Genomic DNA, 144,179 nt, shown 5'->3' with positions numbered 1-144,179 from the left:
TAAACCATGACAGACATCAAGCACTGATAGCAACATAAGGTGTCAGTCTGGCTCCTCTCTATTTCTGGTCTGTTTTGGTTTTTTTTTTTTCAATTTGTAAATGGCAGGCTGCTCTGGTGGGAAAAGATCAGTTCTTAGCCTAAAAGTTTCTGGGGTAGAAGCATTTAAATTGACAACCAAGTAACGTAGGGTCCCTTTGTAACATCTTTAAACACTTCTAAAAAGAACCAGGCCTTGCCAGGATACATTTGCTAGGATACGGATGAAATCTGGAGCTTATCTTGGGAATTCTTAAATAACACCATATATTTTGTGTTGAGAGTGATGGTGCAGCTCCCTTTATGCTGGCAAAAAGACATACTGGACAATGTACAGGATGCTAAGATTCCTGTGATGCATATACTTAGTAAAAGTTTTCTCAATTTCATCACTCTCACAAGCAGAATTCATAAATTCATCGATCACAGTAATACTTATTTTATTAGAGGAAAATAAATGGTTAGTGCTAAAGCTTTCAGGTAAGTCTTCCAGAAATTTAATAAAGAGATATTTATAGAGCTCTTCATGATGCAATGGTTGCCAACAGCTGTAACACCACAAAATATTCTCAGGCATAACAGACAGCAAGCGGTTGGCATTCTCCAAAGGAGTTTTGACAAAATAACTTCTCCCACAGTTGCACAGTTTCCCACATGTGCTTCAAGAACATGCCCATGATCAAAAGCCATAGGGGAGGCTGTTAAAATATTTAGTCAGTACCCTTTTGCCATAGACCACCTTCTGTGTCTTCCAGAGGGGGCTGGTTTCTATTGCCCACTTCTGCTTGTTCCTGACAATAGAATGCTGCTCTATCATGATCTTTTTAGAATCATAGAATATCCTGAGTTGGAAGGGTCCCGCGAGGATCGAGTCCAACTCCTGACTCCTGACAGGGCAACCATATATCTGAGAGCATTGTCCAAACACTTCTTGAACACTGACAGGATTGGGGCCATGACCAGTTCCCTGGGGAGCTTGTTCCAGTGCTTGACTCCCTCTCAGTGAAGAACTTTTTCCTAATATCCAGTCTGAACTTCCCCTGATGCAGCTTTAAGCCATTCCCTCATGTCCTATCACCAGACACCAGAGAGAAGATATCACCACCGCCCTTTCTGCTCCCCCTCATGAGGAAGTTGTAGACAGCAATGAGGTCACCTCTCAGTCTCCTCTTCTCTAAGCTGAACAAACCTAGTATCCTCAGCTGCTCCTCATAAGTCATGCCCTTTAGTTCTTTCACCATCTTTGGTGCCCTCCTTTGGACACATTTTAATATTTTTGTATCCATTTTAATATTTTTGTATCCTCCTTATATTGTAAAGCCCAAAACTGCACACAATACTTGAAGTGAGGCCTCACCAATGCTGAGTATAGTGAGACAATCACTTTTTTCGACCAGTTAGCTATACTGTGCTTATTGTATCCCAGGATACGGTTGGCCCTTTTGTCTGCCAAGGCACACTTTTGATTCATATTGAGAGTACAATCCTTTTTAGAGTTGTCACTGTGTGGATTTACACCATAATCCAACCTGAGATCCCTCAGGACCTCAAAATTGATCTTTTCTCCGTTTCTTGCATTGAGTGATGCCTTTAACCTTTAAACAACACTTTTCTCCAGACTGCAAGTAACCATAGGATTTTGAGGCCTGATGACACAAACTCCATAATGTGTTCATCTATCAGCGACTCACTCCTTGCCTAAATAGTCACTGAGCAGGGGTTTCCAATCCCCCGTACTGTGATCATATCACAGTCTGTGTCATGATAAAGACATCAGTCCTGCAGGGCATCTAAGAGATCCTAAAACTCTAAGCATGTGTATGTAGTGGTAAAACAAGATATAAAAATGTTAGTGTTGCATGTTGGCGACATGCCCTTTAGAGTGTTTCCACGAGACAGTGGCCACATCCTCATCGATAAAATCACAAAAGGACACATCATAAGATGGAAAAAAAGAGATTAACATACAGTTTGTCTGCTTCTCTTACTAAGGTGGTGTTGGGTAGGTTGGATCTCTGTCCCAATTTTCTCCACAGAGAATTTAAAAACAGATTGGCAATTTGGAATTTGTCAGAGTTTAATATGTTTAGGCCACAAAATGATGTCTTCTTTCTGCCTGTAATCAACATATTTAGCCTTTTTGTCATCATCTGTGCACCAGGTTGGGTAGCATGAAGCTTCCTGCTTCTGGTGGAGGTAGAGTCCTATATAATCTGAGAAAAGACTGCTACCCCTCTGTTCAAAATGTCAAACCTCATAGGTTTCACAGAGCCTGTAGCCCTTCTCCAGAGCCTTGTTCAGTTCTGGGGAATACCATGTACCCCCAAGGACTCTTTCTTCATCACTGTGGGTGCAGAGGGCCTGGCAGATTTCAGCACAAGGGAAACAATAGCTTGCCACTTACCCTCATGGGAAGCACAGGAAAAAAGACCCCACAAGGTGGGTACACCTTTACTTTGACCGTCCTAAATGAGGCTGTCAGGGTGCCCAAGAGGGTATCATTTTGCTTTGTTGCTAGTGAAATCTTTTGTATCTTTTCATCAAGGGCTGCTCTGTAATACAGAAAATCACATTTGTCCTGCTACCAAAAAGTGCATCTCTGGGGACCAGTTGGCATGGGCAGTTTGGTCCTGGCTAAGAACTCTGCAAGCTTCCCATCTGATTTTGTCATAGCAAGCCACTCATGCTCTGATATAGATCCAATATTAAATGCCGGTCTCTTTAGGTGGTCCATCTTTTGTTGTGTTGTATAATATAAATAATCAAAGGTGGCCCCGCCAGAGGTTTGCAGACATTTTCATGGTAGTATTCCATATAGCCATGGAAAAAGCATCCATTAAATTCAAAAGGTGTTGGGACCACATCAATGACTGCATAGCCATCCAAGAAGTAGAATCCTACTTGATATTCACCACCTTCTAATGCATAACGGATTTGAATATTTTTCCTTTCAGCCACTGACACCCTACTCCCTAATGCTCCTTGACCGACATCATTGGTGTAGACAGACTGCTGACACCCTGCCTCCTGACACCCTGCCCCTTGACCAACATTGGCAGTATAGGCAGGATGCCACCCACATTCCATGTAAGGTATGATTCTCTCAAATCACGCTACCATTGGTGGAGCCAAGGGGCGGTGCAACTCTTACCTGCATTCAAAAGGCGTTTGCACAATTGGCTGTTGCTGCCAGATAACCCGGACACTAAGTGTCCCTGGCAGTCTGCCGGAGCCATGGCATCGCTTATGATCCTGTGTTGGCTATCAGTGATCGGGTGAGTCACCATATGGGTGTGTTGTTGTTCATCTTTCCTACTGTCTCAGTAAAGTTTTGTTTTATAACATGTTGTGGGACTCCATTACTGTTTGGACCACGGCCACATACATAAGCCATTGAATAGAGGGGGGTGGTGATAGCCTGGAGGGAATAGTGCTACCATGTTAGGTTTAAGGAACATAAACCAGTATGTGGACATGCAAGTGGAGGCCAGCATAGTATGCTGAAAGGGATCTATACAGTGCTAAGCCTTCACCTTTCCATTGCCCTCTTTCTCATAGAACATGCAACAAGTTATCAGCACAATCTCATTCCTGTATGATCAGTAGGCCTCCCTCAGAATTTTTGCATCTTGTTGGCAATAGTAACTCAGTTCTTTTTACAAGTTAAAAATCTTCTCCTGATTAGCTGTATGCCATGCTAAGAACTGCTTTTTCTCCTCAAGCATCATGTTTTCCACCACATAATCTCCCAGTGGTGGAAGAGGGCCCATATAACTTTGACTTTCAGTAGTGTTTAAAAAATGGGGGAAATAATTTTTTGAGTCCTCGATACTCAAAGCTTGGGGAGACCTTGGCCCTGTAGACCTTGGCTAGATGCCAGATGCCCACCAAAGCCACTCTATCACTCCCCCTCCTCAGGTGGACAGGGGAGAGAAAATATAATGAGAAGCTTGTGGGTCAAGATAAGGACAGGGAGTGATCAGTCAGCAATTACCATCATAGGCAAAACAGACTCAACTTGGGGGAATTATTTTAATTTATTTCCAATCAAAATCAGAGTACGCTAATGAGTAATAAGAACAGATCTTAAAACACCTCCCTTCTTCCCGGGTTCAACTTCATTCCCGATTTTCTACCTCCTTCCCCCCGAGTGGCACAGGGGGACGGGGAACGGGGGTTGCGGTCAGTTCATCACACGTTGTTTCTGCTGCTGCTTCCTCCTCAGGGGGAAGACTCCTCACACTCTTCCCTGGCTTCAGCATGTGGTCCCTCCCATGGGAAACAGTCCTCCATGACCTTCTCCAATGTGAGTCCTTCCCACGGGCTGCAGTTCTTCACGAACTGCTCCAGCCTGGGTCCCTTCCATCAGGTACAGTCCTTCAGGAACAGACTGCTCCAGTGTGGGTCCCCCACGGGGTCACAAGTCCTGCCAGCAAACCTGCTCCTGTGTGGGCTCCTCTCTCCACAAGTCCACAGGTCCTGCCAGGAGCCTGCTCCAGTGAGGGGTCTCCCACAGGGTCACAGCTTCCTTCAGGGCACATCCACTTGCTCTGGCGTGAGGTCCTCCAAGGGCTGCAGGTGGATATCTGCTCCACCATGGAGCTCCATGGGCTGCAGGGGGACAACCTGCCAACCTGCCTCACCATGGTCTTCACCAGGGGCTACAGAGGAATCTCTGCTCTGGTGCCTGGAGCACCTCCTCTTCCCCCTCCTTCTTCACTGACCTTGGTGTCTGAAGAGTTGTTTCTCTTACATATTTCTCACTCCTGTTTCCGAGCTGCTGTTGCACAGCAGTTTTTTCCCCTTCTTAAATATACTATCATCACAGAGGCGCTATCATGGTTGCTGATTGTCTCAGCTTTGGTCAGCGGCAGGTCCATCTTGGAGCCGACTCTCATTGGCTCTATTGGACATGGGGGAAGCTTCTGGCACCTTCTCACAGAAGTCACCCCTACAGCCCCCCTGCTACCAAAACTTTGCCATGCAAACCTAATGCATGCATTTTCTAATGTAGAAATGCAAGGGTTGTAGGAAAAGATAAAATTTCTTAATTGACTGACAGATACTGTTGGAAAGGATAAAAAGGTTTTGGCCTCAGAGTCCTTTCCTCAAATACAACAAAAAGCAGAAATAGCCATTGTTGCACAATTTTCTGCAATCAAATCAAGCTGAAGGCAGGAATGATGAAAGAAAGTATTAAAACGTATAGTGGTGGAAACCTTCTGAAAGATACCTTAATAAAGACAAGCTTAATGGGCAACAATATTATAGACAGTGGCCAAGTCAGAGTTACCTTCCAACATTTCACATTTTTGCATGGATCCTGTAAAACAAAACAAAATAACGTCCATTCTCCATAGGAAAAAAAACATATCCTGATATGGACAAGCAGTTAGCAGACAGAAAGTTGAAGGAATAGTTACAAAATAAGAGGATAGCAAGAAGAACAAAGGCCACACTTCTGTTAGTTCAGAATCTGCTTCTGAAAATCTACAGATATCTAGTGGTGTCAGAGATAAAAGAAGTGAAGAGGGTGTAGTCAGAAGACATCCTTGAATTTTGTAAAGTGATAGTGGCTTTGGAGGACAATTTCAGTACAGAGGACATATTTCAAATTCAGACCAGAAGGTACTGAAGAAGCAGTCAGGAATGAGGCAACCAGGATATTGAGACTAGGCAATTGGTCAAGGAGCTTGAAGACAAAACAAGGGAGGATGATAGTGTGACAGAGAGAGAAATTAACTCTATTCAGCTATTAGGATATTTGGGACAGTAGCAAGTTTGAATGTCAAGAGTAGAGAGCCCACCAAAAGAAGGATCATTATGAGATAGAGAAGACTTTAAGAGGAAACAGGGGAAGAAGAAACAAGACATTAGTGGGTGGGCCAAATGTACAAGTCAAGGAACCTGAATTAGAGAGAACTTTGGAAATCTCAAAGTACAGCAGAAGTTGGAATCAGAAAGAAAAAGGGCTATAAAAAACAGGGAGACAACAGGCAGAGAGCTCCTTTAAGATGCTGTCAATCTGTTTTTCAGAGAGTCAATAAAATCCCAACCAAAATAAGACAGACACAGAGGTGTAGAAGAAGGTAAAAGAGGAGAGATGAGATTTTAAAGTAAAAGGTCAGATGTGGCAAAGAGCTTTTACAGACCAGAAATCTCTGACCAGACAAGAGAGGAAAAATAGAATGGCCTAGTCAGCGAGGAGACAGAGCTGAAAGGAGAAAAAGTCATATTCACAGCAGAGAGAGAAAGCAATGTCAGAAGGAAAGACATCTTCCTGATGTTCTTAGCACAGCAAGAACAAGGGCCAGCTGAAAGCTGAGAAAAAAAAATCACATTTCTTGACATTATGGTAGCACTGGTCCTGTTCTTCTTCTCCACCACTTTGATATTCCCCGGGGCCTTGTGAGGGCTTGGATTAATCCATATTTCTTTCCAACATTGGCAGCAATGACAAAAGCATATTGAATATTGTCCCCTGCAAGCTGTACAGGGGATGGCTGAAAAGGAGCCAATTGAAGCTCACATGGGGAGCAAAAGATTTTATATTGTGAGGATATATATCTATGTCTCTTCTGAACTACCCAGGGACAGCAAATATCACTGCCCACTAATCTGAAACAATTGGCGTCACCAGTCATGAGTGAAAGCACACAAAGAAGCAAGTGTGCAATAATAGGGGCATGCGCCAGGGCTGCTGCAGTAGATAGGGATATTCGAAAAGACTCCTGCTGAGGCATGGCATAAGGTTCTCCCCCCCAGCCTTTAAAAATATCTGCTTCTGAAGGTGTGGATGAGGAACAAACCTTAGCCATTTCCTATAGACCCTCACTTAAATTGTAACATAAGAAAACCACAGAAAGTAGCTACACATACGAAAAGTCCTCTGAATCTTGCAACTGTTAATTCTGTACTTGGAGAACTGTTGTTTTGATATCAGAACTGGAACCAGTCTGAAAAATAACAGGGCTTGAATATCACTTCTTCATCCTGTTGTATCAGAATACAATAAAGAGGCTGTGCATTGAGAAGATAACATAAAGTGACATATTTTTAATAACTGCTGTAATGGGTTTTACTGCTGGAGAGATGAGCCCTTAGGCATTGATATCCACATTCTTGAGTTGATATTAAATAATTTCAAATTTTTTAGATGTTATTCTCTTAGGATACCTGTTCACATTTTACAAAGCAAACTAGAGATATATTTAAACAGATGAGCAAAAGATTAAAATTAAAAAACAGCCTACTTTTTCTCCAAGTAACTTTTTCAAATGGCACAGAGAACTTTACACAAGCTGAAGGAACCTCTACATTTAATTCCTAAAGGCAATGATATTTCCTCAGCTCATCCAGCAGTCTGGTCAGGTACTGCTGAGTCAACCTAGTTCTGGGACTTTCCTTGCTTGTTAAAGCTGCACACAGGCCTTGAGATGTCATTATTTCACTGATGTGACATTTAAAAAAAAACCCTTCTTGCTGGTTTACTGCAGCTTAGAAGTCAAGTTTTAAAAATCCTTATCATCATGTTTGCTCTCTTTAAATACAAACCTGAAATGTCCATTCATTTGAAGAAGTAGCTTCTCTTTAATACTGTGATATTATTTCTCTCTGGTTCAGGTACTCTCACAGTTATATAAGGACGGACTCTAAGACACAGAATTTCATAAAACATTGACATTTAATTCGATTTCCTGCAGAGCTATCATGGAGTGTCAAGCCTGTTATATTAAGGCATATGCCAGCATAGACTTTAAAAACTGTATAAGTTTCAGAAGATCTGCTTTGCATATATTATACAGAAAGATGTTGGGTGTTATACTGTTTCTGCTAGCATATCTAGCATTCTGCTTCTGGAAGTGATGAATATACAAAGGTCCAGAAAGAATATCTTCAAAGGATCCTTTTGGCCTACCAAAATCATCACCGTGAAAGACTATGATTACTCTATAAATACATGAGGGTGACGGGAAGAAGGAGTAAAGAAAGCCATGTAAGTGAAAGGAAATGCTTTGCACATAAGATCATGAACACAAACCAGCTGTAAATAAACTTAAACTAGAAATTTGAAGATAATAACAGAAATACTCTTCTGATCTTATAGGAATCATGAAGGAAACAAAAAAAGTCCAACTTGGAAAATGCATTTATGGAATTATATCAACTTAACCATGCTTCAATACCAGGGTAATGGCCTTGATGATTCAGTTGGTGTCCTCCATTCCAATCCTTTTATGTTTCTACAAGGATAATTGTGCAGTGCTGAAAATGTGAAAATATAATTACTAATGTCAAATGTTGCCCTAATCCCTGTGAAACAATTGCCATAATCAGTGAGAATCATCCTTTTATGATGATGATCATATACCAAAAATATGTTCAAATCAGCACAACTAAACTATTTCCTTAATGCAATGGATTGCATGTGAAACAAAAGCAGTGTATCTCCAAGCACCACCAGTAAAAACACTTTGGAAATACATTGGGAAGGAATACTTTGAGACACCTAATCTACTTTGGTGTCTTTTTGTAGATCCAAGTATACTTGAATTGGTCATAGAATCACAGAATCATTAAGGTTGGAAAAGACCTTTAAGATCATCAAGTCCAATCGTCAACCCAACACCACCATGCCCACTAAACCATGTCCCGAAGTGCCACATCCACACGTTTTTTGAATGCTTCCAGAGATGGCGACTCTACCACCTCCCTGGGCAGCCTGTTCCAATGCCTGACCACCCTCTCAGTGAAGAAATTTTTCCTAATATCCAATCTAAACCTCCCCTGGCGCAACTTGACGCCATTTCCTCTTGTCCTATCACTGGTTACTTGGGAGAAGAGACCAACACCCACCTCACTACAACCTCCTTTCAGGTAGTTCTAGAGAGTGATAAGGTCTCCCCTCAGTCTCCTCTTCTCGAGACTAAACAACCCCAGTTCCCTCAGCCGCTCCTCATAAGACTTGTGCTCGAGACCCCTCACCAACTTTGTTGCCCTTCTCTGGACATGCTCCAGCACCTCAGCATCCTTCTTGCAGTGAGGGGCCCAAAAGTGAACACAGGATTCAAGGTGCGGCCTCACCAGTGCCTAGTACAGGGGCACGATCACTTCCCTACTCCTGCTGGCCACACTATTTCTGATACAGGTCAGGATGCTGTTGCCCTTCTTGGCCACCTGGGCACACTGCTGGCTCATATTCAGCCAGCTGTCAACCAGCACCCCCAGGTCCTTTTCCACCGGGCAGCTCTCCAGCCACTCTTCCCCAAGCCTGTAGTGTTGCATAGGGTTGTTGTGACCCAAGTGCAGGACCCGGCACTTGGCCTTATTAAACCTCATACAGTTGACCTCGGATCATCGATCCAGCCTGTCCAGGTCCCTCTGCAGAGCCTTCCTACCCTCCAGCAGATCAACACTCCCACCCAACTTGGTGTCATCTGCAGACTTACTCGGGAAGCACTCAATCCCCTCATCCAGATCATTGATAAAGATATTGAACAAGACTGGCCCCAAAAATAACTTGAAGTTACCCCTCTTATCTGCAGTCCAGCCTGGTTCTGCACTGCTTACATGGCTTTTCAGTGGTACAAATTGGGACAGAGGGCAGCAAAGATCTAAGTAGCATCTGGTTATGCTTAACTTGCCTGCAGCGACCATGAGAGACCCTAGAAAGTGAACAAAAGAAAACCAGGGAATTGTAAGCACAGCTGGAAAGTTTGGAGATCCAGTTGCACTTGGATAAACTGGAATCCCAGGCACAGGGGGATATGCTGGAAACCCAAGTAACCACAGTGAGAAAGCTGCAGAGTGTCTGCACTGGATGATGGGGACATAGGAGTTGAGTGGCTAGTTGCCCCAGTGATTATTGGGATGGTGGCAGCTTGAATTCCTTTACTGAGGAATGGACTGAATGATCTGAGCATGAAAATGGTAGAGCAATCCCTGTGTGGCTTTTGGTTATTAACAAAGCAAAAGGAAACCCCCTAGGGCACCACAGCACATGGTATCAGTGTGAGACTATGCTCAGATCCACCTGCAGAATGTGTCAGGCTAATAATGGCGGAAGCCCGGGGGGACATTAGGACAGTGGTTACTGTGAGTGTGGGACCAAGGAGGGGACAGTGTACAACTGAGCCTGCAAGAGGTGATGTGTCTGTGAGCAGTTTCCCAAAAATCCAGTGATGATGCAACACTTAAAAGGGGCCCTGGCAAATGGAAATATGATTTATTCTCTTTGGGAATGGTTGCAGGAGGCAATAAAGCTACAGTACTCCTCCCCAACTGATTGGAATTATAGAATGGTGACATGGAGGTTTATAGATGATGGGGAGCAGTATCTGAGAGAACTGGCTATTCAACAGGGTGTTTAGAGCCCTGCCTTCACTAGCCCTGACTCAGAGGTATTCACCTCGGTAATGCAATCCAGCCTGCTAGCTGGAGGGCCTTTTAATCTTAAAGGGAGCTGCCCAGGGGAAAACAGTCTGGGATGTAATTCTTGTGCTGGGGCAGTTAAGAGAACAGCAAACCGAAAGGGAAGAGAGGACATTGCCCTTTGTGGTAAACTGCAAAAGAAAAATGTTACCTGAAAAGAGATGTTCATAGCTTTACTCCAGTCCCAAGTCCCAAAAGACAAGGAAGCCTACCCCCTATTTCTGGGAAAATATAAGCAATTGAAAAAGAAAAAAGAGATCACAAAAGGAAATTAGGATGGTGGATAGACTGATTACATCCTCTGCTCCCCCTGCTTCAGCGAAGAAAGGGAGAGTACACCAGGATCAAGTAATTACCCCAATCTCATCTCTGTGGCTACTGTGGTTTAACCCCAGCCAGAAACTAAACACCACACAGCCGCTCGCTTACTCCCCCATGGTGGGATGGGGGAGAGAATTGGAAAAAAACTTGTGGATTGAGATAAAGACAGTTAAACTAAGTAAAGCAAAAGCCACACACGCAAGCAGAGCGAAACAAGGAATTAATTCACTACTTCCCATAGGCAGGCAGGTGTTCGGCCATCTCCGGGAAAGCAGGGCTCCATCATGCATAATGGTTACTTAGGAAGACAAATGCCATAACTCTGAACATCCCCCCCCTTCCTTCTTCTTCCCCCAGCTTTATATACTGAGCATGACGTTGTATGGTAGGGAATATCCCTTTGGCCAGTTTGGGTCAGCTGTCCTGGCTGTGTCCTCTTCCAGCTTCCCATGCACCCCCTGCCTTCTCACTGGCAGGCCAGCCTGAGAAGCTGAATGGTCTGTGACTGCTTAGCGACAACTGAAAGCATCAGTATGTTATCAACATTATTTTCATCCCAAATCCAAAACATAGCCTCACACTAGCTTCTATGAAGAAAACTAACTCTATCCCAGCTGAAACCAGGACAGTGGCTCACTGGAAGACATACAAAACCCATACAAACTGACTAGATTTGTATCTCCTCCCCAAGGTGCGATGGGTGGTTGTAGCCCCATGAGGAGATAGCAGACCTTAAATTCCTCTGTCAATACATTGGAGCTATCATAACCGGCAGTGGGTGATGGCTCTAATGGACACAGGGGCTGAGGTAACTTTAATTCACATGGACCCATCCTGACATGTGAAAAATAGATTGAGGAAAATTAATGTCTTTGGGGGAGAACAACCACCTGCTTGGGAAATCTCTTTGATATTGCAGTTGAATTCCTACCCACCCTTCATGACAAAGGTATGGATACCTAAAGTATCCAAACATATTATTGGGTATGATTTGTTGGCAGATAAAACCTTTGTGATGATGGGGGGCAAATACCTTTGGGCTTCGTACTGTCATTGTGGGAAAAGTTGTTATGGATAAGCATGTTGGTTTGGATCCTCCCCACAAACAGGTTGCATCCAGACAATTAAACAGCTTTTGGAGACTGGAATTATTCTGCAAGCTCATTCCCCCTTCAATAGACCCATTTACACCACACACACAAAAAAACCCCACACCTGAGGGCTCCTGGAGAATGACAGTTGATTATCAATTGATAAATAAGGCTGTCCCCCTACTCACAGCCGTAGTGCCTGATTTTGTAACTCTCCTCGAGCAAATCAAATCTGAGGCTGAGCTGTGGCATGTTGTGTTAGATCTAGCTAATGCTTTCTTCAGCATTCCAATTGCAAAGTAATCATAGGAGTATTGTATTGCATTGTATTGCACATTGTATTGCATGTGTGTTGGAACGCAAAGTGCTTTTACTGTCCAACATAAAATATAGTTTAAAGGAATGCATTTGTAATGTAGAACAATTATTCACAGGCTCAAGTCATTACAAAGTAAGCAATTGTCAAGGGAATCGTGGAAAACTGAACATAGCACCCAAAGTGAATAAGTAATGACAAACTACTTATACAGTAATTATTGTCTGATTGGTCCTGAAACACTTCACAGGTGAAAAGTGCAAAATACACCAAACTTCTACCAAACAAGAGGGAAAAGCAGGTATTTAAACTGCTCCTTTTATTTATCCCTGGGATCTTATCCCTTGGTTTATACTGTTTCAAAGATTTGTCATGTTTGTCCACACACCAGTCTGGAGTTTGAATAAAACAGGCTTTTACAACTGTTTGCAGCCAAGAAAGTCTTTCCTCCAAATGGACCAGAAAAATCACAGGCCCGGGTATATGGCTTCAAACAGCATGACTGCAGCCTGCAAAAGTCACTCCCATTTGCTTTAGCTGCTGCCGTCCCGTTTCTTCCTCCCAGGAACAAAACCACAATACGTAGTGATGTAGCAGTTGCTCCCCCTTCTTTCTTTCCTTTTCCCTCCCTTTACGATCATTTTCCCATCCCAAAGGGGAAGGGAGGGCCCCCCGAGGAGCCCCAGGGCACAGGGCGGACAGCTGAGCTTTGTCCCGAAAGGAGCAGGACAGTGTTGCCGCGGATCGAGCCTGCCCACACATGTTCCCTGCTTACTTCTTCTGCTGTGTGGCCCGTTCCAGGGAAAATAAAGGGAAGCATTTGCCAACTCCTAGAATACTTTCTTGCCACTCACACAGGAGATATTCAGCTCCATATATTTTTCTAAACCTTGCAAAAGGATGAGAACTACTTATCATACATTCTCTGTCTAGTGCAGTGTGTTGTAGCCAATTATAAGCAATGTGAGCAATCAATCACAGTTGCTATGGAAGAGGGAGTGTTCCTATTAGGCATCTTGGCGCCTTGGAAAGCTAATTGTGTGGGGACTCATCTGCAAGGACTTTAGTGGAAGTGTTGTCCCAAATATGGGTTCTTGCACCCAATGTGCAGAGAGCCGATAAACACACAGAGTCAAGATACTTGCTTTTATTCCAAATCTGCACGGAGTTGGGTGATAGGTGGTAGGTCCACAAAGCTAGCACACCTCAGTTAACACACGGAAAATATTTATACATTTCAAGCAACAGTTATCAGTATTTTTGCAAGTTGGCTCAGTCACCCTTGTTCCTATTGGTTCTCGCAAGCCTCGTCTCCACTTAAAGTCACAGCATACTCCTTTTTACTGCACATGCTCAGTGAGGAAGGGGATTCTGTGAGTAGGGGGCTTTCCCCACCTAAGGGCAGGTTTCTATTATGCCAATATTATGTTAATTAGATGTTAATTAGGATAGTTCACTCAAAGTTCAGTAGTTGTATTCCCTTTGTGGTTATCTTGTTCCTTCCCTCAAGGTTGCTCCTTGTTAACTACTCACAGAGACTAAACAATACCCTCAGCTTCATTCCTCACATACCTCCAACAAATCCCCCCTTTGAGACTTAGATAAATAATCAGTATTTCAAATAAGTCTCACTTAGATGTTTTCATTCTAAAGTCTTCATCCTTGGGAGGCTTCAGAATTTTCCAAAATTGCTCTTTGATTCCTTCCCATTGCCATATGCCTTGTTGGAATTTTTCTATCTTTTATAGGGAGACTTTCAGGTCTGAGGAGTTTATTTTCCTTTGTCATGAGCATGCATACCCTGGGTGATTGCATTAGAGCTATTTGTTTCATTATGAGCCAAACCTTAAAGTACAATATGATTATAACCAATAAACATAAATATGTTAGTGACAACAAGATGACAACAGGATGTAGCATGAGATTAAGAATGCCTGTTGCTGTGGGTGACCATCCGAGGAGGGGTTCCCACCATCTATGTTCTACATCTTTCTTCATTCGGTCCAAAACACGATGTATCTCTTCTGTGTCATGGTGAATGGTGGAGTCCTTTGTCCATCGTCTCGGGCACGTTCCAGCAACCAGCGTAGATCATTATGTTGTAAAAGATTTTTTACCAATGTGAGATTCATCCCGATGAATCAGAAGTATTTGAGTGATTACTTATACCAGCAGCAATATTATCTAGAACTAAAACATTACAAAGAGTTCTTATACATACACATACCTTCCCAATATATATAAGTACAGTTCTAGGGACCTCTTCCGGATGTATCTCGAAGTGACAAATATTTTGCTCAGTATCAAGGCAAATGTCCTGAGCTTTAATGGTGGTACTTTCGCAAATAAAACCCTGTTGTTCCTGTACCACACATGCATCAATTTCAACAGTCTGCCATTTGTTATTACCTCTTTGGGCCTATACTCTATGCTCTAATAGATAGAGTACAGTCCCATTGTGATTTAGTCCTAACACAATGATCATGTAGATAGCTTTTACTGCTGTATTCCTTATAGTTAAAACAAAAGCCGTGGCTTTATTACTGATAGGATCATAAGTGAAATTAACTAGATATCACCATGACTGGAATTTTCTTTCAAATTCGGTTGCGTTTTCCGAGATTATTTTCTGAACTTCAGTGGGTAAGGTGCTGTTGTGGTTTAGCCCCAGCCAGCAACTAAGCACCACGCAGCCACTCGCTCACTCTCCCTCCCACAGTGGGATGGGGGAGAGAATTAGGAAAAACCTCGTGGGTTGAGATAAACACGGTTTAATAGGACAGAAAGAAAGAAGGGAACAATAATGATAATACCAACAAAGGAATGTACAAGAACAAGTGATGCCCAATACAGAAATTGCTCACCACCCCGTGATCGACAGCCCGTCCCCGAGCAGCGATTTCCGCCCCCCGGCCAACTCCAGTTTATGTACTGGGCATGACGTCGGATGGTAGGGAATATCTCTTTGGCCAGTCTGGGTCAGCTGTCCCGGCTGTGTCCCCTCCCAGCTCCCCGTGCACCCCCAGCCTGCTTGCTGGCAGGCCAGCACAAGAAGCTGGACTGTCCTTGACTGCTCAGCAACAACCCAAAACATCAGCACATTATCAACAGTTCCTCATCCCAAATCCAAAACACAGTCTCACACTAGCTTCTGTGAAGAAAACCAGCTCTATCCTGGCTGAAACCAGGACAGTATCCACCCTTTATTCCATACCATTTACGTCATGCCCAGGTCTGACACTTTTCAATACATTCCAATTATTCAGTATTACTCTTCCTGTCTTTTAATATATACACACAGATATCACTTTCTTAGTCCATGGGCCATCACTTTAAAATGTCTGTGTAGTTCATTCAGTCCATGACTCTGGGCTTCATCCATCATAGCAGTCTCTCAGGGCAGGGGAGACGGTATGTGGTATTGGATTGTCATCTGGCACGGTCCATGTCCATGATCTGCAGGTCGAAGATGTCGGTCTCGAGGCATTTGTTGGGCGCAAGCTGCTGAAGCCAGTTCTGGTTTCATCACTGCTGCACGTTGCTTGGTTTCAGTGAAGCTCATTCTTCATCAGTCTGGGTGATTCTTACTATAATACCGTTGATATGGTAGATAGCAGCCATAGTAGTAATGTCATACTGAACAATTAACATAATACAATTCAAATCATTGACTGTTTTCACCCAAAATCAAGTCTCCTTAAGGTACACATCGGACTTCCCCATCCTTCTGCATTACCCACCAAGTGCACCCAGGTCCCTGGGCAAAGGCAATCCCATGAACGGGTTTGCCTTTTCCTAAGGCAGGAGTAACCCAGACTGTCTTCCCCAGCATGTTTCTCACATGCACCACAGGGACTTTATCCCCTTCTACAGTACGTAGAAGTTTTGATTGGGCAGGGCCGGCTCTATTAGTAGATCCCCTAGTGTTGACTAACCAGGTGGCTTTGGCTAAATGTTTATCCCAATGTTTGAATGTCCCATCACCCATTGCTCTCAGTGTAGTCTTTAACAGTCCGTTGTATCGTTCAATTTTTCCAGAAGCTGGTGCATGATAGGGGATATGATACACCCACTCAATGCTGTGCTCTTTGGCCCAGGTGTCTATGAGGTTGTTTCGGAAATGAGTCCCATTGTCTGACTCAATTCTTTCGGGGGTGCCATGTCGCCATAAGACTTGCTTTTCAAGGCCCAGGATACTGTTCCGGGCGGTGGCATGGGGCACAGGGTATGTTTCCAGCCATCCGGTGGTTGCTTCCACCATGGTAAGCACATAGCGCTTGCCTTGGCGAGTTTGTGGAAGTGTGATATAGTCAATCTGCCAGGCCTCCCCATATTTATATTTCAACCATCGTCCTTCATACCAGAGGGGCTTTAACCGCTTGGCTTGTTTGATCGCAGCACACGTTTCACATTCATGGATAACCTGTGCAATAGCATCCATGGTCAAGTCCACCCCTCGATCCCGAGCCCATCTATATGTTGCATCTCTTCCCTGATGGCCTGAGGTGTCATGGGCCCACCGAGCTATAAATAATTCATCCTTATGTTGCCAGTCCAGATCCACCTGAGCCACTTCAATCTTAGCAGCCTGATCCACCTGCTGGCTGTTTTGACGCTCTTCAGTGGCCCGACTCTTGGGTACGTGAGCATCTACGTGACGTACATTTATGACCAGGTTCTCTACCTGGGCAGCAATATCTTGCCACAATTCAGCAGCCCAGATGGGCTTGCCTCTGCGTTGCCAGTTGCTCTGCTTCCATTGCTGCAGCCACCCCCATAGAGCATTTGCCACCATCCATGAGTCAGTATAAAGATAGAGTATTGGCCATTTTTCTCGTTCAGCAATATCTAAAGCCAGCTGGATGGCTTTCACCTCCGCAAACTGACTTGATTCACCTTGTCCTTCAGCCAGTTCTGCAACTCGTCGTATAGGGCTCCATACAGCAGCTTTCCACCTTCGATGTTTGCCTACAATACGACAGGACCCATCAGTAAAAAGGGCATATTGCCTTTCGTTCTCTGGCAGTTCATTATATGGTGGAGCCTCTTCAGCACGCGCCACCTCCTCTTCCGGTGATATTCCAAAATCTTTGCCTTCTGGCCAGTCCATGATCACTTCCAAGATTCCCGGGCGATTAAGGTTTCCTATTCGAGCCCGCTGTGTAATAAGCGCGACCCACTTACTCCACGTAGCATCAGTCGCATGATGTGTAGAGGGGACCCTCCCTTTGAACATCCAGCCCAGCACCGGCAGTCGGGGTGCCAGGAGGAGCTGCGCTTCAGTACCAACCACTTCTGAGGCAGCTCGAACTCCTTCATATGCTGCCAATATCTCCCTTTCAGTTGGAGTATAGCGGGACTCAGATCCCCTATATCCTCGACTCCAAAACCCTAGAGGTCGACCTCGAGTCTCTCCTGGTGCCTTCTGCCAGAGACTCCAGGCAGGGCCATTCTCCCCGGCTGCCATGTAGAGCACATTTTCAACATCTTGTCCTGCCCGGACTGGCCCGAGGGCTACGGCATGAACTATCTCCTGTTCGATTTGTTCGAAGGCTTGTCGTTGCTCAGGGCCCCATTTAAAATCGTTCTTCTTCCGGGTCACTTGATAAAGAGGGCTTACAATCAGACTGTAATTTGGAATATGCATTCTCCAGAAACCCACAACACCCAGAAATGCTTGTGTTTCTTTTTTGCTAGTTGGTGGAGACATAGCTGTTATTTTGTTGATCACATCCGTTGGGATCTGTCGACGTCCATCTTGCCATTTTATTCCTAAAAACTGGATCTCTTTTGCAGGTCCCTTGACTTTACTTTGTTTTATAGCAAAACCAGCTTTCAGAAGGACTTGAATTATTTTCTTCCCTTTCTCGAAAACTTCTTCTGCTGTGTTGCCCCATACGATGATGTCATCAATGTATTGCAGATGCTCTGGAGCTTCACCCTGTTCCAGTGCAGCTTGTATCAGCCCATGGCAAATGGTAGGGCTGTGTTTCCACCCCTGGGGAAGTCGATTCCAGGTGTATTGGACACCCCTCCAAGTGAAAGCAAACTGTGGCCTGCACTCTGCCGCCAAAGGGATTGAGAAAAACGCGTTAGCAATATCAATGGTGGCGTACCACTTGGCTGCCTTTGACTCCAGTTCATATTGAAGTTCTAGCATGTCCGGCACGGCAGCGCTCAGTGGCGGCGTGACTTCATTCAGGCCATGATAGTCTACTGTCAGTCTCCACTCTCCATTAGACTTTCGCACTGGCCATATGGGGCTGTTAAAGGGTGAGCAAGTCTTGCTGATCACTCCTTGGCTCTCCAGACGACAAATCAGCTCATGGATGGGGATCAGGGAGTCTCTGTTGGTGCGATATTGCCGCCGGTGCACTGTTGTGGTAGCGATCGGCACCTGTTGTTCTTTGACCCTGAGCAACCCCACTACAGAAGGGTCCTCTGAGAGACCAGGCAAGGGGGACAGCTGTTTAATTTCTTCCGTCTCCAAGGCAGCTATACCAAAAGCCCACCGGTACCCTTTTGGGTCCTTGAAATACCCTCTGCTGAGGTAGTCTATGCCGAAGATGCACAGAGCCTCCGGGCCAGTCACAATGGGGTGCTTCTGCCACTCATTCCCAGTTAGGCTCACTTCAGCCTCCAGCACAGTCAGCTGTTGGGATCCCCCTGTCACTCCGGAAATACAGATGGGCTCTGCCCCTATATGGCTTGATGGCATCAGGGTACATTGTGCACCGGTGTCCACTAAAGCCTTATATTCCTGTGGGTCTGATGTGCCAGGCCATCTAATCCACACAGTCCAATAAACTCGGTTGTCCCTCTCCTCCGCCTGGCTGGAGGCAGGGCCCCTCTAATCCTGCTCATAGTACTCGTTACCCACTTCTTGTAAATAGGAATCAGAAGTCCCTTCAAGAGGATCAGAGGTGAGATCAGCTCTTCTATTCTTTCTGGGAAGCTGCCCACTGGAAAGTGGAGCGACGATTTTCCTTGAGGAACCCGAACCCCCTTTTGTAATTGTTTTCCCTTGCAGCTCGCGTACTCGTGCCTCTAGGGTCGAGGTAGGTTTTCCATCCCACCTCCTCATGTCCTCTCCGTAGTCACGCAATTGAAACCACAGGGTGGCTCGTGGTGTGTATCCTCTGTATCTTCTCTCTTGAACAGTAGAGCGCTTACTCCTAATGGCTGAGACACTGGTCCGTATGCGTGGAGGGTAGGGCATATCCTCTTTGAATTGCCGGAACTCTCGGGACAGTTTCTCTACAGCAGAGACACAGGCCCGTAGGGAGGAAGAGAGACTTTCTTCGTATTGCCGGAGTTGGCCAGCCAATTCATCCACCGTTGGTCTCTCTCCGTCCTTCCAGGCCATTACTGCTAATGAGTTGGCATATGATGATGGTGCTCTCCGTACAAACTTCCGCCATATAGGTTGCGTGCAATTGACTTCATCTGGATCTTTGGATGATTGTCCATTGTCCAAGTCACCATAAATCACTTCCAGCACAGCTAGCTCCCTCAGGTACTGGATACCTTTCTCCATGGTGGTCCATTTGCCTGGGTGACATAGAACATCTTCCTTGAAGGGGTACCTTTCCTTCACACCCGACAGGAGTCGTCTCCAGAGGCTGAGGACTCGTGCACCTTTTCCAATTGCTTTGTCAATGCCCCCTTCCCTAGAAAGGGATCCCAGCTGCTTGGCTTCCCTACCCTCTAATTCCAGGCTACTGGCCCCATTATCCCAGCATCGGAGCAGCCAGGTGATAATGTGCTCACCTGGACGACGGCTGAAATCCTTTCGCATATCTCGCAATTCACTCAGGGATAGAGATCGGGTAGTTACCGTCTCTTTTATAAGTTCTTCCTCTTCCTCCTCTTCAAGTGATGACTCGCTCTCTTCCCTCTTCCGTACTTGTGATGGCCCTGCTTCAGAGCACTCTGCCTCCTCACTCTCTTCCTCTGCCTCCTTCTTAGCAGAATCTTCCTCCTCCCTTACTAAACGAGCTGACTTCCGCTTCCAAGATTTCTTCTTTTGTACAGGGGCAACTGATACCGGGATGGGCTGGTTCTCTGGTTCAGCTGCAACAGTCTGAGTAGCTACAGTGCCCGCCGTGGGGGTTGGAGTAGTGACAGTGCCTGCCACAGGGGTTGGAGTAGTCACAGTGCCTGCCACATTGCCATCAGACCCAGAGAGCCTCTCTCCCCTTTGCATAGTGTTAAATAGAGCTCGGTAGGCATGGGCCAGGCCCCAGCACATGGCAATGATTTGTGTCTCCTTGGAGCTGCCAGGCTGACAGCATACTTCTTCCAAATATTCTGCTAGTTTATCAGGATTCTGCACTTGTTCGGGAGTGAAGCTCCAAAACACCAGAGGTGCCCACCGCCCCAGGCATTTGCCCATGCTGTTCCACACACCCTGCCATTCATAACTATCCAGCCTTGGGGCAGATCTCCGGGTGATATTCTTAAATTGCTTGCCAACCTTAGACAAAACCGAAACAATGTTCCCCAGAAGTAGCAACAGAGGTATTTTAACTACCCAAGGGTGTTCAAAATACTGAAAAATTATTGTGATGAAGGAGGAGACGTTATGATAGAGGGTATCAAAGGTACCATTCTGCATTTCCTCCATAAAAAACCTTTCAGAGGCAGAAGTATAATTGCTAATCGTCTCCACAAGACTGTAGCCAAAATACAGTAACGGCTTTAGTACAGAGCTCAGATGATACCACATTAAGCTCAAGGTCAGTGCTCTAAAAACAAAATTCACAGGCGAGACATTACTAATCATTGCAGAGTACAGCAGCCCGCAGAAACCAACACCGATCCTTAACATGTACAGCAAAGACGAGAGCATGATGCAAATCAAATAAACTGATATTGTGACCTGCAACTGTTATTATCTCAAGCCTCGTGCCCCACGTTGGGCGCCAAAAAGGACTGTCGTGGTTTAGCCCCAGCCGGCAACTAAGCACCACGCAGCTGCTCGCTCACTCTCCCTCCCACAGTGGGACGGGGGAGAGAATTAGGAAAAACCTCGTGGGTTGAGATAAACACGGTTTAATAGGACAGAAAGAAAGAAGGGAACAATAATGATAATACCAACAAAGGAATGTACACGAACAAGTGATGCCCAATACAGAAATTGCTCACCACCCCGTGATCGACAGCCCGTCCCCGATCAGCGATTTCCACCCCCCGGCCAACTCCAGTTTATGTACTGGGCATGACGTCGGATGGTAGGGAATATCTCTTTGGCCAGTCTGGGTCAGCTGTCCTGGCTGTTTCCCCTCCCAGCTCCCCATGCACCCCCAGCCTGCTTGCTGGCAGGCCAGCACAAGAAGCTGGACTGTCCTTGACTGCTCAGCAACAACCCAAAACATCAGCACATTATCAACAGTTCCTCATCCCAAATCCAAAACACAGTCTCACACTAGCTTCTGTGAAGAAAACCAGCTCTATCCTGGCTGAAACCAGGACAGGTGCCAGCTTCACCTTCTCTCACAGTTGCTGCTATTGTAGATTGTACCCACAGTTCAGCTTGGATACAACCAAGAGCTAGAGAAATATTACTTTGGGCTACACCAAGTGCATCTAGGATTAATTGATCAATTTTCTCCTACTGAAGTAGTATATCAGATAAGAGCGATTGATGAGTTCCTAAAGCTGATAGGGAGGACTGTAATGGATGTTCTAGTTTGTTTAGATCATGTGTGGCTGTACTAAGTTTGTTTGCAAGTATTTCAGCATTTATGCTGCTTAAGACTGATAATCCTGTCCCTAAGGTACCAGTTACATCTCTCCTTGCTCCTTTTGAAGGGGTAAAGGACTGCTCACGTAACCATGCTAACCACACTGCATAAGATGTACTTACAAACGGTGAACAGGTTGGTTTAACTGCAGAGATATTAATCTGCATTGACAGTTCTACTTGTCTGAGGGACCATGATGGGTTAAACATCACTTGCTGTCATCCTACATGTCTGATTACATATGATCCAATTTCAGAGATCAATGAGCATATAATTTGGGTGGTTGTGTAAGTAATCAGGTAGGAAATAGACCGATAGGCAGTCGGGATAACTGTTAGAGTAGCATAAGGTTTAGGGATAGGTGTTAGCATGATCTTTAAGGATAGTCCATTTCCATTAACTTTCCCCATATCTGCCCATAAGCATACTAATGTCAGAGTTGTGTCATTGAAGAAGAAGCTAATGTTACAGTAGAGGCGTGAAAAGCAGCTTTCCTTTTCCTTTGAGTTTGATTTGTCATTTTGATGACTGTAGAGGCATGTCCCTTTAGATAGTTTGTCATATTGCATTCAACAGAGATTCTATCACCTGGCTGGTGTAATAGAAATAAGGTACCTATTTCTTTTTGTCATTATATGATTACCAGTGATTGTCAATGTAAGGTTCTGTATTGGCTTTCTGTTGTGGTTTAGCCCCAACCGGCAACTAAGCACCACGCAGCCGCTCGCTCACTCCCCCACGGTGGGACGGGGGAGAGAATCAGAAGAGTAAAAGTGAGGAAACTCATGGTTTGAGATAAAGACAGTTTAACAGGTAAAGCAAAATCCACGCACGCAAGCAAAGCAAAACAAGGAATGCATTCACTACTCCCCATCGGCAGGCAGGTGTTCAGCCATCTCCAGGGAAGCAGGACTCCATCACGCGTAATGGTTTCTTGGGAAGACAGACGCCATAACTCTGAATGTCCCACCACCCCTTCCTTCTTCTTCGTCCCAGCTTTATATACTGAGCATGACATTATATGGTATGGAATATCTCTTAGGCCAGCCTGGGTCAGCTGTCCCGGCTGTGTCCTCTCCCAGCTTCCTGTGCACCCCCAGCCTTCTTGCTGGCAGGCCACCATGAGAAGCTGGACTGTCCTTGACTACTTAGCAACAACTCAAAACATCAGCACGTTATCAACATTTTCTCATCCCAAATCCAAAACAAAGCCTCACACTAGCTTCTATGAAGAAAATTAACTCTACCCTGGCTGAAACCAGGACACTTTCCCATTGTTCCTGTGTTTCCATCAACTCTGATCATGTATAGTGTAGAGTATCTGATTAGCAGTGAAAGTATGAATACCTTCATTAATATTCTTCTTATCATTGTGATTTAGTTTGAAAAGATCAGTGTTACCATAAACCATATTATAACTATAAACAGTTCGTTAGCCCACAGAGTTTTTAGAAAGTCTTAGCTTTAGCACTCCATTGGTACAGATGTCCACTGTTCCTCTGGTGGAGCTCCCTTCACTCTCATGTAGTGGATCTAGGAGCTGATCCCTTCTACTTTTCTTTTAGTGGTTCATCCTTCCAGGTCCAGATGTAAATCAAATCTCCAGGCATGAAGTTATGTACCGAAGAGTTCAAAGGAAGCAGAGCCCGCTGGTTGAGATACCTGTGTAAAGAGGATAATACCCACGAGAGAGATAACAAATAATCTTTCAAAATTCCTTCACCTTTAATGTGTACCTGATCACTCCAGCTACCTACCTCATTGACAGGTTACAGTTTTCCATATAGTATTTCAAAGGGACTTTTCCCTTTCCTCACTCATGGAGTGATCCTAATCCTCATCAGGGCAATTGGTAGGATATCTACCCATTTAAGCTAGGTTTCTTGACATACTTTGGAAATTTGTGTTTTAAGGGTCTGATTCATTCTTTCTACCTTCCCATTAGACTGTGGTCTCCAAGGGGTATGTTGATCCCATTTCAATTGGAGGAATCTCGACACTCCTTGGACTATTTCTGAAATAAAATGAAGTCCATTGTCAGAGGATTCAGAAGCGAGGAATTATTTCTTCTAATAAAATTTTAATGACTTCCCTAGCTCAATTGTTGTGGCAAGGGAAAGCTTCGGGCCACCCAGAGAATGTGTCTACTAAAACAAGTAGATATTTATGTTGCCCACACTGTGGTAATTCAGAGAAATCTATTTGCCGGTGCTCCCCGGGGGCTAATTCCCCTTTTTGCTTAACCCATCAGTGGCTTTCTTTAAATCTTAGTGTTGTTTGTGCAGCAGGTCTGACATCTTCTTACTATTAGGACCACAGCTGATTGCATTTTTGGCCCTATAGCATATCTCCTGACACTGCTTACCATAGCATCAGCTCCCACGTGAGTTTCTTCATGCAGCTTTTTAAGGACTTCCATCATTTTGGCTGTAGTAAGAACTTGCTGATTCGGGGTTGCCCACCATCCTTCTGTATCTCTTGAACATTTTGGTATTTCCACCAACTGATTCTCCCTTTCCTGCTATGCGTTGTAACAGAGTCCATCATCATTCTCACCCCACCATTGTTCTAAGTCTTTTGACAATACATTACCAAACAGAGTAGGGCTGTTTGGTTTTTTTTAAATACTTGGGGGAGCACAGTCCAACACAATGGCACCTTTCTTCCCATCATGGGATTTTCCCATTCGAAGGCAAAGATTGTTTGGCTTTGTTCATCCACTGGGACACAAAAGAAAGCATCTTTTAAGTCCAAAACAGCAAAAGAAGCGTTTGTTTCAGGTACCAAAGTTAGTAAAGTGTAAGGGTTCAGTACAGTGAGGTGTATGTCCAATCTTGTACTAGTCTATATTCTTCAGAATGAGGCTTCTTTACTGGTAAAATAGGAGTATTAAATTCAGATTGACATTTTCTAAGCAGTCTGTATTGCATAAAATTATTTACCAAGGGCTCCAGACCCTTGTATGCTTCCACTCTAATAGGATGCTGATTTACCCTTACCAGCTTTGCCCCTGGCTTTAGTTCTATTGTAATCCAAGTTACCTTTTTCACTTTACCTGGTTTCTTTGAGGCCCATGGCAAAGGAATTACCGCGTTCAATATTGTGTCCAGGTTGTTGTTTCCATCAGGGTTTTATCTGTCAATAGGCAGACTTGTGCCTTCCATGCCATTTCGGGTGGGATGTGAAGCTGTACAGATTTCTCAGAAAAAGTTACTTGTGCATTCAATTTACATAACAAGTCCTGCCCTAGCAGTGGAAGGGGGCATTCTGGCATATATAGAAACTCATGAGTTAGTTTAGTATTTCCAATTGTACATTCCATAGGTGGTAAAAATGACCTTAATGTTCTCTTTCCCATTGTCCCAACAATCTGTATAGTAGTTTTGCTTAGGGGCCCTTTACAACTAGTGACTACTGAATGAGTGGCCCCACTGTCAATTAAAAAACCTGTGGTCTCGTTTCCCAGCTTAACTGGTACCAGGGATTCGGTTGGGGAGACTTTAATCTTTTCCCCCAGTCCTCTTCATTCACTGTCTGAATCTTCTAACATAATAAGATTAGCATTTCCTGCTTGATCTTGTTCCTCTGGCCCCTTTCAGTTTGGGCATTCATTCTTCCAGTGCCCTTCCTGTCTACAGGCCACACATTGATTTGGTCCTAAAGTAGTTCAGTTTTGTAGTCCTCTTCCCTGCATTATCCCACCATATCCCCTTCTTCCTCTACCTTTTCCTCTGACATTGTTTCCATTTATTGCTGCTGCCAGCAAAGATGCTTGCAACCTCATTCTGCTCTGTTTTCCTTTTCTTTCTCTCTCATCCCAATTGTTATACACTTTATATGCTATTTCTATAATTTGTGAAATCGACATTCCCCCAGCCCCCTCAACTTTCTCCTCATATCCTGCGTCGACTGCCCAATGCACAGCATATTGAACATCCTCTGATTTGTCTCATTGTCCAGATTCAAGTCCATCCATTGTCTAGCTACTTCACATAACCTCTTGTAAAAGGCTGATGGATTTTCATTGGGGCCCTGTCTCACCTCTGTCCTGGTTTCAGCCAGGACAGAGTTAATTTTCTTCCTAGTAGCCGGCACAGTGCTGTGTTTTGGATTTGGGATGAAAAGAATGTTGATAATACACTGATGTTTTTAGTTGTTGCTAAGCCGTCAAGGACTGTCCATCTTCTCATGCTGGCCTGCATGAGAAGGCGGGGGGGTGGGGGGGTGTGCACAGGAAGCTGGGAGGGGACACATTTTTCGATTTTGCTCGTTCCCAAGCAATTAATTTTCCAACTGTTGAAAGCTCTGATTTCCAGACTTACATCTGTTAGGATTAAAAAAAAAAAGCAGCAATCCACACTTAAATGAATTCCTTGTCCTCGGTATAGTCATGAGACATTAAAACAGAGAAATTCATGTCAGTCTGATAGCAAAAACTTTATTTTAGAGTAGATATTTTTAACTTATCTACACTAGCATACTCTCAATTCACTTGAAGGAGCTGCAAATAAAAGTTCTTTTAATGTGGTAACAGCTGTAAATATAATAAAAATTATTTTTGTTTTACTCTACAGAAGGCTTTCATACACAACCAGATTAAAAGAGTTTGAAGTATAAAAAGTCATGCTACACTGCCTGAATAATTTAATAGTGATAGCTATAACCCCCAGCATATAGTTCTGCTTTGTTTCATATATTGCACATCCATCCTAAATAATTTTTGAGTTATTTGTTTTCTTTTTTTTTTCTGTTTAGTAATCCAGGATGCTGTATAGACCACAATTATTCCAGTATTTGCTTTGTTATTGTTAAAAAGGGGACTTGAATAGATGCCTTATAAAAAAAAGTTACTTTAGTGAGACCAATTGTGACATGAAAATCTGTAAGATTTTTCTCCCAGAACAGTGAATTCTATATTAAATTAAAAACTAAGTACAGATGTAAAAGACATATTTTATCCTTTATTTGCCTAAAAATAAATTTTTACATAAACTGACCTGTTCTTTTCTTTCAATAATCCCATTTAGTTATGGGAGAAGAATATTATTAAATCTTAATTTTCACAAACATTTTCAATTTGCTTTAATTTTAAATCAAATCTCACATTTTACAGTATTTTGGAACTGAGAGATCACTTTTGCAAAGCTGCCAAGAAAATGTTTATCTTGTTTCTACATAGAATAAACACCTTTTTTTTCCAATACATATTGGGTTGGTATAACACACACAGTTACCTATTGTATTGGGTCTGGCTGAGATGGAGTTAATTTTCCTCTTAGCAGCCCTCATAGTGCTTTGTATTGCCAGCTGGAAAGGTGGTGATAATACACCAGTGTTTTGGCTACTGCTGAGCAGTGATCCCACAGCATCAAGGCTGTCTCTCCAACATTCCCCCCTCCTCATCCCCAAAGGTCAGTAGGCTGGGGGTGGGCAAGATCTTGGGAGGGGACATAGCTAGGACAGCTGACCCAAACTGACTAAAGGGATATTCCATACCATATGACATCGTCAATAAAAGCTAAGAGAAAGGAGGAGGAAGGGGGGCATTCGTTATTAAGGCGTTTGTCTTCCAGAGGAACCACTACACATACTGAAGCCCTACTTCCCAGGAAGTGGCTGGACATTGCCTACTGATGTGAAGTAGAGAATAAATACTTTGTTTTCCTTTGCTTCCATGCATGGCCTTTGCTTTTTGCTTTTATTAAACTGCCTTTACCTTGACCCATGAGTTCTTTTCCATCTTGTTTTCTCCCCTCCCTGTCCTGCTGAGGAAGGGGAGTGATAGAGCAGCTTGGTTGGCCTCTGGCTGCCACCCAAGGTCGATCCACTACAGTCCTTATTGGCACCCAACGTGGGGCACAAGACAGTGGCAGTTTTGTATTAAGCGTACTATAGCTATAGTAGTTATTAAGTAGCAAGCTTCCATGCGGGTCACGGAGTTTGTTGTCTGCACTGCTTATCTCTTTATTTTGCTGAGCTTGGGAACATGTTAATACAAACAATGGCTATGCACTTTGCCCTGGCACTGATGTCCTTACTGTGCTGGGGGAGCTATCTTGTGGAGAGGATGAGGAAGTACATCTCCCTCTTCCTAACCAGGACAGATGTGGGTGATTTTATTAGGAAGGCTCCCAAGGTCCTTGTTCCTCCTTACGAGAGCTGTTTAATACTACTAATTAACACTGCTGGCATATTGTGGGGTTTGTGGAATCTGGTGTCACCCTGCTGTAAGAGAAGACAAATTTGGGGTGAGGCGATACTGAAATGTGCCCTGAGGCGGCAGGTCCCTGGGTGGTAGGGTGTGTGGAAGGATTTGGGCAGGTTTCTAGGGCAGTTATCACCTCCCATAACCTGGGATTTTACACAAGAACTGATGTGCCACCTGATAGAAGGGTGCCTTGCCTACGCCAACGAAAACCAGCAGCTTCTAGCACTGTACTGGGGCCTGGTCTGTGCCTACTGAGCAACAATTCAGTACTGTCAGAGGACTATGGTTAAGGCAAGGACCCAAACCACCTCTGAGAATATCTTGACTGAGACCAGGGTGCAAACTGCATCTCAGGACATAATATTAGAGATAGGGACACAAATTGCATCTGAGAACACCATGGTTGAGATAGATAGGGACCCAAGCAAGAACAACTGTAATAATTGTCCCAGTAGTGAAAAAGAAACAGTAGACAAGGGAGGTCAACAGGTCCATATAATTGATTAGTAAGGGAGGAGGAAGAAGAGGAAGGGTTTGATCATGAAGCTGGTCCTTCAGCAAAGAAATTGGAGGAAGCAGTGAGAGAATGCTGAGGGGAGACCTTATCGCTCTCTACAACTACCTGAAAGGGGGTTGTGGCGACGTGGGTGTTGGTCTCTTCTCCCAAGTAACTAGCAATAGGACGAGAGGAAATGGCCTCAAGTTGCGCCAGGGGAGGTTTAGATTAGATAGTAGGAAAATTTTCTTTATGGAGAGAGTGGTCAAGCATTGGAACAGGCTACCCAGGGAGGTGGTAGAGTCACTATCCCTGGAAGTATTCAAAAAATATGTAGACGTGGCACTTCAGGATATGGTTTAGTGGGCATGGTGGTGTTGGGTTGATGGCTGGACTTGATGATCTTAAAGGTCTTTTCCAACCTTAATGATTCTGTGATTCTGTGATTCTGTGAATGCAGACAGGAAGCGGAAACTACCCGGTCCCTGACCTCATCAGAACTTCGAGACATGTGGAAAGATTACAGCTGCCAGCCAGGTGAGCGGATTGCTGCCTGGCTGCTCCAATGCTGGGATAACAGAGACAACAGTCAGCAGTTGGAAGGTAAGGAAGCCCAACAGCTGGTATCCCTTGCAAGAAACTGGGGAACTGAGAGAGGAATTGGAAAAGAGGCAGCAATTTGCAGTCTCTGGAGACAGCTCCTCTCAAGTGTGAGGGCAAGATATCCATTCAAGGAAGATCTTGTGAACTCCCCAGGAAAGTGGACTACCGCAGATGAAGGCATCCAGTACCTGAGAGAATTAGCGGTGCTGGAAGTCATCTACAGTGATCTAGACCATGATGAGGTCTCCAAAGATCCGGAGGATGCCCTGTGCACACGGGCTATGTGGAGGAAGGTGATTCAAAGTGCCCCAGCATCATATGCTAACAGCTTGGCAGCAACGTATCACCCAGATATAGACACACCAACTGTGGAGAGTGTCTTCTTGGCTCCAAAACTTTGAGGAAAATCTCTGTCCCTCCTTATCCCTATGGGCCAGCACCTTGGACGTCAGGGGTGCCCCCAGAAATCAGTCCTCTCCTGCCCCAGTCAGAGGGAAAGGGAGTCCCAGGCACATGCCACATGGTGCACTCTTTTTTCCTGCGTGAACCGGGAGAGGACATGAGGAAGTGGGATGGTGAGCACACCTTTAAGATGGAAGCCCATGTACGTGAACTGAGAAGGAAGACAGCTGTCAAGAAGGGGCCAACCAAGAAGGCTGTCAGTTTAGTTGCTGTAGAGACACAAGAAGGAAATCAGAGATCTCCCAGACACAGAAGAACTGAAATCACCTCCCTTGATCTTGGTGAGGGGACTTCTGGTCTGGCACTGCAAAGGTCAGACAGTGAATACTCTGACCAGGAACAGGAATAGAGTGTCCCTGCCTTTGGCCAGGAGGAGGAAAGAGATGACCAAGTACACCGGACTGTGGTTTCGATAGCCTGGCACATCAGACCCACAGAAGTACAAGGCTTTGGTAGACACTGGTGCACAGTGTACGCTGGTGCCATCAGGGTATAGGGGCACAGAACCCATATGGATCTCTGGAATGACAGGGGGATGCCAAGAATTGTCTGTACTGGAGGCTGAGGTGAGCTTAACAGGGGACAAGTGGGAAAAGCACACTACTGTGACCGGCCCGGAGGCCCTTTGTATGCTTGGCATAGACTACCTCAGGAGAGGGTATTTCAAGGACCCAAAGGGGTACTGATGGGCTTTTGGTGTAGCTACTGTGGATACAGAGAAGATCAAACAGGTAGCAACCCTGCCTGGCCTCTCGGAAGATCCCTTCATTGTGGGATTGCTGCAACTTGAAGAACAGCAAGTACCAATTGCTACCAGGATGGTGCACTGGGGGCAATACTGCACAAATCAAGACTCCCTGGCTCCCACCCATGAGCCGATTCATCAAGTGGAGAGTCAAGGAGTGATCAGCAAGATTCACTCACGCTTTAATAGTCCCATATGGTCAGTGCAAAAATCTGACGGAGGGTGGAGGTTAGCAGCAGACTATCGTGGCCTGAACAAAGTGATGCCACCACTGAGTGCTGCTGTACCAGACATGTTAGAGCTCCAAGATGAACTGGAGTCAAAGGCAGCCAAGTGGTATGCTACAATTGACATTGCCAAGGCGTTTTTTTCAATTCCTTTGGCAGCAGAGTGCAGACCACAGTTTGCTTTCACGTGGAGGGGTGTCCAGTACACCTGGAATCAACTGCCCCAGGGGTAGAAACACAGCCCCACCATTTGTCATGGACTAATCCACACTGCACTGGAAAAGGGTCATGCCCCTGAACATCTACAATACATCGATGACATCATCGTGTGGGAACCAAGACAGAGGAAGAGTTTGAGAAGGGAAAAAGAGTAATTCAGATTCTTCTGAAAGCTGGTTTTGCCATAAAGAAAAGCAAGGTCAGGGGACCTGCACAGGAGATTCAGTCCCTGGGAATATAATGGCAGGATGGATGCCGTCATGTGCCTATGGATGTGGTCAACAAGACGGCAACTATGTCTCCACCAGCTAACAAGAAGGAAACACAAGCTTTCCTAGGCCCTGTGGGGTTCTGAAGAATGCATATTCCAGGTTATAGTCAGCTTGTGAGCCCTCTCTATCGAGTAACCCAAAAGAAGAACTATTCTGAGTGGGGCCTTGAGCAACAACAAGCCTTTGAGCAGATGAAACAGGAGATAGCTCGTGCGGTGTCTCTTGGGCCTGTCTGGGCAGGACCAGCTGTGCAAAATGTACTCTACACTGCCGCTGGGGAGCATGGTCTTACCTGGAACCTCTGTCAGAAAACATCAGGAGAAATCTGAGGTTGACCATTAGGGTTTTAGAGCCGAGGGTATCAAGGATCAGAATCCCACTACACCCTGACTGAAAAAGAGATACCAGCAATGTATGAGGGGGTTCAAGCTGCTTCAGAGGTTGTTGGTACAGAAGCACATCTCCTCTCGGCACCACGATTGCCTGTGCTACACTGGATGTTCAAAGGAAACATCCCCTCTACACATCATGCAACCAGTGCTACATGGAGTAAGTAAATGGGTAGCCTTGATTACACAACGAGGAGGACTGGGGAAACCCAATCACCCAAGAATCCTGGAAGAGATCATGGACTGTCCAGAAGGCAGAGATTTTTGAGCATCGCCTGAGGAGGTGGCTCGTGCCCAAGAGGCACCACCATATAATGAGTTATCAGAAGATGGAAGGCATTATACTTTGTTTACTGATGGATCCTGTCGTGTTGTAGGAAACCATCGGAAGTGGAAAGCTGCTGTGTGGAGTCCCACAAAACCAAGTCGTTGAGGCCACTGAAGGAGAAGATGAGTCGAGTCAGTTTGCAGAAGTGAAAGCCATCTAACCAGCCCTAGAGATTGCTGAATGAGAAAAGTGGCCAGTACTCTCTTTATACTGAATCATGGATGGTGGCTAATGCCCTATGGGGGTGGCTACAGCAGTGGAAGAAGACCAGTTGGCAGCGCAGGGGTAAATCTGTCTGGACTGCTGCATTGTGGCAGGACATTGCTGCCCAGGTAGAAAACATGGCTCTAAAGGTGCATCATGTAGATGCTGGGTGAGGAACTGGCTGGATGGCTGAGCCCAGAGAGTTGTGGTGAATGGCGTTAAATCCGGCTGGCGGCCGGTCACAAGTGGTGTTCCCCAGGGCTCGGTTCTGGGTCCGGTCTTGTTCAATATCTTTATAGATGATCTGGATGAGGGGATCGAGTTCTCCCTCAGTAAGTTTGCAGATGACACCAAGTTGGGTGGGAGTGGTGATCTGCTGGAGGGCAGGAAGGCTCTGCAGAGGGATCTGGACAGGCTGGATCGATGGGCAGAGGTCAACTGTATGAGGTTTAATAAGGCCAAGTGCCGGGTCCTGCACTTCGGCCACAACAACCCCATGCAACGCTACAGGCTTGGGGAGGAGTGGCTGGAGAGCTGCCCGGCAGAAAAGGACCTGGGGGTGCTGGTTGACAGCCGGCTGAATATGAGCCGGCAGTGTGCCCAGGTGGCCAAGAAGGCCAACAGCATCCTGACCTGTATCAGAAATAGTGTGGCCAGCAGGAGTAGGGAAGTGATTGTGCCCCTGTACTCGGCACTGGTGAGGCCGCACCTTGAATCCTGTGTTCACTTTTGGGCCCCTCACTACAAGAAGGATGTTGAGGTGCTGGAGCATGTCCAGAGAAGGGCAAGGAAGCTGGTGAGGGGTCTGGAGCACAAGTCTTATGAGGAGCGGCTGAGGGAACTGGGGTTGTTTAGTCTGGAGAAGAGGAGGCTGAGGGGAGACCTTATCGCTCTCTACAACTACCTGAAAGGGGGTTGTGGCGACGAGGGTGTTGGCCTCTTCTCCCAAGTAACTAGTGATAGGACAAGAGGAAATGGCCTCAAGTTGCGCCAGGGGAGGTTTAGATTGGATATTAGGAAAAATTTCTTCACTGAGAGGGTGGTCAGGCATTGGAACAGGCTGCCCAGGGAGGTGGTAGAGTCGCCATCTCTGGAAGTGTTCAAAAAACGTGTGGATGTGGCGCTTCAGGACATGGTTTAGGGAACATGGTGGCACTGGATTAATGGTTGGACTTGATGATCTTGAAGGTCCTTTCCAACCTAGTGATTCTGTGATTCTGTGCTTCTGTGATATGCCCAAAAACTGCTCCACTGAAGAACACTGAAACAATGAACGGGTAGACAAGGCTGACAAAATTGAAGTAGCTTAGGTGGACCTGGACTGGGAGCATAAGGGTGAGCTATTTCTATCTCAATGAGCCCACAAAACATTGGGATGTCTAGGGAGAGATGCAACATACAGATGAGCTCATGATGGAGGGGTGGACCTGACCATGGAGGCCATCACACAGGTCACTCATGAATGTGAAATATGTGCTGCAATCAAGCAAGCCACACAAGTAAAATCCCCTGGAATAGAGGGTGGTGGCTAGATTTTCGATATGGCAAGGCCTGGAAAATTTACTATATTGGACCACTGCCATGAACCCGCCAAGGCAAGCATTACATACTCACCATGGTGGAAGCAACTACTGGTTGGCTAGAAGCATACCCTGTAAACCGTGCCACTGCCCGAAACACCATCTTAGGCCTTGAAAGGCAAATTTTGTGGTGATATGGTACCCCAGAAATAATTGAATCAGACAGTGGGACTCATTTCCTAAATAACCTCATTAACTCCTGGGCCACAAAACATGGCACTGAGTGAAGTGTATCACATCCCCTATCACCCACAGGTCTCTGGGAAGACTGAGAGATATAATGGACTGTTAAAGACTATGTTGAGACCATTGGGCAATGAGGCATGGAAACACTGGGATACAAATTTAGCAGAAGCCACTTGGCTGTTTAACACCAGAGGATCTGCTAACTGTCCTGGTCCTGCCCAAACAAACCCCCTACATACTGTGGGAGGAGATAAGGTCCCCATAGTGCACACAGAATCATAGAATCATAGAACCATACAATAGTTTGGGTTGGACAGGACCTTTAAAGGTCATCTAGTCCACCCCCCCTGCAATGATGTTGTGGTTTAACCCCAGCTGGCAACTAAGCACCACGCAGCCACTCGCTCACTCCCCACGGTGGGATGGGGAAGGGAATCAGAAGGGTGAAAGAGAGAAAACTCGTGGGTTGAGATAAAGACAGTTTAATAAGTAAAGCAAAAGCCACACATGCAAGCAAAGCAAAGCAAAGCAAGGAATTCATTCACTACTTCCCATTGTCAGGCAGGTGTTCAGCCATCTCCAGGAAAGCAGGGCTCCATCACACGTAATAGTTACTTGGGAAGACAAAATGCCATAACTCCTAATGCCCCCGCTTCCTTCTTCCCCCAGCTTTATATGCTGAGCATGACGTCATACGGTATGGAATATCCCTTTGGTCAGTTGGGGCCAGCTGTCCCAGCTGTGTCTCCTCCCAACTGTTTGTGCACCCCCAGCCTACTCGCTGGTGGTGTTGTATGAGAAGCAGAAAAGGCCTTGACTCTGTGTAAGCACTGCTCAGCAATAACGAAAACATCTCTGTATTATCAACACTGTTTTTAGCACAAATCCAAAACATAGCCTCATACTAGTTTCTATGAAGAAAATTAACTCTATCCCAGACAAAATCAACACAAATTAACAGGGACATCTTTAGATCAAGTTGCTCAGAGCCCCATCTGGGGGAAGTGGCTAGGGAAGGTGGTATGGATTGCTCCTCCCATGGGAAAAGGCAGACCCATTTGTGGGATTGTCTTCGCTCAAGGACCTGGGTATACTTGGTGGGTAATGTGGAAAGATGGAGAGACCCGGTGTGTGCCTCAAGGAGATTTAACCTTGTGGGAAAAATAATCTGTGATGCAAGTTGTATGTTGTAGGAAGTAATGTAGCTGGAATGACCTGAATCGACAAAGAGCGAGTTTCACAAGAGACCAGATGAGTGCAACAGTGACCCAAACCAAGCTGGTGCTGGTTCCCAACAGTCGAACATACTGCTTCTCCTGTACTGAGCACCCATCTTGACAGATGGGGCCCAAGTCATATCCTGTTCTTGTGAACATCTGGAGGAGTGGAGGGAGCCCATGGAATGGGAGAATAATATCTATCTGTTAAAGGACAGGGAGTAGTCATTAATGAGAATGCATAAATCTGTATGTTGGGTATAAAGATGGTTTAAGTATGTAGTTTAAGTTGTAAGTGTTAGTAAGAAGGGAATTCAGTAATGAGAATTAGATACAATGGGATGGTTAGAAGATATATATATATGTGTTAAATTATGTGGGACCTGAGCATGACGCAAATGGTATGGAATAAGGGGTGGAGATTGTATTTGGTCTGGCTGAGATGGAGTTAATTTTCCCCATAGCAGCCCTCATAGTGCTGTGCGTTGTATTGGTAGCTAGACTAGGAAGGTGTTGATAACACACCAGTGTTTTGGCTACTGCTGAGCAGTGCTCCCACAGCATCAAGGCTGTCTCTCCAACATTCCCCCCTCCTCACTCCCAAAGGCCAGAAGGCTGAGGGTGGGCAAGTTCTTGGGAGGGGACATAGCTAGGACAGCTGACCCAAACTGACCAAAGGGATATTCCATACCATATGACACCTGCTCAGCAATAAAAGCTAAGAGAACAGAGCAGGGGCATTTGTTTTTATGACATTTGTCTTCCGGAGCAACCGCTACGTGTACTGAAGCCCTGCATCCCAGGAAGTGGCTGGACATTGCTTGCTGATGGGAAGCAGAGAGTAAATCTTTTGTTTTCCTTTGCTTCCACGCACGGCCTTTGCTTTTGCTTTCATTAAACTGCCTTTATCTTGACCCACAAGTTCTTTTCCATTTTATTTTCCCCCTCCCTGTCCTGCTTGAGGAGGGGAGTGATAGAGCAGCTTGGTGGGCACCTGGCATCCAGCCAAGGTCAACCCACTACACCTATATTTTTAAATTCATAGCAGAAGTGCAGAATTTTAAAATCAATCTCATAATAATAAATAGCAAATACTATATGTTTACAAACATACATGCAGAATTAGAATGCTGCTTACAAAACCTCAACTTTGTTGTATTAATCACAATGTATCAATAATCTTACTAACAGTTTTCAGAAAACTGTCATTATTACTGATTAAATTAACAAGGGAGGGGTACCCCTCAAGAGACATGTTTGCAAACAACCCAGAATACTGAGGGTGTCCGATCCTACAGTTCTTTGTTTTTGTGAAATTTTTAATACAAAGGACACTGAATTTAAACTAATATGTTTATGCAGTTATTTTTCAGTTCTTGTTTTATTCTTATGCATCAATCAGAGCACTCAGGGTTTCCAAGGCAGCTCTCATCAGCCGTGTTGTCAAGAAAGATGTAACAAGCTTGTCTGGGAAAAATCCTGCTTGTGCACCATGGAAAATTTTTACAGGTATGGCAACTCCTTTCCACAGGCAGGAGAGTTCATGGAAAGCTGCTTTGTAGAACACTGAACACTGTGAACTAAACGGAGCTGTGCTAGCATCTCCAGGCTATTGGAGAATTCTGTTTCAATAAACATGCATCTTGGGGAAGTTCATGGGAAAGGTCTGCCATGTCAGAATCTTATGCTCTTGGTAATGGCTTGAAAATATTCAGTCATGGAAAACATGGCCAGTGGAGTCGAGTGCATTAATACCTTTCATTATTTTGTAATTTTTCTCTTGAGAATGAAGGCTTCATTTCATCAATTATGCAATCAATGACTGTGTAAAATGTGTCTTTGTGGATGTCAGTAAGTCTCCACAACTGCTAGCAATTTTCCTTCCTTCAATTTGAGCAATATTTTAAGAATAATTTGTTTAAAAAAAAAAGGTTCATTGCATCTTGAATGTGCTAAAATACATAGTAATTAATGTTAGTTGCTGTAACCATTATCCTTTAAGGTTTGAGAGGAAAATTTTGCAATGAGAAAGCCTTTTATCCCAAGAAATCGGTCAAATGAAGCCTGACAACAATTCAACCCTTTTTTCAGTTCTGAACAAATCACACATATTCTTACAAAACATATATTCACAACATATATAAAATAGATTCAAGAATATTACCACAAAGGAGTACTCTCCATTCTGGGTATGTTGGTATCTTTTTTTAACCTAAAATAGAGTAGGCAGCAAGAATAGTCCCACCAAATTCACTGTTATTTTTTCTGATGGTGCAAGCTCACTGAACCCATGCTCAGTAGCAGTGGGCCAGTTTCACAGGTGGGCCAGTTTCACAGGTGGGCCTTTCAAGGCACCCTGTATCAAGTTGTCTTGGAGCGGAGATGTGACAGGAGTGATTATGCTAGTAAGAACACCCATAATCATAGAATCATAGAATAGTTTGGGTTGGAAGGGACCTTTAAAGGACATCTAGTCCAAACCCCTGCAGTGAGCAGGGACATCTTCAGCTAGATCAGGTTGCTCAGAGCCCTGTCCGACCTGACCTTGAATGTTTCCAGGGATGGGGCATCTATCACCTCTCTGGGCAATCTGTTCCAGTGTTTCGCCACCGTCACAGTGAAAAATTTCTTCCTTATAGATAGTCTGAATCTACCCTCTTTTAATTTAAAACCATTACCCCTTGTCCTACTGCAACAGGCCCTGCTAAAAAGTCTGTCCCCATCTTTCTTATAAGCCCCCTTTAAGTACTGGAAGGCAGCAACAAGGTCTCCCCAGATCCTTCTCTTCTCCAGGCTGAACAACCCCAACATGCTCAGCCTGTCCTCATAGGAGAGGTGTTCCATCCCTCCGATCTTCTTTGTGGCCCTCCTCTGGCCCCGCTCCAACAGGTCTATGTCTTTCCTGTGCTGAGGGCTCCAGAGCTGGATGCAGTACTCCAGGTGGGGTCTCACCAGAGTGGAGTAGAGGGGCAGGATCACCTCCCTCGACCTGCTGGCCACTTTTGATGCAGCCCAGGATACAGTTGGCCTTCTGGGCTGCGAGCGCACATTGCCGGCTCATGTCCACCTTTTCATCCACCAGCACTCCCAAGTCCTTCTCAGCAGGGCTGCTCTCAATCCCTTCATCCCCCAGCCTGTATTGGTATCGGGGGTTGCCCCAACCCAGGTGCAGGACCTTGCACTTGGCCTTGTTGATGTCGCATGGGTATCTTGGAGGTCTTCTCTTATTTTTCTGGATTCTTGTATGACTTCTATACAATTGTGATGTGGAAGTCCTTCGTGGGGTAGTGGAAATAAGGAAACTGGATTCAAAGTGTTGCAACATTTCAGTGTAATGTGTTCAATTGTTAAATGTTGCTTCATACTTATGAAGATGTTAAGAGGACAAGGCTTGAGTTACATGATTTGTCAAGATTGTTTCAACTCAGTGGGGTACTTGAGCTTCTAGGGGGTGTCCTGGGACTATATTTTTCACTTTTTCTATTAAAGTAGCTGTGGCAGCCATGGCACACATGCAAGGGATAGATCCTCATATGCCTGGATCTAATTGCATAGAGTAATATGCTACAGGCCTCGTTTGCTCCCCCCAATTCTTGTGTCAGTACCCCAGAGGCGGTTCCTTCTCTTTCATGTGCATATAAGGTTAAAGCTTTACCATAATTTGGAAGGCCGAGTGTGAGTGCAAGGGCTGTCAATAAGGCTCATTTAAGTTTTTCAAAGGCAGTCATCTGGTCCTCATTCCATTGCAAAGGTTCTGTTTGATCTTGATGTATACTGCTGAGGAGTGGCTTCACTAATTCTCCAAAAGCAGTGATCTATACTCTACAAAATCCTGCAGATCCTAAAAAGGCTTGCATCTGTTTTTTAGTTTGTGGCCAGGGAATATTTGGATTGCTTGTGTAACCAAGGTGGTAGAGAATTAAAATAAAATAGGGTTAGAAAATAGGTTTGTGAATTTGTAGCAAGTTGTAACTATAAGAACATTATGCACCAGCAATGCTGCTCGAGAACCCACCTAACCCTTCCCATCTTGATTTAATTATCAAGGAGTTAAGTGTAACTTTGTGATCATGGTATTATGTAACAAGTAGTCAGAAAGAAGGAACACCTTGGTCAGTTCTACGGTCCGGTGGGTAGGTAATTATTCATTCTATAGTCTTGTCTTAAAACAAAGGACTGTGGGGTGAATGATTGCATATTGGACCGATAGCCCGTGAAGATCTATTTAGTGTTGCCAAGCTTAAGTGAACTTTGTAGGAAAGGTAATTCCGGCAGGGGGAGATCGCGACCACCGACTCAGAGACCACCCACTCAAGAAACCCTCCGACTCAAAAGATTAAGGAAGTAAAATCCCAAGAAATCATAGTGAGCATGCGTGGTCATTTACATGGTAGGCGAGGAATACTTAACCAATCATTGTATGCACACTGGATGAATATGTATTAATCTTGCCTATAAATGTTTGATTTTTGAACTGATCGAGCGAACACGATTTAGGAGGAGCTATCCCCCGTGTTCCTGGCGCCGTGAATAAAGAATGCCTGCCTTTTAACACTACATTGGTGTTACGAGGTTTATTCCCGATTTCGGTGACAGTTTTGGCGACCCAGGTGGGACACTGCTTGTGAATCTCAACGGATCCGTGGGATCACAGGACCTCCAGCCGGCACCGAGGGATTCTCGGGGAGAACCTCTGATCCCCGGACCGAAGAATTCTGAGCAAGTCCCCTGGAAAGGTAATAAGGCATTCTTTGAAGGATTGAAGTAACGTGGGTTCGAGTCCCACTAGCTTGCTCGTAAGGCGCGGCGAAAGCTACGCAGAGTAGGGCTGAAAGGTACCTCTGGAAAGGGTGAGGGTACAAGACCCTCACAAGGAATGCCTGCCTATAAGACGCGGCGAAAGCCTCGCAAGGTTGGGCTAGGGGCCCAGGTAAGGAGGTTGGGGGATTTCTAGCAGGGGGCTAGAAGATCCGGAGGCAGCCTCGGGAAGAGTAGGGGTCCCTCCGACTAGTGCCTGTGATAGTGCACAATCACACCCACTAGTCTTGGGAAGATGGGAACATTTCCGAGTAAAAGATCTATCCCACAAAAAAAAACACCTTTGGGATGTATTTTGAGGCATTGGAAAGATCTGGGAGGTGATCCTCTGACTCGGAAGCAATTAATTGAATATTGCAATCATTGGTGGCCAATGTATGTCCAAGGTTGGACAGTGGGGAGAAATGGTCAGAAAATGGGACATTGCAATATAACACCATTTTGCAATTAATGTTGTTTTGTAAAAAGGAGGGTAAATGGGAAGAAATGGCTTATGTTGATTTGTTCTTTACACTACAAAATCATCCAGAATGGCAGAGACAGTGCGGAATACATCCGTATGATCCCATGGTAAAGATTGTGAAAGAGGGAAAATGTGATGAGAACTCGAAAAGGGGTTGTTCTACTTATAATACTAAAGAAAATTGTTGGAAAAATGGAACTGAGGAGGAAGATATTGAATTAATGGTTGCTCCTCACCGAAGGTGGGAAAGGGGAAGAGAGGTCCAAAATTCGGAGGATAATAGTCCTCCTACTTCTCCCAAGGAAGGGGAAGCAGTGGGATTTAGCCCAATTTCAGGGAGAAGGAGGGGGGGAAGTAAGACTAACTTCCCTCCAAGCCCCTCTCCGAGAAGCGGTGGGGAATGATTGTTCAGTGGTGGTGAAAGTTCCTTTTTCAATTACTGATTTAAGATCATGGAAAGAGACTGCAGGTACCTATCGGGAGGATCCCGAAAGGGTGGCTAGGGTAAAATGCTTGAAATTGCTTGGGCTGTATATAACAATAGAGAAAAAGAAAAAGAGGTGAGGCAAGCCCGAAGGGATGGAAAGCTACTAGCAGTTTTGGCAGGGAATAACAGGATAGGTAGAGGGAGAGGACAAGGTATGAATATCGGAGAGAGAAGGAAAATAAGCCCCGATTAGCAGAAGACCAATGTGCTGTTTGCAAGGAGCGTGGGCACTGGAAAAGAGAATGTCCTAAGGCAGGAGAATTAGATCCGGCTCTCCAGGCAATTAAATTAATGACTCTGGATGAAGAACTATGAAGGGGACTGGGGGAATCAACCCTAGCTGAACGTCTGGTTACATTGAAGCTAGGGAATGAAGAAATAGAGTTTCTGGAGCTACTGAATACATGCAAAGGGAAATTTAGTCACAAATCAGTAGATGTTGTTGGTGCGACAGGGCGGAAGGAAAATTGACCATTTTTTGAGCCATTAAAGTTTAAATTGGGAAAACAATGGGTAACTCACTAGTTTCTGTATATGCCTGAATGTCCACTGTCTTTGTTGGGACGAGATCTATTGAGTAAATTAGACGCACAAATAACTTTCAAAGATGGAGAAATCAAATTATTAATACCAGAATCAAAAGCCATAGAGGCAAGAGTGTTTATGTTACAGGATTCCTACAGGGAAGAACAGATTCCAGAAGAAGTGGAAAATGCAGTAATTCCTTTGGTCTGGGCGAGTGGAATTCTGGGACAATCTAAATTGGCAGAGCTGGTAAAGGTGATTTTAAAACCTGGAGCCAAACCGGTAAGACAAAAACAATATCCTATTAAGTGGGAGGCTCGAAAAGGATTAGAGGGGTTGATTACAAAATTTTTAGAATATGGACTATTGGTAGAGTGTGAATCAGAATATAACACTCCCATATTACCAGTAAGGAAATCCGGAGGCAAGGAATACCGATTGGTTCAGGATTTAAGAGTTATAAATCAGATAGTCCAAGATATACACCCAGTAGTGACTAATCCATATATTTTACTGACTTCTTTGAAAGAGGAACATAAATGGTTTACTGTACTAGATTTAAAGGATGCCTTCTTCTGCGTACCTCTAGATATAGGAAGCCAAAACATATTTGCTTTTGAGTGGGAAAGTCCGACCACAGGGCGAAAGACCCAATTGACATGGACTGTACTTCCACAAGGATTCAAAAATAGCCCTACGATATTTGGGAATCAATTGGCCAAGGAATTAGAGATATGGAAGAGACAGGACCAAAAGGGAAGTGTTCTGCTATCAGTTTACTAAATTTCCTAGGCCAAGGAGGATATAGAGTCTCCAGAAATAAGGCCCAAATAGGAAAAGAAACAGTAATTTATTTGGGATTTGAAATATCCCAAGGACAGAGACAATTGGGAAATGAAAGAAAAGAAGCTATCTGTCAAATTCCTGAACCAAGTAGCCTGAAAGCATTGAGAACTTTTCTGGGAATGATTGGGTGGTGCCGACTTTGAATTTTGGATTATGGATTGTATGTAAAGCCACTGTATGAGGCTTTAAAGGAATCCAAGGATCGGTATCTGACTTGGACACCTCAATGCCAGAAATCATTCAAAGAACTAAAAAAGGCATTAATGATGGCTCCTGCTCTGGGATTACGTAATGTGACCAAACCTTTTGAGTTGTTTGCACATGAAAGTCAACATCTGGCTCTTGGAGTGCTGACGCAACGGCTGGGATCCTGGAGATGACCAGTGAAGTACTTCTCTAAACAACTTGACAACGTGAGTAAAGGATGGCCAGGATGTTTACGCGCTGTGGCAGCAACAGTATTGCTGGTCCAAGAAGCTCAAAAATTGACCATGGGTCAAAAGATGGTGGTGTACGTACCACATATGGTAATAACTGTTCTAGAGCAAAAGGGGGGTCACTGGCTATCCCCCAGCAGAATGCTGAAGTATCAGGTTGTCCTATTGGAACAAGATGATGTGGAATTGAAAACCACACCGATTGTTAATCCAGCAATATTTTTGTCAACAAAGAATCCAACAGGAAATTTAGAACATGACTGTTTGTTAACCATTGAACAAGTTTATTTCAGCAGACCAGACCTGAGAGATGAACCCCTAGAAAACCCTGATCTGGAGCTATATACAGATGGAAGCAGTTTCGTACGAGAAGGAAAACGAATGGCTGGATATGCTGTCGTCACCACCTCTGAGGTATTGGAATCAAGGACACTACCTGTAAGTACCTCAGCACAGAAAGCAGAATTGGTGGCATTAAGACGGGCTCTACAAATAGCAGAAGGAAAAAGGGTAAATATTTGGACTGATTCTAAATATGCATTTGGTGTGATCCATGCTCATGGAGCCCTCTGGCAAGAAAGAGGACTGCTGTCAGCCCAAGGAACATCAATGAAGTATAAAGAAGAAATTCTCCAACTCCTGGAAGATGTGCAGAGACCGAAAGAAGCGGCGGTAATGCATTGTAAAGCTCATCAATTTGGTCAGACGGCTGTAAATATAGGTAATCGATTGGCAGACAAAGCTGCAAAAGAGGCCGCAGAACGAGGTATCCTTGTACTAGTATCAGTAAAACAAAAAACAGGTGATAGTAACCCCACAAATTATGACAGAACTCGCAAAGGGAAAACATGAACAAACACATTGGGGAGTAGATGCTATGGTTTCAAGTTTAAAAACATCTGTAGTATGTGTAGGAATGACAGGAATAGTTAAATCAATAATAGCTAGATGTCCAATCTGCCTTAAAAATAACCCCATGAACCAAAAGAGGCAACCTCTAGGAATGATAAAACAAGGAAATTCTTCAGGAGGTTATTGGCAAATTGATTTCTCTGAGTTACCCAGTCAGAATGGATACAGGTATTTATTACTACTAATTGATACATTTTCTGGATGGCCAGAAGCCTTCCCTTGCTGCACCAACAAAGCTAGAGAGGTAGTTAAAGTGTTGTTGAAGGAAATAATACCAAGATTTGGAGTGCCATTGGGAATGTCTTCTGATAGGGGACCACACTTTGTGGCAGATGTAGTTCAACAGATCAGTAAAATTTTGGGTATAAAATGGGACTTATATACCCCTTGGAGGCCACAATCGAGTGGAAAAATTGAGAGATTGAATCAAATGTTGAAAAGACAAATAAGTAAAATTTGTCAGGAAACATCTTTGAAGCGGCCACAGGCTTTACCACTAGCTCTCTTGAGAATCAGGATCCAACCAAGATCAAGAGACGATGTAAGTCCATATGAAGTCCTGTATGGTAAACCGTACCAGACTCCTTTAATCCCAGGGGATATGAAGGTAGCTGGGGAAACTGATTTGAAAGTGTATCTAATTTCTTTAGGAAAAGTCCTTGGAGCACTTCGGAGATACATCGTGCTGACTAGGTCACTTGCCTTGGATACGCCTGTACATCAGTATCAGCCAAGTGATCTTTAAACTTGGAACTCTGAACCACTGCAGGAAAAGTGGAGGGGACCATTCTAGGTACAGTTAACAACTTATACTGCAATCAAGGTTGGAGGAATGGAACTGGGGATACACTACACCCGAGTGAAGAAAGCCCCGTCATGGAAGGTCATCAATAGGGATTCAGAGACTGCAAAGTTGACTTTAAAACATGTTTAAGAAAATATCATTGGAAAATATGGAAAAATGGGTTTTGATTTGGAAACTGATGATGTTGGGAGCATTGTTTGGGATGATAATAGATCAATTGGAAGGGAGAATGAAGCAGAGCAGCTAATATACATTCCAAGGAGAACTCCAGAAGAAAATTTAATGGTAGGATTGATAAAAGAATTTGCAAATTTACAAAATGTAACCCAAATAACCGCATGTCTTCCAATTCCAAGAGCAGTAGGTGAATCAATTCCATGGGGAATCTTAACAACAAATTTGAGCGCAGTAAGCACAAGGGATGAACAATTATGCAAAGAAATAAGTAGAGGCCTCCCTGTACATGATCCCGAGGAAGCTGGACGTGTAGTTCGTAATTGTAAAAATCAAACTGAGCAAGAGGCAGAGGTTGCATGGGATTCAGTGTGGTCTATGGCTATTTTATCTCAATTTCAATATATGGCTAATACTTCATGGTGTTTTGCCTGGGACGGAACAGTCTTTACAGTTTTCCCATCAGTTAATGACAGGGGAACCACATCCAGGGAAAAGGAGGATATAGTACCCTGGTGGAATTGTAGAAAGATATATAATTGCAGTACAGTTGATAGAGCAGTCCAAGAAGTTCCTCCCTTAGCAGCTGCATTGAAATATGGGTGTTGGTGCAGAGGACTCAAGAATGATTTAAATTTGACTAGTGTATATAAAATTAGAAGGGGATCAATATTTAGTTGTAGAAGGTCTACAGTTCAGAGCCCAGGACATTTAGTTTGGGCAATGAGTGATGGAACTTGGACCACCCATTTACCGATGGACGGGAAAGTAAAACAAATTACTTTAGGAATGCCGACATTATGTCCAATCTGAAAGAAAGCTCCCTTTAGGGGAGATTCTGAAAATTTAAAGTTAATATGGACAAAAAGATCACAAATTGATGATGATGATTGGAATGAACCCTCGACAGGAGTGAAACTTGGATGAGCCTTAGAATCCTTATTGACTCCCTTGGCAACTTACAGGAATAGGGATTGGTTATATAAGTTGACAGGTCAAGTGAAAAGATTAGCCAAAATAATGAGGAAAGGATTTAAACAACTAAATTTACAGTTACAAGCCACTTTGAAGATGACCCTACAAAATAGGATGGCTCTAGATATGCTCTTACTAAAAGAACATGGAGTTTGTGGATACCTGAGGGATAGGATAGATCATTGTTGCATACATATCCCAAATGTTACTCAGGATGTTGAATATGATTTGGACTTATTGAGAAAAATAGAAAAGGATACTCAGGAAATGCAACAAGACATGCAAGAAAATTGGTTTGATAAAATTTTCAGTGGATTGGGATGGAACTTGAGTTCTTGGGTAAAGTCCTTAATTGGTACTGTGTTATTATTATTAATAATATCTTTGGGAATATTATTCATTTATCATTGTTTGAAAAAGGAATTTACAAAAAGAGCTACCATTGATAGCAGAATTACACTTGCATTGACTACAAAACACCAAAATTTAAATGGACTAAATAATAATGCTCCTACCATCATACAATAAAGTGATTGAATGTTAATAAGGAAATTAATTTGTAATGGAAGTATTGAAAAGAAATTATTTCAAAACTTCCAAAGGGGGGAAATGTAACCAAGGTGGTAGGGAATTACAATAAAATAGGGTTAGAAAATAGGTTTGTGAATTTGTAGCAAGTTGTAACTATAAGAACATTATGCACCAGCAATGCTGCTCGAGAACCCACCTAACCCTTCCCATCTTGATTTAATTATCAAGGGGTTAAGTGTAACATTGTGATCATGGTATTATGTAACAAGTAGTCAGAAAGAAGGAACACCTTGGTCAGTTCTACGGTCCGGTGGGTAGGTAATTATTCATTCTATAGTCTTGTCTTAAAACAAAGGACTGTGGGGTGAATGATTGCATATTGGACCGATAGCCCGTGAAGATCTATTTAGTGTTGCCAAGCTTAAGTGAACTTTGTAGGAAAGGTAATTCCGGCAGGGGGAGATCGCGACCACCGACTCAGAGACCACCCACTCAAGAAACCCTCCGACTCAAAAGATTAAGGAAGTAAAATCTCAAGAAATCATAGTGAGCATGCGTGGTCATTTACATGGTAGGCGAGGAATACTTAACCAATCATTGTATGCACACTGGATGAATATGTATTAATCTTGCCTATAAATGTTTGATTTTTGAACTGATCGAGCGAACACGATTTAGGAGGAGCTATCCCCCATGTTCCCGGCGCCGTGAATAAAGAATGCCTGCCTTTTAACACTACATTGGTGTTACGAGGTTTATTCCCGATTTCGGTGACACTTGGACACTATCTGGTGATATAAGTCGAGTTCCTTCTTCTAAGATATATCCCAGATATTCTACTTTTGATTTACAATATTGAAGCTTATAAGGAGAAACTTTGTGATCTTTATCAGCCAATGCAGTCGATAATGCTAGAGTATTGATTTTGCATGTGTGGAATTCGGGACTAGCTATAAGTAAATCATCAACACATTGTATTAGTACAGATTGCCCTGGAATTTTTGCATCCTGTAGATCTTTGACCAATGTCTAAGAAAAATAAAATAGTAGTCTGCAATCCTGCTAAACCCTGAAATAATCGGGTCCAAGTATAACTGATTTTGAAGATTTTAGGAGCCCTACTTCAGCACCAAATATGGGTTGGGAGTTTTTGCAGTTCTTTTGGTAGGGTGAAGCCTCTAGGGCTTTCCTGTAATGCTGCAACTAGTTTAGATAAAGTTTGGATGAGTATCTGAAGCCGCATGCCCTGGGGGGAACAGTTTAGATTTGCCTGCAATTTACAGAGTAAATCTCTCCCTAATTAATCAGTCAGGCTGTTTTCAAGTAGTATAAAAGAATGTGTGATTGATAAGGGCCTTACCTGGAGGGGCGTCTCTTCTAACAAAGGTATGTGTTGTGGGCTTCCTTCAATTCCCATAATATAATTTTGTCCCACTGTGTTAATGTTTTGTGGTCATTTGTTTAGAGCCAAATGCATAGCGCCTGTATCTACTAGGCACAAGTAATTTTCCCCTCCACATTTTAAGGGTCAGTTGGAGTTCTTGTTGTGGGTTTACAGTATTTAAAATCATGTGGGCATTACTCATGGTTGCTGCATAATAGATTCTCAGTAATTGTCAATCTTGAGTGAATTTTTTGGTGTAATTATATATATATAATATATATATTGTGTGGGGGCAGGGGAATTAAATTCAGAAGTCACAGTCAAACAGAGCATAGCTTATGGTATCGGAGAAAAATGAGGTTTTATAGGGGCAGTCTTTTTTCCAGTGTCCTAATCACTCACCATAGTTGCAGCAAAAGGCTTGGGGAATTTCAGGGGAAAAAAGTCCTCGTGGTTTACCATGTCTCCACCCTTGGCCCCTCCCTCTAGAGATAAAGGGTCCTGGACCCCTAAGGGCTGCAGCCAGTAAGGAAACTTTTCCTCCTGTTGGTTTTTTCCTCAGTTTTTCTTGTTTGTCATCCCTGCCATTAAAGACAAAAGTCAGTATACTAAGAATGTCATCTATTCCTTTCCCTTGTCATCCTGTAGCATGTCTGGAGAAATATTTGCGCATGTCAGGAGTGGTTTGGTCAACAAAAAGAGAAACAAGTAATCATCAGTTTTCAGGGTTGACACCTCCGTACATTCTAATTTGTTTAGCTAATTGATCATAGAAATCGCATGGGTGTGAAACAAGGATCTAAAACAATTATAAGGTCAATCTCACAATATATATACTTTTTGGAAGGTTATTGATTAGATTATTAGTTTAACTTTGGAAAGTTATTGATTAGGTTATTAATTTAACTTTTATATAGATTTCTTTAGCCTAATAACTGTGTGAGTATGTTTAAAGGCCTATTCTCATAGTCCTTGGGTTGTATTTGCCTCAATACTAACATTGTAACTATGTGTAAACAGTTAATCACGAGAAAAACAGGCCTCATGAAAATTAAAACAAAGAAGAGTTAAGAGCAAGGACTGAGAGATTAAAGAGAACAGAAGAGAGATCTTAACCTTGAGCGTAGGGACAGACTCGCAGGAATGCTCTAACAAGGATGATAAGAAGGAACTGCTTGGCTGAACAACAGAAGGGGTGAACATTCAAGGAGAAGAAATTATCCTCAAGAGACCTGTGACCATAAAAGGGAAAAAGGAGTAGGGGGCTAACTCCCCAAATGACCACCGACGACCACCCGAGACCCCCGCGCATGTGTAGCGTAGTTTTGCAACGCCAGCATTATGTAAATGTAGTAGATAAGCAAGGAGGCGGTGATTTCTTGGAAAATGTGTGAATATTCATGTCTTTAAGGTATATAAAGGGTGAACTTTTGTCTCGGTGCACGCATGTTAGGAGGAGATATCCCCCATGCGTCCAGCGCTGCAATAAAGATGTCTGCTTAATAACACTTTGACATTATTGAGTTTAAATTTCTTAAATTTGAATTTCTTTGAATCAGGTATTCTGTCAACCCTTGCTGACATTCCCTTACTTTACTCCCATTTGTTGGTTTTCATCCTGCTCTCTCCAGGGATTCTAAAAGTCTATCTCTACATCACCTTAAGGTGTTCCTCCCTGCTTCTGTATTATGAACCCACCCTGGGTCAGCCATGGTGTTCTCCCAGCGGCTTCTTCAGCCTATCTCTGATTATGCTCCCGGATTCATATACGTTCATCCAGGGTAAACACTGATTCAAATAATTGTTGGATGTCTGCCCAAGTTGTAATCGTTAAATGTTAAATTGTTGGATGTCTGCCCAAGTTGTAATCGTTAAATCCTTTCAATCGGGTTGAAAGGAATGTGAAATGTACCTAAAGTCAGATGTCTGGGAACCTGCCCATGTCCCACTACAACTTGGTTTAGAGGAACCTGAATCTCCAGTGCACTAGGAGACCCAGGGTCCTCAAAGTTGGGGTAAAAACAAGGGGGTTTAGTTTGTAGAATACCCCATTCACCCAACCTTAATGACCGAGCGGAGGGGGAAATTTCTTTCACCAGTCATAATTATTCCTAATTATTCCAGATATACAAATAATCCATCTGTCCCTGGGGACTGGTCCTCTAATTGTAGACACAATGATCATTGTCTACCTTCATCCAGATTGCCCATCTTGGGCCACTGTTGGTCTATATTTCCAACAGAGGTCACCTCAGGCCAGTTTTTAATTGGCATAACCGTAATGCCCTTTTTCTCAAAAGGCCATGAGTTCCATCTATTTTCAGCCTATCCTTTAGAACGTCTTCTAAGGCCAACCCCTTCACTATACTAAGTCCTCCTCCTATCATTATGCACATCTTTAAATGCCCAAAAAGATTCTTCTACTCGCTACCCCCTGTATTCAAGTTCCCAGGTGAACTCACCTTCTTGCCAGCAGCGGGGCCTTGAATCACAGGGGAGTGTAGCAATGTGGTGAACTGGGAGAGTCAGTGGTGTCCCATCTGAGGTGCCAACTGTAAAAGTCAGTTCTTTGCCAGCCAAGAAGGAAGGCAAGGACACTTAGCATAGAATTACCAAGGGAATTTATTCGCTTATTTTAGCTATGCACATAGTGATGCCCCAGCCTAATGCATGGAGGACCCTGATATAGAGGAAAGCAGGGTTTATACACAATACATTTGTGTAGACCAATCAAATTACTCATGTTAAGGGGTGGGCTAATCAGTTACTATTGCTTGTGGAATCAGTATGCAGCTTGTCCCATGTAGGATTAGTACACGCTTGTCCCGTGCAGGTGGTATAGACGTATGGTCAGTGGTGTGTTAATCTTCATTGTTCTAAACCAATGTCCCATGCAGGTGGGGAGGTTTATACTGGATTCTGGTCTATTGCTGTTCTGGCCATGTTTTTATGCCTGTTTTTTTTTTTTTTTGAAAGGGAAATCTGTTGTTTTACTGTTGATATGGGGTGTTCTCAGATGTTAAGAGCTGGCTTAGGTTGGGTCTTCAGGTCATGTCAACCCTGAGGTAAAAGCTTATAGTCCCAGGTAGTGTTCATTCTTCTAAGCAAGTCATATTGCAGTTAGCATCTTGCCTTTCACAAAAGCAAACCTTTATGTTTCTTAAATCCACACATTCTCAAAAAGCAAACGTGTTCAGACCTCTTACAGGCCAAATGGAATAAAAAATTAAAATTTTCAGGATACCTTTGTGTGAGAGACTGAACCGTAAAACATTTGTCTCAAAGATTGTCTAAGCAAAAATTCCTTTGTCTGATAAGGATGGCTACAAGGCCACAGAGATCTCCAGTTGATGAAAAACACCCTGCCAAGATAATGGCTACAAGTCATGCGATAGTGTATAGTCTTGTGAGGAGCGAGGCTGGAGCCACCGTGAAGCGTATGCGCATATGCAGGAATGCGAAGATGCGCTAAATTGCAGACCTTGAATGAGAATAAAAAGGACTGCCAAGACAAGCCCTTTGCTCGATCGCCTACCACCCAAACACCAAGAAACTTGGACCCCGGGACGTCATGGATCCATGGTGGTGACTATCCTTGCAACTCTATCCAGAATGTTTGCTTGATTTCTGTCTTTTTATTCCATTCTGTCCTATCGCTATTCTGTCTTATCGCTACTAATTTCTTACTTTTGATAATAAAAGCTGTCTTGGGTATATGGCATTTGACCTCGTTTGTGGCTTAATCTCGCTCTCGGGATCATATTGAAACCTTCCCCAACATTGGATCGGGACACTTTGTTAAAATATTGTGTGTATATTATTATTCCTTGTTTCTGAGGGCTCTTTTTGTATATGCAGGACTATTTATTAAAGTTCCATAAACTGGAAAATGCACAAAATTATCCTTTTACTTTTTGATTTTAAAATTAGTATCCAGGAAATGTACAGGACTGACAATAAGGGGCACTGAAATTCTCTATCCACAGAACAGAGGCCATGCAAGCTCTCACACACTTTTTTGCATGCCTACCATATAAAAGTAACATTCCCAAAGGCGAGGAAATACTTTTAATCTCTCTATGCCGTTCCCAAGTGCCACATTCAGTCCTTCACCTCTGTTCTTAGACTGGTGTGTTAATTACTGCCAGGTTTGGTGTTTACTAAGCTATAGACATATCTCTGGTAGAAAATAGACTGCAAGAATGTGACCAGTACATTTCACATCATTGACAACTGAATATACATCCTCTAACCCTGGCTTCTATGTCCTGTGCTGGATTAGTGTGAGTACTGTGTATTAAAATGTTATTTGTGTCCATTAGCAGTTTGCAAAGCCAAGCTTTCACTTTAACCTTTTAAGAGATATTGATGATACAAGGATTAGCCTAAACCAAAATAATAAGACTAAAGGAAGCCTCCATTGTCTCTACTTCATATAACGTCTGCAAGCCCCTAGACACCCCCATGTGATCTCTCATGATCGCAACCCAGTTTTAAAAAGAATCAATGCCATTTATTTACTAATAATGGCAAATATCCAAGTCAGCAAAGAAATATGAATTTTCATGACAAGCAACCGATTGCTAGGGTTAGCCCTGCAGCCAGCAGGCCATTAGTAAAGTACATCTACAGCCACAGAAAATTAAAGGCTTAGTTCTTCCTCCTCTTTTTTTTTAACAGTTTAGTTCTCTCATTGCAGAGCTCACTTAAAGTCTGTATTCATAATTACTTAAATTTTACAGGTGGCATATAATTTTCTAAAAATTAATCAGAGCAAATTATTCTATGTTTATCTGAGTGTCAAAAGCATCCAATGGACTACCTAGGTCTAATTCTAGGTCTAATTTTTCACCTGGAGCTGTTGTGTTAGTTTTAGGCATCACTCTGTAATACTCATTAAACAGATTCTGGGTATAGGTTAGCCACATTTATGTCTCTCAGAATCTTCTTCCTAAAAAGAAGGTAATCTGTGCCATAAAGTGCCTTCTCAAAGGCCTTTTCTGAGCCATACATCTTGAAGCCACTCACAGGAAATTGATTATTAAAATCAATACAATTATATGTTCTAGGGGCTGGGCAAGGTTTCCAAGTGTTTTCTGTTAGAATTTCCAAAACAGTTTCCTAACACATAACAAATACTCTGGAGCCACATCTTCTCACCTTATTTCCCTCTTACCTGTAATTATTTTCAGCATACTTTGTTAACAAAACAACTTAGAGTCCCATGGCAGTAGTACCAAGAAAAAAATCTTATTGTGAAGACTGTTAAAAAAAATCTCAGTGTTTGGTCAATGTGATGACTTAGGAGAAATCTCAGTAATGTGCATCAGGACAAGCTTTTTCAGTAGCTAGTGCTACCATTTGCAGGCTGTAGTGCTGTCTGTGCAGTGTTGCTTGGGGGGAATTCCCAGGAACTTGCCAACATCCACTGTGCCCAAAGTAAATGACACATATTGCAGGACCCCTGTACAAAGTGAGGTACAGGAGGTGTCCATGACAGTCAAAATATTTTGTTTTGTTTTGCACTGATGTAGAGTCAGAGACAAAATATTGTCCTGTCAATTCCTGTTCTAACAATAATAATAAACTGCTACTGTGATTTATATTTGCATTGGGTTTAACTGGCAAGTTTTTGGTAGCAGGCAGCAGGGGATGGGGGTTACAGGGGCGGCCTCTGTGAGAAGAGGCATGGGGCTGCCCTGTGCTGGACACAGCTGGTTCCAGATAGCTCGTAAACAGACCCACTGCAGGCCAAAGCTGAGCCAATAACTGAATCTGGTGGCATCTCTGTGAAAGTATATTTAAGAACAGGCAAAACGCTGCACTACAGTGTGAGGAATGAGGGGAAAAAAGAGTGAGAGAAACAACCCTGCAAATACCAAGGTTGGTGAAGAAGGAGTGGGAGGAGGTGCTCCAGGTGCCAGAGCAGATATTTCCCTGCAGCCCCTGGTGAAAACCATGGTGAAGCAGGTTGTCCCCCTGCAGCCCATGGAGGTCCATGGTGGAGCAGATATCCACCTGCAGCCCATGGAAGTCCCCACACCAGAGCAGATGGATGTGACCTGGAGGAAGCTGCAGCCTGTAGAGAGCCCACACTGGAACAGGCTCCTGTCAGGAGTTGTGGCCCCATGGAGAGGAACCCACACAGGAGCAGGTTTATCCTGAAGGACTGCAGCCCATGGGAAGGAACCACACTGGAGCAGAGGAAAAGTATGAGGAGGAAGGAGCGGCAGAGAGGAACTGTTACAAACTGACTGCAACCCCCATTCCCCAACCCCCCTGTACCACTGGGAGTGGGGGGAAGCTGGAGGTAGAGGACTTGGGAATGAAGGAGTGCAGTTGAGCCTGGGAAAAAGGGGTGGGGGTGGAGTGAAGGTGTTTTGGTTTTTGTCTTTGTTTCTCACCATCCAACTCTATCTTAATTGTCAATAAAATAAATTGATCTTCCCCAAGTTGAGTTTGTTTTGTCCATGACGATAATTGGTGATTGACCTCCCTGTCTTTATCTTGACCCACGAGCTTTTAATCATATTTTCTCCCCCTGTCCTGTTGAGGAGAGGGAGTGAGAGAGCAGTTGAGTGGGTGCCTGGCATCTGGCCAAGGTCAATACCCCACAATATCTAAAAGAATTGTTGTAACAACATGAGGGAAAATATTGCCTACTCTTTCTGCTATAAATATGCTATTTTACTGCATTTTTCACCATTTCCATGCCTTTAACTTACTAAACTGACATTACTAGTTCCTACAATAAGAAAAAGAGTTAACTCTTTTCTGTCTCCTCTTGGAGATAACCTGTTAAAATTACTGAAACCTTTCCCTTTTTCCTCCCTTCACTACCATACAGCCCCAATTAATTTTTCTGTTACATGTTGATGGGAAGGCTAATGGAAAATGGCAGTAAAAATGAGACTTGACAGAATCCAGTGACCATGCCTAAAATGAGAAGCGAGGTAGCTGTCTGTTATGTACATATCCTCAACTTAGAATGCAGGATCTCTTAAAACCAGGTGGAGAGTATTAAATTATCTTAGCTGATAGCTTGATCCTCACACAGTAAGACACATATATATCATCTGGGCATCACTACTATCAAGTGCATAAGCATCACTAATAATGCAGCAGGAAACAAAGCATCTATCAATCAAATTCTGCTGTTAAGGCCACAGTTCACCAACTTCCAGAGGAGATTTCCAGGCTGAAAAGAATTTGGCAATAAACTAACTTGGATAAAGTTCCAGGAAGATATATGAAGTGGCAGAATGTCTCTGCCTTCAGAGGAGAGGAAGGCAGATTGCAGGAAAGGAAAACAGAGCACTATATTAAAAGGTGAGCAATTTTTCTGACTATGCTTTCTTCCTCTCTAATTCTTTTTTATTTATATATACACATCTAGACATACATATAGGATAAGATCAAGGTACAAGAACAGATGCAATAATAAGCAATAGCCTGCAGAGGGGTGACCTGCTGTAACACCTGAAGATACTAGCAACTATAAGCAGGCATTTGAGAAGGGAGGAACAAGGTTTCATGGAGATAACACTATAGCAGATAGATAGGCTTTTCCCAAATTATAATGAAGCTACAATTTTTTTTTAAAGGAGTATACAATAAAAAGTTACAACTATGAAATTTTAAGGGATACCTGTTGTGATGTGGAGCAACCCAAATAACCTAGAAAAGACAAACAGTGGAAAGTAATTTTGACAGAAGAGAGGAAAAGTGACAGAAGAAAGGCCTGTGAGTCTGTAATATGTAGAACAGCCTATAAAATCAAGTTGTTGGAGGCTCAGAAATTGCCCTAAAGAAGAGAAATGATGCAGGAATTATGAAGTTCTGAAACTGCCTGACAAAGCCAGAGCCTCCTGTAGGAGGGCATGCTCATCTAAAAAGGTGACATGGTCAATAGCCCAGCTGAAGTGTCTCTATACCAATGCATACAGCATGGGTAACAAACAGGAGGCGCTGGAAGTCACTGTGCAGCTAGAAAGCTACAGTCTAAATGCTATCACTGAAATATGGTGGGACGAGTCGCACGACTGGAGCGCTGCAATTGATGGCTATAAACTGGTCAGGAGGGATGGGCAAGGAAGGAGGGGTGTGAGGGGGGTTTCCCTCTATGTGAAAAATGGATTGACTGCACAGAGCTGTCTTTGAAAAACGTGACTAATGCTGACACCAATTTCAGGTTACTTTTATTATGATAGCATTGCAATGACCCCTCCATTTCACCTGGGCCAGACTGAGTCTGTGTGCAATGTGCATCTACTGAATAGAAATATTGATATTAACAGAGAGTGTCTTATGAGCAAGAGCACCAAACACATAGAGGGGGGGAAAAAACCCCTAGGGAAGATTACAAGAACATTTATAGGCTGTGCATATGGCTGTGCTAAAAGCCCTACAAAACTCACTACAGTGCTGCTTGCGTCACTAAAAATTTGAAGCATTTTACAAAATTTGTAGTTCTTCAGTAATTTTTGTTCCCTCTAATGTGCTCATGCTCCAAACTATGAAGTCTTTCTTAACCACTGCAAAATATGAAAGGCACATCATCAAAATTATGGTAATTTTTTTCTGGTGTGAAATTGTTCTTGATTTTTCCCTTATCATTTCTGTTATTCACCAAGTGCAACAACGAAAAAGTGGTTAAAAGGGCACAGAAAAAAAAATATTTTCTACATTCCTATTATGTAATCAAAATAAAAAAAACCTTTGTAGATTAAAAATTCAGTTATCTATCTCATGCAAGGTTGGCTAAGGTATCATAGACTTTGTGTTTTTTAATATCCATCCCATGAACAAAAAAATCCATGAAGGGTCTTAAAAATACCCAGAGATATTTCCTTTAATAGTGAAATTGGTTTATGGTGGAGAGAGGATGAAGAATGCACAAAGCATGTTGTGTTGGGTACTGAAAGATATAACACAAATATGTTAACATTTTTCCTACAACTCATACCACACAGCAGAAAGCAGTACTGGATTGTCTAGGTCACATGTTCATAACTAGAGAGTTGGGTGAATAATGGATATCTCAGTTTAAGCATTAAACCAAAAGAATGTTGATATGTGGGAGGGGAAATTTCAGAACAACTCTAAGTAACAGGAAAATTTTTTTACCCAATGAAAAAGGTCAACTACAAAAATCCAAAACACTTATATAAAAAAGAATGAGAACAAGGTATTTCAATTTCAGTGTAAAAAAGAAAACCAATATTAAAAAACACAGCTTTTGCCACACTCATTTGATTCACAGATACTTTTAGTCCTTTGAAGTGTCGCATTTTGGCTTTTTATTAAAACACCACTTGCCTTCATGTTGTTCACTGCTGAAGTACACATGTTATCAGGTTGTCATGGTTTAGCCCCAGCCAGCAACTAAGCACCACGCAGCCGCTCGCTCACTCCACTCTCCCCCAGTGGGACGGGGGAGAGAATTGGGAAAAAACTCGTGGGTTGAGATAAAAACAGTTTAATAGGACAGCAAGAGGGAAAGAAACAACAATGATAACAACAATTATACCGACAAAGGAATGTACAAGAACAAGTGATGCCCAATGCAGCAATTGCTCACCACTCGGTGATTGATAGCCCATCCCTGAGCAGTGATTCCCGCCCCCCGGCTAGCTCCAGTTTATGTACTGAGCATGACGTGGTATGGTATGGAATATCTCTTTGGCCAGCCTGGGTCAGCTGTCCTGGCTGTGTCCCCTCCCAGCTTCCTGTGCACCCCCAGCCTTCTTGCTAGCAGGCCAGCACGAGAAGCTGGACTGTCCTTGACTGCTTAGCAACACCTCAAAACATCAGCACCTTATCAACATTTTCTCATCCCAAATCCAAAACATATCCTCACGCTAGCTTCTGTGAAGAAAACCAGCTCTATCCTGGCTGAAACCAGGACAGTATCCACCCCTCATTCCATACCATTTACGTCATGCCCAGGTCCGACACTTTTCAATACATTCCAATTATTCATTATTACTCTTCCTGTCTTTTAATATATACACACAGATATCACTTTCTTAGTCCATGGGCCATCACTTTAAAATGTCTGTGGAGTTCATTCGGTCCATGACTCTGGGCTTCATCCATCGTACCAGTCTCTCAGGGCAGGGGAAATGGTATGTGCTGTTCGATTGTTATCCAGCATGGTCCATGTCCATGATCTGCAGGTCGCAGATGTCGATCTCGAGGAAGTTGTTGGGTGCAAGCTGCTGAAGCCAGTTCTGGTTCCATCACCGCTGCACGTTGCTCGGTTTCAGCGAAGCTCATTCTTCATCAGTCTGGGTGATTCTTACTGTAATACCATTGATATGGTAGATAGCAACCATAGTAGTAATGTCATACTGTATTGTGTAACAATTAACATAATACAATTCAAATCATTGACTATTTTCACCCAAAATCAAGTCTCCTTGAGGTACACATCGGACTTCCCCATCCTTCCGCATTACCCACCAAGTGCACCCAGGTCCCTGGGCAAAGGCAATCCCACGAATGGGTTTGCCTTTGCCTGAGGCAGGAGTAACCCAGACTGTCTTCCCCAGCATATTTTTCACATGCACCACAGGGACTTGATCCCCTTCTACAGTACATAAAAGTTTTGATTGGGCAGGGCTGGCTCTATTAGTAGATCCCCTAGTGTTGACTAACCAGGTGGCTTTGGCTAAATGTTTATCCCAATGTTTGAATGTCCCATCACCCATTGCTCTCAGTGTAGTCTTTAACAGTCCGTTGTATCGTTCAATTTTTCCAGAAGTTGGTGCATCACAGGGGATGAGATATACCCACTCAATGCCATGCTCTTTGGCCCATGTGTCTCTGAGGTTGTTTCGGAAATGAGTCCCATTGTCCGACTCAATTTTTTTGGGGGTGCCATATTGCCATAAGACTTGCTTTTCAAGGCCCAGGATAGTGTTCCGGGCGGTGGCATAGGGCACAGGACATGTTTCCAGCCATCCGGTGGTTGCTTCCACCATGGTAAGCACATAGCGCTTGCCTTGGCGAGTTTGTGGAAGTGTGATATAGTCAATCTGCCAGGCCTCCCCATATTTATATTTCAGCCATTGTCCTCCATACCAGAGGGGCTTTAACCGCTTGGCTTGTTTGATCGCAGTGCACGTTTCACATTCATGGATAACCTGTGCAATAGCGTCCATGGTCAAGTCCACCCCTCGATCCCGAGCCCATCTGTATGTTGCATCTCTTCCTTGATGGCCTGAGGTGTCATGGGCCCACCGAGCTATAAATAATTCACCCTTATGTTGCCAGTCCAGATCCACCTGAGCCACTTCAATCTTAGCAGCCTGATACACCTGCTGGCTGTTTTGACGTTCTTCAGTGGCCCGACTCTTGGGTACGTGAGCATCTACGTGACGTACTTTTATGACCAGGTTCTCTACCTGGGCAGCAATATCTTGCCACAATTCAGCAGCCCAGATGGGCTTGCCTCTGCGTTGTCAGTTGCTCTGCTTCCATTGCTGTAGCCACCTCCATAGAGCATTTGCCACCATCCATGAGTCGGTATAGAGATAGAGTACTGGCCATTTTTCTCGTTCAGCAATATCTAAAGCCAGCTGGATGGCTTTCACCTCCGCAAATTGACTTGCTTCACCTTGTCCTTCGGTAGCTTCTGCCACTCGTCATATAGGGCTCCATACAGCAGCTTTCCACCTTCGATGTTTGCCTACAATACGACAGGACCCATCAGTAAACAGGGCATATTGCCTTTCATTCTCTGGCCGTTTATTCTATGGTGGAGCCTCTTCAGCACGTCCTACCTCCTCTTCTGGTGATATTCCAAAACCTTTGCCTTCTGGCCAGTCCATGGTCACTTCCAAGATTCCCGGGCGATTAAGGTTTCCTATTCGAGCCCGCTGTGTAATAAGCGCGACCCACTTTTACTCCACGTAGCATCAGTCGCATGATGTGTAGAGAGGACCCTCTGAACATCCAGCCCAGCACTGGCAGTCAGGGTGCCAGGAGGAGCTGTGCTTCAGTACCAATCACTTCTGAGGCAGCTCAAACTCCTTCATATGCTGCCAATATCTCCCTTTCAGTTGGAGTATAGCGGGACTCAGCTCCCCTATATCCTCGACTCCAAAACCCTAAAGGTCAACCTCGGGTCTCTCCTGGTGCCTTCTGCCAGAGACTCCAGGTAGGGCCATTCTCCCCGGCTGCCGTGTAGAGCACATTTTTAACGTCTTGTCCTGCCCGGACTGGCCCGAGGGCTACAGCATGAACTATCTCCTGTTTGATTTGCTCGAAGGCTTGTCGTTGCTCAGGGCCCCATTTAAAATCCTTCTTCTTCCGGGCCACTTGATAAAGAGGGCTTACAATCAGACTATAATTTGGAATATGCATTCTCCAGAAACCCACGACCCCCAAAAAAGCTTGTGTTTCTTCTTTGCTAGTTGGTGGAGACATAGCTGTTATTTTGTTGATCACATCCATTGGGATCTGACGACGTCCATCTTGCCATTTTATTCCTAAAAACTGGATCTCCTGTGCAGGTCCTTTGACCTTACTTTGTTTTATGGCAAAACGGGCTTTCAGAAGGATTTGAATTATTTTCTTCCCTTTCTCGAAAACTTCTTCTGATGGGTTGCCCCATACGATGATGTCATTAATGTATTGCAGGTGCTCTGGAGCTTCACCCTGTTCCAGTGCAGTCTGGATCAGCCCATGGCAAATGGTAGGGCTGTGTTTCCACCCCTGGGGCAGTCGATTCCAGGTGTATTGGACACCCCTCCAAGTGAAAGCAAACTGTGGCCTGCACTCTGCTGCCAAAGGGATTGAGAAAAACACGCTAGCAATATCAGTGGTGGCATACCACTTGGCTGCCTTTGACTCCAGTTCGTATTGAAGTTCTAGCATGTCCGGCACGGCAGCGCTCAGTGGCGGCGTGACTTCATTCAGGCCACGATAGTCTACTGTCAGTCTCCACTCTCCATTAGACTTTCGCACTGGCCATATGGGGCTGTTAAAGGGTGAGCAAGTCTTGCTGATCACTCCTTGGCTCTCCAGCCGACGAATCAGCTTGTGCATGGGGATCAGGGAGTCTCTGTTGGTGCGATATTCCCGCCGGTGCACTGTTGTGGTATCGATCGGCACCTGTTGTTCTTCAACCCTGAGCAACCCCACAACAGAAGGGTCCTCTGAGAGACCAGGCAAGGTGGACAGCTGTTTAATTTCTTCCGTCTCCAAGGCAGCTATACCAAAAGCCCACCGGTACCCTTTTGGGCCCTTGAAATACCCTCTCCTGAGGTAGTCTATGCCGAAGATGCACAGAGCCTCTGGGCCAGTCACAATGGGGTGCTTCTGCCACTCATTCCCAGTTAGGCTCACTTCGGTCTCCAGTACAGTCAGCTGTTGGGATCCCCCTGTCACTCCGGAAATACTGATGGGTTCTGCCCCTATAGGGCTTGATGGCATTAAGGTACATTGTGCACCAGTATCCACTAAAGCCTTATATTCCTGTGGGTCTGATGTGCCAGGCCATCGAATCCACACAGTCCAATAAACTTGGTTGTCCCTCTCCTCCGCCTGGCTGGAGGCAGGGCCTCTCTAGTCCTGGTCATAGTACTTATTACCCACTTCTTGTAAATAGGAATCAGAAGTCCCTTCAAGAGGATCGGAGGTAAGATCAGCCCTTCTATTCTTTCTGGGGAACTGCCCACTGGAAAGGGGAGCAACGATTTTTCTGGAGGAACCCGAACCCCCTTTTGTGATTGTTTTTCCTTGGAGCTTCCGTACTCGTGCCTCTTGGGTCGAGGTAGGTTTTCCATCCCACCTCCTCATGTCCTCTCCGTAGTCACGCAATTGAAACCACAGGGTGGCTCATGGTGTGTATCCTCTATATCTTCTCTCTTGAGCAGAAGAACGCTTACTCCTAATAGCTGAGATACTGGTCTGTACGGGTGGAGGGTAGGGCATATCCTCTTTGTGGTGCTGGAACTCCCAGGACAGTTTCTCTACAGCAGAGACGCAGGCCCATAGGGAGGAAGAGAGACTTTCTTCGTATTGCCGGAGTTGGCCAGCCAATTCATCCACCGTTGGTCTCTCTCCGACTTTCCAGGTCATTACTGCTAAGGAGTTGGCATATGATGATGGTGCACTCTGTACAAACTTCCGCCACATGGGTCGCGTGCAATTGACTTCATCTGGATCTTTGGATGATTGCCCATTGTCCAAGTCACCATAAATCACTTCCAGCACAGCTAGCTCCCTCAGGTACCAGATACCTTTCTCCATGGTGGTCCACTTGCCTGGGTGACTGTGGAGTAATCGCTGAGGGGCAATTTGGAAATTTACCCTCTAAGAACAGCATTGAGACCGGGTGGAACATAGCTAATGTACATTGAGTTTGTACCATGACAATTCCCTAGGCAACCCTAGATGTTGGCAGCATCAGGGGAACTTGATGTGCTGATCCTGGGAGAAATTGCATGGAGGATGGAGCGGAGTGGAGACGTCGCGGCCACGCCCTGTGAACAGGGGAATTTAAAGGTACACAATGTGTACATTAATAAGCTGCACATGCGATGTCCTGGGTCAGTGACCTGTCAACTTTGATGAAATGCTGTACTTGGAGTGAACTTTGCTTATTATAATATCAGTATAATACTAAAACGCACACCCCTCTCAAAATTACCCACCTCCCAAGGTGCGACCACTCCTCAATGAGCTTGCGCACTGAATTTTTCCTAGTCTGTACCTTTAAACGCGAAGCGAGACAATTTTGAACCAATCCTGATAAAGGTATGTATGACTAGAGTCACTCAAGCTCCACCTGCAAAGTAAAACACTATAAAATAATTTGAAAAGAGCTGGATGTCAGGGAAGACACCATCGCTCCTGACCTTTAGGATCCGCCGATGGGCTGACCCTCTCTTCCTCCGCATTGGGACGCCTTTGGGCAAGATTCGAACACTCGGCTATCCCAAGTGGATCCGCGGGAATTTTAGGAATCTCTAGAGTTGTTTCATCACCCCACGCGTGTGTAACCCGACCATAATCAATTTAGTGCACTTGCTTGCAGACAGTGAATTTATCACCGGCAATCCAAAGAACTTGTGCATCTGTTGCTTCAATAAATCGCAGTATTGATTGACTCAGCCGTGTGTGTGTTGTCCCTGAACGCAACCGTACCTCTGAGTGCGGCCGTGTGAGTTCAGGAGGTGTCCGGCTGAGCAGGTAGTGTGATGTTAGTAGTGCATCCGGACCCGAGAGAGTCCAACGAAAGGGGTTGGGCACGACCGGAATACTAACGCTGATTTTGGGCATCTGCCTCTTAACGCAACAGTGACATAGAACATCTTCCTTGAAGGGACACCTTTCCTTCACACCCGACAGGAGTCGCCTCCGGAGGCTGAGGACTCGTGCACCTTTTCCAATTGCTTTGTCAATGGTCCCTTCCCTAGAAAGGGATCCCAGCTGCTTGGCTTCCAGACCCTCTAATTCCAGGCTACTGGCCCCATTATCCCAGGATCGGAGCAGTCAGGTGACAATGTGCTCACCTGGACGACGGCTGAAATCCTTTCGCATATCTCACAGTTCACTCAGGGATAGAGATCGGGTAGTTACCATCTCTTTTATGAGTTCTTCCTCCTCTTCAAGCAATGACGCGCTCTCTTCCCTCTTCCGTCCTTGTGATGGCCCTGCTTTGGAGCACTCTGCCTCCTCACTCTCTTCCTCTGCCTCCTTCTTAGCAGAATCTTCCTCCTCCCTTACTAAACGAGCTGACTTCTGCTTCCAAGATTTCTTCTTTTGTACAGGGGCGACTGATACCGGGACAGACTGGTTCTCTGGTTCAGCTGCAACAGTCTGAGTAGCTACAGTGCCCGCCATGGGGGTTGGAGTAGTGGCAGTGCCTGTCTCAGGGGTTGGAGTAGTCACAGTGCCTGTCACATTGTCATCACATCCAGAGACCCTCTCTCCCCTTTGAATAGTGTTGAACAGAGCTCGGTAGGCATGGGCCAGGCCCCAGAACATTGCAATGATTTGTGTCTCCTTGGAACTGCCAGGTTGACAGCATACTTCTTCCAGATATTCTGCTAGTTTATCAGGATTCTGCACTTGTTCGGGAGTGAAGTTCCAAAACACTGGAGGTGCCCACCGCCCTAGGCATTTGCCCATGCTGTTCCACACACCCTGCCATTCATAACTATCCAGCCTTGGGGCAGATCTCTGGATGATATTCTTAAATTGCTTGCTAACCTTAGACAAAACTGAAACAGTGTTCCCCAGAAGTAGCAATAGAAGCATTTTAACTACCCAAGGGTGTTCAGAATACTGAAAAGTTATTGTGATGAAGGAGGAAACATTATGATAGAGGGTAGCAAAGGTACCATTCTGCATTTCCTCCATAGAAAGCCTTTCGGAGGCAGAAGTAGAATTGCTAATTGTCTCCACAAGATAGTACCCAAAATACAGTAACAGCTTTAGTACAGAGCTCAGATACCACATTAAGCTCAAGGTCAGTGTCCTAAAAACAAATCTCCCAGGCAAGACATTACTAGTCATTGCAGAGTACAGCAGCCTGCAGAAACCAACACCAATCCTTAACATGTACAGCAAAGACGAGAGCATGATGCAAATCAAATAAACTGATATCGTGACCTGCAACCGTTATTATCTCAAGCCTTTTGCCCCATGTTGCGCGCCAAAAAGGACTGTCGTGGTTTAGACCAAGCCGGCAACTAAGCACCACGCAGCCGCTCGCTCACTCCCCCCTCCCCCAGTGGGATGGTGTTGGGATCACTCTGCACGGCTCGACCTTAAGGAGAAGCAGCTGTGGCATTGATCTGCACGGCTCGACCTTAAGGAGAAGGAGCTGTGGCATTGAGAAGCTGGTAAACAGCTGGACATCTGCACGGCTCAGCCTTGAGGAGAAGGAGCTGTGGCATTGAGAAGATGGTAAACAGCTGGACACCTGCAGGGCTCAGCCTTGAGGAGAAGGAGCTGTGGTAAACAACTAAGAGGAAGCAAAGGAGTGCATGGACACCTGCAGGCAGGAAATCCTGACTGTGTGAGAGGCGCGTGGACAGCGTGTGATATTTTGTATATAGCCAATTGCAATAATGTGTGTAACAAGCTGTAACCAATCATGAGTGTGTGCGCGGTGACTAAACAAAAATTATGATATATATTGGAGTCAGATAAGACAATAAACAGCTTCGGAGTATAACTCTCATAGAGTTGTGAAGTCCATCTTTCTCCCGCAGGATGGGGGAGAGAATTGGGAAAAAACTCGTGGGTTGAGATAAAAACAGTTTAATAGGACAGCAAGAGAGAAAGAAACAACAATGATAACAACAATAATAATACCGACAAAGGAATGTACAAGAACAAGTGATGCCCAAATGCAGCAACTGCTCACCACCCGGTGATCGATAGCCCATCCCTGAGCAGCGATTCCCGCCCCCCGGCTAGCTCCAGTTTATGTACTGAGCATGACGTTGTATGGTAGGGAATATCTCTTTGGCCAGCCTGGGTCAGCTGTCCTGGCTGTGTCCCCTCCCAACTTCCCGTGCACCCCCAGCCTTCTTGCTAGCAGGCCAGCACGAGAAGCTGGACTGTCCTTGACTACTTAGCAACAACTCAAAACATCAGCACCTTATCAACGTTTTCTTATCCCAAATCCAAAACATATCCTCACGCTAGCTTCTGTGAAGAAAACCAGCTCTATCCTGGCTGAAACCAGGACACAGGTATACACATTTCGGCATGCACTCTTATTACAAAAATCCTCACTTTTCTGACCTCCATAAGTGCAGAATTCTTTTTTCAAGGCCTTGTAGGCATCCATACAATCAGTATATGGGTGCCTACACAAAAGCCAATAGGCCTCAGTTTATGATTATAAACATATACTGTCTGAAGTATACCCAGTTTCCCAATTAGGAAAATACATACCTGAGAGCTAGGCTTAGTCACCATACAGAGGGTGGGACTAACCCATGGAGACTGGGGCAGCCCAACTTCCTCCCTATCCCAAAGCACAGAGCCTGCATCAAATGCAGCAGCAGTTATGTGAGCAGAAGCAGCTACAAAGCCCTCATCCTGTTGTCCCCCAGCAAATCTGTCTCCTATTGCTCTCAAATTTGACTTGCATGGGGGTTCCCATGCTAAATAAGTTCGCCCTGAGAAGTAAAGTTCAAATTCTGGTTCCTCACATGAGAAACCACCATGAGAACAGGCCTGAAGAGAGACATCCAGTTGAAACTCATTATAAGGCAGGAACACAGGACGGTGTATGAGCAATCTTATGCTTAAAAGAGATGAAACAACAAAGATGGCTGCAAGGAAAAAAACAGACAAGTACCTCACTAGAACTGAAAGCAGCAACTTTTCTTTTTCATTTTCTTTCCTTCTCTGCCAAATAAAGTAATCAAATAAACTAGGTCAGCACAAATGAACAAGGTGAGACAGCAATGAGCAGCCCTCCAAAATAGCTTGTGTTAGGAAAAAATCTCATTCCCTAAGGATCGTACCAATTAGTCTTTATAGTATGAAATTGTATAAACATTCTTAAGAGATAGATATAGAGAGATATATACATATATAGTTTACATTGTATACTGCATAGTCATGGTTAAGTCAGCATGACTAAAGGTCCCCAGCTCATTGCAAGGAGGAGAAGACCCCACCTTGAAGAATAAAGGATATCCCTGGACTATCGAGATAATGCCAGCATCCTAGCCCCTCCAACACCTCTGTGAAACCCTCCCATTATCTGGCATCACAGATAAATAACTGTAGCAAGACTGGCTCCAGGGATACCTAGATCAAGAAAGAAGCAGATGGATGATGATGCCTATATGAGATTTGTGTGGCAAGGTTTTGGTTGCAGGGGGGTTGCAGGGGTGGCTTCTGTGAGAAGCTGCTAGAAGCATCCCCCATGTCCGATAGAGCCAATGCCAGCTGACTCCAAGAGGGACCCACCGCTGGCCAAGGCCAAGCCAATCAGTGATGGTGGTAAGCGTCTCTGTGATAACATATTTAAGAAGGGGAAAACCAACCAGCAACAGCAATTGCAGCAGGGGAGAGGAGTAAGAATATGTGAGAGAAACAACTCTGCAGACACCAAGGTCAGTGAAGAAGGAGGGGGAGGACATGCTCCAGACACCAGAGCAGAGATTCCCCTGCAGCCTGTGGTGAAGACCATGGTGAGGCAGGCTATCCCTCTGCAGCCCATGGAGGTTAACAGTGGAGCAGATATCCACCTGCAGCCCATGGAGGACCCCACGCTGGAGCAGATGGATGTGCCCGAAGGAAGCTGCGGCCCACGGAAAGCCTGCACTGGAGCAGGCTCCTGGCAGGACCCGTGGAGAAAGGTGCCCATGCTGGAGTAGGTTTGCTAGCAGTACTTGTGACCCTATGGGGGACCCACACTGGAGCAGTCTGTTCCTGAAGGACTGCACCCCATGGAAGGGACACAGGCTGGAGCAGTTCATTAAAACAGCAGCCTGTGGGCAGGACTCACGTTGGAGAAGTTCATGTAGGACTGCCTCCCGTGGGAGGGACCCCACGCTGGAGCAGGGGAAGAGTGTGAGGAGTCCTCCCTCTGAGGAGGAAGGAGCGGCAGAGACAATGTGTGATGAACTGACTGCAACCCCCATTCCCCATCCCCCTGTGCTGCTTGTGGGGGAGGAGGTAGAAGAAAAATCAGGAATGAAGTTGAGCCCGGGCAAAAGGGAGGGGTGGGGGGAAGGTGTTTTAAGATTTGGATTTCATTCTCATTATCCTACTCTGATTTGATTAGTAATAAATTAATTTAATTATTGCCCAAGTCTGTTTTTCCCATGACGGCAATTGCTGAGTGATCTCTCCCCGTCCTTATCTCAACCCACAAGATTTTTGTTATACTTTCTCTCCCCTGTCCAGCTGAGAAGGGGGAGTGATAGAGTGGCTTGGTAGAAACCTGGCATCTAGCCAAGGTCAATCCACCACTGTCATCTGCAAACTTGCTGAGGGTGCACTCAATCCCCTTACGTCATTAATGAAGATATTAAACAGTACTGGTCCCAGTACAGACCCTTGTGGGATACCACTAGTTACTGTTTTCCACTTGGACATTGAGGCACTTTGGACATGGCCATCCATCCAATTCCTTCTAACAGTCCATCCATCAAACCCATCTCTCTCTCCAATTTAGTGGCAAGAATGTTTTGGGGGGCTGTATCAAGTCTAGATAGATGACATCCATAGCTCTTTCCTTGTCCACTAATGCAGTCACTCCATCTTACAAAGCCACCAGATTAGTCAGGCAAGATTTGCCCTTGGTGAACCCATGTTGGCTGTCTCTAATCACCTCCCTGCCTTCCATATGCCTTGACATGTCTTCCAGGAGGATATGCTCCATGATCTTACCATGCACGGAGGTGAAGCTGACTGGTCAGTAGTTCCCAGGGTTCTCTTTTTTACCCTTTTTAAAAATTGGTGTGATAGTCATTTTTCTCCAGTCAACTGGAGACTTCACCTGGCTGCAATGACTTTTCAAATATGGTGGAGAGGGGCTTGGCAACTACATCAGCCAATTCCCTGAGGATCCTGGGATGCATCTTGTCAGGTGCCATGGATTCATCTAAGTTCAGGTTCCTCAGGTGGTCTCAAACCCGATCTTCTCCTACAATAGGAGGGTCTTTGTTCCCCCAGTCCCTGCTCTGAGGTTCAGGGACTTGAGAGATGTGGGAAGAGAGGTTACCATTGAAAACTGAGGCAAAAAAAGTTGTTGAGTACCTCAACCCTCTCCATGTCGGTTGTCACCAGCTCTCCTGTCTTATTTATTATGGGGATACATTTTCTTTAATCTTCCTTTTCTGGGCAATGCACCTGTAGAAGCCCTTATTATTCTTTGCAACCCTTGCCAAATTGATCTCCAGCTGTGCCTTAGATTTCCTGATCTCACCTTTAGACAATTTGGAATAACCTGGGATATTAAGCCACCCAGCCAAACTTCAATACCCAGACAATATCTGACAATGTGTCACATGAGCTGACAATGTGCCCTTGCAGCAAAGACAACTAACAGTTTCCTGGGTGCATTAGGAGTGTTGCCAGCAGGTTGGGGAAGGTGATCCTTCCACTCTACTCAGCACTGGTGAGGCCACACCAGGAGTACTGTGTCCAGTTCTGGGCTCCCCAGTACAAGAGAGATATGGACATACTGGAAAGAATGCTTTCCTGCTTGACCAACCTGATCCCGCTTGACCAACCTGATTTCCTTCTATGACCAGGTGACCCACCTAGTGGATGAGGGAAAGGCTGTGGATGTTGTCTACCTGGACTTTAGTAAAGCCTTGGACAGCATCTCCCACGGCATTCTCCTGGAGAAACTGGTGGCTCATGGCTTAGGTTTACTCTTCGCTGGGTGAGGAACTGGCTGGATGGCCGAGCCCAGAGAGTTGTGGCGAATGGCGTTAAATCCGGCTGGCGGCCGGTCACAAGCGGTGTTCCCCAGGGCTCGGTTCTGGGGCCGGTCTTGTTCAATATCTTTATAGATGATCTGGATGAGGGGATCGAGTGCTCCCTCAGTAAGTTTGCAGATGACACCAAGCTGGGTGGGAGTGTTGATCTGCTGGAGGGTAGGAGGGCTCTGCAGAGGGATCTGGACAGGCTGGATCAATGGGCAGAGGTCAACTGTATGAGGTTTAATACTACCTGAAAGGGGGTTGTGGCAACGTGGGTGTTGGTCTCTTCTCCCAACTAACTAGTGATAGGATGAGAGGAAATGGCCTCAAGTTGCGCCATTTCTTCACCGAGAGGGTGGTCAAGCATTGGAACAGGCTGCCCAGGGAGGTGGTGGAGTCACCATCACTGGAAGTATTCAAAAAACATGTGAATGTGGCGCTTCAGGACATGGTTTAGGGGGCATGGTGGCGTTGGGTTAATGGTTGGACTTGATGATCTTGAAGGTCCTTTCCAACCTTAGTGATTCTGTGAATCCAACTGATATGTTATGATTTTATGATTTTAACATTTAAAAAAAAGTTCATGACATTTCAAAGACACTTCTAACTTTTTAAGAGTAAAGTTCTGACTCTACTGTTGATACGGATTTAGATTCAGCATCTTCTCAAAGTTCAAAAAATTTGATCTTTAGAATAAAACTAAATTAAACAGTGGTTTAGTTATTTGTTATGTTTCCTTCACTTTTATCATCCTGCTTACTTTTTCTAGCTTTTCTTTGCAGTCAAATATTTTAATACTATCACATGTGGGAGGGCTTAAGAAACAATTTAAACACAATTAGTGATCAACTCAGAAGTTGGCAACACTGAACATGTTCTTAGAGAACAGAGTTATTGGACTTGTTAGTTACTCTATCCACACACAAGCAAAATACAAAACAGCTGTCAGTTTTACTCATCTTTGAAAACCAGGTGTCATTCATTAATATTACTGTCAGGGATAAAAGTTTCAGTGGCTTAAGGAGGTATTAAAAAAAATACACATAGCAGGGGATCTAAATTCCCTGGTAAAATGCAAAAAGATGGCTGGGTTCTTCCTCAGGGCTGAAATCCAAAAGAGTATCATAGAATAGTGACCAATACGATCATGTACATTTTCACTGATCATCCTTTTACTGAGACCAGTAATTTGCTTACTGATAGCAGCTTATAAAAAGAATGTCTGAAAACAACCCAGCGAAGAATTCACCACTTCAGGTTGTAATTTAATTAGTTACTCTGTTAAAACAGTGTATTTTCCACTACTGTAATTTATCTAGTGTTGGGTTCTAGTCACTGGTTTCTGTTCTGTCTTCCTCTAAGATTAGAGTCCTTCCCTATGCAGTTTTTATTCCACATTAAGGTATTTTAACTTCTGAATCTTCTCTTGACACTCTGCAGAGTTCTTTTTATGTTTTCCTCTAGAAGTCATTTTTTCTAGTGCTTAAATCCTCCACAGCTTTTCATATGAAAAACAAATCCAACAAAACCCCACAAACATCCCCCCCTGTAGTTTTATAGTGTTTGGTTACACTTATCCCAGGTTACACAGAACAAACCTCAACTCATCACTTTTGTTCCTGAGTCTGTGAATCACATTCACTCCCCCACCTCCCAAATTGTTTTCAGTCTAGTATCAGGAATGAAGATTAGATATGCCATCAATTTCAGTACATGCATTGCCAAAGCCACAAACCATGGCAGATCTCTCTAAAGCAAAAGTTGCTCAAATGTCACTCTGAAGTATAGACCAACCACATCAGCTTGCTTAACAAGATCTAGCATTTAGCTACAATACTTGTTGCCTATATGCTCTTTAGAGTAAGTATCAGTAAGGTCAAAATATTGCTCAATTTATCATTTGGGATTTAAGATTTAGGCTGCAGATGCTGAAAATAAGAGTCTTATTCATTATGGGAAACATTCACCTTTAATATTTAATTTAGGATACAAGCAATCTGCTGTTGCCTTCTGCTATTAAGATTTTACTCAGCCATAATAGAAAGACTTCCCCAACAGAACACACAGTTTTTGGGGCCTCATTTTCATTCAACATTTTCTATTTTCACTGTGTGCTTAATTCTTCAATCTTAGGCAAAACATTCTAGTAACTTTGTAGGGACAAAATTAAATGTGGGTTAAATTAAGAGTTTTTCTGGATAACAAATAAATGCACAAATTGCATCATATTCCAAAACATGAAGGATAGCATTTCAAAACCGTTCAAAAACTTATCAGGAAAAACGAGTTAATGTTCAAATGGAAAACAGGGTCCTTGCAGAATAAATAGTTATAAAGCCTGTCTTGTAGAGCCTTCCAACATTTCTATGAGACTTAAATAATAGGTTTCAGGATTTGATACTTTTATATTTTCTATGCATTAAATCCAAGACCTCTATTACCAGTTAGCTGTAGTTACTGTGACAAAGTGCAAAACTTTAAATTGTTCCTTTGAGGTTAGTTGGAATTTCTGTACTAACTAACCATATTACATATACACTGAAGTTATGCTAGCTAATTGCAATATTGATGTATTTTGATGGCATTTTTGTTCATATGTGAGTCTGACTTTATTATCCAGGGAAACATGCATCTCTGCTCACATGTCTTCCAGTATTTGTGACTAAAAGAAGCTGAAGAACAACTGCCATTGAACTGAATTTTCTAAAGCACGGCCTTCTGTACAAGATGTTCTCTTGCACTGATACTACCTGTTTTTCTTGATACTTTACTTGTTGATTCACAGAATGGTAAGGGTTGGAAGGGACCTCTGAAGATCATCTGGTCCAACCACCCTGCCAAGGCAGGATCACCTAGGGCAGGTTGCACAGGAATGCATCCAGTAGGGTTTTGAAGGTCTCCAGAGAAGAAGACTCCACAACCTCTCTGGGCAGCCTGTTCCAGTGCTCCGTCACCCTCACAGTAAAGAAGTTTTTCCTCATGTTGAGGTGGAACTTCCTGTGCTGCAGTTTATGCCCATTGCCCCTTGTCCTATCACTGGGCACTACTGAAAAGAGACTGGCTCCATCCTCCTGACAGCCACCCTGCAGATATTTATAGATATTGATAAGGTCCCCTCTCAGCCTTCTCTTCTCCAGACTAAACTGCCCCAGGTCTCTCAGCCTTTCCTCATACGAGAGATGTTCCAGGCCCTTAATCATCCTCGTAGCCCTCCGTTGGACTCTCTCCAAAAGTTCCCTGTCTCTCTTGAACTGGGGAGCCCAGAACTGGACACAATACTCCAGATGAGGCCTCACCAGCGCAGAGTAGAGGGGGAGGATAACCTCTCTCGACCTGCTGGTCACGCTCTTCTTAATGCACCCCAGGATACCATTGGCCCTCTTGGCCACCAGGGCACATTGCTGTCCCATGGATAACTTAAGGTCTACCAGGACTCCAAGGTCCTTCTCCATGGAGCTGCTTTCCAGAAGGTCAACCCCTAACCTGTACTGGTGCATGGGGTTGTTCCTCCCCAGGTGCAGAACTCTACACTTGTCCTTGTTAAGTTTCATGAGGTTCCCCTCCGCCCAACTCTCCAGTCGGTCCAGATCCCATTGAATGGCAGCACAGCCTCCTGGTGTATCAGCCACTCCTCCCAGTTTTGTATCATCAGCAAACTTGCTGAGGGTACATTCCAACCCTTCATCTAGGTCATTGATGAAGATGTTGAACAAAACTGGAACCAGTACTGATCCCTGGGGAACACCACTAGCTACAAGCCTCCAACTGGACTCTGCGCCGCTGACCACAACCCTCTGAGCTCTGTTGCTTAGACAATTCTCAATCCATCTCACAGTCCACTCATCCAACTCATACTTCCTGAGCTTCACTATGAGGATGTTATGGGAGACAGTGTCAAAAGCCTTACTGAAGTCAAGGTAAACCACATCCACTGCTCCCCCTTCATCTACCCAGCTAGTCACTCCATCATAGAAGGCTATCAGACTGGTCAAGCACGATCTCCCCTTGGTGAATCCATGCTGACTACTCCTGATAACTTTCTTTTCATCCATGTGCCTAGAGATGGCCTCCAGAAGGAGCCGTTCCATCACCTTCCCAGGGATGGAGGTGAGGCTGACCGGTCTATAATTTCCCGGCTCTTCCTTCTTGCCCTTTTTGAAGGCTGGGGTGACATTGGCTTTCCTCCAGTCCTCAGGCACCTCTCCCGTTCTCCATGATTTTTCAAAAATGATGGAGAGAGGCGTTGCAACAACATCAGCCAGCTCCCTCAGCACTCGTGGGTGCATCCCGTCAGGGCCCACGGATTTGTGAGTGTTCAGTTCAGCCAAATGATCTCTAACCCAAACCTCGTCGACCAGTGGAGAGTCTTCCTCCCTCCAGGCTTTTTCGCTTATTTCCAGGTCTGGGATTCCTGAGGAGTAGTCTTAGCAGTAAAGACTGTTCATTCACCAAAGGTCCCACATTTTCCCTAGTCTGCCTTTTACCACTGATATACTTGAAGCCGCCCTTCTTGTTCTCTTTTACTTCCTTCACCAGATTTAGTTCCAAGAGGGCCTTGGCCTTCCTTGCTGCATCCCTGCATATCCTGACAACATTCCTATAGTCCTCCCAAGCGACCAGTCCCTTTTTCCACCTACTGTAAGCTCCTTTCTTCCATACAAGTTTTTCCAACAGTTCCTTGCTCATCCATGGGGGTCTCCTGCCTCCTCTACTTGATTTCTTACTTAAAGGAATGCACTGATCTTGAGCTTTGAGGAAGTGGTGCTTGAATATTAACCAACTCTCTTGGGCTCCCCTACCTTCTAGGGTCCTAGCCCATGGCATACCTCCAAGTAGGTCTTTGAAGAGGACAGTTAGCCCTCCTGAAGTCCAGGGTCGCAATCTTGCTTATCGCCCTGCTTCTTCCTCGTTCGATACTGAACTCCACCATGTCGTGATCACTAGAGCCAAGGCTACCCCCAACCTTTACATCCCCAACCAGTCCTTCCTTGTTTCTTAGTACAAGGTCCAGCAGCGCACCTCTCCTCGTTGGCTCCTCCACCACCTCTGTCAGATTCTTATGCAAGAGAAGTCAAAAAGAGAAAAAACTGCAGCTGAAATTACGAGAGTCCCTTCAACATTGGGGAAATCCTAAAGTTTGGTAAGGTATCAAAAGAGGACAAGTGCTACCTGAGAAGATTGCCTGCAAAGTAGAAGAATGGGCTTGTTACAATCCCTTCTCCTTGTCCTAATCAACTTCTCTAAGCTCAGAAATAGCCAAAGTGTTATATTTGGACTTTCTTGAATTGTGCTGGAATACTTGGATTTATCACTATCCTAATATTTTGTCTAAAGAGACTTCTATAATAGAAGTACAGTGCCTAAACAACCAATAACATGTTTATTCATATTTCAGCTAGAATTCAAAGTTTTTTAAACTATTTAAAGGAACTAATCCTTCACAAATGAATTTAAACCAAAACAATGAAAAAACCCCCTAAAAACCCAAGCCTGAACTAATTTAGCTGGGTCAATTCTAAACACATTAGTTCTTAACTTAGGGAAAAAGCTGTAGATAGGAAAAACCATCAGGATAACAAGTCCCATTACTAGAGTGAGAAAAGGAGGGTGAAATGGAGGAAGACAGAAAGAGACAGAAATGTTGATCCTTTGTCAGAGGCATCTTTTCTTCTAAAAATTCTCAGAAATTAAGTGGTAAGGAAAAGGCAAGACAAACATTTAAGAATTCTGAATAAAAACTAGCAACCTCTCAGTCAGGTTTTATCTGCTTTTCTATTTCTGACAGCTACTTTTTTTTTTTTTCATAGTGTTGATAAAGCTCTCCAAGAAAAAAAAAAAAAAGCATTTGCCACCTGCTGCTTTAAAGGAACAAGTGAGCAGATACTTCTTTGAAGCTTACATGATATATGTGGAAGACAGGACTATGAAGCTTGCTATTTTTCTTTACAAGTCACTTTTGAATATATCAGGTAGCTGTAAAAAGCATTGCTCACCACTATAGCAATATGCTCCTTCTAGTTCCTGTGTCACCACACATTTCAAAGACATTTACTGTTATATTTTGGTTTTTAAATAAGCCTCCTGGACTCATGCAAGGATGAAATGGATTAAATGACCAGAAGGTCAACCATTCAGTTCTGTGGAACAATGAAGCAGCAATAGCCAGAAGCATTGATTTTAATGTCTTAATGTGTGACCTCTGAAGAATAAGACAGTGTACATACTTATCAAAAGCTCTGTGAATCTTAACCACGCTCACAATCATTTACCTTTGCTGAATTAAGTTTTATCTAACTATAGTTCACTTTCAGTTATGAACTTTCAAAATAATCATCTATGGCAACAGAAACTCTGTAACTTAGCATTATTTTGAAGCTGTCTCCAGTATCTAAAGTTCATTTCTATCCTTCAGATGGCAATAATAGGTTACATCTAATCTATCTAATGAGCTTCTTGGGACAAGTTCACAAGAAACTGCACTATGTTTTATTATTTTCCTGTATGAAACATTAACCATGAATATCTAACTATAACTTAACTGTAACTTAAAAGCTGACCTTATTAATTCCATTACTAATCACATACCTCAAACTAACAAAGTGGCTCCACTATTGATGGACCTGTCATATTTTGACATTCTATTGGTCTGAATGACATTTCCTAGGAATGTTTCAAGATCTGAATCTATGAAGTCAAGTATTCTTTAGGCCAATTCACACAGTTGAGCGTTTGTCACCATTAGTTACAAAAAGGTGGTGTGAAAAAACAAAGCTTACAGTACCAGTAGCACTGAAATACTATACTGCAATGAAACTGCTAGAATCATGCAAGATTATCTCAGATATCCCAAATGCATGCAGAAGGTACATGGCAAAAAGATGATGAACTGACAGAGCAGAAACATCAAGATTAACAGGTTTTTTTAATATAGGTAAGTACCTTTATAGAGGCACCAAAACCAAATAGCCCTTTCAAGTGAACTGTCAATAAAATTAATTTTAATTTCAAAAGGGATCTTGAAATTACTAGATACACATATATCCCTGTCCCACTGCCTTGTAACATACATTCAGCAATTTAAAATAAAGATTCAATATTTAATAGATTTCAGATTAATATTTAATATATTTATATGCACATTACACAGATACATCAATCAGCAGGATTAAACTGAAGTGATTGATTGGTGTCACTAATCTACTTCAATTATTTTGTGAATTCAGAGGAATTTATCAGTTATCTGAAAAGAAGAAATTTAAAAGACCCAAATGTCCCACATGGACATTACTTCAAAATGACTGCAGGGACTGAAATAATATTTATAACACCCTTCTTACTGCACAAGCATTCATGCATATATTTAGGCAGCAATACCTGCCAGCTTCACACATCTATTCCTATGTTAAGTTTAAATTTTATACAACTTTCTTTACTGTAATATACAGTATCTCTTTTGCCTTGTTGGATTATTTCATTTTTCATGGAGAAAAGTGCTCAATAGCTATCCAACAATTTTTTTAAATCCCCCTACTGTTCCATTGTATGGCTGTGTCAAGATTTTACTTACTAGGCAGCCACCATTAGCATATTTGGTACCCTACTAACATAGTTCAGTCACTGACTCTTGATTCTTAAAGTACAAAATTTTGAGGGTGGCTTGCTGTTTATGGAAACAAATATACTCTGAGGTGTTATCTTTTCAATGTGTCCACCAATACCTGCCACACAATAATGTCAGTCAATCCCAGTACCATAATTCAATTAGTTACCATTTCAGTAACAAAAAGTAACAAATCCAGTTGCGACTTTAACCATTATAAGAATATTCACCCTGAGAACAAAGAATAAGTGTTTAAGAATAAATGCTGATATGTTTTTTTCTTCATATATAGCTTTTTTCTTCATCTCTTCTTGAGTACTTGGGTTTGTATCTAGAATTTGACCTCGTACTTGCTTTCTCAGTTGATCGCTTTATGCCACAGTCAGGTACTGGTGATAGAAAAGCCCAAAGAGGCTTGTGGAAAAGAGGCAAGCAGCAATCCACCAGGTGAGGAAAGACAAAAGTCCTCGGAATAGGAGAGGAGGGAAAATATTCTTTAGGCTTGCCAAAGCCATTGTTATCTGCACTACAGTTACTTTCATCTTTCCATCAACAGATGGAGACTCAGAATAAACTGAACTGGGAAGCGGATTGTTTTCTACTGCAGTGTCAGTATTAGATTCTGGGTAGATGCCCCAAGAATAATTACCTGTTAAAAAACAGAGTAACACATAAGATATTTGTAGAATTAGATTTTAGGTTCTGTTATTTCTAGCAACTCTATAGATCATCTTATATATATTTGTCAAACAAAAAAAATTGCAGAATTTTACTTATAAATTAGTAAATGCTAACTGTGTCCATCCACATGGCTTCCTGATAATACTAGTAAGCTATCAGGATAGGATTCACCTTACCTTTTGACATCCTAAATTTTACATGTGAATCAGTTGCCTTGGGACCCTGTCAGTGCTGGGTGTGATTCATCTCACCAAGATGTAGATGTCTATTTTAGGATGGAATGAATCACAGACTAACAATGCCTGTTTCTTTCTGTTCACATTTGGCAAAATGAATGCTGCCACTGCATGGTAGTCTGTGAAAGACATCCCTCAAAAGAAAGAAAAAAAACCCAGTGACATTAGATCTCCCAATAATGAAATAAACCCCACATCTTACAATTTCTGTTCAAAGAGTCCACTGAAGTTTGAAATACTGAAAAGAAATTAACAGATATTCATAAGGTTAAATCAACAATGCTTTATACAGCTCATTGTTGAAAGATGTTGAAAGCTGTTTATCAGCTGTTTATCAGCTGTTTGCCAGCAGGTCAAGGGAGGTGAGCCTTCCTCTGTAGTCAGTACTAGTGAGGCCACACCTGGAGTCCTGTGTCCAGTTCTGGGTTCCCCAGTACATGGACATACTGGAAAGACTCCAGTGCAAGGCCAAAAAGATGATGAAGGGACTGGAGCATCTTTCATATGAGGAGAGGTTGAGAGAGCTGGGACTGTTCAGCCTGGAGAAGAGAAGGCTCGGGGGGGGATCTTATTATTCCATATAAATACCTGATGGGAGAGAATGAAGAAGAGGGAGCCAGGCTCTTCTCAGTCCTGCCCACTGATGTGACAAGAGGCAATGAGCACAAATTAACACACATGAAATGCCATCTGCACACAAGACGACACTTTTTTACAGTGAGGGAAGTCAAACACTGGAACAGGTTGCCCAGAGAGTTTGTGGATTCTCCCTCCTTGGAGATACTCAAAACCCAACTGGACAGAGTCCTGGGCAACCTGCTATAGCTGACTGAGCAGGAGAGTTGGACTAGATTCTAATTTTCTTTAGTAGACTGAAAATATAGATGGCCTATATAGAATAGAACACAGTTTTGTTCATCAAATTTTGCCTACCTAGTGTTTTCAAAAGCAGAGTTGCGTGAAGGACCATTACCAATGGTGCAACATACTGCAGTGCAATTACACAAAGATAATAGAATACCCGAGTCACCTGGGAAAACAGAAAAGAGTAATTAATGAGTTCTGGGTGATCAAAGCAAACCTTTATGTATGCGCTTAGGAAAAACAAGCAATTAATAAAAAAACAGTTCTTATGCAAAAAAGCTATTTCAAAAGTTTTATAGCATATTTTGGTATGTGAAATATTGTCTTCAAAAGACCTCATGAAGAAGTGAACCCTGTAATGAATTCTAGTTTCAGGACACTTACAATCCCAAGAGGAATTGCTGAAAGAAAACAGTTAGAAGTAGTGGTTCTGTTAACACAAACAAGATTAATTTTGCTTATGCAAACTGAATGCTATAATTCAAATATTCATATCTGAAAACACTAGAATTTTGCAAGTCATCTCAAAGCTAAATGTATGATTATTCTGAGTGATTTACAAACTAAATCCCATTTCAAAAATGAAGTACTGTGACTGTAGAAACAGTCCAAAGCCTGATCAAACTTTGGTTAATATTGCAGTCCCTTTCTAAAGTGAGATGTTTGTAAGATCTCCAAATGGAAAACACCAGTACTTTAAAAACAGTGACAAGAGGAATTTTCATTAGCAGTTCATCAATAACAAAGCATTTAAATGATCTTTATTTCAGGTACACATTACGTTTCATTGAAAACCACTCAGATTTATCCCTCCCCCTGCTCCCAATCTGTTCCAGCTTTCTCAAGATTGCTACATTACATATTTTACATAAACTGTTGACCAAAAAGGCTAGATCAAATAGGAAAGGCTAGATTAAAAGGCTAGATCAAAGAAGGAAAAAAAGTCATAAAATCAATATCTAGCAAGCAGTAAAATAAAGTTAACGGGATTTTAGAAAAGAACAGAATACAGGGTGGCAAAAAAAAAAAAATATTAAGGCAGCCCTGACATTTTTGGAAATAGCTATAAAACCTCAAAGGGCTTTGAGATGATCAAGCATCAAAAAGGAAAAAAAACCTAACAGTAAAGCACTGACAGAAGAAAAAGCACGAGGCAAAATATTTTAAGATAATTGATGGCATATGATAAAAAGAGCAAATAAAAAAAAGTAATTTGTTTTACTTTTTTGTTTTACTTTTTTGTTTTCCTTCCTAATTGTAGGAAAACAGATAGGAAAGACTTCACTGGCAAAAGCACCAGAAGAAAAAAAGAGCAGGCATGGCTAGTAAAACCAGATAGGACTATATTTAGTGGCCCTCAGCTTCTTAAAGAGAAGGTATTCGAAGTACTGGATAAATGGATTTAGGAAACACCACATACAGAAGGCATTATTATTTTATCAATAAGATGAAAGCTCCCAAAACTAAAATTGTGCATTCATAACTAGAACAGTTCTGTCAAACAGTTGTTGCTAGTTGTATTTGCTAACCTTTTTTCTGAAGTCCAATGCCAGTAACTTGGTTTGTAACTACATATTTGAAATAACAAAGACAAGATTATAGTAGTGATGATCTAAAAACAAAGAGGAAGCTTTGTCCTATGGCATACTTCAATATTCCTTCTGGAATATACCCTGACTCCACAAGATTATCAGGCAGCACTATCGTGGAACACTAGAAATAAGTTCACTTTGCAGGAAACACATACCACCACTCTATATCAAGCTTACAAATTCCTATCTATCTATTTAGACTAGATATAAGGAAGAAATTTTTCACCATGAGGGTGGTGAAACACTGGCACAGGTTGCCCAGAGAGGTGATAGATACCCCATCCCTGGAAACATTCAAGGTCAGGTTGGATGGGGCTCTGAGCAACCTGATCTAGTGGAAGTTGTCCCTGCTCATTGCAGGGGGGTTGGACTAGATGACCTTAAAAGGTCCCTTTTAACCCAAATATTCTATGATTCTATTATTTCCTCTGTTTGTTGACTACTTTTTTTTTTAATTACTTCTCTTAAAAAAAAAACACCCTCAGGGAAATCTTTCCCTTTTATCACTTGCACAGTAACAAAATGGGCAAATGATTTTATATCTAGGCTACTGCATTTGAGAGTGGTCTTACAGAACTAAACATGCCTTATTTTATCGCAACATATAACCATTCTATCTTAAATTTTGCCCCAATTTAAAGATTACAGTTGGGATTAGGTAACAATATTTTGCCCTTCTATCTAAATCTGACTTTTCCATGCTATAGCTAAGAAGTCACTACTTACCCTATACACTCCCCAGGTTCAATTCATGCTGAACAGAAACACTCATCAAGATAAATGTAAAGCTTGCCAAGAATACTAGTAAATAATAGTAAAGAATACTTCATGATGGGATCTCTTAGAACAACAGAGGAACAACTTAAGACAAAGCATCTGAATAATATGAATGATGCATCTTTGCATATTTTGGGTTGCAGAATTTTGCTGTAATGGTGCTATTTTTATAAGGATATGGTTTAGGAAGCTTCATTCAAATTTCAGTTCTGGTGCCAAGGAAGACAACAAACCAGACATTTATGTTTTTCTATGAAAAAAAATTTGCAGACAGAGCACCCAAATATATGTAACTTTAGTGCCCTTATACTTACCATTTTTTGTAAATCAGTTGTACTTATTCTGCCAGCTTCCTTTTTCATCAGATCCACGCATTTCTGGGCTAAATTCAGATAGGCCTGTAAGTGACTGCGCATCATAGCCAACCGCAAAGCACACAACAGGATTATAATCCACAACCGCATGGTGTCAAATGTATCTTCTGACATTCTGTGGATAAAATGGGTAATGTTGTTTTCCAAAGGTCACCTACCACTAAAGAGTTATTTGTTTGTATCATCCATAAATAAATATTTAAGCATATTGTCAAAAGTAGTTACACACAAGCCACAGTTATGGAGCTCATGTGCTAGTAATATTCACTTCTCTCCCTTGGGTTTACATGGCAGGTTTTGGTAGCCAGGTTTTGGTAGCCAGGGGGCTACAGGGGTGGCTTCTGGGAGAAGATGCCAGAAGCTGCCCCCATGTTGGACAGAGCCAGTTGCAGCTGGCTCCATGTGGTGGGTTGAACCTGGCTGGATGCCAGGTGCCCACCAAAGCTGCTCTGTCACTCCCCCTCCTCAGCTGGACAGGGGAGAGAAAAATATAACAAGAAACTTGTGGGTTGAGATGAGGACAGGTAGAGATCATTCAGCAATTACCATCATGGGCAAAACAGACTCAACTTGGGGAAATTAACATAATTTACTGCCAATCAAAAACAGAGTAGGGTAATAAGAAATAAAACCAAATTTTAAAACACCTTCCCCCCACCCCTCCCTTCTTCCCGGGCTCAACTTCACTCCTTTTCTACCTCCTCCCCCTGAGCAGCACAGGGGGACAGGGAATGGGGGTTGTGGTCAGTTCATCACACATTGTCTCTGCTGCTCCTTCCTCCTCAGGGGGAAGACTCCTCACACTCTTCCCCTGCTCCAGCATGGGTGTCCCTCCCATGGGAGACAGTCCTCCATGACCTTCTCCAAAGTGAGCCCTTCCCACAGGCTGCAGTTCTTCACGAACTGCTACAGCCTGGGTTCCTTCCATCAGGTGCAGTCCTTCAGGAACAGACTGCTTCAGTGTGGGTCCCCCACGGGGTCACAAGTCCTGCCAGCAAACCTGCTCCAACGTGGGCTCTGAGTGAGAATGTGATAGAAACAACTATGCAGACACCAAGGTCAGTGAAGGAGGGGGAGGAGGAGGTGCTCCAGGTGCCAGAGCAGATTCCCCTGCAGCCCATGGCAAAGACCATGGTGAGGCAGGTTGTCCCCCTGCAGCCCATAGAAGTCCATAGTGGAACAGATATCCACCTGCAGCCCATGGAGGACCCCAGGCTGGAGCAGGTGGATAGGCCTTGAAGGAAGCTGTGACTCTGTGGAGAGCCCATGCTGGAGCAGACTCCTGGCAGGACCTGTGGCCCCATGGAGAGGAGCCCATGCTGGAACAGGTTTGCTGGCAGGACTTGTGACCCCGCAGGGGACCCATGATGGAGCAGTTCATGAAAAACTGCATCTCGTGAGAAGGACCCACATTGGTGAAGGTCATGAAGGATTGTCTCTTGTGGATGGGACCCCACACTGGAGCAGGGGAAGAGTGTGAGAAGGAAGTGACCACAACCCTCATTCTCTGTCCCCTTGCACCACTCTGGGGGAGGAGGTAGAGAATTCAGGAGTGAAGTTGAGCCCGGGAAGAAGGGAGGAGTGGGGGAAAGGTGTTTTAGATTTGGTCTTATTTCTCATTATCCTACTGTGAGTTGATTGGAAATATATTAATTTCCCCAAGTAGAGTCTGGTTTTCCCATGATGGTAATTGGTGAGTGATGTCCCTGTCTTCATCTCAACCCACAAGCCTTTCATTGTATTCTTCCCCCCCATCTGGTTGAGGAGGGGAGTGATAGAGTGGCTTGGTGGGCACCTGGTGGCTAGCCAAGGTCAACCCACTATACTGCTACTTCTTAGTAGCCCTATTACAGCATTAGATCAAAATTAGTACTCATTTGTCTACAAACAAGCACAACTCTTAAAATGCTTGAATTCTGAGTAATGAAGACAGGACACTAAAAAGCAGGCTCTTTCAGATAATTCCAAGTTTTGAGATATATTGTTCTAGATAAGATCTTCAACTGCCTTAGATACATGCTATAGCACAACTCTCATTAACTGAAGAGTAAAATGGAAACACAAAAATTATATATTTGCAATGTTTTATGCAGTAGCTCAGTGATCACGGTTATCTTAGAAGCATCTTTTAGATCTACAAAGCAATAAAAGTGACAGCAAATCATATCAGTTTCAACTCTATTTGGATCGTATTTTGAATTATCTGTTAATAAAGTGACAATGACAATCACCTATGCTACTTATACAATATTGATTTCAGATACAATTCTTCCTGAAAATTCTTTTCCTTTATGTTTTTAAATATTTTAGCTATCAAATTACATATGCACTTCATCTACACATAGATTTTAAGACAAATCTCATAGTACTAAGAACCTTAGGTTAGTTCTCATACCAATCTATCTTAAATGTATTCAGTGAAATCACTTCTCTCTTACACCAATAAGCAAGATGTAAGGTATTAGAAGCTGGCAAATTACATGGTATTCTGTCCCTAGGAAGAACAACACAGAACTCTGACACAGAGATGCCAGAAGATAGCAGCTCTTTGGGGAACCATTCTTCCTAAACAACAGAAGCCCTTTACAGCTCAGTTGGAACTTCTATGATACCTTTCATGATAGATGCTAGTCACAGCCACAATTTTAAGTTTTTCATGTTGCTATGACTTTTACAGGGCACTACGTAGACTTAAGGTTTTATCCTCAATACCCCAGAAAGAATTTTTAAAGGGAATCTTACAAAGGTATGCTCTCTTGGCCCAAAGGTGGGTTCATAATGTAGTCCTTAGTGATTGGTTTTACCCACAGTAGAACCATAAGTAAAGGAGCCAAGAAGTTTATATGTAGCAATGTTCTGGAAGAGGGAAGAAAGAAAGAAAGAAAAAAAAAAAAAAGGAGTGGGTTATTAAATACAGTTATCATACTGTTGGAACTGGGGGTAGAGATTACAGAAGAGTAATACAAATTTTAAAATAGGGGAGGAAAGGTAAATAAGAGAATTACTTCCCTTTTTTTATAAGTATGACTTAAGTCTCAACAAAACAGTAATATTACTTACTGTGAAATCACACTGGTTATGGTTTAAAAAAGTGCTCTTTGGAATAAAGTTTTTCAGATATTCAAACAAACTAACCAAAGGAACTACATGCATTATACCACACTATAGTAAGAGACAGTTGTTGAACATTTCCATACAATGGCATAATACCAAACTGTAGTAGCCATTACTGTTATTAATCTAGAGGGTAAGTATCTTAGATGGATAATTATGGAAAATATGTTGCTATATTAGTGAATTTTTTTTTCTTTATGAAAAATGTACTCAGATTAATTTCTATTATCTATACAGACCAGAAGAAACACTTTTCACAGGTCAGATCATCCAGTTTAATGAAGATTTTTACTTAGGAACCTTGAGGAGCAGTCCAAAGCATTTCAGTAACTTGTGAAATGAGCTTCTACTTATTTAAGACAGCCTATTGGATTAGTGGAATGGAATGTGACAGAGTGGCAAGAACCACTTTGTGTTTATTTGAGTAGAGGTAGAAAGGCTGAAAGACTCTTGAAGCAGGCTCTGGAAATGGAGTGAATGTGGAGGGTACGAATTGATTAAGAGAACTCCAAAATGTATATGGGGAAGGATGCTGCTAAAGGAAAACTAAACAGGCAATCGAAATTAAAGTTGACACCAGATGATTTTAATTCTATTTTATCCAAAAAACTTATTCCCTATTTATATATGCAAGATTCACATTAATAATTTTGATCACATTACCGAAGTGGCAATTCATCATTTGCCTAATCTCCAACTATATTTTAAGTCACTGCTCCTTATAAGTCTCCCATTCTGTAATTATGGTTTGTGCCTTTTTTCTTTTACAAATGTATGACCTTATATTTACCCTATATGGAAAGGCATTGTTTTCCCTGCACCCAAATTAAACAGCTTTGTATCAATGATATGTCATCCTTGTTTACTGAAGGGGTTTACATCCCCTTCAGTCACTGTCAAACAACTGCAAACAGTCAGTAATGATCTACTCATTGACAAAAAACATACTACTAAGGGCAAATAATGATCTTTTCAGAGCCCATTAGAAACAATCATTCAGCAATGATTCTTTGTTTATAATTGCATTACCTAACTACATTGATATCTGACCAAGTTTTAATCCATTTAATGTTATTTTTATATTGTTACAGTTTAATAGTCAAAGTATTGGTAGACCTTCAAAAAGAATTTGCTTGGTGCTGCACAGTGTTATCTTTAATAATCAGATTTAATATCCCCTAAACATCAAGTTAGACAAGATTTATTTTTTTCATAACTCCATACTAGTGGTTATTAATTACTCTCTTAGTTCTTGATTAATGAAGTCCTGTTTCAGAGATTTTATATTTCTCTCTAAGATCTCATGTCCACAGATCAAGATAGATGTTGGAAAATTAGAGAATAGTTACAGAAAAGGCACAAGAAATTTTAAAACATTGAAAGCCATAAAAATTAAAAACTCAGGAGTTTAAGAGGTGACTTTTCAGACATAGACTGAAACTTAATAGCAGATACAACAAAAGTCAATAGCTTGCAGCTGTAATTGGATGCATTCAACTACAATGAGAGTGCAAGTCTAATACAAAGTAATTAGTTAACAATTTACCAAGAGTAAAAGATCCACTTTTAAACATAGTTTAATCTTTTAAACAGGGTATATTTGGGAAAAAAAATACACTTCAGTTTGAGCATAAATAATTTACATATCAGAAAATCTAATGTCTCTCTTATGAAAGTGGCCAGACTAAATGATCACAATGGCCTATACTGCAGAATTTGTGTCATTAACATGCATTAAATATTCAGAGGTTATGATCTACGAGAGACATTTCCGTTCTTCCCTCAACCAGAGAATGATGAAGAGAAATAGTTAAATATAAGAGAACATTTTACTTCTAAACTCAAGAACAGCTGAAAAAGAAAATGTTCCTTTAACCTCTGAGCCTTATTATATATTCTGGGTCATTACAATGTAAGAAATACTGAAATACTGAAGAGGACAATTTTAATTTACTTTTCATTTTAAAGCCATAAAAGCACTTCCCATATGGTACTCTAAATTCAATATTTATTAACAGAAGTTTTCACTGAGTTTTAGATTCCCTTTTAATGTATTTCAAATTGACTGCCTTTCTGAAGCTATTTCTTCATTTTCTGTTTTTTCTTTGTATCTTAACCTAATCTTATTAACAAAGGCCCATCTAGAAAAAAAAAAGTCTGTCACTGCACCTCTTCTTCCAGACAGTTATTTGACTTTCCAAAAAGATACAAAGGAAAGGAAACAAGAAGTAGAAACATTCATGGTGGATCTCTCACATGAAGAGATAAAAGGAATGCTTCTTTAACTCATATTCCACTTTTGAGAAAAAGAATGTAATAGATAGGCAGAGGGCAGGTCAAGCACAAAAGAGGCAGGTCATGAGTCTGCTGGAGATAAAAAAAGCAGGTAGCAACAGAAGTCTTACTCAGTCACTACCTTCTTATTGGAATAGTTTGCTTTGTTTATTTTCAGCCATTAACCTGACATTTAAGACTGAGTAGCATATACCTATGTGTATATTTTTTCTCTTACTGTGTTATTTTTTCTGTTGCTAAATTCAGAGCATCCAGATGCATTTGAGCCAGTCGCAAGCCAGGGAATGTCAAAAAAGCACCAATAAGTGAACACAGAACAGCCAGGAACAATTTGAAGGTTAGTTTAGACACAGGACCCCTAAAAGAAAAGAAAGGAAATAAGCATTAAGCGGGGGAAATCAGAAACTACTGTCAAATCAATAGTATCTAACATTTAATCAAATTAAAATGAAAAACAAGTCACCTATTTATTTACCAAAAAGAATAAAAAGCTCTTCAATATAAGAAAACCAAAACCTAAGCTACTTCCTACAAGATGTTAAATTTGTTAGCAAAGCAAAAAAACCAAAAAAGAATAACTTTATATTGTGATTAACAAGTTATGCAATAAAAATAGCTAGTAGAATGAATTCAATAATTACACTTTCAATAGAACAGATACATCACAAGTTTAACTGGTCAAAGGCAAATATTTATTTTTAAGTTATGCTATTCAAACTACCAACACCATCAACTCAATCACTGCTGTAAACAGCCAAAGCACTGTGAATGTTTAAAAGAAAATGGACATAAACAGAAAAATTAATACAGAAATTAGTAAATTCAGAAAAGTTAATGAAAAAGAAAGGGAAGAAAGGTTAAGAAACACATGTGATTCAGTTGAAGGGTTTCTTCCTCATTAAATATCCATATCTATAAATGACACATTATTCTTAGTAGATATTTGAAACTTCTGTTCCTCAAAAATGAAAAAAAATCTATAATTCTTACATAATACTTGAGAATTTCCAAATAAGAAATTCAAATTTGTATTCCCACAGCGATGACATACACCACAAAAGCATTTTAGATCATGTGTTTAAGGCAAGGATTATAACAGAATTCCATTTACAATATACAGAGGCTATGACAGTGATTGTATATATAAAGTAATATCATAAGATATGGAACATTCCTTTGTCAGTCTATACAGTACTTGGACGTACTGTAGCAAGCAAAAGTATTTGCCTAATAGGAAAATACTATTATAGCCTGAAAACATGACTGAAAGCCAAAATTTACTCCTAATTCCAACTTGATTTCAGGCTCCATCTACAGCTTTTGCACTCATCCTCCGGCATACCACAGGAACTGCAATAAAAACTTAGCTCCTGTTTCAAGCAACCTTTTAAAAGCTGAAGGGACTGTTTAAGAATTACCATGAGAAAGACTTCTATAGTTTTAAACTGTATTATATGTACCGGAATAATTTTGGAATAAAAAGGGAATACACAAATGCATCTTAAGTTACTTTGTCAATAGCGAGAGATTATTTTCATAGAATCACAGAATCTTTGTGTTGGAAGGTACCTTTAAGGTCATCTAGTCCAACCCCCCTGCAATGAGCAGGGACTTCTTCAACTAGATGAGGTTGCTCAGAGCCCTGTCCGACCTGACCTTGAATGTTTCCAGGGATGGGGCATCTACCACCTCTCTGAGCAATGTGTTCCAGTGTTTCACCACCCTCACTGTAAAAATTTCTTCCTTATAGATAGTCTGAATCTACCCTCTTTTAGTTTGAAACCATTACCCCTTGTCCTACTGCAACAGGCCCTGCTAAAAAGTCTGTCCCCGTCTTTCTTATAGGCCCCCTTTAAGTACTGGAAGGCTGCAATCAGGTCTCCCTGGAGCCTTCTCTTCTCCAGGCTGAACAACCCCAACTCTCTCAGCCTTTCGTCATAGGAGAGGTGTTCCATCGCTCTGATCATTTTTGTGGCCCTCCTCTGGACCTGCTCCAACAAGTCCATGTCTTTCCTGTGCTGAGGGCTCCAGAGCTAGACACAGTACTCCACCCGGGGTCTCACCAGAGCGGAGCAGAGGAGCAGAATCACCTCCCTCGACCTGCTGGCCATGCTTCTTCGGATGCAGCCCAGGATACAGTCGGTCTTCTCGGCTGCAAGCGCACATTGCCAGCTCATGTCCAGCTTTTCATCCACCACTATCCCCACATCCTTCTCGGCAGGGCTGCTCTAAATCCCTTCATCCCCCAGCCTGTATTGATAGCAGGGGTTGCCCCGACCCAGGTGCAGGAACCTGCGCTTAGCCTTGTTGAACCTCAGTGAGGTTCACATAGGCTGACTTCTTGAGATTGTCCAGGTCCCTCTGGATGGCATCCCATCCCTCAGGCGTGTCAACCATACCACTCAGCTTGGTGTCATCTGCAAATTTGCTGAGGGTGCATTCTATCCCACTATGTCACTGATGAAGATATTAAAGAGTACTGGTCCCAATATGGACCCCTGAGGGACACCACTCATCACAGATCTCCATCTGGACATTGAGCCCTTGACCACTACCGTCTGGATGCGACTGTCTAACCGATTCCTCATCCACCCAACAGTCCATCCATCAAATCCATATCTCCCCAATTTAGAGAGAAGGATGTTGTGGGGGACTGTGTCAAAGGCCTTACAGAAGTCCAGATAGATGACATCCGTAGCTCTTCCCTTGTGCACTGCTGTGGTCACTCCATCACAGAAGACCACTAGGTTGGTCAGGCAGGACTTGCCCTTGGTGAAGCCATGCTGGCTGTCTTGAATCACCTCCCTGTCCTCCATGTGCCTTAGCATAGCTTCTAGGAGGATCTGTTTCATGACCTTCCCAGGCACAGAGGTGAGGCTGACAGGTTGGTAGTTCCCAGGGTCCTCTCTGCTACCTTTTTTAAAGATGGGTGCAATGTTTCCCTTTTTCCAGTCACCAGGGACTTCACCTGACTGCCATGACTTTTCAAATATCATGGAGAGTGGCTTGGCAACTACGTCAGCCAATTCCCTCAGAACACTGGGATGCATCTCATCAGGTCCCATGGACTTATGTATGTTCAGGTTCCTCAGGTGGTCTCGAACCTGATCTTCTCTTACAGTGGGAGAGACCTTGCTTCCCCAGTCCCCGTCTTGCAGTCCATTCCCTCGAGAGGCATGGGAAGAGAGATTGCCAGTGAAGACTGAGGCAAAGAAGTCGTTGAGTACATCAGCCTTCTCCTCATCCATTGTTACCAGTCTGTCAGTCTTGCTCATCAATGGGGGGAATGCTTTGACCTTCCTTTTCTGGCTGACATACCTGTAGAGGCCCTTATTCTTTGCCTCCCTTGCCAAGTTCAGCTCCAGCTGTGCCTTGGCCTTCCTGACTCCATCCCTACACAACCAGGCAGCATCCCTGTACTCTTCCCAGGATACCTGTCCCTGCTTCCACTGCCTGTGCATTTCCTCCTTGCCCTTTAGTTTGACCAGCAGGTCTCGACTCAGCCATGCTGGTCTCTTGCCTTCCTTTCCTGATTTCTTGCACTTGTGATTCGAGAGCTCTTGAGCTCTATAGAGAGTGTCCTTAAAGATCTGCCAGCTCTGTTCTGCTCTCTTGTCCCCAAGGGCGGTTTCCCAGGGGGTCCTACTGACTAACTCCTTGAAGAGCTGGAAGTTTGCTTTCCTAAAATTCAGGGTCCTGACTTTACTCTTTGCCTGCCCCCTAGCCCTCAGGTCTGCGAGCTCCATCAGTGCATGATCACTGCAGCCCAGGCTGCCTCCAGTCTTCACATCACCAATTAGCTCACATGCGTTGGTGACCAACAGATCCAGTACTGCATTCCCTCTGGTAGGGCTGTTGTCCTGGTTTCAGCTGGGCTAGAGTTAATTTTCTTCATAGAAGTTAGTGTGAGGCTATGTTTTGGATCTGGGATGAGAAAATGTTGATAAGGTGCTGATGCTTTGAGTTGCTGCCAAGTAATCAAGGACAGTCCAGCTTCTCATGCCAGCCTGACAGTGAGAAGGCAGGGGGTGCATGGGAAGCTGGGAGGGGACACAGCCAGGACAGCTGACCCAGGCTGGCCAAAGAGATATTCCATACCATATGACATCATGCTCAGTATATAAAGCTGGATCGAGGAAGAAGGAAGGGGTGGAAGGACGTTCGGAGTGATGGCGTCTGTCTTCCCAAGAAACCATTATGCTTCTCTGGAGATGACTGAACACCTGCCTGCCCATGGGGAGTGGTGAATGAATTCCTTCTTTTGCTCTGCTTGCGTGCGCGGCTTTTGCTCTACCTATTAAACTGTCTTTATCTCAAACCATGACTTTCCTCACTTTTACTCTTCCCATTCTCTCCCCCATCCCACCGTGGGGTAGTGAGCGAGAGGCTGCATGGTGCTTAGTTGCTGGCTGGGGTTAAACCACGACAGTTGTCTATTACCTGGCAAAGGAAGTTATCCTCCATGCACTCCAGGAGTCTCCTGGAATGCCTACAGCTCACTGTGCTACTTCTCTAGCAGATGTCAGGGTGGTTGAAGCCCCCCAGCAGGACGAGAGCCTGCAAGCATGATGCCTCCTGTAGCTAGAGTAGGAAGGCTTCATCAATAGACTGCCCTTGATCAGGCAGCCTGTAGTAGACACCAACCACAAGGTTTCCTTTGTTGCCTCCATCCCTGATTCTTACTCATAAGCTTTCAACCTGCTCATGGCTACTCTTCAGGGACAACTCTTCACACTCTATCCATTTCTTGATGCACTTCCTTCCTCGCCTGTCCCTTCTGAACAGCCTATAGCCATCAATAGCCACACTCCAGTCGTGCGATTCGTCCCACCAAGTTTCAGCAATGGCAGCCAGGTCATAGCTTTCTAGCAGCATGGTAGCTTCCAACTGCTCCTGTTTGTTGCCCATGCTGCATGCATTCATGTAGAGGCACTTCAGCTGTCAGCCATGTCACCTTCTTAGAGGAATCCCCTTTAGTCCTTTGAGATCTTTCTCTAGTACAACAGGCTGAGGGGCCTTTCTAGCACCCCATCCCTCTAACCTCCGTGTGTCATCCCACAGCTTGTCGTGGGTAAGCCTGATATTATTCCCCTGCCCCTTCGAGTCTAGTTTGCAGCCCTGTCAATAAGTCCCGCTAGCTTGCAAGTGAAGACCCTCTTCCCCCTTTGAGAAAGATGAATCCCATCTGATGTCAGCAAGCCAGGTACCATGTAGGCTATCCCATTATCAAAAAACCCCAAAGCTGTGGCAGGGACACCAGTCATGGAGCCATGTATCAATAGACTGGTCCTGTCTGTTTCTTCTTATGTTGCTGCCCGCAACTGGAAGGAGGAAGGAAAAAATAACCTGTGCTCCAGATTCCCTTACCAACCATCCCAAGGCCCTGAAGTCTCTTTTGATTGCTCTTGGACTACGAGTTGCAGCTTCATCTCTATCCACATGGAACAGCAATAGTGGGTAATAGTCCAAGGGCCACACCAGGCTAGGAAGTTTCCTAGTGATGTCCTTAACCCACGCCCCAGGGAGGCAGCAGACCTCCCTAATAGAAGGGTCTGTCTGGCATATTGGACCTTCGGCTCCCCTCAGAAAGGGGTCACATACAACTAGAACCCATTTTTTCTTCCTCATGGGGGTGGTCATGATGCAGGGGGTATGTCTTTCTGACCATAGCAACACTTCCAGTTGTCATGGTTTAGCCCCAGCTGGCAACTAAGCACCATGCAGCTGCTCGCTCACTCCCCCCTCCCCCAGTGGGATGGGGGAGAGAATTGGGAAAAACCCGTGGGTTGAGATAAAAACAGATTAATAGGACAGCAAGAGAGAAAGAAACAACGATGATAACGACAATAATAATACCAAAAAAGGAATGTACAAGAACAAGTGATGCCCAATACAGCAATTGCTCACCACCTGGTGATCGATAGCCTGTCCCCGAGCAGCGATTCCCGCCCCCCGGCTAGCTCCAGTTTATGTACTGGGCATGATGTTGTATGGTAGGGAATATCTCTTTGACCAGCCTGGGTCAGCTGTCCTGGCTGTGTCCCCTCCCAGCTTCCCATGCACCCCCAGCCTTCTTGCTAGCAGGCCAGCACAAGAAGCTGGACTGGCCTTGACTACTTAGCAACAACTCAAAACATCAGCACCTTATCAACATTTTCTCATCCGAAATCCAAAGCATAGCCTCACGCTAGCTTCTGTGAAGAAAATCAACTCTATCCTGGCTGAAACCAGGACACAGTGTGTCTGGACCATCATCCATGGACTGTCCTTCCACACCCAGAGCCTCATAGAATTATTAAGGTTGGAAAAGACCTTTAAGATCATCAAGTCCAACCATCAACCCAACACCACCATGCCCACTAAACCATGTCCCAAAGTGCCACATTGATGTACAGAGGCACCCCGGGGAGGCAAGATGGGCAAGGAGGGGGTTCGCCTGCCACCCTGAGCACGAACTTGCCTCCATTTACTCCTTTCCTTTAAGCTACTGCCTTCAGCCTGGCAGGGGGAGGATACAGGACCCCCTTTCCTCTTGGGTTTTTGGTGGCTGTTCCTGCTTCTGTTTCAGGGAGGGCAGAACATGGTTCTACAAGTCCATTTCTTTCTCAGACTCCCTGATGCTCCTTAACCTTTCTAATTCCTCTCATACTCTGCCACCAGGGTGAGCAGATCATCCACCTGGTCACACTTCATACAGCTGTTCTCACTACTGCCATCGGTTACCAGTGAGAGGCTCTGGCACTCCCTGCAGCCCAAGACCTGGATGGCTACTTGTTTCTGTGTGAGCTCTTGCTGGGTTGCCACATCCATTCTGGCAAGTGCAGAAGATATGGCTTTCCGCCAGCTGGATACCATAGGTAAGCTCCTTCTGAGAGGGTGATGACCACCAAATGAACTCACCTCTTGAGCTGGTGGGGCCACTATGCCCTCCCTGCGCGCTCTTCCGCACGAACTGACACACCACAGTCTGTTCGCAGCGCTCCTGGTCGTTAGCGCTCCCTAGATGTTTTTTATAGCTGTGGGGGTAGGCCGCCGTTGCTCTGGCAACGCCCAGGCCTCGTCAGCGTCTCCCGCGAGAGCTGCCGGCTCCTGGCGGGTCTCTCCACTGCCCTGGCGTTTCCCTGCCTCAGGAAACCCCCGTGCGCCAAGATCTGCCGCTGCGCTGCGGTCGGGCCGGCTCCGGAGCAGCTCCCCTCCATTAATTCACCTCTTCCCATTAATACATAGATTATAAGTGCGTATAAGAGCAAAGCATGCAAGACAAATGTTTGCTAAGAAAATCCAAGTGGTTCAGATATAAATGCAACATAATGAAGTCCAATGTATTTCCAGAAACTTACTGTGATTCCAAACCCTGCTTTTCAAGAAACTGCATAGCACTTTCTGAAAAATTCGAGAATCCTGCAGAGACATAAATTATATGTATTTTATCACAGTACAAATATAAAATCTCTTTTTTTGAAATAAAATGCTAGGTAACAGGGCATATTTTAAACAAATTTCGTCTAGCATTATTATTATTGTTATTATTAAATTATGTCTAGCATAGATCTTCCATGTGCTAATTAGTATGCCACAATGCAATAAAACCCAGTTATTAACACAGTCTTTGAAAACATCTCTGATATTTGTACATTTCATGGACATGAATAAAACAGTTTTAGGAAGGTAAGTAACTTTTTTTTCAGTAGAGGACCTTCACTTTACTATGCAAGGCAAAATAGGTTAAAAATAAAACTGTAAAGTAAATATAATTAGCAAAGCAAACAACCCAGGTAAAAACTACACTATTTAAACAAAGCAAGGAAAATATACAGGATATCCGTCAGAATCGACATTGCAAAACAAGATTACCTAAAAGTGTATTACATATAGTTCATTTAAATACAGATATTCGCAAAACCACCTAAAATGCTTAAAACTAATTTTTCAAGTAATGTAATCACTAGAGCTGTTGCAAACCCTGAAGAAAGGAGTTACCTGTTTCGAGTCCAAACTCTAGATAGCTTTCTGTCACAATCAGGATTGCCATTGCTTTCACAAAGAAGAAGCAGCCAAAGGTGACACAGACTGATCTTTCACCTCCATCCTCTACTATGAAATAATGCATGGTCAATGAAAACAGTATCTTACTATACAAGAAAAGCGTCAAGGAAAATCAAGTTTGTAAAATAACTATATTTATGAATTATAAAGCTGTATTTTGGTTATCTACACTAAGACTGTTCTAAGATGTGCAAATACTTTAAAAAGTAATATGTATTTGGCCAATTTGAGGTTAATTATGCTTTACAGTATTGTGGGAGTTTAATAAGCACAGGTACACAATTACGTAATGGGTAGCTAGGAACGCACTATTCTGGAATATAATTTTGTTTTCATTTAGGCTTATTGATAGCCAAATGCAATGGTATTCACTATCAACCTAAGAATAATTAAACCAATTACATACTTGTAAGAATGTACAGAAGTTATAGCAAACCAAAAAAAAGACAATTGTATCTTCAATGTAAAATATCAAGCTAGATGAAAAATATTCCATCAAACTACACAACAGCAAATGCAGCAAAGTGAATAAATAATTTTTTAACTACAGTGGAGTTATACATGTTCTGTCAGAATGCACAATCCCAAGTGGGTGTATTCAAGATTCTTCACTACAAAAATCCAGAATTCAAAGGCAAAAATATAGAACCATTCAAGTCACTGCATGTTTGTTGCTGAAATAATCTCAGTTAAAACACACCCTCAGTCTTGACTTAACTATATGTGAATGCATGTTTGTACACATGCATACATCCATCCATACAAATACATATATATAGTACATATATATGTATACTGTATATATAACATACACGGTGTTTTGTTCCTTTGGGGAGAAAAAGGTAGAAAAGGGAGAAAAAGGTGTTCCTCCTCACATAAGTCTCTCCTTTTTTCTGAAGAAAAACATAAACATTGATTTTTTTCTTCCCTCCTTGATTAAAGGCAAGACATTTTAGAAGAGGAGGTGAGAACAGAGAGATTTGTTGTCCTTTAGAAACAAACAGAAAACCCCATACAATAAGCATTTAATGCAAAAACTGTTCTCTCAAATGTCTGCTGAGCTTTCTCAAGTAGTCTTACAAAAGCTTCCAGGTAGTTTTACAAAATCTGTATCCTTTCAATTAGATTTCCTTTTCTTAGTTTTCAGGATATCATGATTAGTGGAAGCAGCAAAAACGTAACTCTTTGCTTAAGAGCAGAGAAGCTGTAAGAATTTTTATATATATAAATAAATGTCAGAAAACACAAAATAGATTTTTTGCTTTAAAAACACCAAAAGATTCTCTCTGTCACTTAGAAATATTCAAACACCAGATAAAGTAACTTTGTGCTGGTTTTGGTGAGGGAGGGCAGGAAACACGGTATACATACAAACAGCAGGGAATGGGATGCCCCAAGAAGCACTTCTATCAATAATGGGATAAAATTTCTTAAATATGAAAACTTCTCCTCACAGGAAGCATAGACCTGCTTTATAAGAAATAGTGACCAGTGGCATGGGATTGTTGCTTAGATGATTATGTGACTATTTACTAAGAAAAATACATATGAAAAGATGAAACTTGTGTTTCTCTACTTTTGTGTGTATGTGTTCAAGATTTCTCAATGATCAAAGGTAATCAACTAACAGCACATTTAGTATTATCCAGGAAAGTGTCATGGTTTAGCCCCAGCTGGCAACTGCACCACGCAGCTGCTTGCTCGCCCCCCTCTCCCCAGGTGGGATGAGGGAGAAAATCGTAAAAAAAAACCTCACGGACTGAGATAAAAACAGTTTAATAGGACAGCAAAGAAAGAGGAAATAATAGTAATAACAATAATGATAAAGGGATATACAAAAACAAGTGATGCCCAATACAGCAATCGCTCACCACCTGGTGATTGATAGCACATCCCCGAGCAGCGATTCCCACCCCCTGGCCAACTCCAATTTTATATACTGAGCATGATGTTATGTGGTAGGGAATATCCTTTTGGCCAGTCTGGGTCAGCTGTCCTGGCTATGCCCCCTCCCAGCTTCTTGTGCACCTCCCCGCTGGCAGAGCGTGGGAAGCTGAAAAGCCCTTGACTGAATATAAGCACTACAACTACTTAGCAACAACTAAAAACATCAGTGTGTTATCAACATTATTCTCATACTAAATCCAAAACACAGCACTGTAACAACTATTAGGAAGAAAATTAACTCTATCCCAGCCAAAACCAGGACAGAAAGCAAAACCTATCCCATTCTCATTTTGATAAAAAAGAGAGACTATATAGTCTGGTATTATATCTTAAGTCCTTTCCTCAGTGCCATAAATATGAACATCTAAGAGGTCACCTGCTCTGTTATCAAGCTGTTTTAAAAATGTTTATTGAATAGTCTCCTTTTTAGTGCATTTCTAAAAATAATTAGTTCCAAAATTATACAGTAGATTAAGATAATTTTTTATAATACACTGTCAATTCTTACTACTATGAGCTGCAGCCCATTATAATGGTTTTATTTTTTTTTCAAATGGCAGGCAATATCAAGTCTATATTTAAATAAAGTACTTGGAGATCATTCCAGACATTACCTGCTTTAAATAACAAAAAAGGAAGACACAAAAAAAATTTAAGTGTAAATTGCACCCATTTTTTCCACTACACAATAACATAATAATTTATATTTGTACTTTTTAAAACACTGGAAGCATTTTAAGATGTAGATTATGTGAAAATCTATTTTAGGGTATCTATTTGTTAAAAACATTTGAACTGCCATCAGTTAATCTCTCAAGAAACCATGTGATTATGCAATATTGCACTTCATTAATCAGCACACATTTAACATATCACAGAATCACAGAATCATTAGGTTGGAAAGGACCTTCGAGATCATCAAGTCCAACTGTTAACCCAACACCACCATGCCCCCTAAACCATGTCCTGAAGCGCCACATCCACACGTTTTTTGAACACTTCCAGAGATGGCGACTCCACCACCTCCCTGGGCAGCCTGTTCCAATGCTTGACCACTCAGTGAAGAAATTTTTCCTAATATCCAATCTACACCTCCCCTGGCGCAACTTGAGGCCATTTCCTCTTGTCCTATCACTAGTTACTTGGGAGAAGAGGCCAACACCCTCGTCGCCACAACCCCCTTTCAGGTAGTTGTAGAGAGCGATAAGGTCTCCCCTCAGCCTCCTCTTCTCCAGACTAAACAACCCCAGTTCCCTCAGCCGCTCCTCATAAGACTTGTGCTCCAGACCCCTCACCAGCTTCGTTGCCCTTCTCTGGACACACTCCAGCACCTCAACATCCTTCTTGTAGTGAGGGGCCCAAAACTGAACACAGTATTCGAGGTGCGGCCTCACCAGTGCCGAGTGCAGGGGTACAATCACTTCCCTACTCCTGCTGGCCACACTATTTATGCATTGCTGTATTTCATCTATATGCACAGAAGTACTCATATACACACATTAGGGTGGCCTAACCACAGCATCTAACTTGACTCTTAAGTTTACAGTAATCAACTTAAACTCCCCTTATAGTTAACAGAAAGAACAGGTATCCCCCTAAAGGAAGACTTAACTCATCCTAAAAATAGGCACATAATAGGTCATACAGACTGTGTTCTGGAAAGGTCTGTTTCTCTCTATTGACCGTTAAAAGAGCATCAGGACGATTTTTAAACACTTAGAAGTTAGGCAAGATGACTCCCACCCTTATAAACATTTTAGTTTTCTAGTAAAATACATAGAACTTTTGGATTCACAACTGAAAACCAAATAAACTCCTCTATGTTATAGCTAATTGTATGTAGATAGAAAAAAAAAAGTTTAAAGCTTTCAGGTATTATTTCAAGATCTGATGACTGACTTTCCCTAGATCAACCTTCAACCAAATTAAGGAAAGTTTGTTGCTTTCCTTTGCTATCCCATTGATATAACTTCATATGAAGACATTTTTCAAAAGTAGCCAGTAGAGTTTCCTAATCTACTAATGAAATCAGGTTACTTAATCAGCTTTTCAGATGACAGCTTCCCAACTGAGAAATACCTTACTTTTCCTATACCACATTAATTTTCCTAAATACCTTGCCTTTGCAACAGAAAGGATTGTGTACAGCACTGTTTAAAGGTTTACAACAGATAAAAATTAAATAAGCTGACATATTTGTGTGTTGTACAGACAATGTTTTAAAATGTCATTCAGTTGTTCTCAATGATGAATTTTAAATAGCTGCATAAGCAGAGTAGTTTAAATTAGACACATGCTATTGTTAAGATAGATCATCTCTCAACATTGTCCATCTTCACTCTATCCTCATGCACGTTCCCCCCCACCAGTGAAGTGCTTTGTTATTTTACAAACTCATCCCTTTGCAAGTATGCCAGCTGCAACTGCTACATTTAAAATTGTGATCAACCATTTAATTCACTAATTTTGAATTTTTTTTCTGACGGAAGCCACCTTTCTAAATTTCAAAGTAATGGAAATAGCAATCTGTGACTAGTGACTATCTGCAACAAACTGTTGGGTTTTGTTCGTGTTCTCAGGAACAGAATTAAGACTCAAAACAGAGTCAAGCACCAGGTAACTTTATTTGCCCGACAACAGGTTCGCAAATGCAAGAGAAAGAGAAAGAGAAAGAGAAAGAGAAAGGAAAGGAAAGGAAAGGAAAGGAAAGGAAAGGAAAGGAAAGGAAAGGAAAGGAAAGGAAAGGAAAGGAAAGGAAAGGAAAGGAAAGGAAAGGAAAGGAAAGGAAAGGAAAGGAAAGGAAAGGAAAGGAAAGGAAAGGAAAGGAAAGGAAAGGAAAGGAAAGGAAAGGAAAGGAAAGGAAAGGAAAGGAAAGGAAAGGAAAGGAAAGGAAAGGAAAGGAAAGGAAAGGAAAGGAAAGGAAAGGAAAGGAAAGGAAAGGAAAGGAAAGGAAAGGAAAGGAAGAAAGAATTAGTTGCAATAGCTACCACCACGGAGCTGTGGCGTCCCGACAGTCCGATTCTTCAAGTCCAGTGGGAGAACGTTCCTACTTTCCTCTCGTTCTTTAATTGGATAGATAGCTGTCTGTTTTTCTCCTAATTTTGCCAAACTCGAAAATCCCAGTTCATTCTCCAGATCTGAGCCCGTTTCTCTCCTATCGCCAAACACCTGTCCATTTTCTTGCAATTCAGTCCGTAAGATTCTCTCTCGGTCTAGTGAATCTGACAAAATTGCGTGTAGCCGCTGAATAGTGCTACGCTCAGCAGTGAGCTGGCTTTGCAAGTTTCTTATCTGTTCTTGCAAGGACTCAATTGTCTCTTTATCTGCTTGCTTTTCCTCTTGAGCGGCGATTAATGCTGCCCCCAACACAGCACAGACTGTTGCCTTTCCTTTCCCCAATCGCAGTTTTCTTTCCTTTGCCAAAAGAGTGATCTGGTCAACCACTGTCTGCGAGTCATGCCAATTCTTTTGAGCCCAAGCCATGCCAGGAAGAGAGGGTAGGGCTTTATAGCACTTCAGTTTCTCAAGCAGGGGATTCTCCCCCATCATCGGATCCTCAAATCGATCCCGACAACAACTGTCACACAATATAAAAGGAGTACTCCAAAGTATTCAGCCTACTGTGGGTTCATGTACCCACTGTGGATCTTTACAAGAAGATCCTCTGTCCTTTTTCTCCTGTCAGGCACTTCCCAAGGAAGGGGCCACACTAAGGGCCCTGGTCCCTTCTGGTTGGTTCAGTTTCGCAAGGGAATTCTGTCCATGACGCCAATTTAGATGTCGCGGCCCGAAAGGAGTCGTTCAGGATGACCTCCTTCCCTGTGGGACCAATGACCAAGTTCGTGATCCCCCTGGACTGAATTAAGGTGAAATGACACCAGCCAACCAATTTAACAATTTAATAATACAAAATGCAAGGCATGAGGTTACATAAATGACTCAATGGCAACTACTCTAACTAAACAATTCAACTAGACGAACAAGTCCTGTGCAACACATCTTTTGTCATTCGACAAAGAGAGGAGGAGAAAGAGAAAGAAAGAGAGAGAGAGACAGAAGATATCACCACCCGTGGATTCAGCGGCATCCCATTGGTCCTCTTGATGTTCCTCGGTGGGGGGGGGTCCCCTTTTTTCGCTTCTGATGGTGTCATTTTTATACAGTCCAAGTCCCACAATCTCCGTCTGATTCCAAGAAACTTCATGCATATGCAACAGGCAATGGCACATCTGCAGGCTTTGGCGTCTCTTCTCGCTGCGCTGGCACCGTCTCTCTGCTCTGCAGGAACTGGTATCTCGTTCTTCTTTGGGATTTACTCCATACCAAGACATGTTCGAGCCGTTGTACCAAGAAAGGTGTGGGTTCCTCAGAACCGTGAAATGTTTAAGACAGAAACCGCATATCGGTCCATCACAGCAGGTTGCGACCTGTCTTTAGAAAAAAAAAAAACAACAAAAAACCTCAACTTTTTTGTTTTGCAAAATATTTTGTTACTCCTCTTCATGTACTGGAAACTGTTCAGTGTGTGCAGACTATCACCATGAAAAGCCATCAATCAACTAACCCAGTATCCCATGGCCTTTCAGAAATATTAAATAGAGGGCAGGTGGTACAGCAGGTCTTCTAAATGCTGCCTCTAAGAAACATATTGTCATTGAACCTTCCTGAAAGTATAAAGCAATTAAAAACTTTATTGTTCTGTTCTGCTAAAACAATAAGAGAGTTCTCTATACTGAAACTATTTATCTGCATTGCCAACTGTGAGGTAACCAAGAATAGTCTATACTGCAGTCAAAAGGAAAGAGGGAGACATGCAGACATTCCTCTTCTAGCTTTACACTGGCTAGGTTACATTGATCAGTCAGTACCAATGCAGATATGGAAGCTTGGAGTTTAGCATGGGCTGCCACTTGAACATTTACCCAATCCAACAGATGAATTCTGCATCTTTCACTGAGGTATCTGCTAATGCAGCTGCACAAATATTTCTGCACATTAAATATATTTAAAGCTAGCTTAGTTGTGCCTAGCAGAATTGCCATCAATGTAATGCCGCTATACTCTAACCATGGAACTCAAGTACTAAACTAATGTATTACTCCTTTTACATTAAAATTCTGTTAAAACACAAATGTATGGATGTATTGGGTCTGGCTGAAATGGAGTTAATTTTCCCCATAGCAGCCCTCATAGTGCTGTGCTTTGTACTGGTAGCTAGAAAGGTGTTGATAACACACCAATGTTTTGGGTACTGCTGGGCAGTGCTCGCACAGCATCAAGGCTGTCTCTCCAACATTTCCCCCCACCAGTAGGCTGGGAGTGGGCAAGATCTTGGGAGGGGGCACAGCCAGGACAGCTGACCCAAACTGGCCAAAGGGATATTCCATACCATATGACGTCAGCTCAGCACTAAAAGCTAAGAGAAAGGAGGAGGAGTGGGGGGCATTTTTTTTCTGATGTTTGTCTTCCAGAGCAACCACTAAGCATACTGAAGCCTTGCTTCCAGGGAAGTGGCTGAATATCGCCTGCTGATGGGAAGTAGAGAGTAAATCTTTTGTTTTCTTTTGCTTCTATGCGCGGCCTTTGCTTTCTGCTTATTAAACTGCCTTTATCTTGACCCACGTGTTTGGGTTTTTTTTTTTCTTTCCATCCTAATTTCTCCCCCCTGTCCTGCTGAGGAGGGGAGTGATAGAGCAGCTTGGTGGCACCTGGCATCCAGCCAAGGTCAACCCACCACAATGGACTAGTTTCCTGCTTGGAATTTTTTTCTGAGGATCTACACTACCAACATAAAAAAGCTGCTACAGTGGGTTACTGCACTGAAACAAAACATCTACCCCTAGAAGACATGGTCAAAAAAATTTCCAGTCAATCACCACTTCTATAAGCTTCTTTTGGCCACTTTGCCAGCCAAGTCTCTAGTACAATCCAATACCTCTTAAATATACAGCCATGAAACAGGGAAAAGCATCTGTCACCAAAACACAAAACTGTTCTAGAATTAATTCTTGACATATCACATTGGTTTCTTCAAATTTATAATATGGGGGTGTACTGATTTTGACTGAGATGATAGAGTTAATTTTCTTCATAGCAGTTGGTATGGGGCTATGTTTTGGATTTGTGATGAAAACAATGTTGGTAACACAGGAATGTTTTAGTTACTGCTGATCGGTGCTTACACAGCATCACGGCCTTCCTGATTTTGCTTTGCTTGTGTGCACAGCTTTTGCTTTCCCTATTAAACTGTCTTTATTTCAACCCATGAGTTTTCTCACCTTTACCCTTCCAATTCTCCCTCCCATCTCACTGTGAGGGGAGTGAACAAGTGGCTGCGTGGTGCTTAGTTGCTGGCCAGGGTTAAACCATGACAGGGGGGCAACCAAATGTTTCAACAATTTATGATGAATCATTTCTGGTCTTGACATACTGAATTAGTAAATAGTTGCATGTTTTTAAGTATTTTCAGTATCCCAGAGGCCCAATGTCAAAAAACAAGAATGAACCAGATTTCTTCTGAAACCTCTTTTCACTTGCCTAGGTTACAATGATCACAAGAATTGTTTCATTAATAATTCCATATACCACTCCTTGCATCAACACCCCCCCAAAAAAACCCTGTAATGCCCGGAATAAGTTATGTTAACATATTTATAGAGATGTTAACTCTCTAAAGCAAAGTTCAGTTTAGACCATGCTCCTTGGTACTGCAGTCTTCTGCATTGTCACTAACCCCTCAAACTGGACAGAACTAAACTGCTTCATCCCATCTGCCCAGGAACCACACAAACATTTAAGCAAGTCCTATACAATATTAGGAAGCAGTGATTTCACAAGGATTTCTACAAAACCACCCACTCTGTGGAGAAACCTCCAATAAAAACAAGGTCTCTCTCATGCCACAGAAAAAACAGTAAATAAAAGTTGTAGGAAGTGGCAGAAAACCAATTCCACCATTTATTTCCTTTGTATAAGTGTTAAATGACTGTTCAACTATCTATTAATGGATAATTATATTTTCCAATGTATTCTCTCTTTCAAACTACACAAAAACATAGACATTTTTTGAAGTGATTCATTAAAACTCCTAGAATTTAGACTCCGCTGTTTGACAATGCATTCAAAACAAAAGGTAACAGGTTTCCAATTTCTCAGAATTTATTTGTGAAGGCTTAGTCCTGCATATAAGGTCATTCTTCTCCAGGCTTTCCAAAATTTGTGTATGTTTTTAGAAGTGACACATGAATTTTAAACTTTGAGTTCTCTAGTATTCCTCTTACCCCAACAATCTACCAGAATTTCTTAAGAATTTTCCCTCTAAAGTATATTGTCTGCTTCCAAAAATTCAAAAGAATATTGGTCCCTTAGCCAATACAAAAATCACACATGCTCAGGTAAAGAAATGCTAAAGCATGCAGTTAACTATTCACAGTTTATTAAATAAAACTTAGCTTTTGGCATATGATATTTTGACTTTAATACTATTCTATGTGATCTTACAGCTCAGAAATGTCATGCCAATATATACACTAAATTTAGTTTTGACCTAGCACAACTTGTCCTCTTACAGTGAAAAATTATTTGCTTCTGACAATGGACAAAAATCACCTGTCCATCTCCACAGATCTCCATCTCCACCTTACATTTAAAATCCCATATATAATTATGGGATTTGATAATCTACATGAAGATATTTAAGGTATGAAGCATGCTTCCTGCCAATGTCTCAAAGTAATTATCTTGTAGTTTCCTGTATGTCTCATAAGTTCTAATGTATAGAAACTGCAATATTTCCTCTCTGCCATACTTCCCTTTCAGTCATTTAAGAAAATACAGGCCAATGTGCTTCTAACATGCAGGATACTAGCTCTGTTTCCATCTTTACAGAATCACAGAATCACAGAATGATTAAGGTTGGAAAAGACCTTTAAGATCATCAAGTCCAATCGTCAACCCAACACTACCATGCCCACTAAACCATGTCCTGAAGTGCCACGTCTACACGTTTTTTGAATACCTCCAGTGATGGTGACTCCACCACTTCCCTGGGCAGCCTGTTCCAATGCTTGACCACTCTTTCAGTAAAGAAAATTTTCCTAACATCCAATCTAAACCTCCCCTGGCACAACTTGAGGCCATTTCCTCTCATCCTATCACTTGTTACTTGGGAGAAGAGACCAATACCCACCTCACCACAACCCTCTTTCAGGTAGTTGTAGAGAGCAATGAGGTCTCCCCTCAGCCTCCTCTTCTCCAGACTAAACAACCCCAGTTCCCTCAGCCAATCCTCACTCATAAGACTTGTGCTCCAGCCCCCTCACCAGCTTTGTTGCCCTTCTTTGGACACACTCCAGCACCTCAACGTCCTTCTTGTAGTGAGGGGCCCAAAATTGAACACAGTATTTGAGGTGCGGCCTCACCAGGGCCAAGTACAGGGGCACAATCACTTCCCTACTCCTGCTGGCCACACTATTTCTGATACAGAAATCTTATCCAGCTGCAAATGGGCAACTGGATCTCAAATGTTTGAGCCACATTAGGACAAGGCTGAAAATACTGATTTAGGCTCAATTTGTATAAAAAAGACAGGTCAGAAAGAAAGAATCAGGAAAAGACCCTAGTATCTATTTGCATTTTCACGGTACTGAGACAGAAAAAGCTTGCACAGCCATGCATCTCGATTCTTTTAGATTTCTGTGTGCGGTTTTGCCTCTGAATTGATGACCAAAATAAAGCAGTGATTAGGAGTGCATTTAAATACCACTGGAAGAATGGAATGTTGCAGTCTATTTTCCTACATAATCCATGCCAATATATAATTCACAACTTTATCACCTAGAGTTGCAATTAGTGTAGTATTATTTAAGTTAAGTTGGTTACACCCAAGATTTATTTGAAAGATGAAGCAAATACAGGGCATTGTCATCAGTAAATGTAAGAGTGTATTATGGTTATACTATCTGAAAATTGTTTTTCCATTAATTATATTAACCTCCCTCTCATTCTCAGAATGGGAGTTGAAGGTGTTGGCTTGCATCTCTGATTTCTTAAGTAGCAGCTGCTTCTCTCTCTCTCTCCTTCCCTCTGCCACAATTAAACTAGAAATCCTGACTTCATCCAACCAATTAAAAAAAAAGGCTGCTTAGTAACATAGCTATAATATCATTAAAGGTGTGCAAGAGCCAGGCACTAATTTTCCTGTCACCACCTGGTAGGTTAGAAAATCACCTTTTGGATTGTGGATCTGTCTGCTGACAGATAAGAGTCAATGGAGAAATAATTGGTCTGGAGGCAAGCTACTGCCAGTTGGTTATTTCATAATGCAAGTCAACTCCTCCATCTAAGTTCTTACTCATTAAAAGGAAAATTCTGGATAACATTTATACTTCAGGCTATGTGGAAAAGGTATTACTGTCCTTACTGTAAAGGCAGCACACACTTCAATTATTATCAAGTACAGACAAGCTTTAAGCATATCCATAACTGTCAGTAAAAACTAACCAAAGTTCAAGGGGTTTACATGACATCACTAGCTAGCGCTAACACCAAAAAAGATCACAATAAGAATCTCTACGGAAGAAGAGGCATTTCCACAGAGGAATCCATTTTGAATATTCAAGTACTATATTAAGTCTAACTTAGCACTTTATCTAGTTATTAGATGTTCAGGGAGCAGAGCAGTTGTGCAAATTAATTTTCTAACTCACATCTCTGTAACCTACTTTCTTCCAGGCCCTTATTACATTGCTTCATTACCTCTCACATCTTTAAAAGACAACTTTCCTCCCCAAAGAGTAAGTCTGGATTGGTCTCTGAAAACCAGCTAATTACTACACATCATTGTCTGATACTGCTTTCTCCAGTACATCACAGCTGCTTCTTTTTATGATTTGATATTGCTTGTTTCCTAAATACTCTGCTTTTGTTTCCTTCAGTTTCAGAGGGGAGTTCAACTTTTCACAGAACTTTGAAAACATAGTACCACCTCAGCTCCTACAACTGTCTATACATTTTATTTTCACATAAACTTCATTGTAAGTATCTTGAAGTTCTTCTAAAAATATTAATTCATGCATGCATCTTTGCAATAAATGATTGTATACAGTATTGTACTATCCAGCTAAGGAAGCATCAGACTAAACATATCAAAAACAAAAAGTGTGCAGTAAATTGCACACTTCTCCCAACATTTAAATATGTTCTGGTACAAAAATCTCTTCCTGATTGCCCAGCTGGGCAAAACCAAATTAGTTTAGAACCATTACAGATGGGCACTAACTTTTTGTACACATACATAAGATGCTTTCCATAAATAGTCTGGTATTAATATTTAAAAGCCATTGATATCAGCATGTCCAAAGAGCATGTATAGCATATACATTACCTAACAACAGCACTAGCATACACAGCCCTTTTTCCAAATATTAAATCATAGAATCATAGCATAATAGAATGGCTGAGGTTGGAAGGGACCTCTGGAGGTCATCTGGTCCAACACCCCTGCTCAGAGGACCACCTAGAGCCAGTTGCCCAGGACCATGTCCAGACGGCTTTTGAATATCTCCAAGGAGGGAAGAGTCCACAACCTCCTTGGGCAACCTGTGCCAGTACTCAGTCACCCTCACAGTAAAAAAGTGTTTCCTGATGTTCTGTGTGTCCTGATCTCCAGGGAACAGCTTCATGCAGCTCTAATCAATTATTAAATGTGCTTACTCTTGGTTTTTACAAGTGAGTTTAAAACCAGTATTTCACAGTAGTTTTGGAACTATATTTTGCATCAAACAACACAATAAACTTGTCAGCAAATTGCAAAAACTTCAAAGTTTCTTCCCTTGTTAAAATTAATCAAAATCCATTCCTTTGGATTCAGCAGGGACTAAGTAAACATTCATGCCCAGATTCTCCATTTACCTTACAAAGCTTTCATGCCAGAATGTCTTGCCATTGCTAATTCACTTCAAGTACAAGGAAAAAGTAAGATGTCAAGGTTACACAGCTATCCAAACAAAGGAGACAAAGTTTTGTAAATACTATGTCTATGGCTGCCCTTGGCATGTTATCAGGAGAGCTAATAAAACTGGCTAGCAGGCAGAGCTCAGCCTCTCTGACATATTGTCTGCTAGAACTTGTGAATCCTATGTTTTTGTCTCTGGTCTTGGGCCCGCCCTGACAACTAGCTTGGAGAGATCTTCCCCACCGGGAATACTGGGTGTCTGGTCGCCAAGCCCCTGCAGGTGCATCTGCAGAGGGTGCTGTGGAAGCTCTGTAGTGGTGTATGGAGCGGATACAACGGCTTGAGTCACAGTATTCATGGGAACTGGGATTGTTACTGGATGAGATATGGGAGAAGACTCAAGACTTGATAGAGCAGCTCTGTCATCGTGTAGAGGCTCTAGAAAGGACAGGCTCTGCTTCACCTCGCTCAGTCACCCTCACAGTAAAACAGTGTTTCCTGATTGTCCTGGTTTCATCTGGGATAGAGTTAATTTTCTTCATAGAAGCTAGTGTGAGGCTATGTTTTGGACTTGAGATGAGAAAAATGTTGATAACATACTGATGTCTTTAGTTGTCTCTAAGCAGTCAAGGACTGTTCAGCTTCCCATGCTCTGGCCTGCCAGCAAGAAGGCTGGGGGTGCACAAGAAGCTGGGAGGGGACACAGCTGGGACAGCTGACCCAGGCTGGCCAAAGGGATATTCCATACCATATGACGTCATGCTCAGTATATAAAGCCGGGGCAAAGAAGAAGGAAGGGGTGGGGGGACGTTTGGAGTCATGGCATCTGTCTTCCCAAGAAACCATTACGTGCGATGAAGCCCTGCTTTTCTGGAGATGGCTGAACACCTGCCTGCCTATGGGAAGTAGTGAATGAATTCCTTGTTTCGCTTTGCTTGTGTGCATGGCTTTTGCTTTACCTATTAAACTGTCTTTATCTCAACTCATGAGTTTTCTCACTTTTACTCTTTCAATTCTCTCCCCCATCCCACCGTGGGGGAGTGAGCGAGAAGCTGCATGGTGCTTAGTTGCTGGCTAGGGTTAAACCATGATGCTGATATTCAGACAGAACCTCCTGTGTTTCACTTGGTGCCCATTGCTTCTTGTCCTGTCACTGGGCACCAATGAAAAGAGCCTGGCTCCGTCTTCTTTGCACCCTCCGTTCAGGTATTTGTATACGTTGATGAGATCCCCCTCCCGAGCCTTCTCTTCTCCAGGCTAAACAGTCCCAGCTCTCTCAGCATTTCCTCGTAAGAGAGATGCTCCAGACCCTTCATTATCTTTGTGGCCCTTCTCTGGACTCTCTCCAGTATGTCCAGGCCTCTCTTGTACTGGGGAGCCCAGAAATGGACACAGTAGAGGGGAAGGATCACCTCCCTCGACATGTTGGCAATACTTTGTCTAATGCAGCCCAGGATACCATTTGCCTTGTTTGCAGCAAGGGCACATTGCTGGCTCATGTTCAACTTGGTGACCCCCAGGTCCTTTTCTGCCAAGCTGCTTTCCAGCTGGGCGGCCCCCAGCATGTGTACTGGTGCATAGGGTTATCCCTCCTCAGGTGCAGGACTTGGCACTTCCCTTTGTTGAACTGCATGAGGTTCCTGTCAGTCCATTTCTCCAGCTTGTCGAGGTCCCTCTAGATGGCAGCATGACCCCCGGTGTATCAGCCACTCCTCACAGTTTGGTGTCATCAGCAAACTGGATGGGGCTACACTCTGCCCCATCATCCGGATCAGTAATGAAGATGACGAACAGGACTGGATCCAGTATTGACTCCTGGGGTACACCGCTAGTCACTGGCTTCCAACTAGATTTTGCGCTGCTACTGATCACCATCCTCTGGGCCTGGCCATTCAGCCAGTTTTCAGTCCACCTCACTGCCTGCTCATCTAGCCCATACATCAACAGCTTCTCTATGAGGATCTTATGGGAGACAGGGTCAAAGGCTTTCCTGAAGTCCAGGTAGACAATATCCACTGCTCTCCCCTCATCTACCAAGCCAGGCATTTCATCATAGAAGGTTATCAGGTTGGTCAAGCAAGACTTCCCCTTGGTGAAGCCATGATGACTACTCCTGGTGATTTTCTTGTCCTTCATATGCCTGGAAATGGTTTCCAGGATTTAGCTATTCCATCACCTTCCCAGAGATCGAGGTGAGGCTTACCGGCCTGTAGTTCCCTGGGTCCTCCTTCTTGCCCTTCTCGAAGATAGGAGTGACATTTGCTTTCTTCCAGTCTTCGGTCACTTCTCCCAACTGCCATGATCAATAGAAGATAATCAACAAGAGTGGCTTTGCAATGACATCTGCCAGCTCCCTCAGCAGTCATGGGTGTATCCCGTCACGGCCCATGGACTTATGTATGTCTGGTTTGCTTAAGTATTCTCTGACCTGATCCTCTTCCACCAAGGGTATATCTTCCTGGCTCCAGACTTTCTTCCTGGTGTCTTGGGCCTGGGATTCCTGAAGGCTGGTCTTCCTAGTAAAGACTAAGGCAAAGGTGGTGATAAATATATATTTATTTATTCTGCAAATCAACAATACACAGATTTCTATGAATTGAAGAATGATATAAGCTATTTGGAACAGATAGAATTATTTTAAAAAACAGTAAAGGATACACTGCAAAGGCCAAGACAAGCAGACACCACACTACACTGATATTCATTTCTTGTGAGGGCTTCATGATACTGCAATAGGCTTCAGTCACCACATACACAACTGTAGCTGCAACAGTGAAATCCACTAGCCACTGATATTCAGGAAAATAATGCAATGCTGAAAAATAAAAGTTTGCAAATCTTAAAAGTACAATGATATTATTAAGGCAATTGCCAACATATACAAAAAGGGATGACAATTTAAAATTATTTTCAAATAATTGAGGTCTAGATCCAATCTAGATTCAGATTATCCAAATTAAGAGCCACTTATTTCTTCACTGAGCAACCTCTCCTTTTAACCTGAACTTCACTCTTCACCTCTGTTGCTCGATACTGGATTAACACTCAGTAATTTATAAGGTTGCAAGATTTTACTATTTTATCATCTCAGCTTTTATGCATTAACCCGCTAACTTAAAAAATCATGGCTAATTTAGATCTCAAAATCAAGATAAAAAATGGTTATCCACTGAAGTCTAGCTACAATTCTAGGTAAGAGTTTGATTCTCTGTTTCAGATTAAAAGCTCATTGACAATCATTTAATGTACTATATATAATCGCTTCCTCTTTTTTTTTTAGAAAACCCAAACTTAAAACATTGATGGTTTGTTCTTCAAGATTTTGATAACATCTCTTGTATAGCAATAACTCATTGTGTAAACACCATCCTAAACATTCTGGGGAACATACTGTGTTCCATGCAGGTTGGGTGATTTAAAGAGCGTGCGCTTTTCTTTCTCCCATAGATGCTAGGAACTGCAAAGAACAATTCTTAGCAATGAAGTGCAGCCTGCCCCTCCGTACTGGGTTTGCGTGGAAAGGTTTTGGTAGCAGGGGTGGGCAGGGGTGGCTTCTGTGAGAAGCTCCTAGAAGTTTCCCCCATGTCTGATAGAGCCAATGCCAGCCAGCTCCAAGACAGACCCACCGATGGCCAAAGCTGAGCCAATCAGCAATGGTGGTAACGCCTCTGTGATAACATATTTAAGAAGGGTAAAAAGTTACTGTGCAACAGCAGCAGGAAGAGATGAGTGAGAAATACGTGAGAGAAAAATCTCTGCAGACACCAAGGTCAGTGAAGAAAGAGGGGGAGGAAGTATTCCAGGTGCCAGAGCCAAGATTCCCCTGCAGCCTGTGGTGAAGACCATGGTGAGGAAGGTTGTCCCCCTGCAGCCCATGGAGGACCCCACGCTAGAGCAGGTGGATACACCCAAAGGAGGCTGTGACCCCATGGAGAGCCCATGCTAGAGCAGGCTCCTGGCAGGACCTGTGACCTCGTGGAGAGAGGAGCCCATGCTGGAGCAGGTTTGCTGGCAGGACTTGTGACCCTGTGGGGGACCCACGCTGGAGCAGTCTGTTCCTGAAGGACCGCACCCCATGGAAAGGACACGTGGAAAGGACCCACACTGGAGCAGTTTCCATCTCCTTGTGCTGCTCGGGGTGGGAGGAGGTAGAGAAAATCAGGAGTGAAGTTGAGCCTGGGAAGAAGGGAGGGGTGGGGGGAAGGTGTTTTAAAATTTGGTTTTATTTCTCATTATCCTACTCTGATTTGATTGGTAATATATTAAATTAATTTCCCCAGGTCGAGTCTGTTTTTGCCCATGATGGTAATTGGTGAGTGATCTCTCCCTGTCCTTATCTCAACCCACAAGTCTTTTGTTATATTTTTTTCTCTCCTCTGTCCAGCTGAAGAGGGGGAGTGATAGAGTGGTTTCCTGGTTTCAGCTGGGATAGAATTAATTTTCTTCATAGAAGCTAGTATGAGGCTATGTTTTGGATTTGGGATGAGAAAATGTTGATAACATGCTGATGTTTTTCGTTGTTGCTAAGCAGTCAAGGACTGCTCAGCTTCCTGTGCTCTGGCCTGCCAGCGAGAAGGCAGGGGGTGCATGGGAAGCTGGGAGGGGACACAGCCAGGACAGCTGACACAAACTAGCCAAAGAGGTATTAAGAGGTATTCCATACCATACGACATCATGCTCAGTATATAAACTGGGGGAGTTGGCTGGGGAGGGGCCGCAGCTTGGGGACTGGCTGGGCATCGGTCAGTGGGTGGTGAGCAATTGTGCTGTGCATCACTTGTTTTGTATATTCTTTTATCATTATCACTATTATTACTTTTTATTTTCCCTGTCCTATTAAACTGTCTTTATCTCAACCCATGAGTTCTACCCTTTTTCTTTTCCGATTCTCTCCCCCATCCCGCTGGGGGGGGGCAGGGTGAGTGAAGGGCTCTGTGATTGTTTTGGCTACCTGCTGGGTTAAACCACAACAAGCGGCTTAGTGGGTGCCTGGTAGCTAGCCAAGGTCAACCCACCACACACTCTCAAACACCTTCCTACATCAACGAGGTTAAAAAGTCACAGAATATAACTGAGCATTTGTCTTTTGACTACAAGGTATCTGATGTCAAAAACATGAAATTGGTTGAACTCGGGTATTTCAATGAAAGTCTGGTATTTACTTTGAAATGACTATTTGGTTAGATTTAACATATATTTGCATATATAACTTTTTAAAGATACTTAAATCCTACACTGTATCAGTATCTATAAACTGATGCTTGTTTTATTCTCAGAGGAACCCATTAATGCTATTACTTGAAGCAAATAACACTAACTGAAAACTGTGACTGCTTTGCTTACATGCCAGTTTTAAAAAGCTGTGCATTACTGTTACAGGTCTTTTCAGCACTGATAATTTAAGCTGCGACATCTCCTGCTCAGCACTATGCTTTCTTTCTTTCTATATTTATGCATACAGTGCATGCACATAAAAATTTGGCTAGGAGGAAAATATGTACCACATGTATACATATCCATATATGACTGTAACAGAAAAAATGGTTATGTTTAAGGAGTCAAAACTTACCATTTCTAAAAAAGCCTATTAACTTTCAAAACAACTGCTATGTATGGGGTCAACGAAGCTGGTGAGGTGTCTGGAGAACAAGTCTTATGAGGAGCGGCTGAGGCAATTGGGGTTGTTTAATCTGGAGAAGAGGAGGCTGAGGGGAGACCTCATCGCTCTCTACAACTACCTGAAAGGGGGTTGTGCTGAGGTGGGTGTTGGTCTCTTCTCCCAAGTAACTAGCGATAGGACAAGAGGAAATGGCCTCCTGTCCTGGTTTCAGCCAGGATAGAGTTGATTTTCTTCATAGAAGCTAGTGTGAGGCTATGTTTTGGATTTGGGATGAGAAAATGTTGATAACATGCTGATGTTTTGAGCTGTTGCTAAGTAGTCAAGGCCAGTCCAGCTTCTTGTGCTGGCCTGCTAGCAAGAAGGCTGGGGGTGCATGGGAAGCTGGGAGGGGACACAGCCAGGACAGCTGACCCAGGCTGGCCAAAGAGATATTCCCTACCATACAACATCATGCCCAGTACATAACCTGGAGTTAGCCAGGGGCGGAATTCGCTGCTTGAGGACGGGCTATCGATTGCCGGGTGGTGAGCAATTGCTGTATTGGGCATCACTTGTTCTTGTACATTCCTTTGTTGGTATTATTATGGTTGTTATCATTGTTGTTTCCTTCTCTCTTGCTGTCCTACTAAACTGTTTTTATCTCAACCCACGAGTTTTTTCACAGTTCTCTCCCCCGTCCCACTGGGGGAGGGGAGAGTGAGTGAGCGGCCGCCTGGTGCTTAGTTGCTGGCTGGGGCTAAACCACGACACCTCCAGTTGCGCCAGGGGAGGTTTAGACTAGATATTAGGAAAAAATTATTTACTGAAAGAGTGGTCAAACATTGGTACAGGCTGCCCAGGGAGGTGGTGGAGTCTCCATCACTGGAAGTATTCAAAAAACGTGTGGACGTGGCACTTTGGGACATAGTTTAAGTGGGCATGGTGGTGTTGGGTTGATGGTTGGACTTGGTCTTAAAGGTCTTTTCCAACCTTAATAATTATGTGATTCTGTATTTCTGCAGTGTTACTTTTGGTTTCTAAATATTTTACTTCAAAATTTCAGATGTGTGGGTGAAAGAACTAGGTTTCAGTGCTACAGTACATTTCCTATTCTGGAAGAGCAGAAAGTGTGTTTCAACATCTGCCAGTTATCATTTCCTTGTACAAAGCTATTGTCTGTTTCATAAAGTATGTCTGTTTCATATACACTGAGTGATGTGATCCTTTTGGTGGTGTCTCTTATTGCTAGGGATGCCTAATGCAGCAATAGATATGCTTTATGCTGCATTTCATCTACTCATCCCTTTTTTTAATACCGCTATTAAGATGTCACCCATGGAAGGACAAAAGAGATTTAGCCCTAATTTTTGCTTTCTCACTTTCTTTCTTTATAATCAGTTGTACTGTTATTCTTTCATTATCTACCGAAAAAAGATATTCCAGTATTTATTGCAAATGAACACTTGTTAGAAAACAACATCAGGATATATTTGATATAATATGTTGTTGTTTGCATCCACTTATTCTTACCCATAGTGTCCCTTTCAGTCACAGACTTTGTTTCCAGACGAAGATCAATGTCTTTTGGAATGGTTAGGGGCTTGTTTTCAATATGACCTTTATATTTTCTATTTAAAAAAAAAGGTAAATAAATATAATACACACAGATACAACAGAACTAACTTGTTCATTATATAATAGCATTTCAAATTTAAGTAGTATGCAGACCATTTTTTCCCCCACATACAAACATTTTCAGCTAGCTAGGTAAAAGCATTAATTCAAGTTCAAATAAGCACATATCTTGAGAAACAACCAGGTATGTCAATAATTATTAGCTTTACCTTGCAAACCTCTGAAATACTACTGTGGTTTCACATATAGGTCTAAATGTCATCTATATGTTATGTCCTGAGTATATATTAGGACAGGATGTGGCGGGCACCATCTACTCCAACACATCGGTTTCCTCTGAAAGGATGCTTCACTGTTCAGACAGGAAGGAAGCTATAGGGTGTGTTATGAAAATTCCCTTTCCTAACTATTATATCAATCAGTCTTTATAGTATGAAAGTGTATTAACTTTGTTAATATATATATTAGCTCACATTATACACTGATGTAATGAGGTAGCAGAATTTTACTGGAGACTTTGGCACTGTTCATGCTTACGTAAAACAAACTAAAGGACAGCCCGGCCCTGGAAATAAGGGCTTTGCTTTTTGGAAGCTTAGAGATGTCCATGAAGGATAAAGGATACCCCTGGACAACCAAGATAACGCCAGCATCCTAGCCCCTCTGACATATCTTTGAAACCCTCCCAGCATCATCTGGCATCATAGATAACTATAACAAGACTGACTCCAGGGACGTCTGGATCAATAGACAAGCAGCAAGAATGCTGCAGAAATATAGTTGCTTTGCAAAGTTTTCCTATGATTAGTAATTGGTAGTGTGGGTGTTAGTGATTAGTCAAATCGTATTGTACCTGAATGTTTGAAGGGTATAAGAACCCTGTGTAAAACCACATCCAGGGTGCCCAAATTAGGCTGGGATACTCCATGTGCATGAATAAATATTTACCCTTATAATTCTAATACTTACTTTGCGTCCTAGCCTCTCTCCTTGGTTGGCACGGGCCAGTTACGAATTTTTGTGACAGGTGTTCCAATTGGTTCCCCCAGCCTTAACAGTTTATTGATATGACTACAGGTACAGTGCAGAACATATGCACCCTGCCATAGAAATACACTGAAGAAAATCAAAGCTAATTTGAGACTTTTCAGTTGAGGTCTAGGCCAGTAGACTAAAAGACAGCAGTGTTAAAGTCTTTGGATTGAAAGTAAGTAAATGAGTAAGACATCCTTGGGAGTGTTAATTTATTGATCATTCACTGGAAATAACAAGCAATAATCTATCTCAGAAGATAAACAAAGTTGTTAGGAAAAAACAAATATCAAATTTTCAAAATAGCATTGGGTCCTTTTGTCACAATAGGGTGCTTAGCAAATATGTCACCTGAGCTGGACTAACCTAGATCCTTGAAAGATCTATCCTACTAGCCATCAAGCAAAGACAAATTTAAGATAGCTTCCTAATCTAAAAGGAAACATGTAAAAATACCATACTTATTTCAAATTCATATCCTGCTTATGAAAATAAGCCCAAAAATGTATCACTGTATTAGTAATCCTAGAAAATTAATACAATTTAAAAAGTAATAACCCAGCATGCTCTCTTTGGGCAAAGCAACAAAGTTAAGTACAATGTGATGCAGAGGCAGGGTTCAAAGCTGTGTTCTGGGTTTTAACCACTCCTGCACAGCATGACAGCATACAGAAGCTTCATAAAGAATCACACAAAGATCCATTTACTCCTGTCATACTAGGTGGCTATGTGCCAAAGGGAAAGAAAAAGGCAAGCAAAGGCTGATCCTCACACTGCTAAACCCTTCCTGGCTTCCAGCATTAAGCAACTTGGGGATAACCTGAGCCAGGGATTGCAACCTCCAAAACCATCATTTTTAATGTGACATGAATTTGTTGAATACCTTTCTGAACCAGCCTGAAATCTGTTGACCTTCAAAGTATCTTGTAGCAGCAAGTTCCACAATTTGTGTCCCAAATTAAAAAGTGCTTAAACCTACTCTAATTTAATGCAGCATCTCCTTGTATAACATGGCAGTAAATTTATTACTCCCTATCTGCCTTCTTGCAAAGTGGATACATACCTCTAGCAAAATCATCCCTCAATCAGTTCCTAGACTAGTAAATCTTAGCCTACTCCTCCTTATGTGGAAGCCTTACTTCTAGCCATCATTGTTGGCCTTTTCTAGTTCTACTAAATAGCCTTTGAAATACAGTACAAACAAAAGTACGTCTTATAATATAAAATTATGAAGTTAGATTATGTTTTCCAGTTGAGATAATGCTTTTCCCGGTGATCGCGTGAAGGCCAGCTTTCTTCTGTCCCGTTCGGGTTTTTTAACTCGCTGCTCAGTTTGCGCCAGAGGGGGCAGTGTGTCAGAGTACACCGCGGATTTCCTGCGCATGTCGTCGGAGCTGAATTAGGGGGGGGTGACCTTTTGTTACCCCTCTATATTCATGGCCTGGCCAGCGATGTTCGTACAGAGGTAGCCCGAAGGCTGGCGCCGGAAGATTTTGCAGGTTGCCACTAAGCGTGCTTTCTGAAGCGGAGCAGCTTTTGCGCTTGCCTGGTTCTGCTCCGGTTTCGGGCCCCCGCTCCCTCCCAGCGCCCCCCCTGCTTGGCGAAGGGGCAGGCGCCATGCTGGCGGTGCCGGGGACGGGGCCCGTGTGGCCGGGACGGGAGCTCGGACCGCGGTGGCTCCTCCCCAAGTCCGCTCTGCCCGCCTCCGCCCTGCTGCTCGCGGCGGGGTGGAACCCATTGCAAATCGGGGCAGCGTTTGCCTAGCCCCCCTCTCCCCCTGCTGAGGACTCTGCCGAGGAGACGGTTAATTTGGCTACCTTTGGGAACAGCTGGGATTTTCCACAGTTTTCTGAATTGTCCCTTTCAGCGCCCGGTATTGTGGGGTCGAGAAACAGCTCCGGCCAGCGCGGGAAGGGAGGTCGCCGCCGGCGTAGATGGGGCGAGCCCGGGTGCCCCGTTCCTCACGGTGTCGGTCTCGCTTCCGCTCCCGGACAGCAGAGCGGTCACTGCTGAGGCCCTGGTGGACTCTGACTCTTGTAGGAATATGATTTCTGCGGAGTCTGTAAAAAGGCTCATGCGCCAATAAAGCGCCGATCTGTCCCTTGCCCTATTTTTGCTACTGACGGGAAACCCGCCGGCGGTGGTCCCACTGAGTGTCAGACCCCGCTCCTGCAGCTCTCCGTCACTCCAAGATACTGGGAGTTTATTTATTTTTCTGTTCCCTCTATGCCCTTTTACCCAATCATCCTGGGCACGCCTTGGTTAGTCCGGCACGATCCGGTGGTCGGTTGGGCACAGAGACGAAGTTATCTTCCTGTGGGTGAAGTGCGGGGAGTGCCGCTGCCTCCCGCAGCCGGCGGGGTACAGCGCTCTCTCCCGGCGCCGGTGGCTGGCCAGGGTTCCGGGCAGGCCCTAGTGCCCACCGGGTACCTCGAGCCACCTACTGGCCTGTTGGGGGCGCTGCCGCTAGAATTTAGGGACTTTTTGGAAGTTTTTGAGCAAAAGTGAGCAGAGATCTTAACTCTCCCAATCGGGTGTATGATTGTTCCATCGAGCTGTTCCCAGACACTCCTCTCCCTTCAGGCCATATCGGTCCTCTGTCACAGAGAGAGATGGTGGCCTTGAAGGCTTATACTGAGGATGGTTTAGCCTGGGGTTTTATACAATACACCACTTCCCTCCCTTGGTGCTGCTATCATTTCTATAAAGAAGGATGGAAGCTTGAGGCCTGCCATCAAGAACCCAGTACCCCCTGCCCCTCATGCCTGAGTTGTTGGAGCATTTACAGGGGCCATGCTGGTTTACTAAAGGGGCTTATAATCTCTTTTATGTTCATCAGGGTAATGAGTGGAAAATGGCCTTTGTTTGCATGTATGGCCACGTATCATTTGATACCTTTTGGCCTACATAATGCCCCTGCCACCTTTCAGGGCTTTATCAACAATGTTTTCTGTGACTTGTTGGACAATTATATTATTGCACATCTGCATGACATTTTAGTTTACTTGAGGCCATGGGAGGAACATGTTCATGTTCAAGAGGTTCTCCCTCACCTTTGGCATCACTGCCTTTATGCAAAGCTGAAGAATTATGATGCCTGGGATGAAGAGTTGTTGGCCATCAGGGAGGCATGTGCTGAGTAGAGGCACCTTCTTGTGGGTCCTGCTAAGCTCCCTTTGGTTCTGACTGACCATTGAAATCCAGAATATTTTAGGAATCTGAAGTGCCGCTCTCCCACTTGGCTTGTTGGGCAACTTTTTTCTCTCAGTTTCCATTTACTATCACCTACAGGCTGGGTAAACAGAATGGCAGGGCAGATATCCTGTCACATCAGGAAGCCTCAGCAGGAGATGCTGAGGCAGATCTGCTCCCCTGTCATTTTTCTCTCTGCAAAATTTTTTTGCAGCTGTGCCAGCCAATACCTTGGTTCTGTGCATCAGGTGAGGGCAGTGATCCTTCAGCCATGCAGTTTTGGGCAGGGGATACTTTGCAGAATCTGCAGGAGGATAGTTGTCTGTATCGCGATGAGTGGCTGTATATCCCTGCTGACCCACTGCACACACAAGGTCCTTCAATGCTGTCATGACGCACTGACAGCGGGGCACAGCAGTCATCAGAAGACTGCATCAAGTCACATTGAGCTACTGGTGGCCTATAGCACATGCTGATGTTGCAAGCTATGTTCAGGCTTGTGCTGTCTATGCCGAGCTAAGAGACTGATGTAGAGGCCATTACAACCCTTACAAACTCCTGAGCAGCCATGGCAAATTATTTCAATGGATTTTATTGTGGACTTGCCTGTGTCTCAGGGGCATACAGTGAGCAGTGCTTGTGGTGGTGGACTTGTTTACAAAGGTGGCTATTTTTGTTCCACTAAAGAGGCTACCCATGGCCCCTCAGACTGCACTCTTGGTTGTGCAGCTATTGCTTCACTGTCATGGTCTGCCAGATAGCATGGTGATGGATGAAGGGGCCCCGTTTACTGCCCAGTTCTTCAGGCAGCTTATGGGCCTGCTGGGGGCTCAACACTGTCTTTCTACCCTTTATCACCCACAGTCTAAGTCAGATGGAGTAGGTAAACCAGGTCCTGGAGCAGTATCTCCCCTGTTCTATTAATTAACATAAAGATGACTATAGGTCTCTGTTACTGTTGGCAGAATTTGCACATAACAGCAGTGTTCACTCTTCCACACAGCAGATCCCTTTTTACACACAGTACAGTTTTCAGCCCTGTGACCACCCAGCTACCCCAGTGGCTGTCCAGGGGTTTTCTCCTGAGGACTCTGTTGAGCAGTTGCAGTATAGGCATTTGTTTCTTCAAAAGCAGCTGGAAAAAGCAAAGGCTGTTTACAAAGACTATGCAGATAGTCATTGGTGACCACCATTGGACTTTGTGGTTGGGGAGTATGTTTGGTTGTCTGGTGAACATGTTCGTTCTGTGCATCCTTCTTCTAAGCTGGACCACTGTTACCTGGGCCTGTATAAAATCCAGTTGTGTTTCGTCTGTACCTTCTATGTGGTCTCAATATTCACCCATTGTTCATGTCTCCCTGTTAAAACCTGTTTACCCAGATCCCTTCCAGTGGCAACCTCTACCTCCATCTCCAGTTATGGTCCAGGGCCAGAGAGAATATCATGTCTGGGCTATTTTGGATTCCAGGATATCCTGGAGTAACCTGCAGTATTTGATTGATTGGGTGGGTCTTGGCCCAGAGGTTCCTGGGTGCCCAGTATCCTGCTAAGTTTGGTCCAGTGGAGGACATGGGGGCACACCCTGGGTGAAGAGGGGAGATAGTGGCAGGGTTACATAGGTATCCATTCAAATGAGATAATCTTCTGTAAATATTTAAAGTCTTCAGCTGCCACTGTTGTGTTATCAGGAGAGCTAATAAAACTGGCTAGCAGGCAGAGCTCAGCCTCTCCGAGCTACTGCCTGCAAGAGCCTTCAAATCTTACATCTCTGTCTCTTGTCTTGGGCCTGCTCTGACAAGCAGCTTCTTCAAAGAGAGAGAGGTATATCCACTGACTGAAAATTAACATTATTATATATCCTATTGTTACAATAGCAAAGTAAAGAAAGCAGCATTTAAGTCTCCACATTACCATCCCGATTCCCTCTGAAGTTTCATATCCATCTGTCAATAAAATTTACCTTATTACAACTACATACATGTATTAAAACTGTATTTTCTTGGTTAGATATTAATGTACTATGATAAATACACCAATCATAATAATTAAATTACACCAACGGAATTTGACTGTTTAGACATGAAAACGTAGCACCACATTTGAAACATTACATGCAAAAGTTTAACAAGTGAAAAAGGACTTAATGCAAATAGGTGAAGAACTGTGATACAGTTTTCTACCAAGCTTCACAGTAAATTTTTCCAAGATTACAAAATTTAAGCTCATATGCAAGTACACATTAACATGCCATACTTCCATACAGCAGAGAGCATGATTGCCCTGGTGAACGTGAGAATATGCATGCTTTGGCTGGCAGAAGATTGCCAAGGTTGAGGAAAGGCATTCGGTGTAAAGTGCAATTATTATTTGGCAATGCAATTGTGTTTTCCTGTTTAAGGTTCATATTGGTGAAACATATAACTTAAATAACTTCAGTTACATAACTATAACTTTAAAATATGAATAAAATATCAATGGTTAAATGCACAGTTATAAACTGTAATACTATTAACTACTTTGCTTCATCTTGTTACATAAAATTTGGATTAAATTATGTTTTGAATATTAAAGAATATTGTGACAAACATGTAATATTGAAGCATTATATATAAAAGAGAAAAGGCTTAGTTTTCTAGCCCAACATTTGGCAAATGAGGTTGCTACCCATGTAGCTTAAAAAAAAAAAAGCTTTGATTTTGTGATGAACAGGTTATATGTGCAGTTCATGAATTAACACAAAATTTAGATATTAAGAATTTTAAGAGAGCAGTTTATAGTAGAACAAAACACCCACAAAACAAAACACAAAGGAAACCACCTATGTCACCAAAAAGCAAGACACTGGGTATTTGTTTTAAACATAGCAAGCTCCACCACCTCAAGATCAGTCTTGGTTCTTGCCCCAATTACACTTCTGGCGAGGCTGTTCCGGAGCTTCATGACTGAAGATCAGAAATCTGTTTCCATCTTAAGTTGATAAACAACTATCCTATCATTCACTGACTCTTTTTGCTAGGTTAAACAAGGCAAGCTCTTTTAGCCTCCTCTTGTAAGATAGGTTTTCTGTTTCCTGGATCATCCTAGCAGTCCTTCTCTTCACCTTTTTGAGTCTGAATTCATTTTTCTTGAACATGAGTGATCAGAACTGTACACAGTAATCCAGATAAAACTCTACATCAGTGGCCTTGTGCAACAGGATAAACATTTCCCCCTCTCTTTACTGGAAATACCTTACTTAATATATCCTAGGAGCACATTTACCTTTTTCACAGCTGCATAAGTGTGGCAGCTCACAGTAATCCTGTGTTCAACTAATATACTCAAATCTTTCTCATCTTGCTTCAAGATGAAGAGCTTCAATTGTAGATAAAATTTCTTATTCTCAGTCTTCATCTAAATGAATAGATTCATTAAGAAAATTGCCATCAAATTAGCAATGTCACAGACCACTTTTGGAGACTGGGAATTACCCAGTTTTGTACAATTTGGTTATGTTAAGCTCTCTGTTAAACCAAAAGAATACAGTTGAGTACAGAGTTGTAGTAATCAAAGCAAGTAGGGTAGTCACATGGGAGAAATTTTAGACTCGCACAAAACCAAAAGTTTGCCAGTAGAGTTGTTATATGGATTTAAAGAAAAAAAAACACCAAACTTAAAACAAGTTTTTACCTATCTTTTTTGCTCTTGCCTCTTTGTTTCCCTGCAAGAAGCCTTAGAACTTCTTCAGTAGGATGCTGATACCACTGTAAACTACAGGAGAAAAAAAAAGTTTAAGTAAAACAATGTCAGCATGAGCAATTCAGAGGGCTTTTTAAAAAAAGAAAACTACATAAACACACATTAAATCATGTCATTTGCAGCACCTAACCAAAATACCTTTGTGTTAAAGTACCAACACCATCTCAACTGATCAATTACAGCTAAACTTCAATTCTCTTCAGCACAAAGGACACTTGCTCATAATTAGAAAGGTTTGCAACCATCAATGCACCATTCAAGTAAAAGCACTTGTGCTTCTTAAAACACCAAATTTTCAAGTTGTCATCAACCACAGCAGAAAAAGCTGTACCCATATTGGAAAAAGGTCACTATATCATTACAATTACCTATGAGAATCAAGTTCTAAATTATTTTATTAAGGATAACTACTCTTCTGAAAAAAGAATAATTTAAAAAAATCTGCAACAGCTATTATGGAATAACCGTAACCAGTCTTTTTTCTTACACAGACCAGATCTTAACATTTATGTTCCTGTCCCAAAAACCACCACAGTGATATCTTCAACTCTTACTAGAAAGAGGTAAAAATGAACAGCACAACTTACAAAAACATAGATATTTGTAAATTAAAGGTATTTAACTGTAGCATAGAAAAATAGTGGGGGGGGGGGGGGGCAGGTCTGCAGGGGTGGCCTCTGTGAGAAGACACCAAAAGTTGCCCCCATGTCAGACAGAGCCAGTTCTAGCCAGCTCCAGAACAGATCCACCACTGGCCAAGGCCAAGCTAAGCAGCGACATTAGTAGCATCTCTGTGAAAACATTTAAGAAAGAGTAAAAAATGCTGCACAGCAGCTGTGAAAGAGAAGCGAGGGGGGAAAAAAAAAACCACACACAGAAAAAAAACCCACAAACCACACTTCCAATGATGAAGCATTCACAACTTCTCTGGACAACCTGTTCCAGTGTCTCACCACCCTCATAATAATAAAAATTATTCCTAATGTCCAATCTAAATCTACCTTTTTTCAGTTTCAAACCGTTGCCCCTTGACCTATCACTACAGGCCCTGTCAGTCTGCTCCCATCTTTCTTATAAACCCCCTTTAAGTACTGCAAGGCTGCAATAAGGTCTCCCCAGAGCCTTCCCTTCTCCAGGCTTGTCCTGGTTTCAGCTGGGATAGAGTTAATTTTCTTCATAGAAGTTAGTGTGAGGCTATGTTTTGGATTTAGGATGAGAAAATGTTGATAACATGCTGATGTTTTCAGTTGTTGCTAAGCAATCAAGGACTGTCCAGCTTCTCATGCTGGCCTGCCAGCAAGGCGGCAGGGGGTACATGGGAAGCTGGGAGGGGACACAGCCAGGACAGCTGACCCAAACTGGCCAAAGAGATATTCCATACCATATGACATCATGCTCAGTACATAAAGCTGGGGCAAGTTATGGCACCTGTCTTCCCAAGAAACCATTATGCATGATGGAGCCCTGCTTTCCTGGAGATGGCTGAACACCTGCCTGCTGATGGGGAGTAGTGAATGAATTCCTTGCATTGCTCTGCTTGCGTGCGCGGCTTTTGCTTTCCCTATTAAACTGTCTTTATCTCAACCCATGAGTTTTCTCACTTTTACCCTTCCAAGTCTCTCCCCCGTCCCACCGTGGGGGAGTGAGTGAGTGGCTGCGTGGTGCTTAGTTGCTGGCTGGGGTTAAACCACAACAAGGCTGAACAACCCGAACTCTCTCAAGTGAAGGAAATAACTGCCAGTTCAAACACACACAGAGAAAAAAAAATACACAAAACAACCCACCCCCACAAAACGAAACAAAAAAACACTTAAAAAAAACCAAAACAACCCACCCCAAACAAGCACAGACTTGACATGGGGGGGGGGGAGCGGCTGAATTCTGTTTTGTTTTTCTTGAGGGATCTGTAAGAGTGAAAATTATTTCATTCATTTTCATCATAGGAGGTCCCAGATGAAACATTTGCTTTTTCTGTAGAAGAACTTTGATACAAAACAGAGACACTGTAAGACTGAGAAGTAGTCAGAGCAGCTACCTTTTCATCCAAAAATACAAACTACAAAGATACTTTATTTCTTAACTTTTATAAGATCTAGAGAAAGGGTGGTAAAGCACAGAAAGTCTTCTGCTTTGTCATTCATTATCTCCCAGATTTGAACTAGACATATTGAGTGTACCACAAGTAACTGATGACCCCTTTCAATCATGCAAATCACTTGTGTTGGAAGCTAAATTTTTTTTTTTTTTACCATCTTCCCTACAGATAGACATATAGTACCTAATACAGCAGCAGAGAAAAATTCTTGTTCTGTGTAGTGAACTAGCACAAATCAACAACGCTTAAACCACAACTATAATTACACTATAGAACTACATTGCAAGTGATTCATAGCGATAACTAACAGTGTGAGTCTAATTAATAAACCCTACATACCTTACGTTTGAAATCTCAAAACAAAGATATTTAAACAAACATTTTAATAAAGGTAGAATTAAAAGTTTGGAGTTCATATCTGCTCCAGCTTATGTATGGTTAAAGCTGATGTCCCAGAACTATAGCTTCAACATATCCAAATTAGTCTGAATAGCAACAGCAGCACAAATATTCCCTAGTTAAATTAAATGAAGGTCATTAATGAATGACCAACAAAACATTTTCTTCTTTCTTCCTAAAATGCCCCGAAAAGTAGGACAGAAGTAGCTGAGAACCTTAAAAGCAACATTTTGGTAGAGACTGATTTATTAGTTAAAAATGCAAAGGCCTATGCAAATACCCGAGCTGCCAATTAATTGAGTTCAGTTAATATGATTATTGAAATTCTTTTCAAGCTCTGAAAACAGTACACGTTTACTGTTGAAAAAATTTATATTTCTTTTCAAATTTAAATAAATCCCTTTTCAATGATACCTGTTCATTCTGTAAGTGAATAATTACCTTACATCTATCCATTCTAACAATTCTGTTTTAGGACTTCGAATGTACACATACAGGCATCTTGAAACGAACTGGTCACTTAAAGTTCCTGGCTTTTCTATTTTTGAATGGTGACGTGTTCATCTGCCCTCCACAAATGGGAGGGCTATCTCATCTAGATACTTCAGACAACCTCACTTAGAAAAGCCTCTCAACCTTCTGCAAAAAAAGTAGATATTTGATATTCTGAATATATCAACAATTATAAAAGACAGCTTTTAGACTTACTTTCTAATCACATAGTGTTTCTCTTCCTGGAAGAAAAGACAGTGTCCATGTTTTTGTTTGGTTTTTAATATTCAAGATACTGATTTGTATTTAAAACAGCTGGTGGTTGTAGTTATTATGGATACAGTCACACATGGAATGTTCCCCTTGCAACTGATGTATTTGATCTATTGTTATTAAATAGCATATTGACATTTATACTAATCCTGTCCTATGAAGTATTAAAAAAAAATGTTTAGTAAGTACCTAAGCACTCTTTATATGCAAGGCTAATCATCAGACAGATTAATACTGAGGCAGTGCAGAGGAAAAAAAAAAAAATCTTTCTGTTCTTGCAGTATCTTGTATTCAATTTAGCTTTTTAATATTAAAATATGTGGCTTATGCCTTTAAAAAGATAAGGGCTGAACGGCAGCTAGTTTTGACCAATACGATCAAAGCAACAAACTTAAGTCTATTCTACATCAAAACTGTCTTACAGGCTTAAAGTGTAAGTCCAGTGTCACAATACTATAGTTTTACTAAAATTCAAGAATAGTAGATTAATTATTTAAAAAAAAAAATTTAAATTAGTTCATTGTTTCTACTCTAATGCATAATTGTGTTACCACATTCAAACACAGTGCAGCAACTTTCTTATCTTACCTGCCACCACAGAGAAGCCAACGAGCAAAAGAGTAGTGAGGTATGATCTTCTGTATGACACTAGCCATTACCATGGTAACCACCAGCTGTACACCTATCACACCCTGCAGAGGAATAAGTTAATAACAAGTCAGTGTGGTTAAAAAAAACCCAAAAAATTACTTCAGTGCCTTTTTTTTTTTTTTTTTAAACATTTAAACACCTTTATATAGTAGGGATAACATTTTAGGTTCTTTTTAAACTGCAGGGGAAGAAAAACAATACTGCATCAGTTTTCAAGAAGTCCCCTGAAACTTGCTATAATAATCTAAAAAGAAAAGGCATTGCCAAACCACAAGGACAGTAACAGATGTACTATCTGACAGCTCAAATACAAGAGCTTCTCCCTTTAACAGATATTAAGCCACATGATGGTGTGACATTTCACAAGACATTATATCTTAAAATTATACCACTGATTACAATCTTGCTTTTGGTGGTCTCTTCAATTCTGACATGACTTAACAGCTGACACTGCACAGACCTACTAGGAATTAACAATAAAATTTGCATTTATGAGTTGAAATTTCAGCTTTATATTAAGCATAAAAACATTGCATGTAAAAACATCACAAGAAAACAAAACCCAAGTGTAGACATACAAGTGTATGTCTGTATGTAGACATGCAAGTTAAAAAGCACTGAAAAAAATCAAAACAAATAACTTTAACTGATCTGTTTTTCAAAATATTCTCTTCATGAAAAGGAGCATATGCACATTTGCAATCAGCACACAAAACACTACATTTAAGTAGTGGCATAAGAATGTTTATATGCATATTTACACCTAAACATCAATCTTTGGATATTGCTAGTTACTAACAATATCTTAAAGACAAAAATATATCTCTTTGTATTTCTAAAGTTTAGAATTTTACTTCTATATTGGGTTTGGCTGGGATGGAGTTAACTTTCCCCATAGCAGCCCTCCTAATGCTATGCTCTGTATTTGTAGCTAGAAAGGTGTTGATAACACATCAATGTTTTGACTACTGCTGAACAGTGCTAACACAGCATCAAGACTGTCTCTTCCAACACACCACTCATATCCAAAGGCCAGTAGGCTGGGAGGGGACATAGCCAGGACAGCTGAGACAAACTGACCAAAAAGAGATATTCCATACCATATGACATTGTGCTCAGCAATAAAAGCTAAAAGAAAGGAGGAGGAAGGGGGGGCATTCACTATTAAGGCATTTGTCTTCCAGAACAACCACTACCTGTACTTAGGCCCTACTTCCCAGGAAGTGGCTGGACATCACCTACTGATGGGAAGTAGAAAATAAAACTTTTTGCTTTGCCATGCTTCCATGCATGACCTTTGCTTTTCTGTATTAAACTACCTTTAACTCCACCCACAACTTTTTCATCTTATTTTGTCCCCCTGTCCTGCTGAGGAGGGGGAAAAGCAAGAGCGGCTTGGTCAACCCAACAAAATCCCCTACAAAGGGAAAGGAAGGCGGCAGAACAAGAGACCACCCTGGCTTAACAATGAGCAGTTGGGTGTACTTAAAAGAAAAAAAAAAGCCTACTGGCTATGGAATGGCAGCCAAATAGCCATTGAGGACTACAAAAACCTTGCTAGGGCATGCAATAAGGAAGGCTAGAGCTCAGCTAGAACTGAAACTGGCCAAAGAGGTCAAAAAGAAGAAAGTTCTTCAGATATGTGAGCAGTAAGGAGAAGCACAGGGAAGACTTTCCCATCCTCCTGCATCACATGCCAAGTGCACTCAGGTGCTTGAGCAAAAACAATCCCACGAATGGGTTTCTCTCAGCTCAAGGCAAGAATAAACCAGACAAGCCCACCCCTCAATCACAAGCCCATCAATATGTTGCATCTCTTCCTTGATGGCCTGAGGTGTCATGGGCTCACTGAGCTATAAATAGTTCACCCTTATGTTGCCAGTCCAGATCCACCTGAGCCATTTCAATCTTTGCAGCTGGATCCACCTGATGCTTGTTATGACATTCTTCAGTGGCCTGACTCTTGGGTACATAGGAGTCTACATGGCATACTTTTATGACTAGATTCTCTAATCAGGCAGCAATATCTTGCCACAGTTCAGCAGCCCAGATGGGCTTGCCTCTGCACTGCCAGTTGGTCTGCTTCTATTGCTGTAGCCACCCCCATAGAGCATTTGCCACCATCCATGAGTCAGTATAAAGATAGAGTATTGGTCATTTTCTCATTCAGCAATATCTAAAGCCACAAGAGTTTTTCAGACTTTTTGGATAGTTTTTCTACAACCAAGATGCAGGCCTGTAGAGAAGAGGAAAGATTTTATTTGTATTTCCAGAGCTGGCCAGCAAATTCATCCACCGTTGGTGCCTCTTCGTCTTTACAGGTCATTACTGCCAATGAATTGGCATATGATGATGCTGCACGCCATACAAAGTTCTGCCACATGGATGGTGTGCACTGGAATTCATCTGGATCTGTGTCATCCAGGTCATTATAAGTCACCTCCACCATGGCTAATTCCCTCAGGTACTATATACCTCTCTCCATGGTGGTACACTTGCCTGGGCAACATACGATATCTTCCTTGAAGGGATACCTTTCCTTCACACCATACAGGAGTCGCCTCCAGAGGCTAAGGGCTTGTGCCCCTTTTCCAATTGCTCTGTCAATGCCCCCTTCTCTAAACAGGGGTCCCAGCTGCTTGGCCTCCCTACCCTCTATATCCAAGGCAATGGCCCCTTTATTCCAGCATCAGAGCACTCAGGTAACAATGTGCTTGCCTGGACAACAGCTGTAATCTTTTCACATAACTCACAACTCACTCCGGGATACGAATCAGGTGCTCATCTCTGGTTATGCCTCTTCCTCCTCCAGGTCTCATGATGGCCCTTCACCATCCTTTACTAAACAAGCTGACTTTCATGTTTGTTTCTTCTTGTGTATAGGGGTGACTGATACCTACACAGGTTGGTTCTCTGGTTCATCTGCAGTGTCTATCGCCGGGGTCTGTGTAGCCACACAGCACCTGCGCCGAGCACCGGTAGCAGAGGGGGTGCTCCTTTTAAATAGTTGTTTAACTTTAAGACCTGAAAACACATTCAGAAGTAGGAACAACAAGATCATGCCGGTCTGAACAGCGCAAGGATATTTGATATTCTCAAGAGCTGTTGTAACTAGCCTGGAGGAGAAGGGGAAAGTGAAGAAAAGTATCTCCCCCATGAATTAATAACAATCTCCACCACTGCAAGATGACAGACTTGATCTGAAGTCAACAGTTGTATGCACCAGGATTATTCTCTTCCCACACCTCGAGTGGATGGACTCCAAGACAGGGACTGGAGGAGCAAAGTCCCTCCCACTGTAAGAGAAGATCAGGGTTGAGACCACCTGAGGAACCTGAACATGCACAAGTCTATGGGACCTGACGAGATGCACCCCAGAGTCCTGAAGGAATTGGCTGACATAGTTGCCAAGCCACTCCCCATGATATTTGAAAAGTCATGGCAGTCAGGTGAAGTCCCTGGTGACTGGAAAAAGGGAAACATTGCACCCATCTTTAAAAAAGGTAGCAGAGAGGACCCTGGGAACTACCAACCTGTCAGCCTCACCTCTGTGCCTGGGAAGATCATGGAACAGATCTTCCTAGAAGCTATGCTAAGGCACATGGAGGACAGGGAGGTGATTCAAGACAGCCAGCATGGCTTCACCAAGGGCAAGTCCTGCCTGACCAACCTAGCGGCCTTCTGTGATAGAGTGACCACAGCAGTGCACAAGGGAAGAGCTACGGATGTCATCTATCTGGACTTCTGTAAGGCCTTTGACACAGTCCCCCACAACATCCTTCTCTCTAAATTGGGGAGATATGGATTTGATGGATGGACTGTTGGGTGGATGAGGAATCGGTTAGACAGTCGCATCCAGACGGTAGTGGTCAAGGGCTCAATGTCCAGATGGAGATCAGTGACGAGTAGTGTCCCCCAGGGGACCAGTACTCTTTAATATCTTCATCAATGACATAGTGGGATAGAGTGCACCCTCAGCAAATTTGCAGATGACACCAAGCTGAGTGGTACGGTTGACACGCTTGAGGGATGGGATGCCATCCAGAAGGACCTGGACAAGCTTGAGAAATGGGCCTGTTTGAACCTCATTAGGTTCAACAAGGCCAAGTACAGGGTCCTGCACCTGGGTCAAGGCAAGCCCTGCTATCAATACAGGCTAGGGGATGAAGGGATTGAGAGCAGCCCTACCGAGAAGGACTTGGGGGTGCTAGTGGATGAAAAGTTGGACATGAGCCAGCAATGTGCGCTCGCAGCCCAGAAGGCTGCATCTAAAGAAGCATGGCCAGCAGGTCGAGGGAGGTGATTCTGCCCCTCTAATCCACTCTGGTGAGGCCCCACCTGGAATACTGCATCCAGCTCTGGAGCCCTCAGCACAGGAAAGACATGGACCTGTTGGAGAGGGTCCAGAGGAGGGCCACAAAAATGATCAGGGCGATGGAACACCTCTCCTATGACGAAAGGCTGAGAGAGTTGGGGTGGTTCAGCCTGGAGAAGAGAAGGATCTGGGGAGACCTTATTGCAGCCTTCCAGTACTTAAGGGTGGCTTATAAGAAATATGAGGACAGACTTTTTAGCAGGGCCTGTTGCTATAGGACAGGGGGTAATGGTTTTAAACTAAAAGAGGGTAGATTCAGACTAGCTATAAGGAAGAAATTTTTACAGTGAGGGTGGTGAAACACTGGAACACATTGCTCAGAGAGGTGGTAGATGCCCCATCCCTGGAAACATTCAAGGTCAGGTTGGATGGGGCTCTGAGCAACCTCATCTAGTTGAAGATGTCCCTGCTCATTGCATGGGGGTTGGACTATATGACCTTAAAGGTACCTTCCAACCCAAACTATTCTGTGATTTTACTCAGAATGGTACAGTAGCGATATAAATGCATGCCTGAAAAAGCAGTTAGTAGAATCCAATTTACAACTTCACCTTCAAAAATGCCATGCCAACTACTTACTTTCTGATTTAACAAGTCTTGTGTAAAAATCTTGTTTTTACAAGTGCATTCTAGTATCCTATAAATATAAAATTGATGTGCCCTGAATTAATATTTTATTAGTAGCACAAAAACATACTAAAAAGGATGCACATTCTCAAGTGAGAAATGGAAAAGCTTGTGTATTAGCAGCAATCAGCAAGGTCTCTAGGAGAATATAACAAATATTCATCTGATACAGTCAGAAAAGTATAATGCATTTGTGAAGTCTAGAAGCTAAATGAATACAACTTATTTGAAATGCTATTTAATCAGTAACAAGTTATTGCTCTTGCTATTAGACTGTACTTCTCTACATGAAACAAAATCTTTCCTCCATATGTGTATGTGCATGCTCAAGCTGCACTTGAAAAAAACAAGACCGTATTTGGCCAAGATGCAAATCTAATTCAGAATTGGCTACTACATCATATAAAATATTGTATGGGATTGCCAAAGAAGAGAGCTCACTGTATTGTGTCTTAAAATTAATGCTTTCTGTGAAAACACTGCTTTTGTAAAACACCTAGAATCAGAATGATATCTGATATTTAAAGGCTCTAAGGCAGTTACAAATCTTACTGTTTGTAAGCATCAAATATCCATAAAGCTAGCTTTGGGAAAGACATCTACATCAGGAGGCCTCTTCAAAATTTAAAGGTGTTTTGTTTTCATAAAGAAATTTTCCTAAATTTGCTTCCTACCACTGTTTAAAACAGTGCATCTTTTTTTCTTCTCTGCTGTAAGTAGCATCAAGAACACACAAGGAATTCAGGACTACCAAACTGCTCACCTTTGTGGGCCTTTCCCACCTGAAGGTCACTTCTTTCTTGACCAGTGTCTTTCCACATGTTCAAAGGAGGGTCATGAACTGCTAGCAGTCAAAAGCAGCACAACTCCCTTTGAGATAAGACATTTTGTTTAAAGAGGAAATTACCGTAATCAACTGCATTTTAACAGAGCGAGTCCTGCTGCTTTTTTCACTGAGGTTCTCTACACATAGATTATAGAACTCTCTGCTAATGAGTATTAAACAAACCAAGTCATTGCCGTAGAAATCTCATAACCAGAACAAAGGCATTTTTAAAATCACAACTATCATTACCACTGAAGCAACCAATATGTAATGTCCATTATGCAGAACAACAATATATATTAAATGTATTATTAAATTACAAGTAGACCTAGTCCAAAGAATCTGGTCTACAACAATGGAGGGGGACACACACATGACACATGACCACAAGGTGAGGTTATAATAATATTATTACAAAACTTTAAAAATCCAGTTTACCTATATTTCCCCAATTAACACATGAACAAGAACTACGGAAGCTACCACTCTCCAGAACGTTTACTTTTTAAATAGAAAGTTCTGCCATTATTCTCTCTTTATATTTGGAATGATTTGTAGTCTTTAATGCCTCTGCTGAACAGTCTAAACACGGCCTCAGGTAGCATTAGAATGTTTGTGTAGAATTTAAATTTCTGAGCATAACAACTACATAGATGAGTCCCAAGTTGTGGTCATTGGAAGAGTGTGGCTAGCAAATTATGTTGATAAATTAAATTATAAACCTCTTAATGCAAAAGAAACTGATGAACATTTCATTCTACTCTTGATTTGGAACCAGAGAATACACCTGTCGTGGTTTAGCCCCAACTGGCAACTAAGCACCACACAGCTGCTCGCTCACTCCCCCCTCCCCCAGTGGGATGGGGGAAGAGAATTGGGAAAAAACTCATGGGTTGAGATAAAAACAGATTAATAGGACAGCAAGAGAGAAGGAAACAACAATGATAACAACAATAATAACACCGACAAAGGAATGTACAAGAACAAGTGATGCCCAATACAGCAATTGCTCACCACCCGGCAATCGATAGCCCATCCCCAAGCAGCGATTCCCGCCCCCCAGCCAACTCCAGTTTATGTACTGGGCATGACATTGTATGGTAGGGAATATCTCTTTGGCCAGCCTGGGTCAGCTGTCCTGGCTGTGTCCCCTCCCAGCTTCCCGTGCACCCCCAGCCTTCTTGCTAGCAGGCCAGCACGAGAAGCTGGACTGTCCTGGACTACTTAGCAACAACTCAAAACATCAGCACCTTATCAACATTTTCTCATCCCAAATCCAAAACATAGCCTCACACGAGCTTCTGTGAAGAAAAGTCAACTCTGTCCTGGTTTCAGCCAGGACAACAGCCTTCAAACATCCTAAGAATAGACCATCACATATAATCTTTTAGTTTTCCTTATATTATGGAATCACGTGTAAGGATTATTTGTCCATACTTCCAGCAATTAGTAAAGAAAATTGGTTCTGATTTTTCAAGCCCATCAGGCAACAGAAACAATCATTCAATTTTTGGTTGTGGTTGTGTTTTTTTTTGTTGTTTTTTTTTTTTTAAAATAAGGATCCACATTGAGTGGACAAGCTATTTGCCCACAACCTTCCAAATCCAGTTTCAAGTACAGTGCTCAATGACAGCACCCATGGAATCCTACAAAGGGTACAAGTATTTGAAAATCTTTTGCTTCAATATTCTAACCCCTACAGAAAAAAACACAACCAAAAAAAACAAACAACAAAAACCCCACAAACTACCCAACAGTTACACATTTCTTTGCAGGTTCTTAAACATACATAAGTAATAGATATGAAAGTAGAATCAGGCCATTAAGTATTTAAATATTACGACATTCTGAGTAAAATCAGATTTTTAAAAATCAAAGCAGAACTCTAAAGTGTAGTCCCTAAGCAAGACTTTCATCATTTGAACAACACTAGCATCACCATAGCTAAAATGGCATATTGGCATTTATATCCATATGGAATGGAAATATATGTATTAAAGGCACATATAAAATAAGCTTTTTATACCAGTATAAATGTAGTCCTAGGGTGCCCCATATAGCTCATATCTGGCAAGTATATTAAAAGTGGACCAAACCAACCCTGGTGTTGCAAGTCATAATGAAGACCTAAATACAGAGTTTAACATAACTTTACAGTGAATGAAGTGAGCTCATAAAATACTGACGCCTCTGCTATTTAAACTAGAGATATCCAAAAAGCTTATGTCATTAGTAGCAATTACACCAGTCAAGCTTTGTTCTTCTCTGTTTCTGTCTGTATTACAAGAAGCTCATTTACAGCGAGTTATTCCAGGTACAATAGTTTGTGTCTATGCCAAAACATCTATTAAAAAGTCACCTGAAACCAGATTTCTCATAAATTCAATGCATTTGCATACTTCCAGAGCATATACTATAGCTCTGAAAATGCACTAGTAGTAATGCTAATGCAAGCATTTGGTAAAGCTTTTCAGATATATTTAAGCTAACAGCTAACTGAAATCATTAAATGTTCTATTCTTACTTAGCTATATGGGGTGTGAATATACATTATACAGATATGCATGTTTCTATTTAGAAAAGTACATCTTAAACCTGATACAGATCATAAAATACAGTAATTTTGTCTGACTGGAGAAGAAACAAATTTGAAAATAGCCACCATTACATAAAAACATATCAGTATAAAGACATCGCGACACTGAAAACAGAATAGTATTTCTCCAGCAAGTACTAGTAACAGAGACCAGCTATAACACTTTTTTTTTTTTTTGGGGGGGGGGGTGCTTGCTTCCTCTCTACTCCAGTGATCCCCAAAACCAAAAGTTGTTCCTACAACAAACAAAGGCGGGGGGGGGGGGGGCGCAGACGACGACACGACACGCCTTAGCCCTAAGTCACAAGAGAACAGAGGAGCGAAGAGAGTCCCTACCCCCGGCTCAGTACGGAGCCGAGAGAAAGAAATCCAAAAGCGCCTCTCACCCATCCACCTCCTCCCAGTGGAGAAGTTACACCCCCAGAGACCCAGCCCCTGCAAGGTCCGAGTCCCCCAACCGTCCCACACACAGGGACTGTCCTCCCTCTCACCATGGTGCTCGAGCCGCTCTCACCCGCCGCCGCTGCTGCTGCTGCTCCAGCCGCCTGGCCTCACTCTCCTCCAAGCACATAAATCCGCCACTTCGCGCCACCTCCACCGTAGTAGCCAAGCATCCACCAAACACCCACCACACACCAACTCTCACTTAGCTCACACCTCACCTCACAGAAGTCACACCAGGACCCCTCCAGCCAGAGACCCAACTAAGCTGCCCTCCCAACTGCCTGCGCAGACAGGACCGTAGCGCGCCGAGGCTGCTCAATATTAGCCAACGCTGCCCCTGCCATTCCGCCCCTACATAGGTAGGATAACTAAACGATGAAAGGCATGCATCAGGGAAGAAAGCAAGCAAATCTCCAATACTCTCCCCATCAGGCGCAGCAAAGGTAGCTGGTTCTGCGCAGGGCGGTAGCATGACCCTGACCACGTGACATGGGAGATCACCAGAGTGTTGACCTCGCAGAGGTGAGTGGAGTATTCTTCAGCCCCACTGAGAAAGAGCTCTGGGGGTTGGCTTGGCCTGGTCCTACTACATGGTCGACTGTAACGGTGGCCTGATGAGGGGCGAGTGGGTGGTCCAGTTGCCTGCAGGGCAAGCAGACAGGAGGTTAGAGAGTGCTCGGGAGAAAAAAGGCAACAGAATCAATCCCAGAGAAGGAAGTGTCTGCTGAAAGACAAACGCTAGTCTGACAGGGGTTGAATTGAAGCCGCAGATCAGCAGCTTGCACGCAGGAATGAAGAAAAGGCTGCTACTGGCAGCAGCTTCAGCCGTAGGGCATAATGGCACCTCTGAGCATGCGCTCTGGCACAACCCGGGGAGGCCGGGTAGAATGGGTGAGGTGCATATGTAGAGACGCCGGGGTTCTCTTTTGCGTCTCGGGTGTGGCCCGGTGGGGTAGGAGTGGGATGTGCTGGGCGTCTGCGTGTGCATGGTGATGCGTGTGATAATGGTTTCTTCCTCTGGCGAGGCAGTTGGTGGCAGGTGTCTGTCCCTGCGGTGAGGACTCTTTCAGGGGACCTGCGGTGCTGTGCACGGGCAGCTGGGCTTGGCACTGTTCTGTTCCCTTGCCTCGGCCAACCCTAGCCCTGTTGCCCCACTGACCCTGTTAGCTTTCTTTAACTGCGTGTGGGAACTCTCCTGCTATGCCTGCAGCAGCACGGTTTTGATCTGGAAGCACTGGAAGCTTTAGTTGTGAGCGATCGTTTTGCCCCATAAGCCACACTTCTTGAAGCCAGTCCCTTCTCCGTATGTAGCCCTAGGATGGCTGGGGATCGAACCCTTACATGGTCCCTTGCACAGCTCCTCTCCATGGTGAGCCTAAGCTAGTGATTGCAGGTGGCACTAAAGCTGAAACACTGCTCCAGGAGCTCCTATGCACTCTCTTCTAGTGAATGATGAATAGACATGGTAATTAAAGATAATCACCTTTTTCTCTAACCTGTGTTAGGGTATTGTGAAGCCTATTCTGAAAAGCCTAGCCAGCCAGCAGCCTGAAGGGATCACAGCCCATCAGCAAGAGATGCATTGGACACACTACTTCCCAGGTTCAAAAGCACCTTAGCCTACTGATGCTAAGTCCTGTGTGTCTTTTTGTGTCCTTTTTGTGTCCTGTGCTGCAGACACAAAAAACAGTGCTGTCAGCCAATGTGGAGCTACTGTGTGCATTGATGCTTAGACAAAGACCTTCCTTTTATTTGAGAGAATTCAAATGGTCTAGAAATAGCCTCTTAAAGAAGTGCCTGCAGATTCGTTTTGACTTCTGTCCTGAGCATGAGAACAAGCATGCCTGTTGTATCATGGCACTACACCTGCATGAGCATAAAAGGATGTATGCTACTGGAAATTGACCTGGAAAAAATTTACTATGTTTCTGCCTTTAAGCAGCTCTTAAGGAGGCAAAAAATATTCACTCCGATCCACTTTAGATGTAGTCACCATCATAACAGAACATGCTTTGATACCAGTTCCACCATCCCAAAAGAAAAAATTTAAATTGTATCTAACACTGAAATAACAAAATGTCTTTCTTGTAAATCCTACTAATTTAAATATACCAACACATTACTTCATGTGTGAACTGGAAACTGAAACACAAGAATTCTGCTTGAATAGAGAAATAGTAATTTGGTATTTTCGCTAACTTTACTTGCCTTTCAGAGAATCCCAAGAGAGAGGTTCAGAGTGAATCTAAATCTCACACCACACACAAATACTTAGGAAAAGATAATTTAATAACAACTGTAATAAACTATGACATTCTGACATTTGTAATTGTTCCTTTGAAATACGTAGCAGCTAAAAGAAAAAACTGACAAAAAGCACTCAATATTACAATAATAAAACAATAGAGAATCATAGAATCATTAAGGTTGGAAAAGACCTCTAAGATCATCAAGTCCACCCATCAACCCAATACCACCATGCCCACTAAACCATGTCCCGAAGTGCCACGTCCACATGTTTTTTGAACACCTCCAGTGATGGTGACTCCACCACTTCCTTGGGCAGCCTGTTCCAATGCTTGTCCACTCTTTCAGTAAAGAAATTTTTCCTAATATCCAGTCTAAACCTCCCCTGGTGCAACTTGAGGCCATTTCCTCTCGTCCTATTGCTAGTTACTTGGGAGGAGAGACCAACACCCACAGGTGAAAATATACTTCAAAGGAAATCCACTCAGATACAAGAGATTATAGTATCAAGGGTGAAGACAAGATGGGTTTGGCCTATTGGAATAATTTTATTTTAGTCAGCAAGTCTTGGGCCTCCCAATTTATTAACAATATGATATTTGTGGCAAATGTAGCATGGTAGAGCAGAGCACTGTCAATTTAATAAAAATAAAAAATTCTAAAAGTATTCTATTTAAACTATAAATCATATATTCATGGCATACAGAGAATACCAAAGAAAATAAGTTCTTAAAATAGAGTTATAACTGAACAATATTAATCTAGTTCCTAGTATAAGAAGTATAAGAAGAATAAGAGATATGATGCATTTGGAAAGCGACAATTTGAGACACATTTAGAACTTCTGAATTTAAAACTCTCAAAATATGTATATCTTTTGCAGGAAATTAATAATTTACCTATGGAAGTCTTTGCCATGATTATACCATGCCTTATTAAATACTGCTGATAAAAAAAATCTCACCTATACTCATGCTCTCCCTAGAACCTCTGATGCACAACTGGCAAATTTTAAGAAACCCATTAGATTAGACATAGTGTGGTGGGTTAACCTTGGCTAGAGGCCAGGTGCGCACCAAAGCTGCTCTATCACTCCCCCTCCTCAGCTGGACAGGGGAGAGAAAAATATAACGAAATATAATGAGATAAGGACAGGGAGAGTTCAGTCAGCAATTACCATCATGGGTAAAACAGACTCAACTTGGGGAAATTAATTTAATTTATTGCCAACCAAATCAGAATAGGATAATGAGAAATAAAACCAAATCTTAAAACACCCCCACCCCTCCCTTTTTCCTGGACTCAACTTTGCTCCCAATTTCTCTACCACCTCCCCCCTGAGTGGCGCAGGGGGATGGGGAATGGGGGTTATGGTCAGTTCATCACACGTTTTCTGCCACTCCTTCCTCCTCAGGGGGAAGACTCCTCACACTCTTCCACTGCTCCAGCATGGGGTCACTCCCACAGGAGACAGTTCTCCACGAACTTCTCCAACATGAGTCCTTCCCACAGGCTTCAGTTCTTCACAAACTGCTCCAGCCTGGGTTACTTCCATGGGGTGCAGTCCTTCAGGAACAGACTGTTCCAGGTGGGTCCCCCATAGGGTCACAAGTCCTGCCAGCAAACCTACTCCAATGTGGGCTTCTCTCTCCACAGGTCCACAGGTCCTGCCAGGAGCCTGCTCCAGCCCAGGCTTCCCACGGGATCACAGTCTCCTTTGAGCACCCACCTGCTCTGATGTGGGGTCCTCCACGGGCTGCAGGTGGATATTTCCTCCACCGTGGAGCTCCATGGGCTGCAGGGGGACACCCTGTCTCACCATGGTCTTCACCACAGGCTGCAGGGGAGTCTCTGCTCTGATGCCTGGAGCACTTCCTCCCCCTCCTTCTTCACTGACTTTGGTGTCTGCAGAATTGTTTCTCTCACATATTCTCACTCCTCTCTCCAGTTGCAAATGCTGCTTGACATTTTTCTTTCCCCTTCTTAAATATGTTATCACAGAGGTGCTACCACCGTCACTGATTGGCTTGGCCTTGGCCTGGCACCAGCTCTATCAGACACAGGGGAAGCTTCTAGCAGCTTCTCGCAGAAACCACCCCTGCAACCCCCACCGCTACCAAAACTTTTCACACAAACCCAATACACATAGCCTTGTTAACACTGCCTCTCCTGGACAGGAGGCTAGATTAAGGAACAAACATATGCCTCATACTTTAGGAAAGAGGCAAGACTTCCTAAAAATACCTGGATGTTTCCTAGACTGTCAAATGCAGTCTCATTTTTCAGCCCTTTCATGCCCTTCAGTTCTCTTTATTCCATATCATTAAACTCTCTTTCCCTTTAAATTACCATTTCCCCCGCAATGATTTTTTGCATAACGTGCAATATGTTTGTCCTGGTTTCAGCTGGAATAGAGTTAATTTTCTTCATAGAAGCTAGTATGAGGCTATGTTTTGGAATTGGGATGAAAAAATGTTGATAACATACTGATGTTTTCAGTTGTTGCTAAGCAGTCAAGGACTTTTCAGCTGTCCGTGCTCTGGCCGGCTAGCGAGAAGGCATGGGGTGCATGGAAAGCTGGGAGGGGACACAGCCAGGACACCTGACCCAAACTGGCTAAAGAGATATTCCATGCCATATGATGCCATGCTCTGTATATAAACTGGGGGAGCTGGCCAGAGAGGGACTGTGGCTTGGGAACTAACTGGGCATTGGTCAGCAGGTGGTGAGCAATTGCGCCATGCATCACTTGTTTTGTATATTCTTTTATCATTATTATTATCATTATTATTTTTATTATTCTTTTTTTTCCCTGTCTTGTTAAACTGTCTTTATCTCAACCCATGAGTTTTACCCTTTTTTTCTTTTCAGATTCTCTCCCCCATCCCGTTGCAGGGGTGTGGGCGGTGGGAGGCTGAGTGAATGGCTGTGTGGTTCTTTTGGCCACCTGCTGGGTTAAACCACAACAATGTTTGGAAACCTGTGGTGGGTTAATATTGGCTGGATGCCAGGTGCCCACTAAGCCGCTTTGTCATTCCCCCTCCTCAACAAGACAGAGGAGAGAAAAATATAAAGGGCTTGTGGGTAGATATAAGGACAGGGAGATCACACAACAATTACCATCACAGGCAAAACAGACTTGACTTGGGGAAATTAATTTAATTTATTACCAATCAAATCAGAGTAGAATAATGAGAAATAAGAACAAACCTTAAAACACCTTCCACCCACTCCTGCCTTCTTCCCGGGTTCAACTTCACTCCCGAATTCTCTACCTCCTCCCCGAGTGGCACAGGGGGATGGGGAATGGGGGTTGTGGTCAGTTCATCACATGTTGTCTCTGCCGCTCCTTCCTCCTCACACTCTTCCCCTTCTCCAGCGTGGGGTCCCTCCCACAGGAGACAGTCCTCCACGAACTTCTCCAATGTGGGTACTTCCCACGGGCTGCAGTTCTTTATGAACTGCTCCAGCATTGGTCCCTTCCATGGGGTGCAGTCCTTCAGGAACAGACTGCTCCAGCGTGGGTCCCCCACAGGGTCACAAGTCCTGCCAGGAGCCTGCTCCAGCCCAAGCTTCCCACAGGGTCACAGCCTCCTTCAGGCATCCACCTGCTCCAGCGTGGGGTCCTCCATGCGCTGCAGGTGGATATCTGCTCCACTGTGGACCTCCGTGGGCTGGCAAGGGGACAACCTGCCTCACCATTGTCTTCACCATGGGCTGCAGGGGAATATCTGCTCTGGCACCTGGAGCACCTCTGTTACTGAAAAAGTCGGCAAGAAAACCCTCTAACACTTAGTTTGAAGTTTTAGAAGGCAGGCATTCTTTATTGCAGTACTGGAGACACAGGGGATAATTCCGCCCAATGTGTCTGTCTTCAGTTTCATAAGCACTTCTTTTATTGTAACAAGCTATACATATTCGTTACACTTTCTGAGAAATCTCCACCTCCCTGCCTATCTACTACATTTACATAATGCTGGCGTTGCAAAACTACACTACGCATGCACAGGGGTCTCGGGTGGTCGTCGGTGGTCGTTTGGGGAGTTAGCCCCCTACTCCTTTTTCCCTTTTATGGTCACGGGTCTCCTGAGGATAGTTTCTTCTCCTTGGATGTTTGCCCCTTCTGTTGTACAGCCAAGCGATTCTTTCTTATCCTTGTTTGAGCACTCCTGCTAGGATGTTTCTATTCTCAAGGTTAAGATATCTTCTCTGTACTCATTAATCTCTCAGTCCTTGCTCTTAACTCTTCTTTGTTTTGACTTCATGAGGCCTCTTGGTTCTACACGCATGCTTTCCTTGTAATTAACTGTTTACACATAGCTGAAATGTTAGCATCGAGGCAAATATAGCCTAAGGACTATGAGAGTAGGCTGTTAAACATAATCACACAGTTATTAGGCTAAAGAAATCTTTAAGTTAAACTAATCATGTAATCAATAACCTTCCAGAAAGTACATAAATATATCACCTCCCTCCCGCTTCCTCCTTCTTGGTGTCTGCAGAGTTGTTTCTCTCATATTCTCACTCATCTCTTCTGGCTGCTGTTGTGCAGTAACTTTTTCCCCTTCTTAAATATGTTATCACAGAGGTGCTACCACTGTCGCTGAGTGGCTCAGCTTTGGCCAGCGGCAGGTCCATCTTGGAGCCAACTGGCACTGTCTCTGTTGGACATGGGGGTAGCTTCTGACATCTTCTCACAGAAGCCACCCCTGTAGCCCCTCCTTTACCAAAACATTACCACGTAAACCCAATACAGATGTCTAGCATTGTTCTCACTTTCATATCTAGCAGGCCTGTTACATCATTGGGGTTCTAAAGAAAGCTTAGCATGACTGTGGCACAACTGTTTCTGGTCTTGATCACAATTACATCATGAAATAACCTCTTTGTAACTGCACTCTCTGATATGGCAACAATTTTAGTCTAGACAAAGGCAGAGTCTCAAGGAAAACAAGACTGACCGACTGACTGAAAATGCAAGTTTCTGTTTTAAGTGTTTCTCTGGCTGGGGCATTTACAATGTCTCGGTCCTATGCACAGGCATTTACTTTTGTTAAACCTATAGCAGTGCAATTATCTTTGAGAATTTTACTTCACGAATTTGTTTGATACAGGCCAGTGGGTTCCAAGCTTAATGAAAAAGCACTTAACAACATACAAGTACACAGATTCATATATCCCTATGAATTTGCATAAAAGTATTTACATACCACACTGCAAGACGTATATGTCTTATTTCCATAGAAAATCAGAATAGAAAACCACTTCTATTTGTGCCACTAGTGTCTCTGTTTCACCTGTTTTACCATGTCATAAAACAGAATGGTATGACTACAAAGCCTGTGGGTTGTTTTTTTTTGTTTGTGTGTTTTATCTAGCCTGTTGTGGTTTAACCCAGCAGGTAGCCAAAACAACCACACAGCTGTTCACTCACCCTCCTTGCCCCCAGTGGGATGGGGGAGAGGATCAGAAAAAAATAATGTAGAACTTGAAGGTTGAGATAAAGACAGTTTAATAGGACAGGGGGAAAGATAATAATTATAAAAGACAATACAAAACAAGTGATGCACAGCACAATTGCTCACCACCCACTGACTGATGCCCAGTTAGTACCTGAGCCGTAGTGCCTCCCTGGCCAACTCCCCCAGTTTATAGACTGAGCATGACATCGTATGGTATGGAATATCTCTTTGGCCAGTTTGGGTCAGCTGTCCCGGCTGTGTCCCTTCCCAGCTTCCCATGCACTCCAGCCTTCTCGCTGGCAGGCCAGCATGAGAAGCTAGACAGTCCTTGACTGCTTAGCAACAACTCAAAACATCAGTATGTTATCAATATTATTTTCATCCCAAATCCAAAACACAGCACTATACCAGCTACCAGGAAGAAAACTCTATCCCAGATGAAACCAGGACAGTATTTACCCCTTATTCTATACAATCTACGTCATGCACAGGCCCCACACTTTCCAATACATTCCAATTAATCACTACCACTTTTCCTGTCTTTTGATATATACACACAGATCTCATTCCCTTAGTTTATGGACCATCCTTCTAAAATGTATGTTGAGGTCATTTAGTCCATGACTTAGGGCTCCATCTGTCATAACAGTCTTTCAGGGCAGGAGAGATGGTGTCTGGTGTTGGACTGTTGCATGCTGACACCAGTTCTGGTTCTATCACTACTGCTTTTTGTTCAGTTTCATTAATCTGAGGGGTTCTTACTGTAATACCATTAATATGGCATATAGCTACCATACTAGTGATTACATACAGTATTACATGCCAATTAACATCATATAATTCAAATCATTATCTATTCTCCCCCAAAATCAAATCTCCTTGAGATACACATTGGACTTCCCCATACTTCCGCATCACACACCAAGAGCACCTGGGTCCTTGAGCAAAAGCAATCCCGCTGTCCTGGTTTCAGCTGGGATAGAGTTAATTTTCTTCACAGAAGTTAGTATGAGACTATGATTTGGATTTGGGAAAAGAAAATGTTGATAAGGTACTGATGTTTTGAGTTCTTGCTAAATCGTCAAGGACTGTCTGGCTTCTCATGCTGGCCTACCAGTGAGAAGGCTGGAGGTGCATAGGAAGCTGGGAGAGGACACCAGC

The 144,179-nt window shown here is 43.0% G+C and overlaps 1 protein-coding gene across 1 annotated transcript; it reads right to left on the bottom strand.

Annotated features, from left to right (window-relative positions):
* Window positions 1-76,826: 76,826 nt before the first annotated feature.
* Window positions 76,827-126,476, bottom strand: LOC309415247 (transmembrane protein 161B-like; the record flags this gene model as incomplete). The annotated part of the gene is made up of 11 exons (XM_082012712.1): window positions 126,379-126,476; window positions 122,463-122,543; window positions 114,465-114,562; window positions 109,994-110,150; window positions 94,369-94,520; window positions 93,729-93,789; window positions 86,606-86,746; window positions 83,722-83,835; window positions 80,920-81,094; window positions 78,306-78,402; window positions 76,827-77,104 (listed from the first exon to the last, which is right to left on the bottom strand). The coding sequence occupies exons 1-11, from the start codon at window positions 126,450-126,452 to the stop codon at window positions 76,827-76,829; spliced, it is 1,428 nt and encodes a 475-aa protein (XP_081868838.1). The 5' UTR covers window positions 126,453-126,476.
* Between the last annotated feature and the right edge of the window lie 17,703 nt (window positions 126,477-144,179).

This window comes from Phaethon aethereus (genome assembly GCF_964289735.1).
Source record: "Phaethon aethereus genome assembly, chromosome: W".
NCBI classification, from domain to species: Eukaryota; Metazoa; Chordata; class Aves; order Phaethontiformes; family Phaethontidae; genus Phaethon; species Phaethon aethereus.
The sequence above is the reverse complement of the archived record's forward strand: the minus strand, read 5'-3'. Positions and strand labels throughout refer to the sequence as shown.